Here is a 144,179-nt window from a genome sequence, read left to right as displayed (position 1 = left end):
CAAACGCCAGACTGCACCATTCCCCTCTTCAAACCCAGGGGGTTGTCTCATTAACACTTCATGGTCTAAATTTGCATGCAGATATGCAGCATCAACATCAAAATGGTGCACTGCTAGTTGTCTTACAGCAGCAATGGAAAGCATTAAACGAAAAGTTTCACTCTTTACCGTGGGAGAAAACACTTCATCATAACTCTCCCCTTTAATTTGAGTGAACCCTCTGGCTACTAATCTGGCTCGAAAACGTGATTCCCCAGATGCAAGGGTTTTCCTTTTGTAAACCCACTTGCATGACACCACTCTGCCACCAGGTGGCGGCATTATGACCTCAAACACTTTGTTACGTTTAAAAGAGTCCATTTCTTCTTTCATAGCTTGTTCCCACAAAGCACGTTCCCCAGGGGGTAAGTCTAAGACTTCATTATAACTTTGTGGTTCCACACAACTCACATTGCATACTCTCACTCCTCCTAGGGTCAAACGCTGAGGAGGTACACCCTTGTTTGAACGCTGGGAGCGCCTAGGCACAACTACTTCTTCTTCCCCCCTTATCTCTGGCTCTTCTTCCTCTTCCTCTAGAGAAGTATTATCTATTGCCACATCTTTTGGGGAAATCTGTGCCTCCTCCTCATTCTGCTCCTGTGTTGCCAATGGCTGAGAAGAAGCCTCTTCTCTTACTTGCAGGGGCAGTAGGCAATCAGGGTTGGCATGGATCGCAGTCCATCTGTCCTGGTCAGCGAAGTCTGCACTTCGTGACAGAACCACGCGTCCTGGGCGTAAATTGAAACGCCACCCTTTGCCATAGGACTGATATCCCACAAACCGCAGTTTCTGCGCTCTAGCGCCCCCTTTCTGACGCTGAGCTTTGGGAATGTTTACATGTGCCCAAGAACCCCAATTATGGAGCATTGTCCACTCTGGTTCTTTCCCAAACAACACACGATATGGAATATCTTTTATAGAGCTAGACCAGGTTCTATTAATCAAAAAGTTCGCGGTCAGAAAAGCCTCACCCCACAGCCTATGGTTGTGGCCCAATCCTGCATCCACTAGCAGGCAGTCCTTTACTGACTGTATCACAGCCCCACGTCTTTCACACAGACCATTTTCAGCAGGGCTATAAGGGTTAGTTAAACGGTGAGTGATCCCCTTACGTCGCAACCATGCCCCAAATTGTTTGTTCAGAAATTCTCCGCCCCTATCTGTTTGCAACTGAACAACAGGCCGAGCGAAGAGCTTTTCAGCTTGGGCAACCCATTCTCTGAATGTGGGGAAACACTCAGATTTCTGCTTTAACAAGAACAGCCAACTAAAACGTGATTTGTCATCTATTACCAGAAAAGCATATCTGGCGCCCCCTTCAGTCTTCTGTGGAAAAGGGCCTATCACGTCACAATGGACAAGTTCTAAAACCTCTTTAGATACTCTGTCACTTTTAGAAGCCACAGGCTTCCTCTTAGATTTGGCCATTTTACATACATTGCAATCTAGGAAACAGTTACAGCTATTTACTTTTAGGTTCTTGCACACCTTTTGCATTTCTGAAAGCACACGGAAATTGGCGTGACCCAGTTTTCTGTGCAGTTCATGTATACACCCCTTATGAACTGGCAAATTATGCTGAACCACCTGGGCTGCTTTAACCGGCTTGTCCTGCATTACATATAACCCATTTTCCAACTTTGCATGGCCACATACCTGAGTTCCATTCTTTATCAGACAGCCATCCTGCGTGAACTTAACACTATACCCTGCATTAATCAAACAGCTTACAGACAGTAAACAATAGTCCAAACTGCTGACAAACAGTGTTTCTGGTAGAGTAGTGTTCAAGCACTGCAGGAAACATGTTCCCTGGCCATCAATCTTGCTTCTACGACCATCAGCAAGATAAATTGAGTCTTTTCCAGCAGCTGGCTTCTCCAGGGTCTTAAAGTCCTCCCGACTATTGCAGATAATCCTGCTACTGCCAGAGTCCAGCAACCATGTTCCCCGAGGTATCTTTCTCTCCTCCCGAGAAAATGCAGACACAAACTGAGCAGAACGCGTGTTCTTCTTCCCTGAAGAGAACCCCTTCTGCTTATGTTTCTGCGTCGATTGCTGTCTCTGTTCCACGTCGTCTCCTGGAAGTCTTGCCCTGCATTGACGTTGGAGATGCCCGGGTTGGTTACATCTATAGCACCTCCTCACCGCCATGGCCAAGTCCAAACCTTGGCGTTGCTCCATTGGCAGATTCTGCTGCTGACCCCCTTTGCTGTAACTCCTCCGCTCTTGGAGTTCAGCCTGTCTATCTGACCTTCTTTCTGCTTCTTCGGTCAATCTTCCAACCACATACTCAAGGGTCAGATCTCGGGGACGCATACTCTCCATGCTGTTAATCACAGGCAACCAGCTTTCAGGCAAACTTGAAAGGATAATGTAGGTTTGGTCAGTCTCATCATAACGCTTACCTCTCTGTTGTAGTTGAAGAAACAGAGATTTCAGAGTTTGAAGATGAGTTGCCAAACTCTCACCTTCCTTCATAACAGTCCTGAACAGCCTTCTGGTCAGAGAAATTATAGTTCCAGCAGTTTCTCTGACATGCATTGCCCTTAATAAATTCCAGCACTCAAACGCTGTGCTGGCATTTGCTACATGCAATAACTGAGAGTTGCTCAAACACAGCATAATTTGGGCACGAGCCCTTTCATCTAGCCGTTTTTTCTCAGCAGAGTCCCGTCTCAAAACCTCAGTTTCAACACAGTCCCATAGTCCATCTCTCCTTAACAACTGCTGCATTTTAATTGACCAACTCAGCCAGTTGCTTTCTGAGAGAAGTTCAAAAGGGATGCCTCCCCCAATATTTACAACTTGGGAAGACTGGAAATCTGCCATCTCTGCTGGTGCTTGCTGAGCCCCTTCTGTGGGGTCTCCAGCAATCTCTCCTGACTCTCTCTTTAGAGTCCAACTGGATGGTCCTGGCTGGCACTCACCGGCTTCTAGCTGCTGCCTCTGTTGACCCTCAGGTCCCGCCTGGCTCTGCAACTGGTGTAGCCGCTCTGTGAGTCGCCTACTGTGGTCCTCTAGCAGTTCAAACTGTTCCAGTAGCCGACGCTGAGTGCTTTTCTGATCCTCAGATCCTAGCTGCTCCAGCGTCACTGCAGACAGTTACAGCTTGCCACCAACTGCTCCAACGCACAGCCACTGGCTCCATGCACCACCAGGACTCACCAGCTCCTTACTGAAATGCTGTTAGTCGTTTTGCACTCTGCACATGCTCAGAAACACTGGGCCCATAACCTGTCAGTGTTTGTAGAAAAGCAAAAAAGAAGAAGGAAAGGGTTCTGACCTCCCTTTATCTTCTCAGTCTCCTTGTCGGCACAAAAAGAGTCCACGGGAATATCCTTGCAGAGTTTTATTAAAAGTCTTTGTGCAAAACACGACTGAATACCACGACTGAAACACACCAGCACCAACCAACCCAAACACCAGCCAACACGACACCAGCCACACCAAACCAACAGTTCTCACCTATATATACAGCCTGCTGCAAGCCGCTGAGTCATGCTGACCCAGCTTTATTCACATTAAAGAAACAGCGGCCATTTTAGCCGTGACAATATTTGCAGCAATTCTCTCTTGGTGAGCTGGATCGGTACCTTGGTACAGCGGGATAACGATTTCCACACTGAGATTTCTTCTCACCTACCTGCCCCATTGCTGCAATTTGGCCAGTTGATCGGGGCCATTTGTGGCGGGTGGGGCCATTTGGGCTAGGCCTAAAGCTCAAAGGGAGCCTCAAATTTAGGCACTTGCTGTCTTGTCTTGTTTTTAGTGTTTGATAAGTTTAGCAACTTGCATTTATGCCTGTCAGACCCGAATGTGACGCTCTCTTAGCTTGGGGCCACAAATTGGTGCATTTGCCCTCAAAAATGCTAGAAAACGTGTCTGTGTGTTTTAAGAAATTCAGATAATTTCTCACCTCCCCACTGCCCCATTGTGCCATATTTTGTTTTTATGTTTCTTCATATATATTTTTAATTGCTAGGGGGCCTCAAAACTTGAGGGCCTTGCTTTTATGATGCCTAGGGCCTCTAGACCTCTGAGAAGGTTTGTGTCTGAATCCCCTAACAGGAGGAAATAGCAGCTGAGCTGGGCTGAGGAACGTCATCCCCAGACTTGCTCAGCTTCGGCACTGTTAGCGTATCCCATTCGTCCAACTTTTTCCAACCCCAAACTGGGAAGCGTGTATTCGGGGGGGGGGGTGCTCCCGTGCAAGTCACATGCACCTCACCCCCCCAAAAAAAAAACATTTTCAAGGCAAAAGTGCAAGATCATGGCACCCCAAATGGCCGCCGAGATCTCACACAAAAAAGCGCAGTGTCCCTTTTTTCCAGAGAATTTGAAAGGGTATGCAATGCCCTGGATGAGGCCTACTTCATTCTTTCCCACAATGCTTTTGCTCAGCATGGGATGTGGGATCGCATCCTTCCCAGAAAGAAAAGCAGAGGACAATACTGGGATAACCTCTCCTGATATCTTGGAGCATAATCCTTTCACAAGCTATGGGCCTTTTACAAGCAGCCACGTTGACTACAAATTCTAATTTCTGTTGCTCCACACCCCTAAAGTGCCTAACCACTTGGCAAGACAACAGGGATAACTAAGAAGATGCATGCCAGAGCGCTCACCCCAAGCTAGTTTGGTCAGCTGCGTGACCTCAATGTATACACAGAAGAAACTCTCAAGTATTTGATTTATTATTACACCGGGTGATTTCCAACTAAGTCATACTCAGAGCAGACCTATTAATGGACCTAAGTGGGTTGTTATATTTTTATTTAAGCTATTTTTCAGGACAGAAACCTGTTCAGTGTGCCTTACAGTCAAAACAACAAAAGAGAAAGACAAGGATATACAAACTTAAACTTAAAAACTGCAGCTCAGCAGCTCAGAATTTTTTTAAACAGGGCTAGATAAAATATGATTCAGTCCAGCCAGTACCCAGCTAATAAACATCACGCCTAGAAACATCATTTCTTTGGGGCCCTCCAAAACCCTGCAAAGCCTGCAGCACAGAAATGTAATGTGGATCTGATGGAAGGGAATTCCCTAGCCATGGAGCCATCACTGAGAAGCACCTCTCTCACACATGGTCACTCACGCTATCGACTAAGTTACTTAAGTCTATTGATTTCAGTGGGTCTAGTCTTAACTATTATTGAGTATCGCCCATTAGCTTTACATTCTGCCTTTCTTCCATGATGGAACTCAATGTGACATACACATAAGCTTCTCAGATGTTCTCCCACTGGGATGGATAGATCCATCAGTCCATGCCAGTTCTGCATGTGCTAATTTAGAAGTCCTTTCCATCCTATTTCCACGTTGTTCTGCCCCCCCCCCTTTTTAACTCACATTTCTGAGTTGTGTTTTACTCTAAAATAACCCCTTTGTTTGCATTTCATTCAAAAATATGCATTCTTGCACGTACTTAAAAATGCACATTTTATATGCATTTTGGTTCTTCTTTTGAACTGAGAACTACATTACAAAATTTGAAGAAGCATGAAAGCTGAAAAATAACTGCATTCCAATCCACAAATTAGTTAGAGGAAGCGTGAATCAGATCATTTTGCTTAAAAGTACTGATGAAACCAAACCCTCCGGCATCCCTGGTCTCCTATCCAGCCCCAAACATACTTAGGGTATGTTTGCATGACTGCTTACTCCGCATCCAGTGTGCTTCCACTGCAATTTTTTGAAGCTGCAATCACATCACGTTGGCCACAATCCATACTGACCCTGTAGTTTCTTGACAAATACAACTGTTTGATGTCTCAGCAGTAATGCGGACGTACACTAACAGCAGTTGTGCAGGCGCAGATGAGCACACACACACAACTTTGCAGGGGCAGGGAAACCAAAAAGGTCATGCACGTCAGGTGAAGACATCCCTGCCCCCTCTCTGATGTGAACAGCTCTGTGAAATTGTTAGGGAGGGGGCTGCATTTCAAGTCACTAATGTGAATGCACCCCAAGTTTCAGCAAGATTGCTGCATTATATCAGAACTTGATTTTAATGAAACTTACTTCCCAAAAAAAAGGAATAGGATTTCATCTCTAGTTGAAGGAATGTACTTCTGTAAATAAGTGTGTGTGTGTGTGTGAGAGAGAGAGAGAGAGAGAGAGAGAGAGCATAGAAAAAATATATACAACACATCCCACCGGAGAAGCTGATGCTGTTTGCCTTTGTTCATGTGAGGATGCAGCCAGGCAGTGGTGCAGAGAGTTTGCAAGCTGTTGTTATGGAATCCTCGAGCTGCTGAACAAATCCTGTAGGGAGTTCATGCTGTCAAGAGTTTAAGTGGAACACAGGCCCCATTCTGGCCCCTCTGCACAGTAGGGAATATCACTCTGTGATAGTAGAGTAAACAGAACTGCAAAGCATTCCTTTGTTAAACCTTCCTCTGGCGATAGTTCCCGAATGCTTGTACAATCCTTTCCAAAATATGTGTCGTGTATTTATTACTGCTGCACTGGGTAGGAGCACCACTTTGGCAGAGGAATTCCTTCTTGCACACAGTTACCAGCTGTACTCTCCTGAGATCAGCTTAGGGCTCGTCCATCCTTCCATTTGCCTCGCCACATTCCCCCAGGAAAACCTCTTTACTGCTGAATCGGAACAAACAGCAAGTGGGTTTTCCGCAGATTGCTGTTTGTTCCGATTCAGTGGTAAAGACTGGGTTTTCCCAAAGAAAGCTGCAGAGCAAATGAGAAACTGCTTGGACTTGTGCCTAGAAAGCACGAGACAAGTGGAAAACATCTCAACTCCGTGCTTTTTCAGGCACGGGTCAAGTGGAAGGATGAACGAGACCTTGGTGTGGTTTGGTCATAAAAGATGTTAATTTACAGTTGCTCAAAGCAACAGGTCACCTCAGCCACCAGGTCACAAGAGGCTGAGAAACTTGTTTACTCCGTCTTAGCTGTGGGCCACGACATCTAGAAAGTAAAACTGGGCCAGAGAAATCAAATTTTTGAACTTTGAACTCCATAGGTACTGCTGTTTGTGGGGACTGATGCCCCCTGGGCCTGCTGAGCCTGTATATTTGTAAGTAAACAGTATGCTAGCATACAAATTGCCATAAATCTCCAGTGCTCTTTCATCCAAAAGGAAATAGAATCACAAAACAGTTCCTGTAACCTTGCACGTTCAACAAATTAGCACCATTGTCACATAATAGGTTTGCCTCCAGTTCAAATGCCTTTTTGTAGTATTATGCAGGTTGGCAGCATTTCTGTCATGTATTTCCCATGGGCCATGTCAGCCCAGGGCAGGCTGCACACAGAGCAAAACCATGGAAAGAACTGCAAATGGGTGCATTTTGCCATGCCAGTCTCGTTCTGCAAACATGAGTGAGACATGGGGGTGTTCCTGTGCAGGCTGTTCAGCACCTGCCTGCCTTCTGTCCAGTGCCTGGTGTTTTGCTAACAAAAACCAGGATGCAGATGTTGTGTGGGATTGTGACACTGACCAGTTGTGACAGTGACTGCTTTGTGCTGGTCTCCAATGACAAAGTCTTCCAGCCTAAAGGAGCACGATTCTTCAACCCCTCCACACTACCTGATAACAGACAGGAGCCAGTAGAACAATGGCTAGGATAATGGACAATGTCAAATGTTTGCTTAAACTAGTACACTGAGTCAACAAGGATTGTATCTAGTTAAAGAGGTAACCTGTTCATGTTACAGCTTGACCGTGGAAAAACTATTTGGGAAAAGCAAACTTTCCCAAAGGTCATTTGACGATGGTCGTGGCACGGCATGGTGATTGTGTTGAATTATTATTTATTAACATCTGGGACACAAAGGAACTGCAAATCTTTCTAGACTCAACATGAGAGAGTTGTAAATATCTAAATGCCTCAAGTCTTTTGGGCAGGGAACTGCTAAAGCTACTGGCATCCCTCTGTTTTAAAGGCTGTTTTTAAATTGGTGAGTGTTGGGTAGAAAAGAACAGGGTGATGGCAGGGTGCAGACTGGGGAAATGAGGTTTAAACCCCATTGCAGAGTGTGGAAATAAGGTTTACATAGGATGGCCCAACTGCCAACATGTTCGCATCCCATTCGTTAGCTCAAGAGAAAGTGAGAGCAGCAAATGCCCTGACCTTTACAGAGGAAGCACGAGTATATGCTGATTTATTAATCCTGCAGCTGTGGGACCTTTTACCACAAGAGTAACTTGCACATGGAACACATGAACAGTATATATTTTTATGAGCAATATATTCCCCTCATTCCCTTTACATTTTTTACTCTCGGTGAGGAACAGTTCTGCCTATCGCCATGAACATTGCAAACCCATCAAGGAGGGAAGCTACCCACAAGGTGCCCCATATATAACCCAATAGCAGCCCTGACAGGTGAGGCTGAACCTCCATCCAGTCCAGCTTCCTGTTTTGCATTGGGACCAATCAAATGTACCTGCAAAGCCCACAGGCAGGACTTGGAGGCAAACCCAGATTGGCCTCAGTGTAATGTGTGAATCCTGTGGTGATATGGTGTCTGTACCTCTTTGCCCCAGCTTTCCCTTCTACCCAAGGCTGCTGAAGGAGATGGAGTGCAAGTGAGCCTGGAGTGGAAGATGAAATCCACTTGATAAGATCCATAGATTCTTTTCTCTCCCTATTGAAGTCTGCTGTGATTAAAAGGATCTTTGGCTGGCTGTGTTGCCTCTGTTGGCATATCAGTTCAAAGGCACCCCAGGCCAGCTAATTTGGTAAATATGAGTGTTGCACGTGTCTTTTGAGCAGATTGTGTGGTCACTTGCTGGGGTTCCCAATGAGAGTCTGTCTAGAATGAGGTAATGGTATCCCTACTGCCATAAAGAAGTGTCTCACTTACTATTTACTAATTTAGCATGAAAACCACTGTATAAAATAAGAGATTGTGCAGTGACTAAAACACGGTTGGCCTTGCTGCTTCACAGCTGTCAATTTCACTCTTGCTCCCCCCACCTCCAAAAAAATCTGTCTGTTGCAGACAGAACAAACTGTTCACCAGGGACAATTTCTAACGGCTGCAAGTATTCTAGGCTACTTCTTTTTCTAGAAAGAGACACATCTAATGAGACTCTTCCAAAACCTGAAATGTTTCCAGCCACAAAAAGTTATATGCGCCCACATCTGCACTCAGCCTTTATTGTAGGACATGGCGATAGTTCTTTTTAAGCCAGCCTTTATGGGTCATAAATTTTTGTCTTGCACTCTTGGATGTCTTTGTCTGCACTTGGGTGCACAGCAAGGTTGACCAAAGAGAGCTCTTCCACCTGTATTCCTATGGTTTTAGAGGACCTGAAAGTGAAACATAGGGATCTTTATCCATACAGAGAAGAAGAAGAAGTAGCTGATAGTGCAGACAGAGCATACAGAGAAGAAGTGCATTTATTTGCACCCCATTCAGTATGCGAGAGACTGTTTTGAGCTAAACATAGTTAACACATGCCACAGTTTAGGTTTCAGACAATACACCAAACCAAGGTTAATCTAAAATGCAATCGATCTTATCATGGCCACGTCAGACGAAAAGAGGGAAGTGGAAAGCAGATATGCTTAAGGCTAGGCTCATTCTTGTGTTACTGAGCAGAACCATTGAAAGATCAGAGGTTCAAGAAGAAAAAAATTTATACACAAAAATCATTAACCCATGAAATTCACTGATAGGATGTGCATATGATAATGTTCGCTATTGTTTTGTTTTGTTTTTTAAATGGAGCAGGCAAAAGTTAGTAGCTACTAGATATGCTTCCAAAAGTGTCATTTTCAATGACTGTCTTTTGCTCACTGATGACTAGAGTCCCTAAAACACAGGGCTGCATGTATTCTGGAGCCCTTCCAACTTTGCCGCCAGATCCACTCTGCCCAGGTGTGTCAATGTGGTTAGAACTGCTTGCTCCCTGCATGTTTTGTCCATCACAAGACCATTTGACCCTTTGCTAGGAATGTTAGAAGCTGCCTTATGCAGAGTCAGACCTTTTAGACCATCTACACAGCCTGACAGCAGCTCAGCAGAGTTTCAGGCAGGGGTCTCTCCCAGAACTACCTGAAGAAGCCAGAGGTTGAACCTGGGACCTTTCGCTACCTCTGTGCTGTGGCCTCCCTGCTCCTCCGCTAAACTCATATTTTCATTACCACAATTTGGATTAGTAGCGTGATGCTAGGAGAGGCGGAGAGGGAGTATGCGCTCATGCACCCAGAGACTCTGCATGCTCATACACTCTTTGGTACAGCACGCTTGCCCTTGTAAACTGGGTATGTGTCCCTGAGATTAAACAAAAAAGGAACCCCCTGTTTCCTGCAAGCAGAAAGCAAAGAGCAAAAAAGCAACTCGGAGCAATGCTTCCTCATCCCAATACAGTGGTACCTCAGGTTACATATGCTTCAGGTTACATATGCTTCAGGTTACACACTCCGCTAACCCAGAAATAGTGCTTCAGGTTAAGAACTTTGCTTCAGGATAAGAACAGAAATGCTCCGGTGGCGCGGCAGCACCAGGAGGCCCCATTAGCTAAAGTGGTGCTTCAGGTTAAGAACAGTTTCAGGTTAAGAATGGACCTCCAGAACGAATAAAGTACTTAACCCGAGGTACCACTGTATGCTGGCAATGAAATCTTAGGAGAAGTGCCTAAACCCTGAAGTCATGTCTGTCAGGAAAGCACCTGAGCATTCATATATACTATGGAGTAATTGCTAAGGGGCTGGGCTATTTTTTCCTCTTGGTATTTTACAGCAGTACAAATAAGAACTAATTACACTGAACCCAAAAGCAGTCTAGCTGACAGGGACAATTTAGCCTTTGAGGGTTGAATATAAAGCTCCCATCTATGGCATGAGAAATGCTTCGGATCAAAGGGAGCTCTTCCTGCTGCCAGAAACCATGCGCAAGAAGTTCGGATTGACATGAGTGGATGGCCCTGGCAGCCTGCAGTTGCCCATGTGCCTGGTGTGTGTGTGTGTGTGTGTGTGTGTGTGTGTGTGTGTGTGTGTGTGTCTCCGCCTCACCTCATCTTCTCTCTTTGTATTTCTCCCTGTGAAAAAGGCATTCTCCCCTTTACTTGTCATGGACCTCACTCTGTCATCGTGTAGCCTCCGACCCAAATTCCTGCTCCCTCTCCTTCACTGTAGATGCCTGGAGAGCCTAAACAGCCTGCTTTGAGAGCCGCAGAAATGGCAGCTCCACTTTTAAGAAGGGAGTATCTATTTGAGGGGAAGACATTCAGAACGACATACAGCATGATGGGAAGCAATGCATCTTCTTGGATTCATCACAGTTCTCTTCCTTGCCCAGCATCAGAATTTCTCTGGTGAATGAGCCAATGAACTGCAAGGAAGGGAGCATGCATGGCTTGCTAGCCGCACAAGAGCAGTCTGCCAGCCAAGTCCCATAGTTGCATCCAATACCAAAAGATGTTAACAGCAACAAAAGGGTGTAATTGCCTGTCAGGGCTGGAGTCAGATGCTAGTCAGCACAAAAGATGCAGGCTCTGTTGTCAGTGAAGTTAACTCTTTAATTCAAGGAAATGGCATACAACTCTGCAACACTTCCCAGTAGGTTTTGTCCCTATGGAGCAGTGGCCAGGACTGAAGGTCCCTGCCTTCCACCCTTTCTAAGGCTCCTCCTCTCCCAGATGTTTCCCAAGCAGTCTCAAACTGCGCTTGTGCCCCTCTGGCCTCTGTTCTGCTCTCCTCATTATTCTGCACATTCTTGGAGACCAGGAGGGGAGGGAGCTTGTCACCGCAGCAGATTCTTCAGCAGCCTCTGCTTCCGCCTTGGAGTCTAAACTGCTCTCTGTCACAGGCTCTTCCTGCTCACTAAACCTTGTTGCACCTTCAGCATCGAGCCCCTCCTCCCCATCTTCTCCCTCTGACCTCTCATCAGTTCCCCACCACCAATCCCCTGGCTCTGAGCCTTCCTCTTCTGAGGTTTCCTTTGAGTGTTCCCCGGATGGTGCCTCCCACCACTCCACTTTGTCCAGCCAGTTCCTGCCATTATCATTATTTTTGGAGGAATCCTCAAGCAAAGCTTCACTTGCAGTGTTGAGGACATGCGTATGCTGAAAGTGGGAGCAGTGGGAACAATATCCTACAGAAGCCAGGTGCATCTAAACCAAGAGGATGGTTAGTTTCTCAAGGACCTTCTAAAATGGGGCAACAGCTAGTGGAGAATTTCCAGGTTTCGGCGGGGTGGGCAGATTGAGCAGGAGGTGAACTGCAGATTAAATACCATCTGTCAGTCTGCCCTCCCTGAGTATCATCCCAGCCAATAAGGAAGCCAGAGCTTGCCGGATGGCTTTTGCCAGCTAGGCTGGGCATGAGTCCATCTTGCAGTGGTCGCTTGCCTGCTGCCGTGTACACATTCCCCATCAGTTGGCGATACCAAATGTAGCCAAGCCAAACAAGAGAGAACAAGGCTGGTACTCAAAGAAAAGAAAAAATCTGGCTCTGCGTTTAAACTGAATGGCCCTAAATCAAGTTGAAAATGAGTAATTTTGTTTGCAGAACGGAAACGGGAGAGCTATTTGGTCTGAGCACTGCAAAATGTTAATGTTTCTGTTATGTTTAGGCTTTGTAGACTTTCACAGAAGCTTGCTGGGCAAGCCTACCTGGAAATAAGGCCCATTGAGCTCAATTAGATAACACCCATATGTGTGTGTGTGTGTGTGTGTGTGTGTACACAGGATTACGGCCTTAGGGTATTTTCACATAGCTTGAACCTCGCAAGGTTGGTCCCCGTCATTGTTTTGCAGCTAATGCTGTTTGAACCCAGCTTAGAAAACCAGTGGCGGGAGCACACCGGAGCCACTGTGAACAGTAAAGTGAACACACTCTTAGTCTTTGTAATTCTGACTGTTGAAATGTTCTGGGGCAGTGTGGTGTTGTGGTTAAAGTGTCAAATTAGAACTGGGAGGACCCGATTTCAAATCCTGATTCAGCCACAGAGTTTACTAGGTATCAGTGGGCTTATCTATCATCTATCTATCTATCTATCTATCTATCTATCTATCTATCTATCGCTTAATCTGAATAGACAGACACATTTTCCATGGGGGGCAAAGTAAACAGAATTAAAAATCAAATTCCACCAGCAAAGGTTCACATATTCACATATCTCTAATTATGGGTGCAATTCAGGCCTACTCAGAGGAGACCCACTGAAAGTAGTGGACATGCCTAGGGTTTATTAATTTAGACAGGTATACTAACAACAACAACAACAACAACAACTAGTTGAATTCAACCCTGTGGGTATAGCACCAGAGTCAACTACTATGGCACAGTGATTATTCTTATGTGGAGCGAGAAACATGATGCATCACATTAAAATAACTGGGGAAAGCACAGTTTAAAGCGGAAAAAGCCCCCTCCAACTGAACTGTCATTAAGAGCAGGAGCTGGTGTGCTTTGGGTGGCAGAAAGAAGCAACTGCCACCAGAATCCTTCCTAGTTTACCAAGAAGGGCCACATTTTCCCCCACCTTCTTTCTCGCTCAGTTGTTCCCCTGCGCTGACAGCATGCAGAATGCCTAATGGTGGGGTAACTTTTGTCTGCAGCTGCTATACCTAATTGTCCAGCAGCGAGCAAAATATAATGCTAAGGATTTAATTTCCTCCAAGTTGCTGTAATGTGATACATGGCATAGAAGGCATACTGGTTTGCGCCAATGGGAAAACATGAAGAAATCCCCCATAAGGGAAGGGGGATCACGTTTACATCACATTAGGGCAAAGTCTCAGTTGTTTAACGCTTTCTGAAACACGGAAAATTGTATTAAGGATGTGAAAATTCTCCTGAAGGGGGAAGAAATCTGTTATGGGTCTAAATTTGAATAGGGTTTTAGGTTCTTCCAAGCTGTTTTCCATCAGCCACCAATTTGTATTACGTGACTTTGAAGAGCAAGAGGAATGGTCTCATTCTGCAGAGACAACAGTGCAACGCCGGAGGAGACCTGGCATCCTAAGATGGTGGCCAGGACCCCAGCAGGGCCTACCAGTGCCTACCCCTGCCCCAGGCCCCAGCTACATTGGGTAGCTACTGTAAGCCTGGAAGCTTCTTCTTTAATTTCACACAATGGCCCCAGAGTGAAAAGACATGGGGCACTTTCAGGCATTGTGGGAAATTAAAATGGCAGCTCTCAGCCTCTGCCACTGTCAAATGCAGGGAGGCGGGGTAAGGAGCCACCAGAGAGACTTTCCTCAGGACCCCTCAAATCTGGATTCAGCCTGGATTCATCTGGAGAATAAGGCAGAAGGCAAGGGATGCAAAGTAGGATTGCTATGAGAAATAAAAAAAGAAGGTCTGAGATCGTGTTGGATTCCTTTGCACACAACATGTAAAAGTGTAAAAGTAGTGACTGTGGTGCGAGAAGTCGGAGATAAAATAGTTAGTGGGCTGTGACTACTGATAATTTCAGAAACCCACAAGCTCGTGGCTTCTTAGTGAAGGCTAGTATTTCCTGTCTATCCACCTTGCTTCTTCTGACACATATCTCCCACATCAATGCTGTGATCTCCATTCTGAAGGTGCTAATTTAAAAAGGCAGCAGTGCTTAACACTAAGAACCACAGCACTTGCCTCTCGCACAGCTCCTTCAACTGTCTCCCATAAGGCCTGGTTTCCATTCAGTGTGCCCCCTCTCCTGCCTTCATCACTGCCCACCACTGAGGGCCAAGAGATGCAGGTACCAACCCCACTGCTACCACACCTGGGTAGCCAGGAATAGCACTTTTTCTTTCTTCTCACTGCCTCTCTGATCCCAGGGCCAGCCCACCTACAAGGCAAGGCAAGGCAACTGCCTCAGGGGCAGGATCCAGAGGCAGCAGATACTAATGTAGATCTTTACGGTTTTACAATCACATTATCAGAGTCCAAGGACACATTCCAGCCAGGTAAAAGTACTTTGCCTCCAGGCCTGAGGTTACCCACCTTCTTGGATTAGGTGAACAGGATCAACACCTTCTCTGGAAAACAATATGGTTAAAAAGAGAGAGATCTTAATATTGACCCATATGCAGTCTTTTGTTTTGGAGCTAGGAAACAAGCAGTTAACAGTATGGCTGTGGTTCCTATTAGTTTTTAGATTTCCCAAGTATATTCTTGGAAACTTTTTTCTTATTTTGTGAGAAGAGTCATTTTGGTGGAGAAGGCGGAAGTGTGGCGGCGGGGGGGGGCAGACTCTCATTATAAAAAAGAAAAAGAATAGAGCAAGCTGCAGAAAATCCATCAGTTCAGCTGGCTGCTCCCCATATGTTCCATGGAAGTCAGCCAGTGTGTCAGATATTCATTCATTTTGGGCGCTAAATATCTTTTTCATTTCTGAGCAGCTTCAATTTTCTCCATGTCTCAGGGAATAGTTTATGAGGAAATAGGACCTTGAGGGTGGACAGATGGAGAAAAATCTCTTCTCCTCACACAGCTGATCGCTGCAATCTTTCATCCCCTCAGCGCAGACTCACCCTGCTAGCATACAACTCTTCCTTCTGAAATAGTCTCATATCTGAAGGGGGTGCAAATGGCTCCCCGTGATCGATTCAGAGTGTTTTCACCCAGTCTGCAGTCAGTCAGCTCAGCTCAGGCGGATCCAGGCTGTGACCCACAACACACAAGAGCCTCCTTGTGTGTTCCTCAGCTTACGTTTGCCACACCAGAACTGACGTGGGTCAGCCGTACAGGAAGTATCAGCCTGATATGATCTCCGGGCTGCATGTTGACAACTCACTAGGGACATTGCATGTGGGGCTGAAGTAACCTTGCTCCTGTTTCATTTGCAAATTTGACAGTATCAGACTTGGGCTCAACAGCAACTAGAGGTGGCTAGCTCACTTCAGAAGCCACTTTTCTTTCTCTAGGCACTATTCATCTTGCTTTGACTCCCAGTAGCTGGGAGTGAGCTACACCCACTCAGTTTGGACCTTTTACTCTTTAGCCAGGATCAAACTTTCATTAGCTCCACATCCTAATCTTTTGCATGGTTTGGTTTCTGAACCCATTTCTTTCTTATTATTTTTCATAATAAAAAAAATTCCCCGTCTCTTCAGTTCTGTTTTTATGATCTGTGCACCTCTCTACTGATAGGTTACTACCATATGCATCTGACCAAAGCGGATTCTGGTCCATAAACGTTTATACCACAAACCAGTTGCTCCTCTGATGCCATGAAAATCTTCTCTGTTTAACAGCAAATCACTCGGCAGGCTGACTCGCTGAGGAACTGAACATCGGGCATTTAGAAACAGAGAACAACGAAGAGCAGCAAGACAGCTACATCAGGTGTACAATCGCCACCCGAGGCCCCAAAGAGTGTCAGATGACTGAATAGATGCCGCAGCACCTGAGAATAAAAAATTTGGAGTACAGTTGCAAACTGTCCATGAAAAACTGGCCTGGCCAGAGGGTTGTGGGCTTAAAAAAAAAAAAAAAAAAGTATCTGGGCCAATTGCCAGGAATTTAGTTTATTTTAAATGCCAGACAACTGGCCTGGCTGTGACATTTCTGAGTAAAGCCAGATTTTTGAAATCTGCCATCACTGTCATTTACACTTAGGCACGCTGTAAAAACTGTAGCCCACACATTGGCATGATTCCTGTGTGTCCTGGCCCAACCACGAGACAAAGCAAGGCAAGAAAAGGATGTTAGGCAATAGGAGGATCTTCTAATGCTCTTACTTGGATGTCTTGTGAATGAGAAGAGAGCTGTTTGCTGTTTCATGCATCGCTATTGCATGTTTACTGCCAAGGAAGGGGAAGAGGTGCTTGCGGGATTTTCTGCATCAGGCACCAAAAGAACTTGGCTGGCCTTGGGTACTGTGCCCTGATTTGGGTTAGAGAGGGGTGTTATTTGTCGCGTAGCCTCAAGGACCAACATGTCTTTGGCTGGCTCTGATTGTGGTGCTTAGCTCCAGTGTACCCATACTCATGCACGTTTAGGACACATAACTGGGGTCCCTCCATAACTGTCCGGATACAGGAAACAATATGGTGCCATGGGGACTGTGATGGATTCTGTCTGACTCTGTCTCCGTCCATATTCTAGAACTTTTGACATTTTAAGCTTCCAGCTCCGCTCACCAGTTCCTTTCTTATCTGTGATGTCTTCCTGCTATGGATAAGAAGCATGGCCTCCTAAGATCTATCTGCATGGCTTTCAGCAGCTCTGATTGCACAATGTGTAACTGCCCCTGTCCCTGTTCCATTTTCATGGCTTCTCCATCTTTGTGAATCTCTAGACACATTTTTTTTTAAGTGGGTGAGGACAACAGCAAATGCCACACCTTCCGACTAAGCCTTGGGAGATTGTGATTCAGATTTCAGTGCAGGCTATTGAAGTCATCTTTGATCCAGACCCCAAGGAAAATGGGAAAGGAATGTGCCAGACACAAAGAAGTAGGGTGGGGGGAGATAAGCTCCAGTGCTGCATATAGATTCCTTCACGTGAACAGAAGGTGTGATCACAAAGCAAGACAGCAAATGCTAGTGAATGTTAACTGCAACATACGTATTTCCTTCAGATGCCCTCACCAGCATAATTTACCCCTGCCTGGTTCTGCTAGAAGGCCTGTGAAATCTATGTGAATTCTCACAGGGGTGCCCCAGCCATGCCCTCTCTTTCTTTAATGGTCCAATTTACTCCACAATTGCTACAACATCACACTGTTTTGGCTTTTATGGAGAGATGTGCTTTGACCCAATACAATGTGCTCCATTCTGCAAATATGTTGCACTACTGATGAACATTTACCGTATTTTTCGCTCTATAAGACGCACCAGACCATAAGATGCACCTAGTTTTTGGAAGAGGAAAACAAGAAAAAATTATTCTGAATCCCAGAAGCCAGGACAGCCAGCGGGATCACAACGCAGCGATCCCGCCGGCTGTCCTGGCTCCTTGCTTGGCTGCGCACAGCCTCTCCCGGGCAAGGCAGCCTTCATCCCCTGCCCGGGAGAGGCTGTGCACGGCTAAGGCTCCCCCAAGAGCCATGGTCCTTTTAAAGATCACATGGAGTGTGTGACTTGGGGGCTTTTCCCCGAGGAGGAACCGCACACACGCTCCACACGGCTCTTTAAAGGGAGCGCTGAGCAGAGCCTCCCGCCTGCATTCGCTCCATAAGACGCACACACATTTCCCCTTACTTCTTAGGAGGGGGAAAGTGCGTCTTGTAGAGCGAAAAATACGGTGTGCCCATTGGCCCTTCAGCTGAATTCAAGGATTCCTTCTTGTCATATGAACCAACCTGGACCCTGAGATCATCATTCTTCATGAGCCTCCTCCATGAGAGGTCCAGAGGGTGGCAACATGAGAAGCAGTCTTTTCTTCAGTGGCTCCCCATTTGTGGAAGGCTCTTCAGGGAGTTTTGGCTGGCGCCCCCATTATTAGGCACCAGGCAAAAACAATCCTCTTCAACCAAGCCTTTGGCTGATTAACATCCAATGCCCGTTTAAATGTGTTGTGGGAGGGTGGGATTATTGGTCTTTGTTCTTGTTTTTATAATGTATTTTGTGTTTCTGGTATTGTGTTTTTATGTTGTGAAGCGCCCTGAGCTCCGTGGATGAAGGGCAGTCTGCACATTTAATAAATAAACAAGCAATCATTCACAATGTTAACCAAGTTCATTCATTTAAGTCTTACAAACCTGAAAGATTTATCTTGTCTATGTCTGTCTTGAAAACGAATCTGGTGATGGCTATGGGGTTTAAGGGAAGGGCTGTAAAAGGTTTTTGTCCAGAGATACAAACAGCAGGCGTCTTTATCCCCATTGTATACACGTCCAACCAGTTCCCTATTACCAGACTGAATTAAGTCCCCCAACTTCCAGCCATTCAAGCTTAGGAATGTCAGCTTCAAAGCTTGAGAGCAGCTATAAATCTCCCAGTTCAGTGGGAGCCAAGGCAGCCTATGCCTTCTCCTGTCTGTTCCCTCTCTGGCCTTTTTAGTCCACCACCCTGTTCTCCTTTCCGCCTGACATACCTGATCGATTGCAGTAGGTTGGGGAGATTAGTAGATGACAGGGCTGTGGCAGGAAGAGGCAGCAGAAGCAACAGTTGCCTGGGAGATTTAAAGCTATGTGTTCTCCAGCTTTGAATCTGGAAAGCCTGGTCAGGCTGGTCAGTTTTCAGTGTTGTAAGAACACAGGAAGCTGCTTCATGCAGAATCCATACAGCGCTTCACCTAGTTCCATATTGTCAGCACGGACTGGCAGCAGGGTTTCAGAAGATGATGCTGGGGATCAAACCCAGGAGCTTTTGCACGTGAAACAGATGCTGTACAACTGAGCTACTACAACTCCCCTCATGTTGTGCCTTGCTGCCATGAGTTGATGCTTATCTTTGACCTTGCTGCCTCAAAATGGGCTGGAAGCCTCCAGCCAGGGTAAGACAGCTGCTGTGAACTAAAAGGGTCCTGAAAATTTGAATTTGCTTCTGCTGGCTTGAAGTATGCTGCTTGTAATGACGGCTGCAAGAAGAGATGGAAGGAGGGAGAACTGCCGAGCAGAGAAGAATGGCAGACCAAGTTCATGGAATATGCAGAGATGGCGAGACTGACGGGAAAGATCAGGAACCAGGAAGATCAAGTATTTCTAAAAGACTGGCATGATTTTTTAACATACTTAAAAGACCACTGTAAACAGTTAAAATCAGGCATCCCCAAACTCGGCCCTCCAGCTGTTTTGGGACTACAATTCCCATCATCCCTGACCACTGGTCTTGTTAGCTAGGGATGATGGGAGTTGTAGTCCCAAAACAGCTGGAGGGCCGAGTTTGGGGATGCCTGGTTAAAATCATTGGCAGGGATACAATGACACTTGTAATGTGAAATGAACTTTGGAAACTATGAATATATAACAGATAGATAACGGTAAAAGATGCAGAAAAAGAAAAAAGAGAATATTTTCTTTGGAAATGGAACCCAGGGAGGGACGGAAGGAAGTCCAAAGGTTCAAAAGAACCTTTTTATTTTAATGTTTTGAAATGGTTGAAGTTAAATTGTATAAAATTATGCAAAACCAATAAAAAAAATGAAGTAAGCTGTTCGTGCAAAGCAGAGAATACTGTAACTTGTTTGCTTTGAGAAGAGGCTGTCCCAAGCCAAGGACAACTGTTTGCTTTGTAGAAGCCCTGCGTATATTCCCTGCTCTTACTCTAAACAAATTGCTTGCTTCTTCTTTTTTAAACAGGCTTAGCACAGTGTGTTGATGGCATTTTTGTACTCTTAATAATTTTGATTATGATTATTTACCCCACCCATTATTATTATTATTTGTACTCTTAATGGCTGCTACACCCATTATTATTATTATTTGTACTCTTAATGGCTGCTAAAAACTTGCTCTTTTTTGACCGCTGCCTTAGAATAGTCTGCAGTGGCTCCTATTTAACAGACAGTTTTATGCAACACAGAATATACAGTTTGTGGGGGGGGGGATATGCATGTGTACCAATGCATGTGCTTCTTTGATGTCCCTGATATTTTAAACCTATAGCAGGGTTTCCCAAACTTAGGTCTCCAGCTGCTGTTGGACTACAACTCCCATCATCCCTAGCTAGCAAGACCAATGGTCAGGGGAAAGTATGAATCTGAGCTAAGTCCATTGCATGCCTGTAGGCTTTGTTTCCTCTGGGGAGGAGGTTTGACGGAAGAGTCAACCTGGTTTCCTCCAGATGTTTGCTGCACAGCAACTTCCAGCAGCCCCAGATGGCATAGCCAACAGTCAGGAAAGGTGGGAGATGGACTCCGACTACGTTCTGCAGGGCACTGTGTTGGCAACCGCTGGCTTAAGTCCAAGACTTCGTAGAAAAGGCACCCCAGCAACCTGCACCTGCATAATGAACAGAGTTTTGCCATCTAGGCTGGGGCTCTGGGGCTGCACTCAAAGAGGTTTACAGCTTTAAAGGATAACCAGCCTTTCAAGGAATCTACTGACATATTGCATGCAGTTTGTAGAACTGTAGATTCAGGTTTTACAGCCAGCAATTAGGAGCCAGCAAAAAGGCTGGGGCCCTGAATCATTCCCTTTGCGACAAAGAGCAATGTGTATCTATTTGTCTATGCAGAGCATCCCATTCTCAGTCTTATTAGCACAGCACTGAGAATACTGTATTCCGCCTAACAGAAATTCAAAAGTTAAGTTTTCCCTGTTCAGAATATGACAGATTGCAGGGAGCAACAATGGAGTGATTGAGAGCCTCTACTAATCACATCAATTGATATAAATTACTTTGTCAGCTCCACCATGCAGCTGCCTGTAGGATTTACACCTCATTAAGCTTCCAAGTGCTAAATGAATCAATAGGGCTCAGTGCTACCATTTTTAATTAATTGTTCTAGTAATAGGGCAAAAGGAACACAGGAAAAAAATAATAACCAGAACTTTGCTTCCTATAACTCTGGACAAGTTTGTGGATGCTGAATCCCCCCTCTATCAATTTGAAATGCGTTTAGAGAATATCAAGCAGCAAATAATAAATGCAAATAATTGCTGCTAATTATTGGCAGAGGTCTTCTGAACATGTAAAGTGCCAAGTAATCCCTGTGGTGTAGTGGTTAAGAGCGGTAGTCTCATAATCTGGTGAACCGGGTTCGCGTCTCCGCTCCTCCACATGCAGCTGCTGGGTGACCTTGGGCCAGTCACACTTCTTTGAAGTCTCTCAGCCCCACTCACCTCACAGAGTCTTTGTTGTGGAGGAGGAAGGGAAAGGAGAATGTTAGCCGCTTTGAGACTCCTTCGGGTAGTGATAAAGCGGGATATCAAATCCAAACTCTTCTTCTTCTTCTGTATCATTTAGGGCTAGGCTATGGCCGTGGGCAGCCAAACCTAGAACTAACCCGGGGTGTGTGTGTACATGTGTGTGTGTGTGTGTGTGTGCGCGCGCGCATACTCCAACCTACTGACCCCACAATCAGGACAGAGAAGGACAGAAGTCTGTTGCGAGTTGCATCCACTGCTAGTCTTGCTCAGCTCTGTTGAAAGTAAAGGACACAACTAGCTTAAATTCAATTTATTTCAGTGGGTTTACTCTGAGGAGAACATAGGGTAATACAACCCCTATGCTCTTAATCTTCAGGACTTGGCCAATCAATTGCAGGCACCTTCTAGGTTTTAACTGCAGATCAACGTTTTGCAAAGAAAACCAGGGGCTGTTCAGTACAAGGAAGACAAATATCCCAGTAATTTTAGTGCTAGCACACACACGCCTCTGCCATGCTAGCAGGATTATTTGATGCAATCTACAAATTTGCTGCCAGAATGCTTGTGCTTGTCTGTGATTATCAGAAAAACCTAAATATGTGAAATAGAAGCCTCTGGGGAATCCTGTCTCCTATACTTAGGTTTTTGGAAGCTACCTGTAGTCCTTAATGTGGTGAATCTCCATCTACGATCAGCTGTTATACCTGTGTAAATAAACCATATATGATAAAACACCACTAAAATGCTGGGGATCTCATTTCAAAAGTAAACGGCTTAGGTAAACTCTGCACTCCTGGTGTTTTTATCCACTGGAAGAATTGGGGTGTGTGTAGCAATATGTCCTAGAACACAAGTGGCCCTGAACTGAGCCGCCCACTCGGCGAGTTCCCAACCATTGCGCTAAACCAGCATGGCACAGCATGGCATGGGAACTTGCTTCCGCGGTGCCGGATATCGCATCTGCGCAGATGCCAGAAATCGTATCTGCACAGACACAGGCGCCGGAAATCGTGTGCGCAGTTATGTGCAAAATCCAACCCATGAAGGGATCTCTGCTGGAGTGAACCGACCCAGGCAAGGTAAACCTTGCCGACCCCTGTCCTAGAACTAAAGGAGAGCCAGTAGTCTCACGGAAAGCTGCTTGCCTGCTTCTCGTAATCATCTTCTGTGTGCCAGATGTTTGCCAAATACTTCTCTGGGACTCATCTTCCCTTACCAGTAAAATAATAGCTGCAGCTGTCTAATATATATGTGTATGTATATATAAAGATTTTGCATATCTTTATACTGAGTGCTTCTAAATCGGGAGGTTCGCGCACACAGCTTGAGTCATATTACAGAAGAATCAAACTGGGGTTCTGGTGTAAAGTTAACTAATTATTCAGACAATGCCAGTATAGTAACGAAAAGTATTCAGCAGTGCTTCCAATTTCCTACTAGCAGGGCTCACAAATGCAAGGGCTCACAGCTGCTTCTCCTGTTCGGTATTTGAGATAAACAAGAGTCAGCTCGATCTTTCATCAGGACTGTGTGAGAAATTGAACCTTATGGCAAAACAAGCAAGTCCATCAGCACAAGCATTTCTTCTTGCCCAGAAGACTGTCTTCCTCTCTCCTCCTCCATGTGCCCTAACACCCCTTCTCTGAGCCAATTGGGGTTAAGTCCCATGGTGCTAGCTGTGTGTTGTGTTGGCTCCCTCTTTTGTTGATTATTATTTATTCATTACGTTTATATATTGCCTGAAACTTCCAAGGAACTCAAGGTGGTGTACATAGTTTTCCTCCTCCCCATTTCCTCCTCACAACAACCCTGTGAGGTAGGTTAGGCTAAGAGATGGTGACTGGCCCAAGGTCACCGCGTGAGCTTCGTGGCTGAGCGGGGATTTGAACCCTTCTCACCCAGGTCATTGTCCAACACTCTTATCCATTATGTTACACTGGCTCTAGCTCAGGGGTAGGCAAACTAAGGCCCGGGGGCCAGATGCGACCCAATCACCTTCTCAATCCGGCCCGTGGATGGTCCGGGAATCAGCTTGTTTTTACATGAGTAGAATGTGTCCTTTTATTTAAAATGTATCTCATAGAATCATAGAATCATAGAGCTGGAAGAGACCACAAGGGCCATCGAGTCCAACCCCCTGCCAAGCAGGAAACACCATCAGAGCACTCCTGACATATGGTTGTCAAGCCTCTGCTTAAAGACCTCCAAAGTAGGAGACTCCACCACACTCCTTGGCAGCAAATTCCACTGTCAAACAGCTCTTACTGTCAGGAAGTTCTTCCTAATGTTTAGGTGGAATCTTCTTTCTTGTAGTTTGGATCCATTGCTCTGGGTTATTTGTGGGGCATAGGAATTAATTCATCCCCCCCAAAAAAATATAGTCCAGCCCCCCACAAGGTCTGAGGGACAGTGGACCGGCCCCCTGCTGAAAAATTTAGTTGACCCCTGCTCTAGGGGAACCAACAGCTTAGTTGAATCCGACCGGCTATGCCAAAATTTTCCTTGCCATCACTCAGCTCACGCATTGAAGGCTTGCAGTAACCTGTAAAATATAAAACCTTAAAGCCTTAAATGAATCATGACCGCAATGCGTCAAGGACCGCTTTTCTCCATATGAACCTACCTGGACCCCAAGATCATCACCCGAGGCCCTTCTTTGTGAGTTTCCTCCACAAGAGGTCTGGAGGGTAGAAAACGAGAATGAGCTTTTTCTGCAGTGGCTCCCTGTCTGTGGAATGCTCTCCCCAGGGAAGTTCGCCTGGTGCTTTCATTATACACCTTTAGGCGCCAGGTAAATACACTCCTCTTCAACCAGGCCTTTGGCTTATTGATATCTGATGCCCTTTTAAATGTGTTGTGGAAGGTGGGTTTATTGTTTGTTTTTGTTCTTATCATGTATTCTGAGATTTTTATATTGTAATTTTATGTTGTGAACTGCCCTGAGATCTATGAGTACAGGGTGGCATACAAATCTGATAAATTAAATAAATTAGATGCCCAGGGAGTCCTTTTACTCTGGGTATAGATTGCCACATGCAGTGGGGAATAGAGGAACCCAACCACAAGGAAATACCTTAGGACTGCTGGGACCGTTGGGTGGTTTCTTCGTCTATGAGTAGACCCTGACATTTGCGAACACATTTGTGGCACCCATAGCTGACATTTCTAGGGGCACATAGAAAACATAGTATGGGCTTAATGTGTATCCTAGAGTATCAAGCAGATTTTGCTGGACAGTGCTTTTTACCCCTGACTATTAGCCATGTTGGCTGGAACCATTAGCGCTTGGGGGGGGGGTACAAGGTTGTCCACACTTGGTCTGGCCCATCGGGACTCTTCTTGTTTAGTTCTTATGCAATGGCTGCTCATAGTTAACCAATCTCAGCCCCATCCTTGGTCCGTCCTTGACTTTTTCCTTCCTTGTATCTACATCGTAAGGCCTTGAAGAGTGATTAGTTCTTTGTCCTGTTGTGTAAGGCAGGCAATTGATAATTGATCATCAGTAAAGGCCATCATAAAGTATGCATTATCCACTGTATTATTGTTTAGCATATCTGCCTCACTCTCTGATATTGATTGCAACGTCTGCTTGTTTTGTGATCCTTAACTCACTGAATCCAGCTACCATCACAACAAAAGAGGCTGCCACCCACCCTCCTTTTTTAGGAAGATGGCAAGTTACCCAAGATTTCACACAATGAACAAGCGAGGATTTGGCCCATCATTTCCAAATCTACAATATGTACTGTTTTAGATATGGAATATATGCACCAACTCCATACTGATATCTAGCTTCTTGCAATGGGTGAAAAAAATACCATATTTTGTTTTTATCTCTTTAACAATAGTTTATATAATGCTTGATTGTAGTAAAATCTCAGAGAAGTTTTATTTAGGAAAAAAATATTAAAGCAATCAAGAATTATGCAGAAGTGGCTTTTGTGTTGTGTGAAAGATCACATAAGACACGAAAATGGTCAGTTAATGAAACATCGGGTAGGTGGAACAAAGCGCTGTCTGAATGCAGCCTATAGTGACTGGCGAAAGGTCACTCAGTGAGTTCCACGGCAGATCACAACTTGAACCAGGCTCTCCCCAGTCCTAGGCCACTCTAATCACGGTAAGAACCTGACTTTCATGGTGGTGCTAGTAGTGGTGTGAAAAGGTGCCCACACCACACCCAGTTTTACCTGCTCTTGAGAAAGTTAAAGACATTATCCTGATCCTGATGTTTTCCACACTACATCCAGGCCTGTAAGAACAAAGGCAGTAAAAACACCCTGTTTTTTTTTCTTTTTAAAAACATTAACCTTAAAGTGTTTTAGGCAAGGGTTGCTCCCTGCCAAAATGTCGCTGGTTTTCAGGTTAAATTATTATAGGTGGCTTAGCTTAAATACAATAATGTTTGGCAGTATTGATTCCCCTTTGTAAATGCGGGTTTTAGAACGTCACTGGGAGTAATAACACCCCCAAGAGAAAATCCCACCAGAACATCTCATAAACTCTAATGGCTTTGGAGTCTCCGATAACAGAATTCTGTGTGGCAACGCAAGCAAGGAACCTGACACTGAAGAATATGAACGCCATGTTCTTCTGTGGAAAGTCACTTCACACCTCGATTACAGCTTCTGCCAACCACTTCAGATGTGAAGTATAATGTTTTCTCTGGCGAGAGGAGGCCATTAGCACAATAAGCAGTTAGCACTGAGACTGTGAACTGAGCAGTACCAAGGGAAATCACCTCACAGTGTGGAGGCTCTGCAGATTTCTTGTTTTCATGCCACTCAGAGGAGCCATTTCAAGTGATTCAAACACATATGCAGATAAACTACCCCTGCTTTGGTTGGGTGCTGACTGGGAACAGCTGCTCAAAGATACCGCATGTGGGTGCCAAGTTACGACATCAAGATGTAAAAAGGGGACTTCTTGGTAGTGGCACACAAAACTCTGGAAATCCCCCACCCTCCCAAGATTTATCCGTCTAAAACTGAGTGCGACTGTTCTTTTATTTAGAAACCTTTCACGAGAGAGAGAGAGAGAGAGAGAGAGAGAGAGAGAGAGAGAGAGAGAGATTCTGTTGTGGTTTTAAGATAATTTTGAGTTTGTTTAACTGTATAGTGCTTCTAAGTCCCGTCCCCGTCCCCCCCATATAGGCTTTATGTTTGCTTTGAAAGCCATTATTTTAAAGTGGGCTAGTTTTAACTGAAATCCTGAAGTCACTTACTGTGATGCAAGTCCACCTGAACTTAGTGGGATTTACTTCTGAATAGGGACGTGGCTGGCACTAGGGACGCGGGTGGCGCTGTGGGTTAAACCACAGAGCCTAGGACTTGCCGATCAGAAGGTTGGCGGTTCGAATCCTGTGACGGGGTGAGCTCCCATTGCTCGGTCCCTGCTCCTGCCAACCTAGCAGTTCAAAAGCACATCAAAGTGCAAGCAGATAAATAGGTACCGCTCCGGCGGGAAGGTAAACGGCATTTCCGTGCGCTGCTCTGGTTCGCCAGAAGCGACTTAGTGCTGCTGGCCACATGACCCGGAAGCTGTACGCCGGCTCCCTGAGCCAGTAAAGTGAGATGAGCGCCGCAACCCCAGAGTCGTCCATGACTGGACCCAATGGTCAGGGGTCCCTTTACCTTTAGGTATGCATAAGGTGGCAAAGCAGACTGGTGAATATTATTTCACGGGCTGCCCTTGCTCCATGCAATCGCACAGGGAGCTTCGAAACACAAGAGTTTTTCTGCTGTGCCATTACCTCCCTTCAGTTAAGTTTTCAAGCAGTGACTGTGCCAGTATCTGCATGTGGGAATCAGGCCTAAAGTGGTTAATAAGACAAAATATGAAAATGTATAGGATTGTGTCTAATGAAGTCAGCCCATTAATGCAAGGACGTCCACCTGTGCAACGGGACTTCCGTCCCCCAAATTGTTCTTGGGCCCCCTCAACCCTGGGGAGATTGGTGGTGTATGCGAGTGTGCAGAAGGAGGCATTCCCATTGCACAGATAAATGTTCTTTCACCAACAGGAAGATACCATTGGATACAGTGGTTGATTGATCGGCTAGCATTAGTGGTGTTTTATGTTCTGTTGCCTGATATCAGCACTTGGGTTCCTACTGGACCCTGTGAATCCCAAGGCTTAGGTGTATAAATGTAACTTGAGAGCTTGCTTACCCTAAGATAACTTACATTAGGTTTTTTAAAGGCAGATACCCTTGCCCACTCCTCCTTAATTAATTTGTAACCACTACTGCACTGTGGCTCCAGATTTGCAATCATTAATATTATCTAGAATACTGTAACACAGCATTCTAACTGTGTATTCCAAATGACAGACGGGGCAGATAACTGAATGTGATTACTAAGACGCAGCATGGGTTTCTCAAAAACAAGTCATGCCAGACAAATCTCATGACTTTCTTTTTTGATAGAGTTACAAACTTGGTAGATCAGGGGAATGCTGTGGACATAGTGTATCTTGATTTCAGTAAGGCTTTTGGCAAAGTCCCCTATGATATTATTGCGGAGAACTGGCAAAGTGTGGGCTGGATGAGGTAGCTGATAGGTTACCACACCCAAAGAGGATTCACTAATGGTTCCTTGTCATCCTGGAAAAAAGTGACAAGTGGGGTGCTGCAGGGTTCTGTCCTGGGCCCATTGTTTTTCAGTGCCTTTATAAACAACTTGGATGAAGGAATTGAGGGGATGCTCATCAAAAATGCAGATGACACCAAACTGGGAGGCAACTGCACGTCATGCACAGTAATTTAAATGCCAGCATTTAATATTGTGAAAGGCAGCTGGGGAGCAGATAGTTTTCAGTGGGGAAAGGGCTGCTTCACCCATTCCTCACCTGCAGCCTGTCTGCTAGTCCTCTTGTCCATGTCCCCCGCCCAACAGTCACAGACTGTGTCAGTGCACAACCAACCTCTGTTCTTTTCATTTCTCTGTGTGTTCTAGAAGACCAGGGGGGGGACAAGTTGGTTGCAGCAAGAGGGGGAGACTCCCTAGCTTCTTCAGCAGCCTGCCTCATGGGCCCCCTCCTTTCCTCCTTCTGGTTCTGGACTGCTGTCTGCCACAGCCTCTTCCTACTCACAAAACCCTGTTGCCTCTTCAGCTTCTGACACCTCCTCCTCCTGATCTGCTCCCTCTTCTCCCCCTGACCACTCATCATCATCCCACCACCCATCCCCTGGCTCTGAGCCTTCTTCCCTTGGGCTTCCCTTTCGGGTTCCCCAGCTGGAACCACCCACCTCTCCTCCGCATCCAGCCAGTCCATGACAATACCAGTTGCTGGAAACCCCAGGAGAGGAAAGTGCCATTGTGTTTGGGTCTTGCTTGTGGGTTTTCCCAAGGGCACCTGGGTGGCCACTGTGAGAACAGGATGCTGGATGAGATGGGCCATTGGCCTGATCCAGCAGGCTTTCCTGATGTTACTGCATGGCAGCTGCTTCTCTTTGCTTCCCCAGATGTATCTGCCAAGGTACATCTGGACATACCTGAGAAAAGCAGCAGGTAAGTAACGCTCTCCTACCCTTTGCTGAAGAATCCCGCACCCCACAACAAAGCATCAAGTCTCAAAAACCCTATTAAAACCCCTGGTTTTATTTCAACGCTTCCATTGTATCCCGGCTATGCTAATTCAACGTACATACGATGCTTCAATATGCTGTAATTATGCTCAAAGAGAAAAGCTGACTTCCTCCTCCTTCTTCTGCTGGTAAAGCCCTCGCTGGAGGGACTTTCCCTTCCCGCCGGCACCTGTGCTGGATTCTATCCTCTCGCCTGGCCTCAGAGCCCACCCTCTTCCAGCTCTGCAGGAACAGATGGAACAATCATTGCACTCATTCCACAGTTTGCCCCCCTGCTGCTGCCTGTAAGCCTTCTGCAGTTGTAATACACATAATTAGGCAAGTCAATGGCCAGTGCAGCAGATTAGAGGGCGGAGCTGCAGCCAGCAAAGCAGGCAGGCCAATTTATCTACTGTAGTGAATGGGACAGTTTCCTCTCAAATTACTGGGGGGGGGGGGGAGTGTGGACAGGAGGCAGAAACCAATTATGCCACTCTTAAGCAGGGGCAGGAGGGTGTCTTTCTCCAGCCTTGGCCACTGCCAAGGAAATATTTAAGAGTGGAATTTATGGGATTAGTTCCTTGCTTGGCTCACCGGTGATTTATGCTTACAAGTCCCATTAACATTTATGACTCACTCACTGGAACCGTCTTGCTGCTCCTGCGTAATTAGATGGCACGTTGTTCCGTCTTATCCCAGTTACAGGTTGAACTGCACAGCTCCTGCCTTCCTGGGGGCAAACACCAGCCTTACCAGGAAGGCTACATCTTGGAGTTAATGCACGTGCAAGAATTGCAGCATCAAGAGCAGTGGCTTGCTTGGCTGAAACACGATGGCCCAGAACACACAAAAGGGCAGCCTGACATCCTCTCAAATGCAGTGCTTTTCAATATTCAATGGTTCAATGCTTCTCAATGGGGTCCACACGTCCAGACACTGGTGTCACAGGCTCTGTGACACCAGCCAGGAAATAATGGGAATGGCTGGATCTGACAGAGGAGAAGAATGACAACCCCTGGCACTGGAGGTGGGGAAAGTTCAGGCAGTGATGGAGAATAGAGCTATGCCCCATGTCATGGCGAGGGAGGAGTTGGTTGAGTCAGTCCCTACCCCACCTCCAGAGAACGAGCTTCAAGGAGTAGCCGAAGAGCTGGCTGGCCAATCAGTGGAGCCAGCTGAACTGGAGATGGAGGGTTGGGAACAGGTCCCATTGCCAAGGACACATTATCACCTGTGCCAGCGCAAACCAACCCAGCACTCCCCCCCCCCCCGCCGAATCCCCATAGAAGTGCTTGCTTGCAAGCTCAGTCTTCTTGCCAAGTATCCTAGAATTCTGCTTATGGACTTTTGAGCCATGTGCCCTCTATTCTGAGCTGATGCTGAGACTGTGTGCTGACTTCTTAATCATTTTATAACAATACGTTTATTATTTGGGCCCCACCCATCTGATGGGCTGCCCCTGGCACTTTGAGCTCTTGGTGTTTCCTGGAGTCCAAGTGTAGAAGCCGGGACAGCCAAGGCCTTGAGCTGTAAATCACTGGATGATGTACACCCATCTCCTTTTCTGCACGGCTGCAATTTTGCTGCTGCTGTGAATGCCTCTCTCCTTTCTTTCTGCAAAGCTGTGAAACCTACAGTCCTGGAGGGTCCGGGGGGTCAATGTCTATACAGCAAGACAGACAAGAGCAATATTAAATAATAGATCATAATATACTAGGCTAAAATTGGTGAAGTGGGTGAATGGTGCTAGGAAAGAAATCCAAAGCTCAGTAGGGCTTCCACAGAGCAGAGTGCGTTCTATGATGCAATGTGAAATTCCAAAGGTTCAGGCTGTGATGCTTTCCTGCTTCCAGTGTCCATCTCTGTGCCCCAACAAAAATATAAGCACCCATCCACAGCAGGTGTACACACACACACACACACACACAAATATATGGGCAATAGGTTTTGAAGCTTTGCAGATCTCTTATTCTCTCTCCCAGCCCCAGTTCCTATGGCCATGAGAACTCCGTGGGAGAATAAAAATGTGGGGCGAGTATTGTGGTTGTGAAAAGGTGTTTTCCTAAAATCAGGGACATGCACTCGGGACTAGGGAAATGAGGAAAGTGGAAAGCAATCAGCTTCCTTCAGATAGCAGAGAATTGGAGTTGGGTTGGGGAGAAGCATGCTCAGTATTCTGGAAACTACATTAGCTGAAGGTCATATAAATAGTGGTGTTTTTGCATAGCTCCAATACGAGCACAAAGGATGCTCGGCAGAAATGTCAGTCCTGTAATATTAGAATTTCCTGTTTTGGAGGTGCCATGACAAAACCGCAAGACACTCTCTCACATTTTGAAATGGAAGCTGCCTGGAGGTCCAGCGCCCACCTAAGATAGGCCGTTGTCTGAAATGGAGCCCAGATGGTGCATAGCGCCTTGCTAACGTCTTAAATGTTTTACAGACACCAGGTCCTGACTTCACCTCCTCTCCTCTCATGGGGCCACTTGCTGAGTGCCAGAGCGGATTCTGATCAGCTTCTTGTTAGATTTGTGTCTTGCCTCTTCTTTCCTACTGTGACTAAAGGCTTCGCTTATAAAGGCTGAACTTAACTGAATGCTAATATGGGTGTGCAAATGGCATAAAAATATATGTTACTGCAGGTTACTGCCTGCAGTATGATGGTTACTGCCATCATGTGACACAGTATTACCCTTAAGGTCTTCCCCTGGCACCAACAATTATTATTATTTATTGAATAGGATTGAATACCGCCCTATACCCAGAGGTCTGAACAAAGCCTCTGAGTCCTCTTGCACACTGCCGATTGGTGGTGAGATGGTGAACTTTCCTTCCTGGAAAAGTACATAGAGCTGAAGCTGGAAGTTACAAGAGCGACTCTCTTCCCCACTTCAGCTCTATATGTTTTTCAAGGCCCATATTAATATTAGTGGATCCAATTTTTACCTACATCTCCTGCAAAAGCAACATGTGTGTGCTTTCTTTCTGTCTCTCTGGGAGGGGGGGGGTCCAGGAGAGGAGAGTAGTACCAGAGGAAATCATATCTGCAGTACTTGCTCAAAAATCCAAAGGTGCCCAAAGGCCTGTGTTGGTGACTGCAAAACTGAAAGACAAGCTTTCAACATAGTGTGAGATTTCAAACAATGAGCAGTGGCTTTTTTAAAAAATTAGGCATCCACTGGTGTCTGAGGCTTAAACAGTCATTACCATCATATTTTCTAGCTATTGGTTGGAATGGGCAGAAAGGGCAAAAAATGTTTGTTGCACGTTGACTCTCACAAGCTTCTGGGCTCCTCTAGATACATCTTACGGGGGCTTAGGTTAATTTCTCCTGCTTAAGAGTAGTACAACCTACAGGTTAGTTAACTTTAGATTATTACAGACATTTAAGTTTTTACAATAGCCCCTGACCTATGCATAGTAAGGTTTAATGAGCTTATAATATACCGTACTACAAATCCCAGACAGCCCAAAGAAAAACTTGATGTGAATATCCCAACTCAGTCAAGTTCCAAAATAAATTTTGAACATTGCTTTATACCAAGTAAGACCATTGATCCATCTAGGATTGAAACTGGGACCTTCTGATTGCAAAGCAGATGTTCTCCCTCTGAACTATGGCCCCTGACCACCCATGCACAGCATTCATAGAATCATAGAATCATAGAGTTGGAAGAGACCACAAGGGCCATCGAGTCCAACCCCCTGCCAAGCAGGAAACACCATCAGAGCACTCCTGACATATGGTTGTCAAGCCTCTGCTTAAAGACCTCCAAAGTAGGAGACTCCACCACACTCCTTGGCAGCAAATTCCACTGTCGAACAGCTCTTACTGTCAGGAAGTTCTTCCTAATGTTTAGGTGGAATCTTCTTTCTTGTAGTTTGGATCCATTGCTCCGTGTCCGCTTCTCTGGAGCAGCAGAAAACAACCTTTCTCCCTCCTCTATGTGACATCCTTTTATATATTTGAACATGGCTATCATATCACCCCTTAACCTCCTCTTCTCCAGGCTAAACATGCCCAGCTCCCTTAGCCGTTCCTCATAAGGCATCGTTTCCAGGCCTTTGACCATTTTGGTTGCCCTCCTCTGGACACGTTCCAGTTTGTCAGTGTCCTTCTTGAATTGTGGTGCCCAGAACTGAACACAGTACTCCAGGTGTGGTCTGACCAGAGCAGAATACAGTGGCACTATTACTTCCCTTGATCTAGATGCTATACTCCTATTGATGCAGCCCAGAATTGCATTGGCTTTTTTAGCTGCCGCGTCACACTGTTGGCTCATGTCAAGTTTGTGGTCAACCAAGACTCCTAGATCCTTTTCACATATACTGCTCTCAAGCCAGGTGTCACCCATCTTGTATTTGTGTCTCTCATTTTTTTTGCCCAAGTGCAATACTTTACATTTCTCCCTGTTAAAATTCATCTTGTTTGTTTTTGCCCAGTTCTCTAATCTGTCAAGGTCGTTTTGAAGTGTGATCCTGTCCTCTGGGGTGTTAGCCACCCCTCCCAGTTTGGTGTCATCTGCAAATTTGATCAGGATGCCCTTGAGTCCATCATCCAAGTCGTTGATAAAGATGTTGAATAAGACTGGGCCCAAGACAGAACCCTGTGGCACCCCACTAGTCACTCTTCTCCAGGATGAAGAGGAACCATTGATGAGCACCCTTTGGGTTCGGTCAGTCAGCCAGTTACAAATCCACTGAGTGGTAGCATAGTCAAGACCGCATTTTACCAGCTTCTTTACAAGAATATCATGGGGCACCTTGTCAAATGCCTTGCTGAAATCAAGGTAGGCTACATCCACTGCGTTCCCTTCATCTACCAGGCTTGTAATTCTGTCAAAAAACGAGATCAGGTTAGTCTGACATGACTTATTTTTCAGAAATCCATGCTGACTATTGGTGATCTCTGACCACTGAATTATCAGCTGAATCCTATGAACCATGAGGGGAGATCTGCTTGTCCAATGTGGGATTTTCTGCCTCCTCCTTCCTACTGCAGCCTCCTCAAAACGGCTCCCTAGGGTTTTGCAATCCCTCCAAAACTTCACCGGATGCAGCATAGGCGGTTGCCACTGGGTGATTTGGGGAGAAATGGTCAGAAATCAGATTGTTGGATCCAATTCATTCAAAGAACTGCAACAATTCTAAGAAAGAGCTACTGTCACCCACAGCAATCCAGTGCAACACAAAAGTACTTCCCCATGTCGTTCCATGGAGCACTCCCAACCCTGTGTGATGTGGGTGGGGAAACAGTCTAGGGCACGGATAGGCAAACTAAGACCTGGGGGCCTGATCCAGCCCAATCGCCTTCTAAATTTGGCCCGCGGACAGTCTGGGAATCAGCATGTTTTTCCATGAGTAGAATGTGTGCTTGTATTTAAAATGAATCTCTGGGTTATTTGTGGGGCATAGGAATTCGTTCATTCCCCCCACCCCACCCCACCCCCAAAAATATGGTCCGGTCTACCACATGGTCTGAGGGACGGTGGACCAGCCCACAGCTGAAGAAGTTTGCTGACCCCTGGTCTAGGGTGCTCACACACACATTGCTTCCATGAATATGTGGAGAGGAAGCAAGCACCCCACCCACAACATCCACTTGCGAAGTTTGAAAAGGGTAGTCTGCGCATGTTTCAGACAGTGTGTCAAAGGTGTATACTATTTTGTAGACACATAACCCAAACTTTTCCTGGTGCAAATTCCTTTTCCTTCCGACAGCAAAGCATCCAGCTAATGACACAATTCCACATTCGTTCCACTCTTCTGTCTTATCTTTTCGCTGCACTGGAGAGCCTTCTGCCTTATCTCAGAAACAAATGGCGTCCAGGACAGCTTTAAGCAGCAGAGACATTTATCTGCCTGACATGTGTTTCCCTGTTTGTTTTCTCTAGCCTTGAGACACCAGCTTTGACAATATTTAGCTGTGTCAACTGTGGCAGGCTGCTGAGCCTACTCACTCCAGAGGTATGAATCAAATTCTTTGGTACATTCATCATATACTGGAGTAAATAGAGGCTCATCAGTGCTTCCTTCATCTGATATGAAATGAACTCTACATATCTTTCAGGGAGAGGAGTCAAAGGTGGGAAGTTGTCTTTTTTAAAATAAAAGATAAAGCTTTGGCCAATCTACAGCATTACGCTTCAAGAGTTACCAGGCAGAAAACTTTTCTTTCAGAATTTCAGTTTTGTCATGAACACACTGAGCACATTTAGTGAAAAACCTGTTGATTAACATGTTGATAATCAGAATACTGAAGACAAGTATTATGTTTACATTGTGTCACACTGATATACAGATGCTAAGATATCATCCTTTTGAGGATTCATTAATTTTATCCTTTTGGGGACTTCCTGTTCAGTCTGACCAATTTTTTTCTATTTTCTGTACAGATCAAACAGGTATGTGAACTAATTATGTGAATCAGCTAACATGTACACAGATCACCAACCTGGGATAAGACAAACTGTATGATTTTTTTTGCTTCAGGCAGATGATTACAACATTCAGGCCAGGCAAGGAATGGGAAACCTCCAATTATTCAGATTAAAATTAATCCACAGCATTCTGAAGTGGCTAACCACACTCCCTGAAAGTTTTTTTTTAATGCAAATTGGGAAACATTCATTTATTTAAATGTTTATTTGGTCACCTCATCACTTAGGTTTGGGGTAAAGAGCTATGAAATAAAGAATGATATCAACCGTCAGTTAGCATTTATTAACATGAGGCAGAAGCCCTAACCACCGACTTAACCTGGGCTCCTAAACAACATCTCAAAGAGAAAAGCTCTTGCAATGTTTGCAAAAGATGCTGAGGTTCTGAAAAGCCTTCAGTTGGACAGAGTTCCAAGTAAAGGAAAAACCTCTCCAAATAAGCTTTGCTGTTAGAATATGGGCAGCATGGTTAAAAGAGGTCCAGATACTGTAACGGGACACACAGAAGGCGGTCACTTTCCATATGGAACAGAACAGAGCAGCTTCACATTTCAAACACAGGTTGCAGCAGAGCTGGCTTCTCCACAAAGCAGAATGAAGAGGAGATGTATCAGGAAGAGACAGGTTTGGGTGCGTGCATCCTCCTTCAAAGTTTACAAGTTTTACAAAGGTAAACAACAGAGGAACATACTGTAATGCGTCAGCTATGGAAAGTATGCAGCTGTCCAAAGTGTATATATGAATTTGAGTACCTGAATGGATATGATTTATCAATCGTAGGAGGAATGATCTAAAATAGCACACTCCCTCCCTCACAAAGCGACGCATGGGGAATGACAGTGTGAGGAAGATGCGTGAGGGGGACCCTTTTCGTTTAACAAATTTATACACCAACAATACAATACAAAAGTGCAACAGCTTTCAAGTGCGACAGTTAAAGCACTGGGAGAGAGGGTGGCTGGCTGACCATAAAATAATAATAATAAAAAAAATACAGATGACTGAACTCAAAACACATCTGCAATAGATTATTGTAGCCACCGTTTTGGAAACAGTGGAAACTTGTTGGCTTTGGCTGGTGAAAGCACCACAGCCAACCTTGCTTGTTCATTTGGCAGGTATAAAGATGGTTGAACAGAACAGGGGCTATAGCAGGGCAGGAACAGAAATCTGCAAGATTAGAATGCTGGCAACAAAAATATCAGGAACACAGACTTCCCAATGGTGGGGGGAGGAGGCAAATGTGAGGCACTGCCTTCTAGCTGCTGGTGGGGTGTAGCGAGGCATTTCCTCTTTCTTAACAACGTCAGAAGGTTGAAACACATGCTACAGGCATCCTGTGCCACTGAAAGCTGCATCCCCACACAGAGGTTCCTCCCTTTCCTCTCACAACATTTAGAAACACTTGGCTGTGTTGTAACATCACCACAGTCTTCTCCCACTCCACATGGCTGCCACCGACAGGGGTGGAGGAATGCGTGCAATGATGTCACAGCACAGGGTTATGTGCTGGTCATTGTTGCGGGGGAACACACCTGACAGTGGGTGCCATTTTCAGAGGCAACCTTATGTCATGCATCACCCAGTTGTATCACCTAGGCTAAATGGAAGGGTATCATTGCACACTAGTTCTTGCATTCCATGTATTCCCAACACTTAAAGGGGAAGCGGGATTTTATCTCCGCTTACTGAAATTTCCTGAGCATTTGGTGGGCAGGGCAGAGAAAAGAAAAGGTGGAGAGGTTGGGCTCCAACTCTGCCAGAACAAAGTTAGAATGGAGTAACCTACACAGGAGGCAAGACCATGCTTTGGACAGACTAAAGAGATTGCTTTCGCAAACACAGAAGCTGTCAGTTCTCAGAGAGAAACAGAGCTGTAGAGGAACAGAACAGGCAAGCTCCCTTCCCCAGCTGGCAGCCACAAAACAGAAGTGCAAGTGTGAAGAATGGGACACGATAAACTTTTGCAATATAGGTTTCTTTGGAGCGCTGCAGTGTTGGGATGTATGTATCATATACACAGACACATACTTCTTTTCAAATCTGCACAACAATTCAAGCATGTGAAAATGTACTGGCATAGTCTGGAGAATTTATTCTGCCTCCGCCCACCACAGTGGCAACATATTGTCAAAGAAAGGATTCAGCGGAATTCAGGATGCCGAGTTCAAGAGATGTGCATACAGTCCGGACAGGGATGCAGAAGACACATACAGCTCTGCCTACAGTTAGTTAATGAAGCTTAGCTACCCAAGAGCAAAGCAAGAGGATAAGTTGGTGGTTCAGGCAAAAGTCTAAAAGGCAGAAAAACGCAATATATACTCAGTTCCATCATTGAATGGTGGTGCACCTTTTGGTGAGCCACTGTTAAAGAGTTACAGCTAAAAAGAATGTTTTGTTCCTTTTGGACCAGCACCAACCACTAAACCCACCTTTCCTCCATCCCAATCACGTATTAGCAGCGCAGCTGGAGTACAGATAACCTGAAATCAGTTGTTCATACTTAAAAGGTTAAATATATTCTGACCATGTACATGTTCAAAAAAGAAAGAAAAAACACCATACACAGCCATGTATCACAGATTTTTTTAAAAAGAAAAAAATGAGAGCAATCCTATGTACTCTTACCTGGCAATAAGTCCCAATAAGTTGTGAGAAAGTACAGGATCAGGCAGCACTGGCATTGACGATATCGCACATGCAACTACTACGGAAGCACATCTTATTAGATGCGAGTGCCTGTGATGACCAAGCCTACTGCTAGTTGCTGTACAATGGACACTTCAAAATGGTTAAATTGAAATAAGGAGGACAGTAATATCCCGAGTGGAAAATTTAGGAGCTAGGAAACCATGATAATGAAATACAACATTTAAATATAGATTTGAACTATAAGCAATCTGCAGAATACAAATCAGCAAGCTTCATTGATGTTTGATCATACCTTTTGTAATACTACTAACCTTGAATGATGCCACTTCAAAACTAACTCCAGAGAATAGGCAGTCTTGTTTTATTTGCATGCATCACTGGTATTTGACAGAGGAATATTTGCTGAAGTGGCCTTTGGCTGTTAAAATGAACCACAACAGCTAGCGCTGCAAAAACCCACAACCCCCTAGCCCACCCCGTCCACATTTCCTTAAGAAGCTTCATTTGTGCTGCCAAGAAGCAGAAGAGCGCTGGGCTTTGGAGTCACCTCTAAGAAATGTCTCTTTCCATTACGATCCGGCGAAAGTCCTTGAGGCTGAGCCGTGCAGCTTGTTCCTGTCTCTTCTGAAGTGCTGCTGCTGCCGCCACTTACAGAAGGCGAACCTTCAGGCTGCTCCGTAAGCCTAATTGCCGCCTGCATTTGCTTCCCTAATTCCTCTATCAGTTTCCCGGGAACAGATGTAGATTGCAAAGGAGCCTTTGATTTTTCATTACTAGCATCTAACGTCAAAGTGCCTATGTCTCGCCTTAATCCATTACAGTCAATAAGCAGGGCTGTCCTCTCCTCTTGGAGTGTGCTTTGTAAAGGATTTATTTCCCCATCTTCGCTGGCTGAGGACTCTTGTTCATCTGAATCGGAGTCTCCTGTCTCATATGATGAAGTGCTGCTTGAGTCTTCAGAGTCACTCGCAGCAGCTCCTTCGGAGGGAGGCAGCTGCGGCTTGGAGACGTCTGTGCCAGCAGCTTTTAACTCCTTTTCTTCCTCTTGCACGAGAAGGGCCGCTGCTTCCAGCTCGTCAAGCTCGAAACCTAATTTGGCCTTGCTCAGCTCTGCTTTCTGCACGCATTCGGCAAGGGCTGCCAACTTCTTTGACCTTTAAAAGGAGGAGAGAGAAAGAGAGAGAGAGCACATACATTTTGGTTACACTCTGTGCGGCTGACAGATACAAAGATTATCAAAAACCAACAAACCTCAGTGATGACAAAACTGTAACTGGGGTTGCCCAAATTCCCAGAACATGCAGAAACTCACAACGCACTCCATTTAACTCTTTCCAGACCCTCAGCACCACATTATGAAAGAACACTTCTATCTGAAGATTTGATTAGCTGATATCCCTCAAGTCATTGGGACAACATGAAGCTGTACATCTCTCTAGCCTAGAGCATTCACAACACTTTAGCAAAATGCAAAAGTTATGTCAGAAGATGGAACAGAAGGAAATAGCTTAAAGAGAAGATCACTTCCTTCTGATGAGTTCCTACCACTATTAAAACTGGTTTTGAGCCTGATATCAGACTGGGGTTGGGTGGGAACTATTAATCTGCAAGTGTGTATGTCGCCAGTGACTTGGGCTTGGAAACAAATATCTGTGGGCTCTATTTTTAATTGGATAGGAAAATGTGTCCCACACCTTCTTGTGCTTGTATTATCTAGATGAAAAATATGTCAACCTGGTCTCTTTTTACCACCACCGCCTATGATAGGATAAGGCAACCCGGTCAATTTCTGTGGTAAACGTCATGCAAATAAATCGCAATAAGCAATAATTTGTACAGCCTGGTAAATGGTTTTGTTCCCCTCGGTTAGGAGATTGCAAAAGGGGGAGTCTGAAAGGTGAATTCTCACTGCTCCAATAGACTGCATTTGACACAGCAAATTTCAAAGGTTGCAACGGAATCTCAACTATACGCTCCGAGACATACCATAACGTAACAGACGTTGGTGTTTACGTAAGTTGTTGTTAATGAATCAAACAGTAACTCAAGAAATGGTAATAAATATTACAAGAATACTTTCATTGCAATAGCGCTACTGAACTGTCCGAGGCCACTAATATAGGAAGTCTCCAAAGCCACTAATAAGAGATAATGCTGTTAAATTAAGAATTAGGAGCTGCCTGCCCACCTCTATGGACACAGTGATTAGCATCCTTTTCTGTGCGCAGAACAATGGCATGAAACAAGTGCATGTTTGTGTGGGATGAGCTGTGCGTGTAAGAAAACAGGACAATGTGTCAGAACACTTTAACCCTGCGCCACAAACGGAGGACGCTTTGTTTCATTTGACTTTTTTAAAAAAGAAAAAAGAATGATGGGGATTGATTTAAACAAATTAATGGCTTCAATAAGCATTTAATGACGGCACAGTATCTAATCTGTAACACTTGGATTAAGGGAACCTTACTGCTACACTTGCATGTGTTATTTCCTTTTAACAGAGAAGGGTGCTCTCTATGCTGGCTGAGTGCTTTTCAATACTTTTACAGAGGTCAAACGGAGCAAAACGGAGCTGCAATTTTGGCCTTCGCCGAATGCAACTATCCGCTTTCCGCAGAACCGGAGCTGTGCTCCTTCAGTTACAGTCTTCCCCATCTCACAGCAGAGCACCTCTCCAGGGTCTCAGACACTAGTTTGTCTCTGCTTTGCTACCTGAGATTCTGTAACTCAAAGCACCAGGAGCTGAACCTAGGACCTTTTTGGATGTGCTCTGCTGCTGAGTTACAACTTTGCCTTTAATAGCCTTATAATTGGGGTTGAGCTAAAACATTCTCCCGGAACCTTAAAAAAAAGGGAAAAAAGATGTTGCTTTGCTTCTTGGAATGGAAGCAATTTGGGAAAGGGTTAGAGCATTTTTTTAAGGCAACTGCTTGTCCCCATCTTTACCACACACTTTAAAATACAATTCCGATAGGGGATTTTTTTTTTTTTTAAGGCATGCACTGTGTGTTATACTGAGTAATTATCCCCCCTGGGAACTAGAATATAAAGATCTTTAAAATCATTCAGCTGAGAGAACAAGCACTTTAACTTTCGCCTCACAGGAGTTGTGTATTACATTATCAGCTGCTCGCTCTGGTGTCATTGTGTCATGCCTCGCAGGTTAGCAGGGTTTGGCAGAGGAAATGAAACCCAGTCAGTTACGGCAGGATTTATAGCAGACCTGCTGTTGCAGGAAGTGGTGAAAAGTTGATTGATAGCCTGAGACAAAGCTCTACTGCAAAAAAAAGCACACCAAAAAAAACACAGGATGCACGGCTGCTATTTATACCTGGCTTCCCTTTCTTCCTCTCTCCCTCCTTGATCCATATTTCATACAACTCTGCTGCTTTGTTGTTCTCTTCATTGTGTAAAAAGAAAAGAGGAGGAGCCTTCTAGGAAAGGATATATTTTTGGCATTCTAGCAAAGCGGCAGACTTCCCCATTTATAATTCCCAGGAGAGGTGACGTCTCCTAATTATTGTCCCATAGCAAAGTTATTTTAAAAAATCAAAACCCTCACAGTAGAAACATCCAGATGCCTTTGCCAACCTGCTGCCCTCCAGATGTTTTGGACTGCAACTCCCATTAACATCTTGAAGACACTTGGCTGGCCAGGGCCGTCCTCAAAGCCGCAAGGAGTACAACCCAAATCCTTTAAATCGCAGACACTTTGGCATATTTGGGCAAAGCACCTGCTTTTGGAGAAAGTTGGAACCGCATGTGCATGAGGCTGGTCAATAATCCGTCTTCCTCAAAGCAGGAGGCAAAATGATAGTTCAGTCGGTAGAGGAGCAGATTCTTAAACCTCAAGGTCACGAGTTTGAGTTGCACATTGGGCAAAAGATTCCTTCACTGCAGGGGGTTGGACTAGATGACCCTTGTGGTCCCTTCCAACTCTACAGCTCCATGATTCTACGACCTTTTAGCACTGTGGTTTAAAGTAGCTGTGTTTTAGAAGCTGTACGCCTTCTTTCTTGACAATTTGGAGAGACGGTGCCATCTGTTCATATGTTATGGGTGGCAAAGTCTGCATCTAGCTCGTCAAGCCACTTCTATTGGTTCACCAACCCTCAAAAAAATCAGGCAGCCCATCCCTGCTTTTCCTGGCAAAGGCACCTCTTTCCCCTCTGGCAGGGCATCCTGCAAGAAAGTCTTGGTGCTCAGATGGGCAGGGTATAAAATAAGAATAAAAATAATTATTAAACAGGGACAGAGCCTTCCTGTTAACCGAGCACTAAGGCCTTCTTCCAATGGTGTCATGCCAGAGGGAGAAGATGTGCCTTTGCAAGGTTAAGTGGACAGCTTTCCTCTCCATCCCAGTCCTGGGCTCGGAGGAGAGGTCCCTCTGCTGATCAGCAACAGAATGGAGAGGCTGTCTGAATGTGTGTGTGTGTGTGTGTGTGTGTGTGTTACTATTCTTTATTGGCTTTCCTAACCACCCTTCACCATAAGGTCCCAGGGCAGGTTGTTGTTGTTGCTTAGTCGTTTAGTCATGTCCGACTCTTTGTGACCCCATGGACCAGAGCACGCCAGGCATTCCTGTCTTCCACTGCCTCCCGCAGTTTGGTCAAAGTCATGCTGGTAGCTTCGAGAACACTGTCCAGCCATCTCATTCTCTGTCGTCCCCTTCTCCTTGTGCCCTCCATCTTTCCCAACATCAGGGTCTTTTCCAGGGAGTCTTCTCTTCTCATGAGGTGGCCAAAGTATTGGAGCCTCAGCTTCAGGATCTGTCCTTCCAGTGAGCACTCAGGGCTAATTTCCTTAAGAATTGAGAGGTTTGATCTTCTTGCAGTCCATGGGACTCTCAAAAGTCTCCTCCAGCACCATAATTCAAAAGCATCAATTCTTCAGCAATCAGCCTTCTTTATGGTCCAGCTCTCACTTCCATACATCACTACTGGGAAAACCATAGTTTTAACTATACTGACCTTTGTTGGCAAGGTGATGTCTCTGCTTTTTAGGATGCTGTCTAAGTTTGTCATTGCTTTTCTCCCAGGGCAGGTTACAACGATATAAAAATACAGACCCTGTATCAGTTAAAACAATGTATAATCAGAAGAATAGGGTGGATGCTTAAATATCTCTCTCAGATGTCAAAGGACAGGGCAATGAGGTATGATGAAAGCTATACAATGAAGATGCTAGACACACCTATGAGGACGAAATTCCACAGCTTCGGGGCTTCATCAGAGGGTGCCCTCTCCAGGGACACCATGTCCCAAAGCTCTGAGGGTGATGGAACTACCAAGAGGGATCTCTTTGCTGATCTTAACACCTGAGAGGGACTGTAGGGAAGGAGATAGTCTTCCAGATATTTGGGGCCTAAGCTGTTTAGGGCTTTAGGGGGACATAGGACCTTCAAATCAGGCCTGGAAGCAGACTGTCAACCACTGTAGCCATTTTAAAACAGGGATTGCATGAGTTATAAAGTGAACCCTGGCCAGTACCCCTGCTGCACTTTGGACCAGTTAAAGTTTCCGAGTCATAGTTAAGGGCAGGTTCCATGAAGAGCATGTTAAAATACAGTGGTACCTTGGGTTACATACACTTCAGGTTACATATGCTTCAGGTTGCAGACTCCACTAACCCAAAAATAGTGCTTCAGGTTAAGAACTTTGCTTCAGGATGAGAACAGAAATCGTGCTCCGGCGGCGCAGTGGCAGCAGCAGGAGGCCCCATTAGCTAAAGTGGTGCTTCAGGTTAAGAACAGTTTCAGGTTAAGAACGGACCTCCGGAACGAAGTAAGTACTTAACCCGAGGTACCACTGTAGTCCATTCTGGAACTTACTGGAGCATGGAATGCAAAGGCCAAGTATATCTCTAGAAACCAAGGCCATACCTGTGCCTCCACTGACAATGTTGGAGCCACACGATGAAAGCGTACTCTCTGTGCATGGCTTGTTTGTGTGGAGAGTATGCATGTGCATGCTCTGGCCATGCCACCACTGGCATGCAGTTTTCAAAAGATTGACCCAATCCTCAATGTGGCCCTCAGGCCTAAATGGGTGGCCATGCCTGTTGCAGGGGCAATAAACCTTGTGGTACGTTCCCATTTACCACCACTTAATTCTTCAGCCCACTCTCTGATCCAAGCAATGCAAACCTTGGAACGTCTTGCCATGGTCCAGCACTATGAGAATGAATCCTGCATCTGCACACTCTGCTAATCCACTTAATTATTTTGTGACCCCCACATTGGCAAATTATCGTTTGTGCTTCGCCTGCAAACGAGGAGTGACTAATTAAGCTGAGCACACAAGGAACGGTGGTAGCCTGCTTGCACAGAGCTTGTCGTCCGGGAGCACCAAACCACTGCTTGGCGTTATGTGTTAATCCACCCACTGTGTCCAAGACAAGAAACCTTCTGTTCAAACAAGAGCTTAGGCGTAAATCTAAGGGGAAGAAATTCAGTCTGTATGCACCAGAAACACCGAACGCACCACTGACAGAGTAGCTCTCAGATGATGCAACTTGGGCATCGAAGTGGGAGAGGGTGCAAACTCTGGCGTGCGCAAAGAAACCACAGAGCAACACCCACACATTTCAAAGGCAAGCAGTCGTGTTATCAGAATGAATATTACATGTGTTTGGCTACCAGCCAGATCGGCAAGCTTCAGAACTCCAAAGCGTTAGAGCAGTTCACAGCCCTGGCTTCCAGCCAGGCACACAAATTACTCACTCAGAAAAGGACGCTGGCATTTATTTTCAAAGATATGGAAGTCATTCCTTGTCTCTCAACTGGGCTGAAGGAGATAGTTGCGAGGCCGTATTTGAAGTAGAGATGCATCGTGCAGCCTACGCAAAAAAAAAAGCCAGCGCTTCTCATCGCGCAAGAATCCCCTACAAGGATCCCTTTCCCTGCAAGCGAAACTTCTGCCGTTTAAAAAAGAATAAAAGCGCAACTACAGAGCCAAGTGGCTGGAGTAAACATTCTGACAAAGGCAGTTAGACATTGTCAAGAACTGTTCTTTCGGCTGCAGTCCCTGGAAAGAAGAATCCTTGTCAGAACAAGCTTCTTGACATTCTGGGAGTTTCTTGATGTCGGGCATGCTTTCCAGCAAATGCGTTCCCCAGGCAAGCAGTTGCCAAAGAAAAAGTTTCCCTGTTCTGGTTTCATGGTACCTGTTTTTCTAAAGGTTCAGTGAAAACAGTCACCCACAGTGACAGCCAGAGCGTTCGTCCCCTTACAGGCAAATCTTCAGCTCTAATTGTACCACTGCTGCTTTTCTCTTCTCGAACCCACACCAAACTTTTAACTTCTTGCTTAAGAGGGTTTATATCCTGCTCCCACTGGCACCTGCACTCTCAGTTTCGGCTTCTCCCCCCACCCCACCCCCGGCCTACTAGTTAGCTGCTCCCTCTGGAGAGATCTTCCCTCTGCCGTATCTCTTCCCACAATCCTCCTCTGTGTGTCCCCCCATCCCTTTTGAAATTTTCTCAAGATAAGCAGTTCTGCCTCTCTCGCTCTCCCCCCCCCCCCCCCGGTGATTTAATTGCTCTCTCCACAGAGAAGTACCAACAACCAAACTCCCTTTGAGAAACAAACACTTACAGCTTGGAAATGCTTTAACTCTGTTCACCAATTAACAGAATATTGCTATATTCTGGGGTGGGGGTGGGGGAAGGCTTTAGGACAGGCATCCCCAACCTGCGGCCCTCCAGATGTTTTGGCCTACAACTCCCATGATCCCTAGCTAACAGGACCAGTGGTCTGGGATGATGGGAATTGTAGTCCAAAACATCTGGAGGGCCAAAGGTTGGAGATACTTGCTTTAGGACAACAAGCTCTTATGTTGGCATCCATTAAGATACTGTAAATTCACAGAAAGGGGTGGTTGTAGCTGGGGGTGGGGTGGAAGAGACACACTGATATTTTACAAAAAGTAGGTGGTAATAAAGAAACTTAAGTCTTGTTCTAATATCTCCTGTGTCAGAAGATGTCATGACCTTGATTCCTGGTCTTCAAGGGATGAGGATTCCCAAAAACACCCCCACCCCCATGAGCCATTTGTGTCTGTGCCGTGGTCTGAGGATACAGCACTGCCATCCTTAGAACTGGAGGACTCATCATAGGATAATCATCATCACAGGAGACCCAGTGAGACCAGAGTCTCCCTTATTCCGTTAGTGAGTGAAGGAGCTAGATGAGGTCCTTTAACTGAAAGGGCACCTTCCTGGGGGACTGGGGCTTACAGTAGGGATGCTGATGCAGCAGCAGCAGCAGCAACAACGGCTATATAGAGCTCAGTCTGTTTGGTACATGCTGAAGCAACATCAGATTTCTGCTCTCCCATAGCACAACCTGGACCCTACCCTGCCTTCAGCCCAAGCCAGCGTCGTATACCCAGCCAAAGCCTGACCTTGACAGATATCAAAGCTCCCCTCCAACAGAAAACACCTTAAGTCTCCCATAAACATGTTCCACTTCCTCTGGATCAAATACTTACATGTGCAAAATATAGTTCAAAAAAGTTTGTTGCGCACTGCTAACTTTCCCTGCTTAGTATCTCACCCAACAGCTGGAAAACCAAGTTACGAGTCATCTTAGCAAAGGGGCAACTCTATCTTGATCTATCATGAAAGGGAGACCTCCACAGGGGGTTCCAGTGGAAGTTCATGTTATTGGTAACATACAGTTCATTGTCAAGAACTGTTCTTTCGGCTGCAGTCCCTGGAAAGAAGAATCCTTGTCAGAACAAGCTTCTTGACATTCTGGGAGTTTCTTGATGTCGGGCATGCTTTCCAGCAAATGCGTTCCCCAGGCAAGCAGTTGCCAAAGAAAAAGTTTCCCTGTTCTGGTTTCATGGTACCTGTTTTTCTAAAGGTTCAGTGAAAACAGTCACCCACAGTGACAGCCAGAGCGTTCGTCCCCTTACAGGCAAATCTTCAGCTCTAATTGTACCACTGCTGCTTTTCTCTTCTCGAACCCACACCAAACTTTTAACTTCTTGCTTAAGAGGGTTTATATCCTGCTCCCACTGGCACCTGCACTCTCAGTTTCGGCTTCTCCCCCCACCCCACCCCCGGCCTACTAGTTAGCTGCTCCCTCTGGAGAGATCTTCCCTCTGCCGTATCTCTTCCCACAATCCTCCTCTGTGTGTCCCCCCATTCCTTTTGAAATTTTCTCAAGATAAGCAGTTCTGCCTCTCTCTCTCTCCCCCCCCCCCCCCCGGTGATTTAATTGCTCTCTCCACAGAGAAGTACCAACAACCAAACTCCCTTTGAGAAACAAACACTTACAGCTTGGAAATGCTTTAACTCTGTTCACCAATTAACAGAATATTGCTATATTCTGGGGTGGGGGTGGGGGAAGGCTTTAGGACAGGCATCCCCAACCTGCGGCCCTCCAGATGTTTTGGCCTACAACTCCCATGATCCCTAGCTAACAGGACCAGTGGTCTGGGATGATGGGAATTGTAGTCCAAAACATCTGGAGGGCCAAAGGTTGGAGATACTTGCTTTAGGACAACAAGCTCTTATGTTGGCATCCATTAAGATACTGTAAATTCACAGAAAGGGGTGGTTGTAGCTGGGGGTGGGGTGGAAGAGACACACTGATATTTTACAAAAAGTAGGTGGTAATAAAGAAACTTAAGTCTTGTTCTAATATCTCCTGTGTCAGAAGATGTCATGACCTTGATTCCTGGTCTTCAAGGGATGAGGATTCCCAAAAACACCCCCACCCCCATGAGCCATTTGTGTCTGTGCCGTGGTCTGAGGATACAGCACTGCCATCCTTAGAACTGGAGGACTCATCATAGGATAATCATCATCACAGGAGACCCAGTGAGACCAGAGTCTCCCTTATTCCGTTAGTGAGTGAAGGAGCTAGATGAGGTCCTTTAACTGAAAGGGCACCTTCCTGGGGGACTGGGGCTTACAGTAGGGATGCTGATGCAGCAGCAGCAGCAGCAACAACGGCTATATAGAGCTCAGTCTGTTTGGTACATGCTGAAGCAACATCAGATTTCTGCTCTCCCATAGCACAACCTGGACCCTACCCTGCCTTCAGCCCAAGCCAGCGTCGTATACCCAGCCAAAGCCTGACCTTGACAGATATCAAAGCTCCCCTCCAACAGAAAACACCTTAAGTCTCCCATAAACATGTTCCACTTCCTCTGGATCAAATACTTACATGTGCAAAATATAGTTCAAAAAAGTTTGTTGCGCACTGCTAACTTTCCCTGCTTAGTATCTCACCCAACAGCTGGAAAACCAAGTTACGAGTCATCTTAGCAAAGGGGCAACTCTATCTTGATCTATCATGAAAGGGAGACCTCCACAGGGGGTTCCAGTGGAAGTTCGTGTTATTGGTAACATACAGTTCTGTCTCTTGAAATTGCTGGCTTTTTGAGAGAATGGGCTAGTCCAACTGGGTGGAGAATTACCAACTTCAGTACCGCTGCAAAAATCAGGTCTTCCCAGGACACAGAAGTGTTGAATAACTATCACCTAGTGGCTAATATCACCTTCATGGTCTCATACAGGAAGTGTGTGGGGGGGTGTATTCCCCAGCTCTGCTAGCCAAGGACAATTTTAACTAGAAATTCCCAGAATGGAACCTTGGACTTTCTATATGCAAAGTACATGCTCTGTCATTCAGCCACAGTCACTCCAAGGCTCTGCCAAAGCTGGCAGAGATCAGTTTCACAGGAATCGCCAATCTAGCCTTTTTGTGTTGTTATTGCACACCCGCCCCTGCCCCAGCCTATTTCCTTTAAGTAAACTGACTGCGTAGCATGATGAACCAAGTGTCAGGAATATACTTGCCAACTTAGAAGGAAAGCTTATTAGCCCTTGTGATCTTTGCCAAAGGAGCCAAGCACAGTGGAAGCAACTTCCCAAGAGAGACATTGGGGGGGGGGCGGGACGACCACAGCTTGATAACCATTACGCACAGAAGAAAAAAGGCGAGAAGATGGGAAGTGAGAACGTGACCCTAGGCAGTTTAGTTAAGATACATATATACATATATATAAGATACCTATAAAGCAAAACTTAGGTAAACGTGCCCTGAAGTTTCAAAGCTCTTTTGATAAGCATTTAATTTAGGAAGATTAAAGTCACTCATTTTAATTCTCCCGTGTGATTAATTGAGCCTTGCGATTACATTAAGGTGTGCTCGTACAGTAAGTACATTTGTAGTAATGATAGCTTATTATTATGCCAAGAGTGATCCTACATAAACAAGCATAATAAGGCTTTTTCAAAGTGTTGTGCATGGTAATTATCAGTTGTCGTAGTGCCAACTGCTTAAGGAAAATGTTTAATTGCAAGCTAAATTGATCGTATGCATGTTTTTATTTAACACACAGCTTCGGGGAACAGACAAAGCAAGGGAGGCAGCATCTCAGAAGTTGCCCACACACCTGGAGTGACAACTGATAGGGAAGGCTACATTCCTTTGCTGGCGGCCTAGTAGTCACCCTGCTTTCTTTCTGTTGTTTCTGCTAAATTTTGTCCAAGAAGTTCTTAATCCTCCATGATTTGCATAGTCTTTGAACATCAGGTGGCAAAACAATTTAGTGCCTCTTCTTATTTTATACAATCCCAGCACAGCTCATCTAAAGAGGCAGGGCAGATTTCGATCTAACATTTTTTCACTGCACAGTGGTGTTTGGGAGGGATGCCTATGAAGAAGTGCAAGTGCAAATAATAATGTCACAATGCAGATATATGCGCAGGTAACATTTCCCATTTGCTACCATTCCAAAGCTGGGGGGGGGGCATGAAAAAGTATCATGTTTGAATCTGCCTATACAGAAAGATAACTTTGTATTATATACTGGTTCATTGCCTCAATTTCTGTAGGAGTTGTGTTTTTTTTTAATTATTATTTTTTAAGTGTAGCTCAACAAGCATGGTTTAAGACAGGAGTCAGCAAGGTTTATCTTGCCTGGGCTGGATCAGTCCCGAGGAGATCCCTCTGTCGGCCAGATCACGTGCGTGCGTGAGCGTGCCCGCCCACGATTTTTGGTGTCTGCCTGTGGAAGTGAGTCCCCACACCGCGCTGCGCTGGTTTAGCTCAGCATGCAAGCAGGCCACTCAGTTTGGGGGCGGCTCGGGGGCCAGTCAAACAACCTCCGCGGGCCGCTTCCAGCCCATGGGCCTTAGGTTGTTGACCCCTGGTCTAAGAGCTTTCTATCATCTAGGTTTATTGCATAGTAAAAACCTAACTCCTTTTTTATTTTTTATAATGCATATTAAGGAATTCTCAGCATCCTTTTGAGTATGAGCATCCTAGCTGATGGTTAAAACTTGCACATACAGATCAGAGACACATCCTTGTATTCAACAATGGGTTGTGCAAATCCTACTAAAGTGAAATTTCCTTACAAAACTCATCACAGGAATGCAACATCATGGCAACCCAGCGTGGTGTAGTGTTTAAGAGCAGTGGATTCGTAATCTGGGTAACTGGGTTCGCGTCTCCGCTCCTCCACATGCAGCTGCTGGGTGACCTTGGGCTAGTCACACTTCTCTGAAGTCTCTCGGCCCCACTCACCTTACAGAGTGTTTGTTGTGGGGGAGGAAGGGAAAGGAGAATGGTAGCCGCTTTGAGACTGCTTAAAGGGAGTGAAAGGCGGAATATCAAGTCCAAACTCCTCTTCTTCTACTACTTAGAAAGGTTTCTTATGCACATATATCATGTCTAATCTGTAGTGTGTGTGTGTGTGTGTGTGTGTGTGTGTGTGTGTGTGTGTAGGCAACTTCTGCTGATATCATGCACTGATGTAACTGCAAACAACAATACATATTGTAAGATCCAAGTAACATGCCACTGAAAAACAACTATTAAATTCATTTTCCACTGCAGTTAAACATCTTGGCAGGATTCACCTACAGAGCAAAAGATGCCTATTACTGTACCCTGCTGAATTGGAGGTATGGCTGAGGCCAAGATCCTAAACAATCTAACTCACCTTCCAACTAAATTGGCTTCCAAGATCACTTGCAAAATGGATATAACTTAATCCAAGGGCATTTAGTCTCCCTGCTGAAGCTGGAAGATACCCTTTGGAGATTCACTGTACTGGGGCTTTGTAGGTGGAGGAGAGAACGGGGAGAGATTTTGCTGTCTTTAGCAGAATGTGCATCATCTCTGTGAATAAAAAAAGCCTTAGTTCTTCTCAAAATGTCCAAAAAGCACACAAGCTCTTCAAAACTCTCAGGCTATCATACGATTAAGCAGAGAACAAACACTACAGTGGTACCTCGGGTTACATACGCTTCAGGTTACATACACTTCAGGTTACAGACTCCGCTAACCCAGAAATAGTGCTTCAGGTTAAGAACTTTGCTTCAGGATGCGAACAGAAATCATGTTCCAGCGGAGCAGCGGCAGCAGGAAGCCCCATTAGCTAAAGTGGTGCTTCAGGTTAAGAACAGTTTCAGGTTAAGTATGGACCTCTGGAACAAATTAAGTACTTAACCCAGGGTACCACTGCATTCCCTTTCAATGTATACCAAGGGCTAGCGTGCACTCACATACAAAACGACACCACACTGTGGTCATCTGTACAGCACATGGTTTTACAAGGAAGTGTTATTTAATTTCTATGTACCCTGCAGGTGACCAGCCAAGGAGTTCCTGCATTAGCAAGAGAGGGAAGGTTGACATGCTGAACTGATCACTTTGCTTCTCCATTAACTACTCTGCCAAAAAAGACTTAACAGCTTTTAGCAGAACAAAGGGTTGGAAAGTGACCCATCAGAATTGCAGAGCGGGATGCTTAAAATTCAGCATAATTGCTTCACCTACAAAAAGAAAGCTGGCTAGACAAGATTATTTCGCACACACAGTGAAGGATGTCAGAAGAATAAATCTACCTGGAATCTGGCCTGCTTACCACCTGGGTGCAAAGATCATGCTTGCTCAATATTTCTGGATGTCCCTGCAAGTCCTCTGCCTTCACGGGTTTTAATGCTGTTGCATCAGCATCTTGCTGCCCTCTCACAATTTAAACCAGCCTTCCTCAACCTCGTCCTGAACTTTTTGGACCACAACTCCCATCAAACACCTTATTACAGAGGCACCCCTTTCTCTTTCAAAACTGAGAGTTGCCCTTGTTAAAGGCTTCCCTGGTGTTTTCGTAAGCTTCTGTGAAGATATTTAGGATGGTTTGGAGGTCATCCTCTCAGTGTGCACACACTACGTTGTCATCAGCATACTGAAGCTCTATGACGGAAGTTACGGTAACCTTACTCTTTGCTTTCAGCCTGCTCAGATTGAAGAGCTCTCCATCTGTTCGATATATGATTTCTACCCCAGTGGGGAGTTTCCCTTCGACAAAGTGTAGGATACTGGCAATGAAAATAATGAATAGAATTGGGGCAATAACACAACCCTGTTTAACACCTGATCCCACTGTAAATGGTTCACTTTGAGAGCCACTGTTATCTGCAATTGTTGCTGTCATATAGAGAATTGGCAAATCCACACTGTGATCAACTCCCGCCTGGGAACCCATGTCCCCACTGTGGAAGGACGTGTGGATCCAGAATTGGCCTCCACCATCACTTACTGTTAAAACCGTGTTTATGGAAGACAATCTTACTTGGCTCCGAGTGATTGCCAAGGAAAGTGTTTTTAGATCTCAAGGAAGGGGAAATCTCTCTTGTTGGAACAAGTAAAGAGCTACCAATGATAAAAAATAATAATATTAAAGCTCATTTTTACATCCAGACAGAGCCAAGATGTTCATTTCTGCACTAAAATTCTAAAACATTTAAGTGGTGAGGGAGTTAAGACCACACACCTTGGAAATAAAAATTTCTATACACTTTAGGGGCAGTAATTGCAGACAGATGACAAGGACCGACATCAATTTAACTACAGAAGGTGCAGAACTAAAATACATGAAAAGCTCAATTATGCTTCAATAAAATATAGACGATACCACAGATGGAGTGTTGAAGCAGCCCCACTCATCCAGGAGCAGCCAGGGTCAACAACATAACAGATAATGAAACAGAAAATTCAGCCACTTTTCAAAGGGAAGAACTCCATAAATGAACCAACAGAACCATTTTATGAGCAGCACTTGAAATACAAAAATGCTTTACAATTGAGTATTTAACTGTGTTCCGACAAACACACACACACACAGAGAGAGAGGGGGAGAGAGGGAGAGAGAGAGAGAGAGAGAGAGAGAGAGAGAATATATCTCAGGCTTCAAAACTCCCTATGTTACTGAAGCATTTCTTCTCAAAAGGTAAAAGCCTTGAAAGGTGTGCCTGGAGAGACAGATCTTCAGTGACTGCATTTTTAACATAGATGTCTTAGCAGATATGCTGTATTTCAATGTGCTTCCTCACAGCTTCAAGGTTATTTCTAATTAACATCTGAGGTTGCCATTAACAAGCTTCAAAAATAATAGATGTAAATTTAATCATACATGTATGTGCCATTTCTCTGCATGCACATGTATGTGTGAGTGTGCTCTGCTATATTTATTAGGAACTGAAAGTACGCTCAGTGTAGAAGACTTAAGACACAAACAAAATCGATGCATTCTTTTGTCCACAGCTGTCAACCTTCCCTTTTTTTGCAGGAAATTCCCTTATTCCAGCACCGTTTCCCGCTGCTTCCTGCTGCTATCTTGGATTGTTAGATATCCCATAGGCTGTCCCCGGGACAGGTGAGGCTGCTGATCCCTTATTTTGAGGCTGCTGATCCCTTATTTTCAAAACTGAAAGTTGACAGCTATGCTTCTGTCCCAAATGCAGATGCGTGTGGACCTCTGTTCTACAATTTCACAATTCAGAATCACAGTTAATACCAAGGGCTACTACGCACTGCATAAGCACTGAGACCCGTCTCCGGCTTCCTTGCGAACACATGCAACATGATGTGTCCCATGGTAATTAGCTAGACTCAACAGGAACTTCGCCTAAAGGGTGGATTAGTCTTTCATGGTATTGTGTACACAAATTATACACCATCTGAATACCACTGGTTTTATAATTGCAGCTTTTGCTAAGTGGCTGTGTAAATATCATAGCTGCGGAATCTTGGAAAGGAGAGCTCCTGCATCTGTTCATTATGCTCGGCGCAGTGATGCAATGCCCTCTCACTACATGCCGGCTTGGTCTAAAGGGGATGCCAACAGCAGTGATCAATCAGCAAAAAACCAGACTGCGCTGCGTTGCTGTCGTCAATGGTATACAGATGCCATTTACCACAGGGAGCTTCCCCCAAGCACTGCAAAGCTACTTCTGAACAGTACATCATTTCCTCTAGCAGCAAACTTGGGTGGTGAAGTGTTTATTCAGCCTGGAAGTGAAATGGGGCCACCCAGTGCTTTTTTTCTAAAAAAAAAATATTTAGGGGTACTCTCATTTTGACTCAAGAAAATCACTATTTTATTGTTCAAATTGGGAAAAATAAATACAGTGGTACATCAGGTTAAGTACTGAATTCATTCCGGAGGTCCGTACTTAACCTGAAACTGTTCTTAACCTGAAGCACCACTTTAACTAATGGGGCCTCCTGCTGCTGCTGCACTGCCAGAGCACGATTTCTGTTCTCATCCTGAAGCAAAGTTCTTAACCTGAAGCACTATTTCTGGGTTAGCGGAGTCTGTAACCTGAAGCATATGTAACCTGAAGCGTATGTAACCTGAGGTACCACTGTACAGTAAATGGACAAAAGTACAAAGATTCAAAAAATGTTTAGGGGTATGCGTACCCCCCCCCCCAGAAAAAAAGCACTGGGGCCGTCCAAAAATACAGTACTGTTTCCTACATACTTGGGTACTCTGTAGAAATGCCTACATTTGTGTTTTTGTTTTTTTAAAATTTAAAGATCCAGAAAACTCCAATATGAGTTCCCTTGGGGTACTGCTGACAGCAGCTGAGTCAAGAGAGAGAGAAGCAGAGGGGATCGGTGGATCCCTAAAGAAACAAGAAGTTAGGCAGACTGTTTGAGGTACACTTATTAAGTCTACATTTGAGAGCAGTTAAGACAGTGAATGTTAGGGTGGCAGTTACAAACATTGGTATTTTTTTAAAGGATCATGGGAGGATGGGGAGAAAACATGTGTTCATGACCCTGACATCTCACATCCTGGTGAATTTGAGGGGCAGGGGGTAGAGAAGATAACTGTCTTGCATTATACAGGGATGTTTCAGAAAAAGAAATTATCCAGAACTGTCTCTCCCTCACTTCAGCTTTACAGCAGAAGGCGACCTGTCACAGTGAGAAAAAGAAGTGTCATTGATCCCTTCCCATTACTGAAACATCCCTCACCTCAGAGAGTCAACACTAGAGAACGCCTGTTTCAGGCTTTCTGTGGCCCTGACGCCACCCGTCTTCTTAGGTGCTGGGAATACACTGCAACCGTGGCGCAGTTCCCATTTGTCCATCTATATTGCAAACCGAATTTATAACAGAAGTGACAACCCAGGGGCACAACCCTTGCCACAAACAGTCGTGAGCATAAGGCCCTCACGTTCAGGCCTATGTAAAAAGCCAAACCGAACTCCTGCCCCAAGAAAAAAGCTGGATTCTGCGAGCAAGGGTTCCACTTGCCACACGAGTCACGATGAGTGCTCTGCCACCCTGCGTGAAGCATGGAAAGTCTTCCTCCTGAGACTGAAGCTGGGAAAAGGGGGCAGGATAGCATCGTCACAGCTGTGCTGTCCTTCTGAGGCACTCTGCGCGCCGAAGCCGAATGGTAGGAGAAAACAAAGAGAGAAGCAAAGAAATACTTTTTCTACTCGTGTGCCATGGATATGCAGATGGGTTCTCTCTTGTTCCTGAGAATTCCACAGCATTTTGGGAAACAGGGGAAGCTTGCAGTGTCACTTCTGTGCTGAAGCTTGATAGCTGCATTCCCAGGGACGTGGGTGGCGCTGTGGGTTAAACCATAGAGCCTAGGACTTGCTGATCAGAAGGTTAGCGGTTCAAATCCCCGCAACGGGGTGAGCTCCCGTTGCTTAGTCGCCGCTCCTGCCAACCTAGCAGTTCAAAAGAACGTCAAAGTGCAAGTAGATAAATAGGTACCACTCTGGCGGGAAGGTAAACAGTGTTTCCGTGCACTGCTCTGGTTCGCCAGAAGCAGCTTAGTCATGCTCACCACATGACCCGGAAGCTGTATGTCGGCTCCCTCGGCCACTAAAGCGAGATGAGCGCCGCAACCCCAGAGCTGGTCACGACTGGACCTAATTATCAGGGGTCCCTTTACCTTTACCTTTTTACCTTTCCAGAACAACAACAAAAAAGGCTTGCTTGAAATTTTATTTAGTCACTAGAACATTGCCATTTTAATTGAGGCACAACAAAAAGCAGGGGATCCAGAAGGCCTTGCACCAAATGCTATAGGCGATTTGAATCAGCCTGGCTGTTGGGACCCACTTCCCATCTCCAATGTGGCAAAGTAGCTTGGCCGCAACGCTTCTTGAAAACACCTGTCAAGGCACCCCTGGAGAGAACAAGTGGCGAGTGGCTTCCCCACACACCACTGTGCGCCTCACGCACCAAGGCCATTCCCTGGAGAGCTCTCCTCACACCAAGAGGCTCATCATGAGGTTGTTCAGCTGGAGAGCACTGGAAAGGCTGCAGTTCAAGCGATGCAGAGCTCCAAGTATTTGACATCTGACGCATAAGATGCATCCGTCAAATACGCACATTCACTTTCTAGTGTTTGTCAAAGCCAGTACAAGAGAGAGAGAGAGGCCCTTTCGACAGAAGCTAATCAGCAAGTGGAAAGAGTAGCAGGAAACAGAAGGTACGGATATTGAAATGGCCCAATTAATGGACCTGGCTCTTCCGGTTCTGGGAAATGGTATTTTTTTAAAAAACAACATTCGCAGCCTTATCAGAAGCAGAAGGGGGGAGGATGCAGGCAACGGCAGTGCATTGCAAATAGCATTACTTACATACAGGAAGCCGGAATTAAATTACTAGAGCATCTTGGGGCAAATGACAGTTCCTCAACAGGGCAGGATAACAAGCAACACAGTAGATGCGAAACCTCCGCTGGTGGTTATCAGCTGTCAAAACAATGACACGGCCCATTCCACACTGTACACAAGAGGTCTTGCAAGGAAGAAAGAAGCAGTAACAGAGAAGAGCGCCCAAAGAGGTAGCTGAGCATACGAGACTCCTGTACGGACTATGAATAAACGACATTTATCCCAATTATAGTTTCCCCCCCTCCTTTCCTTGAGTTGGTAAGGTGAAGAGATACTGGTAGCAGGAAAGGACAAGGTGCAAATGAATGCTAGAAGTGAACTTGGTGTGTATAAACAGGAATGAGAATATTTCAGAGGAACCTATCGTTATGGTCTGAAAATGAAATGTCTGGGTTCACACTGGAAGCCAATTTTCTCCTTCTCTGCGAGCTGAAGTGACAGCAGCCCATGGAAGAGGAAAAATCTAGTTTTCTTCAGCATACTGTGACAGGGACACCCCTCCCGCCCCTCACAAAGGGCAGCAGAAAACAACAGGACATCACACTTTTTCTGAGGCAGATCTTACTTCAAATGAAACATGTGATATACTTTTCTTAAAACGTTTTTAAAAAAAATGTTTAAAATGCCAATTCCAAAGCCAAATACAATCCATCACCCCCACGTTTTGCAGGTTTAAAGGGGGGGGGGAGTCTGGCTGTGAGAGCTACAACAACAGTAAACTGAGCAGCCCTTCATGATTCAGCCCCCGGTGTGTGAGCCCATGGACAGAGGAATACCTCCCTCCATTCAGTAGCGCTGGCCCTCTCTGCAGCTGCAGATATGGTACAGCACCGCTTGGCTTTTCTCCTTGCAGCAAAGTAAGCACAGCACCAGGCAGGAGAAAGGCTGGAGCGCAGCAGGCTGACTGGCTGAAGCAGCCTTTGCCTAGAGGGTGAGAAGAGAATTCATGGGTGGGTGGATGAAGGGAGGAGTGAAAAGGCTGGAGGCAAGCAGAGGCTGGAGGTCCCAGAGGGCTAGCTGGAGGGGGGGGGGGAGGACCTGAATATAAAAAAGAGAATGAATGAATGAATGAATGGGGAGGAGGAAGGGAGAGGGAAGGCATGTCCCCATGCAGGCAGTGGTGCCAAAAGTCTGATTAGGGATCAAACATCATCTCTTCCTCCATTAACTCCGAATGTGCAGAACTTCAGAGGCTCACTTCAAGTAAAGCATCTACACAAGATGCTAAAGGAGGATAAAATGCTAAGGTGTGGCATTTATTTTCATAATCTGGACAGGAAATCTCTTAAAGTAAACACACCCGCTGGGAATTTATAGTCCACACAGATGTGTGCTATGAAGAGGAGCCGAGTGGGAGAGGGACCTGGAATACTAAATGCTTTTTTAAATAAAGAAACCATACCACTCCAGTTTTGAGAGAGAGGCACACTTTTACTTGGGCTTTGGAAATGGCTTGATATTGCCCCCCCCCCATGTCAACAAAGTCCAAAGCCTGGCAGCCACTCAAAGGATGCAGCGGCAGTGATGCCGTTTCCTGGCAGTGGGCTGGCCACTGCTGGAAGGAGTGCTGGACTTGATGGACCCTCTGCCTGAGCCAGAAAAAGCACGTCTCACGCTTCAGCAGTGCAGCAGAAAAATATTAATAACGAAAGAGATGACTCATTCAATACACAAGCACACAAAAAAAGTACAAACTCTAATTAAACTGCAGTTATGAGCACTGGTTTCGGGAATAAATTTTGTTTTGGAATAGTGTTCCATCTAACCAAGGGTGCAATTAAGTTGTGACAGCAGCAAGGCCTAAGCCAGGTCCCACCAATTCTCTAGGAAGTGGAAAGGTGGGGAGAGATTTAAAGAGCAACACTACTAAAACTGTTCTTTTCCTCCAAGTGAGAGTCACTTTCAGCCTCTTCCAGTTTTAAAGTGTTGTTGTTTAGTCGTTTAGTCGTGTCCGACTCTTCATGACCCCATGGACCAGAGCACCCCAAGCACTTTTGTCTTCCACTGTCTCCCACAGTTTGGTCAAACTCATGTTTGTAGCTTCGAGAACACTGTCCAACCATCTCATCCTCTGTCGTCCCCTTCTCCTTGTGCCCTCCATCTTTCCCAACATCAGGGTCTTTTCCAGGGAGTCTTCTCTTCTCATGAGGTGGCCAAAGTATTGGAGCCTCAGCTTAACGATCTGTCCTTCCAGTGAGCACTCAGGGCTAATTTCCTTAAGAATGGATGCATTTGATCTTCTTGCAGTCCATGGGACTCTCAAGAGTATGTTTGTAGCTTCAAGAACACTGTCCAACCATCTCGTCCTCTGTCGTCCCCTTCTCCTTGTGCCCTCCATCTTTCCCAACATCAGGGTCTTTTCCAGGGAGTCTTCTCTTCTCATGAGGTGGCCAAAGTATTGGAGCCTCAGCTTAACGATCTGTCCTTCCAGTGAGCACTCAGGGCTAATTTCCTTAAGAATGGATGCATTTGATCTTCTTGCAGTCCATGGGACTCTCAAGAGTCTCCTCCGGCACCATAATTCAAAAGCATCAATTCTTCAGCGATCAGCCTCAGTTTTAAAGTGCTGCACTTTAAATCCCACTCTCTACTTTAAATTGGATTGAGCATCACATCCAGCATGACCCTTAAGTGTGCATGTGGGATCTATGCGCATGTGCGCGCGCACACACACACACCCTTATAAGATACAGGAACTTCCCAAGCATATTTCACATCTTTCCTATCAGCACATGTATGAGAACAAGCTCTAGATTCTCAGGCGTATGTTCACAGGTATGTGTCATGACAGACTAAGCAGTAAGAGCTAACTCATGATCTGACTTATGCTCTCTTTTAAGTGGAGAGGTCGGGAGAAATGAGCAGGAGGGGAAGTTCAAATTGCCACCATCATCCCATTGAGACTTTTGCAAATTCCTTTCCAGAAAAAATATTGGCCAGCAGGGGCACTGAAGTAGATTCTGGACAAAGAATCACGTCAAAATGACACAGAAGATTGGGGCTTGCATGTCAGCTGATGAAATATAAGAAAACTTATTTCCTTTCTAGGACTGACCATGATTTAAAATGTAGCTGTGCTCCCATGACTGATGCCATGACATTCATGGTAGGTAACTGGGAAAGGGTGGGGGAGAAGCCACAACAAAAAATGTATTTTTTCTGTTCCACGAACCTGGCATAATCTTGATCTTTTTGGGTTCACAAAACGGAGTCCTACAAAATGACAAATGGCAGGAGGTTCTTCCCCGTTCTCTCTCATCCAATGACACAAACCTGTCTATCGTAATATATTATCGCACGGTCGTTCCTCTGGGCGTCCGCAGGCTGTCTCAAGTCCCAGGCATTAGCTTACAGCGACTCGTGGCAGCATGGGGAATCCTTGTAGAAAGAGCTGACAGTGGAGGCACAAAATCCCCATTCCCCACTAGAAGATTATCATTTCAATATAACATCAAAAGGACTGTGAGAAAGGAACATTTGCCCTTCCTTTCCGTTTCTGCTCACCCCAGTTAAGCGGCTGATAGTAGAATCGCTGCCAAAGGGTGTCAGCTACTGACAAGGCTGCGAACAGAACAGAAAGATGCTATTTGCATGGAGAGAAGCTTCCCCTCTTTGATCACAGCTGCAAGCCGCACCTGCTTAAAAAGGCAGCAGTTACACAGGCTACATGTCGTCCCTGTAGTCAAAACAGAAGGAAACAGCGGAGAAGTGCTGACTGAAGAGAGATGACACGAATCGCTGACCCCCCTTTCTGCAAGCTGATAGCAAACGGCTGCCTGCCCTGCAACTTCAGAGAAATCAAAGCGAGAACCCAAAGGGAGTGAAGAGCTTTGCTTGCATCCCCTCTCTCTACCTGTGGCAAGGTGCATCGCTCAGACACAGCCGCAAGGAAGAGGAACTGTGGGGAAGAGGGAAGATGATGGAATGAGCAGCAGGGAAGGAAGAGGAGAGAGATGGAGCATCAAAAGGAAAATGTGAGCAAACAGCTGGGAAGGGAGCTTAAATCCTCCCATCTACCCCCTTTAAAAGCCATGTCACACAGGGTTGCTAAAGCACATGATAAAGGGCACTTTCTGGCATCCTAGACTTTTCTGTCGCTCCTTCCAGCCTGCAGGGCAAACTCTATTGTTGTTCAAAGCCTGTGCGCTGTTGTACACAGCCTCCGTTACTCACAAAATGCTCTTGGTGCAGTTGCTGCTTTTACAGATATATTATGGGGACAGGGTGTAGATATGGTGCATTGTACTTCAGGATAGAAAGGGAAACTAAAAAGGGAAAGCAATGTGGTTGGAATATGGATAGGTCGGGATAGGGCATTTAAAAAGGGGGGTATTATATTCAGCTAAGGTATCTAAAGTAGACCCATAACAAGTATGGAACTAAGTTAGATGACACAACCTTGATGGCAGAAAGTGAGGAGGAATTAAAGAACCTTTTAATGAGGGTGAAAGAGGAGAGCGCAAAATATGGTCTGAAGCTCAACATCAAAAAAACTAAGATCATGGCCACTGGGCCCATCACCTCCTGGCAAATAGAAGGGGAAGAAATGGAGGCAGTGAGAGATTTTACTTTCTTGGGCTTCATGATCACGGCAGATGGTGACAGCAGCCACGAAATTAAAAGGCACCTGCTCCTTGGGAGAAAAGCAATGACAAACCTAGACAGCATCTTAAAAAGCAGAGACATCACCTTGCCAACAAAGGTCCGTATAGTTAAAGCTATGGTTTTCCCAGTAGTGATGTATGGAAGTGAGAGCTGGACCATAAAGAAGGCTGATCGCCGAAGAATTGATGCTTTTGAATTATGGTGCTGGAGGAGACTCTTGAGAGTCCCATGGACTGCAAGAAGATCAAACCTCTCCATTCTTAAGGAAATCAGCCCTGAGTGCTCACTGGAAGGACAGATCGTGAAGCTGAGGCTCCAATACTTTGGCCACCTCGTGAGAAGAGAAGACTCCCTGGAAAAGACCCTGATGTTGGGAAAGATTGAGGGCACAAGGAGAAGGGGACGACAGAGGATGAGATGGTTGGACAGTGTTCTCAAAGCTACCAGCATGAGTTTGACCAAACTGCGAGAGGCAGTGGAAGACAGAAGTGCCTGGCGTGCTCTGGTCCATGGGGTCACGAAGAGTCAGACATGACTAAACGACTAAACAACAACAACAAAGTTAGTCATGCCCATTCATTTCAATGGGTCTGCTCTGAGTAGGACCAGCACTGGCTGCAACCCTATGCAATAGTGCTGAAGTGGTTCCAAGGGTTGGTCTAGAGGTGGATGATAAACACTCCAGAAAGCCAGAGTGAAATTTGGACCATCTTGGCTGTGAGTCCTGTGGGACCTGCTCCAACCAAAGAACATTATTCACCCTTGATTTGCCATTTCATCAGAATCCATGACTGTGGTTTGTTTCTCCCTATCATGATCACTATTCAACCTTAAAACCATGGTTTGTGGCTAGCTTGTTTAGAACCCCGGACTCAGAACTAGTGGGAGGCTGAGCTTAACCACAACTTTATTGTTCATTTTTTCTGTATGCCTCAGGAAAGAGTAAAGCAAGAGCAAACTGGGCAGCATACATTCGGCTCATGCACAAAAAAATCAGGATAAACTTCAAACTCCGGCTTATTGTGACATGTGGATGTGGCCAGCTTTCCTTCTCTTTCAGATGGGATTCTTTCCAAATCCTCCTGGACTCTGCTGATAACAGGCCTGATTAGATCATGTGGCCAAAAGTCACTCAGTTAACTTTATGGCTGAGAAGGGTTTTGAACCTGGGTCTTCCTGACCCAAGACCAATGTTCTGGCCACTGGCTCTCATAGATAGCTTTAGAGAAACCCCACAACAGAAACCTAGAATTGCACTTACCTAGCCCCCTTTGTACACTAGCAAGTCAGGTAGAACACGAGCTTAACAACACACTCTTAAGGACAATTGCTAGGCAGATGAAAAAGGCAACAATGCCTTCTATCAGCCAGGGGCTTTGAAAACTACCCTATCCATGACCAAAGGCCACCCAAGCAATAAATAAAGGACAAGCTTAACACAGCATGTCTTCTCCAAGGCATAAGCAGATGTGATGCGACGTCCTGAAAGTGCTGCCAGCTACAGCGATGTTCTGCTTGTAAGCTGCGCTAAGAGGGAATTACAATAATTGAGCCTTTGGGTCATGGAGGGCTGAGCTGCCGCTGCAAAGCCATCACGGGATAAAGCTGAGGCCTTCGTGGATTGCACTATATCCGAAGCATATCTGTCACTCAGAGGCAAACCAACACTCTGGGGCTGCTGCAAAAGTGACACAGTCAGAGGCATCACCAAGGGCATACTCAAAAGGATTTCATGCAAATCACTAAATCGCCTTTGGTGCACACATTCACAAAATATACTGTGCGTGAAGACACATGTGAAAAGATTCTAAGTCTACATTCATGACTTCAGATAAGAGAGTCACTACATTACCGTTACTTTGAGTGAAACAACCTATATTGAAAGCTATGTAGTTTTACGCAGACAAACCTAGACTGAAAGTGAAAAGGTCCAAATCTAGCCAAGGAAAAACATGGAGCCAGCCTTGGGAAGACATGTTTCTTCCGCCTCTGCCAAGAGAAAATCCAACGGCCCATTCCCTTCCCTGCCTGAATTTTAGTATTACATGGACCCCAAAGCTAACCATGGAAAACACTAGTTGTGTTTCCTCTCAAACAGGGTTCGATGTCCCATTTCACCCTAGATTAACAACAGAGACATATACTGCTAAATAATAGTGAAGGCAAGGAAGGGAAGGGAAGAGAGGAAGGACACGGTCCCAGGCTGGTCTATGGTCTATGAACAATAAACATGACACATGCACTGGATTGATGCAACCAGCGGTCATGAAAGGAAAGACTAGTTCCACATCGTATTAGAATTTCGTTATTACCATAAAGAGAAAGCCACTTTGAAGGTTTAAGTCAGTGCACTCTTCCCACTGATCAGGAAAAGAGAGATATGTTTCTGTCCTGGAGCATGAGATCTAGACTAAGGAATACGGTTTTCCTTCAGCGAGGGACCGGGTCATCTTAAATCACCCCAGAGGGAAAGAAACTGGAAGGCTTTCACTGCACCAGCTTTGGTGGTCTTCTTGATCCAAAGCAAATGAAAAGCCAGCCTCTGCACCCTCACCTCGATTTTTTTGCAGCTTGTCTATTATATAGCATACCTGCCGCCTTTCAAAGATTTTCATAACTCAAGAGGGATTCCAGAGGCCCAACAAATTTATGTAAGTAATGAGAAGGGAGAGGGGGAATAAAAACCAAGCACTTAACGGAAGGGCTGGATTTTCTTTATCTATGACAGATGTCCAGCATTCCCAAAGCAGCATTTAGTGCCACTTCCTAAATACTTGACCAAAAAGAAAAAGGGAGGAAAAAACCCCTGACAAATTAATTTTAATTCTATTGTGAAAACTAAAGCAGTAACAAGGTTGACAGCAGGGGATGTTATAAGCTCGCTTAGCAGGAGGATCAAGCAAAGTGGTGACATGCTGCATGACCTCAGGGGTTAAAGATGCAATTTTCCATCTGGCCGCATCTGGCTTTTCAACATAAAATGTTGACGACACCTGCCGAGATGCCTGTATGAGCTGCCTCCGCTGCTCTCTATGTATCCGCTGCAACCTGGGAGAGCCTATTAACAGCTTCCCCCTTTCGTGTTTTGCAGATTTGTGCAATATGGCTCACCCACCCCTAATTGCTGCACTGCATACAAATAGAATGGTTTATGTGGAATGCATATAAGGGAATAATTAAAGCAATAGCTATTAGAAAATTACTGGGCATGCAGTATTTGCTTTATGGTGCAGCATATGCTGAGTCTGATACTGCCAAATGCTTTCTTGAAATAAGTTGAAGGGAGGAGCCGAGAAGAGAAGAGAAGAGAAGAGAAGAGAAGAGAAGAGAAGAGAAGAGATTAGCCACATGCCGTGTCTCAGACTTAAGGATGTTTTCCAGGGGGGATATTACCATATTGACTCAAAAGTAATGCACACTTTTTGAGGGGCCAAATCACGTCGTGAAAATTAGGGTACACATTAGTAGATTTGATGGCGCATTTACATTTGCCAGGAAATACTTATTTGGTTTTGAAAACTGAGGTGTGCATTAGATTCAATGGAGCATTAGATTGGCGTAAATACGGTAACCTTTGCTCATGTTTTACCACAGCAAGCAATACCCGACGTAACTGGAAAGGATATGAATTAGTACTGCTACAGGGATACAACTTAGCACACAGGGGACAAAAATTTACTGGAACCAACTGGGTTTTTTAATTATTAAAAAAACACCCCACTACTATTTACTATCCCACCACCCTCTCCACTTAGCCAGAAACTGTAGTCCTGGCATTTTCTCATTCCACCAATTGTGTCACCATGATAAATTACCTGCCCTCTTAATCTCCTTTTTAGTTCCACTAATACCATGTATTTCAATACTTTCATTCACCTTTTATCCTTCAAATGTATCGTAGCTGGGTATTGGCATGGAACAAACAGACCAGAGATTTGTAGTTAAAAGCTGAAGGTAAGATAATTAATAAATCTTACTTATAATATATGTTTCCTTACAGCTAGGTTATTAGACTTGGTTCAGTAGTTGATGTTATTGTTGCTTAATGGTGTTGATTTAAGATGTCTGGATGCTTGTTTTAGTTTCTGCAGCCACACAGATAACCATAAGCAGCTGCCCTTTGTAAGTCCACCTCAGTAAACTCACAGGCTTGTTCAACAGGCTTTACTTGACATCTTCCTTCTGGACAGGGTTCACAGCCTTACACAATCAGGAACTCGCTGCTTCCTGCGGTCAACTGACAGCTACAGCCACACTGTCCTCAGTTATACCCCAAAGCTGTTGCTGGAAGCCTTCCAACTCCTCTCTTGCAGAGCTTCCTCACTTCTGTCTTCCATGATTTCAGCCTCTAGGCTGATCCCATACTCTTCAGGTATGCTGCTGCTTCAGGTTCTCACTCCAGGCTTCCTTAACGTTTCCTCAGACTGCCCAACTGGCTCTGAAACAGCACTGAGCTTAGCTTTATATACCCTTCGGCCAGGACCTCCAACCAATCAACATGTTTCTGCTCAATTCAAAACCTATAATTATGGGCCAATAGATTTGAATGGAATGTCCACTATGGAAGTGAGAGCTGGACCATAAAGAAGGCTGATCGCCGAAGAATTGATGCTTCTGACTGACCGAACCCAAAGGGTGCTCATCAATGGTTCCTCTTCATCCTGGAGAAGAGTGACTACTGGGGTGCCACAGGGTTCTGTCTTGGGCCTGGTCTTATTCAACATCTTTATCAATGACTTGGATGATGGACTCAAGGGCATCCTGATCAAATTTGCAGATGACACCAAACTGGGAGGGGTGGCTAACACCCCAGAGGACAGGATCACACTTCAAAACGACCTTGACAGATTAGAGAACTGGGCCAAAACAAACAAGATGAACTTTAACAGGGAGAAATGTAAAGTATTGCACTTGGGCAAAAAAAAAAAAATGAGAGGCACAAATACAAGATGGGTGACACCTGGCTTGAGAGCAGTACATGTGAAAAGGATCTGAGTCTTGGTTGACCACAAACTTGACATGAGCCAACAGTGTGTCGTGGCAGCTAAAAAAGCCAATGCAATTCTGGGCTGCATCAATAGGAGTATAGCATCTAGATCAAGGGAAGTAATAGTGCCACTGTATTCTGCTCTGGTCAGACCTCACCTGGAGTACTGTGTCCAGTTCTGGGCACCACAATTCAAGAAGGACACTGACAAACTGGAACGTGTCCAGAGGAGGGCAACCAAAATGGTCAAAGGCCTGGAAACGATGCCTTATGAGGAACGGCTAAGGGAGCTGGGCATGTTTAGCCTGGAGAAGAGGAGGTTAAGGCGTTATATGATAGCCATATTCTAATATATAAAAGGATGTCATATAGAGGAGGGAGAAAGGTTGTTTTCTGCTGCTCCAGAGAAGCGGACACGGAGCAATGGATCCAAACTACAAGAAAGAAGATTCCACCTAAACATTAGGAAGAACTTCCTGACAGTAAGAGCTGTTCGACAGTGGAATTTGCTGCCAAGGAGTGTGGCGGAGTCTCCTTCTTTGGAGGTCTTTAAGCAGAGGCTTGACAACCATATGTCAGGAGTGCTCTGATGGTGTTTCCTGCTTGGCAGGGGGTTGGACTCGATGGCCCTTGTGGTCTATTCCAACTCTATGATTCTATGAATTCTGGTGCTGGAGAAGACTCTTGAGAGTCCCATGGACTGCAAGAAGATTAAACCTATCCATTCTTAAGGAAATCAGCCCTGAGTGCTCACTGGAAGGACAGTTCCTGAAGCTGAGGGTCCAATACTTTGGCCACCTCATGAGAAGAGAAGACTCCCTGGAAAAGACCCTGATGTTGGGAAAGATTGAGGGCACAAGGAGAAGGGAATGACAGAGGACAAGATGGTTGGACAGTGTTCTCAAAGCTACCAACATGAGTTTGACCAAACTGCAGGAGGTAGTGGAAGACAGGAGTGCCTGGCGTGCTCTGGTCCATGGGGTCACGAAGAGTCGGACACGACTAAACAACTAAACAACAAAACTGACTACTTAGATGCTACTGCCCCATACATAAAAGTTGAAACCTTGCCTGCACATCGCTGTAACCTTATAAACAGTGGGCAACTGTGACAGTTTGACTGCCAAATGGCAGGCTGCCAACAGAATTCATATGCTATGTATTATGCATATATTATTTGGCTCTAGCCTGGAGCAAAAGACAAGGGTTTTCTTCTTCACGCAGTTAAATATGTATGCCAAACAGTATTTTAATATAAATTATTTAACAAAATTTATATATTGCTTAATTGTAAATAAAACCTCTAAGCAGTTTTACCACCACCATAACATTAAAACAAAGTTTCTCTACACAGGCAATTACTCTCATCTCCACACCTCCAGTTTTGCCACACAGAGTCATTCCAAATGCTCAGGGACTTCTGACAAGTCTTGAAGTGGTGGCAAAAAGCACCATCTAATACCACCATTTCTGCTGGTTAGCAGGTATAGAAGTCAGTCAGTAGACCAGATGACTATTTCTTTTATCAGAAAACATCTCAAATTAGAAAACTTGAAGTGTAAGTTCTCTTTACACCAAAACCTGGGACACTCAGCTGCAACTAATCCATCAATAGTACTCAACTCTTCAGAGACTATTTCTTCTAAATGCTTACATTTGGAATGCAATTTCGTTCAAGCTGGTTTACTACACCTCTGGTGGGCATGCTCTAAGGCAGTGGTTCCCAATAAGCTAAGTACTGCAGACCCCCTGTTTTTCGAAAGCCAAGCCATGGACCCTTTACTTTTGGAAAAGTTGATATCTCTATCCCAGTTGGGAACCACTGCTCTAAGGCACAAGCTTTCTAAGATATGGTTCTACATTTTATAACATGAAATAAACTTTATATAATCTGATGTTTGCCTTAGTGTGATTTAGATGAAATCAAGAGGAAGGACAACCAACTTATTATTAGTTTGTTGATTGCAACTATTTAGTGATTGCAACTAGAAAGTGAGAAGACTACTCAGTAAGAGAGATTGGATGTAGAAGATTATATATTTTGCGTTCTCATTTTGTATTTCTATGTTGTGAACAGCCCTGTGATCTTCGGATGAAGGGTGGTATACACATTTTAATAACAACAACAACAACAACAATTCATGATTCTCAGTGAGAAAAAGATTCAAAGCCCAGTGGTGGCAATTATATTTGAAACCATGGAGGCAAGACTTGCAAAAGACCCCACAGTTCAAGCATATCCCTTCCATCATTTTTTCAAACACTTTTACTTACCCTCAGCACAAATATGCTTATCCATATTTAGCCATGCCTTTCCTTTCTGCCACAATACTCTTTTGCTTCCAGATTTGCAAGCAATCAAGATTTTTGATTCAGAATAAATGCCTACAGATTAGGTGCCTTTATGCAAAATAAAGACACTGCGTAATCTTTTTTTTTTTTTTTTGTCAGAATTTGGGAGTTCTTTGGTACACAAGATGAAAAGCCTACAAAATATCTCCTCAGCTGAATGAGTTTGTATTGCACTCTGCAAAACGCTGCTTAGCAATTTTACTTTAACGTAGTTAAGCCATTTTCCTGGTTCTCAAAATTGTCACAACACAGGAATTTTTTTAACACTCGCAGCCTGCTTTTGTGTGTGTTGTATGTGTGTGTATATACAACTTGTCTGAAGAAAGCAAATCTTATCCTCAATGTAGAATTCAATTAAAAGTTTCTGCTTTTGCCTTCCAAGAAAACAATGCCATTTGCAATAAGGAATTTGAATACTGGATCAATCATACCAAAAATGCTTTCATCAAGAGAATGACAAGACATAAAACTTACTTGGCTTTTTGAATCCAAACGCAGTAATCTGTGATATAAAGGTCATTAAGAATATATGCAGGATCATTTTCTCGAAAAATCTTGTGAATATCTAACAGACACTTCAGAACGGCACATTTGCCTGTAAGAGAGGAAACCATATGAACACATTTACATTTTTTTATCCCCACCAGCCAGTCCATATAAAACTCTCCTACTTGAAAATCTGGATGGAAGTTGACTGAACACCTTATCAGTAACATGCTATTAGTTGCAGCAAATTATCCCTTTAGGATAAATCAGTGGTTCATGAAAACCTGAGAAGATTGCAGATTGCCAACATAGTAAAAACCCCGTTTATATGTCAGAATTAAGGAAGAAGAGCAAAACTTTAGCAGGCTGGTTCACACATAATGCAAAAACACTTGAAATAGTGGTTTAAAACAAGCTCTGGTTTGAAGGTGGCTCGTTTAGGAACTGAAGGAAGCAAAAGAGGAGGCAAAACCTCAAAAAGGTACTCAAAGGTAAATCTTCACCCAGTAATAATAGTCCTTGTGGGGTGTAAAACAATTAAATGTACTATGTGGTTTGGTTGAAGATAGCCTTCCCCAAAGTTACATGGTAAAAGGTTCTCCTGTCAAAGCAGCGTCTCTCTGGTGTGTACCTATTCCCAATTGCTTCAAGAAATACCTGCAACTTGCAGCAGACCCTGGATGTAACTGAGGATTTAATTCTGGGTTACCTCGCTGACCAACTGTGCTGTGATTTGGCCTCAGACAGGAAGAGGCAGCTTTTAAAACGTGGGTGCCATTCAAAAAAAGGGCTTTGCAAAAGCAGAAAGTAGCAGGCTGAATTTTGTCTGCCAGCATAACCAGTAGAATTGCTGCAAAACGACTGGGCACGTTCCCAGTTCCAAAAAGGAGGCAGGCACTACATGCCTTCTGGAGCTTTTGAATTACCTGAAGAATCAATCAACCTTATAAGAATCAATCCCAGTAGTTACACAAGCATGTCACAATCTCTCCTTTTAAAGTTGGGTTCAGTGGGAGTGTAAGCAAGAGGGGTCAGCAGCATTATTATTATTATTAACATTACTATTACTATTTATGTGATTTATGTAGTGCTCTTCATCATAAGATCTTGGGGCAGTTCACAGGATCCAATGAAAAGACTGGAAAGTGTGTGTGAGAGGCTGCAGGTAAGATGACTGCAAAGAGCTGGCTTTGCCAAAAGTGTAATTCGATGGGATGTGTAAATCTGATGTGTCTCTTCTCTTCTTAGCGAAGAGGAGAGACTGTTAAGCAGAGAAGGAATTCCTTGCAGGGTGAGATGCCTCTGCTCCCAGGCAGGGGGGCAAATTCAGCCCCCCAGACATCTCTGTCTGGCACATAATAATAATAATAATAATAATAATAATAATAATAATAATAATAATAATAATTTATTATTTATACCCCGCCCATCTGGCTGAGTTTCCCCAGCCACTCTGGGCAGCTCCCAATCAAGTGTTAAAAACAGTACAGCGTTACATATTAAAAACTTCCCTGAACAGGGCTGCCTTAAGATGTCTTCTGAATGTCAGGTAGTTGTTTATCTCTTTGACATCTGATGGGAGGACTCTTCACTTGTCACACCCCCTCCTCATCTCCATTTGTTCTCCCACAGGAGGCTTACTTCTTGCCCTCCTTGAGTATTTTTTGCCTGGCTGGAATATGCCCTTGAATTCTTGGCTGTGTATGTATGCAAGTGTGTGCCAATACTAGACCCCTGTACAAAGAAAAAAATTGCCTCTGGCCACATCCACTATTGGTACTATTGGCAGATGGTCTCCCAGAAAGTTGCCCAGATGACAATGTGGCCGTCAGTCTGAAAAAAGCTCCCCCGTCCTGCCTTAAAGGGGCAGGAGAATAGAAACTTGGTTTTTCCATTACACATTGAGAGTAAAGGCTACATCTTGTTTCGAGGGGTTTCTTGCATGTCAGTGTAGGTGCCTAGATATGAATGAAATGCTCAGCTTCTCATAAGGTAGCAAGACCAGTTCCTGCAATTTGGCGGACTGCTGCTATTACAGGTAACGCACCATCTCAAGACTGCTGTGGGCAGAAAAACGAAGCAAGCTTTTAAAGTGAATGAGAGCCCAGTTATACAGCAACGTTAAATTGATTTCTGAAGCGCGAGACCTCTGTACTGCACAGCTTCAACCCACTTCTCCACCATCACTTCCTGTTCTCCAGAGGATTTTTCTTCTGCAAAAAGCAATGCTAAAAGTTCAAATATATCATGAAATGCTCATGGGCCGGTGGGGAGAATACAATCCTACGATTTGTCAGCATAAGCACCTGAATGAAAGAGGGGTAGGGTGGCAGCTTTCAAAGACTTTGAGCCTTGTTCTCCCTTGTAACTCTACATCAGAGTCTGAAAGGGATAAGTAATGGGCGATGTGAGAAATCAAATGCTCCTTGGTTGTATTCGACTCAAAACTCCCTCTGCTGTCGAAGATCCCACGACTTGGAATATCTCCAGCTGGGAGAGATTGAGACGGAACAGAATAGTTGTAAAAGGTTTGCAGAGAAGGAATGTGCTATAAAACAAAGTCCAGGGCTCCCTGCTCACTGCAAGCAAGCTAGTGAGAGAACACATGCACAAGGCTGCAAGTCAATTACTGGCCTAAGAACTAACGAGAAAACTTTGCTCTCCGTTGGGTTAGAGCTATTAGGCCTGCCCCCTTCTCCACCCTAAAGCTTACTGCTGGAAAGTTGTGGAAATCAAAATTTGGCCTACATACATGAGAAAAAGTAATTGTTTGAATCACAGGCATTATTCCTAATTAGACACACTGCTTGAAGTTATGGTTTTTCAGATACATTGCCAAAGAGGCATCTAAAGCAGCCGTTAGCAGAATCTGGAGGAACAAGACTATTCAGATACCGATATACTAAAAACATGGCCGATCACGACTTTGTGCTCTAGGGCTGCATTCAACCCTCATTTACTCAGCTGAAATTATTGGCGATAATTAACATTATGGGCCATCAATTTCAAAGGGTCTCCTACAAGCAGAAGTTAGCTGAACACAACCCCTTGTCTTTCGTGCAAGATCCTTTTCAACAGGGAGATTTATTTGTTTACTTGTAGAAACACCCTGCTTTTCTGAAGGCTGTAGAACAGGTTCCCAGACTGCTCCCATCCAGGCACTGACCAGACCCAGAACTGCTCGGCTTAAGCAGAGTTATTGCCTCATGTGCCTTTGCAGTGATGCTGAGGCGAGTCCAAATAGCTTCTAGCCCAGTAAAGATACAGATCATCAGGATTAAACCCCGTTGAAAGCGATGCAGTGCACCACTACAGCAAACTTTAGCTAGGTTTGGGCCACAGATACTGGGCCACACTGCAAGTTAAACAGGCTGTTTTTAAAATGCAGCCAGAACCAACCACACATCTCTAACAAAAATGCAAAACATATCTCTCCACCCACCACCCCAGTTCCAAATCAGCGCTGTGGTGCAGAGAGAGTCCGTCCCCCCGCCTCAAAGGCTCCTCTCCTACTGAGAATGCTCAGTCCTCTTTTGGTGTGCCTTCACCCTGGATGTTTTTCTCTCTAAATATTTTTGTACTTTTGCAAACACTGAAGTTCATCCAAGCCTGGTGATCCACTCCCCTTGTGTGCAGATGTTGCTCTAGCTAAAGAAGGATTCAGAGAGAGTGACTTTGCGATTAAGAAGGTTGGCAACCAACATGAACGTTCCAAACGTTGTTAGGCTACAACTCCTACAATTCCCGCCCACTGGCTGTGCTGCTGGGACCTTGTTGGCTATGCCAAGACAGGATGTACAGTGGTACGTTGGGTTACATACGCTTCAGGTTACAGGCTCCACTAACCCAGAAACAGTACCTCAGGTTAAGAACTTTGCTTCAGGATGAGAACAGAAATTGTGCTCTGGCGGCGCAGTGGCAGCAGGAGGCCCCATTAACTAAAGTGGTCTTCAGGTTAAGAACAGTTTCAGGTTAAGAACGGACCTCCAGAATGAATTAAGTACTTAACCCAAGGTACCACTGTATTCTAAAAAGATATCAGGACAAAACCACCAGCTTGGTATCAACACATTTTAAGAAGTAAGATACCAAACGCTTGAGGTGAATTGCCAGTCTGGTAGCTACACAAAGTCATGCAACAAGCAAGGTATGTTTTCAGGTTGGATACGTTCCATCTCTGGATCAGGAGTTTGAACCAAATATTCAGCCAAGATTAAATGCTGCTGGTATGTCCCTTTTAGTAAACTGTTGGAACTCAAAACACATTTTAATATTTTGTTGCCTGAACAATAGAATCAAACACACCTAAGATTTCATTTCCTGTTACGAAAGCTCACGAACCAGGCCTGGCATCCTAAGCCAATCAGTATTTCAAGGCAGCAAGCTCCTTTAAAATAAATGGGATTTGCTTCGTAGAAGATGGATTTGGGTCTAGTGCATAGATATACAAAGAAACTAGGGAGAATGGAAAAGTGAGCCAGAACACATACATCACCTACTTTTATCAAAAGTAGTAGTAGTAGTAGTAGTAGTAGTAGTAATTTATTTAAACCCTGCCCATCTGGCTGGGTTTCCCTAGCCACTCTGGGCAGCGTCCAACAAATATTAAAAATACATTAAAACACCAGTCATTAAAAACTTCCCTAAACAGGGCTGCCTTCAGATGTCTTCTAAAAGTCAGGTACAGTAGTTATTTATTTCCTTGACATCTGGTGGGAGGGCGTTCCACAGGGTGGCCGCCACCACTGAGAAGGCCCTCTGCTTGGTTCCGTGTAACCTCCCTTCTCGCAGGGAGGGAACCGCCAGAAGGCCCTCAGAGCTGGACCTCAGTGTCTGGGCTGAACGATGGGGGTGGAGATGCTCCTTCAGGTATATTGGGCAGAGGCCATTTAGGCCTTTAAAGGTCAGCACCAACACTTTGAATTGTGCTCGGAAATGTACTGGGAGCCAATGTAGGTCTTTCAGGACCAGTGTTATGTGGTCTCAGCGGCTGCTCCCAGTCACCAGTCTAGCTGCCACTGCTAGCTATCTAAATCAAACACAATCCTTACATGTGGAAACAAACTAAATACATTCTTCCTACCATAGCTGAAAGCATGTTTTAGCTATACAGGTCGCAGAAGAACATCTGCAAAATTCACAAAATGCATCTGAGCTACTTAATTAATCTATTTTTACACCATCTCTCTCTTCTAGTTTACTAATTATGTCAAAAGCCATTTTAATATTTCATGTCCTACTAACTCGCTAATCAAATGCTTATCAAATTCAACCAAGCTTGTACATGCTGCCTTTTAAAATTAGATCTAACACGACATGAGAGGAAGTAAAAGTGTTAACATGTCAATGTCCTGCTGATCAAAGGACACCGAGCCGTAATGCACTAACATATTTTGTTCCCAAGACAAAAGTCTGCACACACACAAAAAAAGGCAAGCACATGCTCAGGGACCTGGATTCTTTTGTAGTGTTTCCCTAGCAACAGTGAAACTTTTAAAATTCCAAGTTTAAATAGCAATTTAGAGGCCTGGCACAAGAGCTGCTGTGAAAGGCATACTGCCTCCCATATAGCCACTGCTTTTGCTACTCATGTTTGCTACTTGGCCTGAAGATTACAGGGTCATCCACTCTCAATACCATGCAAGAATGCTTCTCACAGGTTAGTCAATTCAAACACCCATCCTAAGCCAAAGCACAGACAGACAACAGACACCACTTGAGCCTTTTCATCGAAGAATACTGAAGTGCAGTTTCTATAACATGACTAATGCAAAATATTTATCCCATCTTGCTTACACTTCTCACCCCAGACCACCACTACAGTCCTAACCTTCAGTAGCAAGAGAGGCCTTCTTGTACTCTTAAGAATACTAAGTTCCCATTCAGAAAAGAAGTTCTAACCCACACAGCTGCAGAATGGTGGTCCCATGTTTCTGGAACACCCTCCCTAGGAAGGTATGTGTGGTCCCTACAATGCTGTCTTTAAAACAAGCTTTGAAGACCTCCTTATTGCAAGCTTTTAAAATCAGTATTTGGGACTGTGATGAATTGTTTTCTGTCTGTGTTAAAACTGAAAGGTTCTTTTTCTGTATTTTTTTTAGGATCTCAACTTCTTTTAAAAAACAGGTTTCATTTAAGTATTTTTGTCCACTCTTGGGCATATTGCAAATGTCAGTGGCTTATTCCTCTAATTGTAGATAAATGTGGGCAGGATTACACCCATTACTTATAGATACGACAGGCTTTCAGTGCACGAGTATTGACATTTTAATGCCAATTATTACTCACTTCTACTCATAATACTACATTTGTAGTAATTATCTTTACACACCATTATTAGGACTATTCTCCCAACTTATTTAGTCAAATAACGTGTCATTAAGTTCTCTCAAAGCATCTGGAAAATCATTATCGATCATGCTACACACTCTTCCTTTCTCCAATGAAATAATACAAGTGGAAGTGGTTAAGAACTCATTTTTGTCAACTATACACTCAAGCCCAAGTTATTTAAATTCCAACCACAACTCCAACAATCATTCAACTGAGCCAATCACATTTCATCTTAACAATGGTTTCCTGGGTAACTTTACACAATCAAAGGAAAGCATTTGCCAGTATGGAAAGAATTAAATCAGTTCCTTTTTGACTTTTTACAATGCTTAAAAAAACACAAAAAACCCCACAACCCACAGTTGAACATTATGAAGAGTAGAGAGACTGGGAGACTCAAAGGGGTACAGTGATATTTTGGTTTCACCTAGTTCATTCAACAGAAGGCTTTGCTCAATGTTACAGGTGGGTTTCAACAACACATTGGGTGTCACTCAACTAAGCATTACTCAGAAGAGACCTACTGAAATTAATGGAGTTGACACAGTCATCTTTATTAATTTCAATAGGTCTACTCTGAGTAAAACTTAATGGATTAACACCCACTGTCAGAATTTGCTACGAGCCAAATAGTCCGAGACATTTCCATCCAATGTATATTCAGGATTATCTGTAGACAAAGGATCTCATGAGGCTCAACACAGGAACAAATCCTACTGCACCGTAGACAACAGTTGGTTGGTTGCCTTGCTTTTGTTCTTGTTTTTTAAACAAGCAAGTCATGTACCATGACATGTACTATGGTGATCTGTTTTAACTATTGCATTTTAATTATAATTGTTGTAAAGTGCTTTGATTTTTTAAATGAAATTGCAGCTTAGAAATATTTTCATAAATAACTTCTGAAAATAAAACAGTAACAGCTAACTGAATTAAACCTGACTTTTAAAATCGATTAAAGGTAAAGGACCCCTGACAGTTAAGTCCAGTCGTGAAGGACTCTGGGGTTGCGGTGCTCATCTCGCTTTACTGGCCGAGGGAGCCGACATTTGTCCGCAGATAGTTTTTCCGGGTCATGTGGCCAGCATGACTAAGCCGCTTCTGGCAAAACCAGAGCAGTGCACGGAGACACCATTTACCTTCCCTCCGGAGCGGTACCTATTTATCTACTTGCACTTTGACGTGCTTTCAAACCGCTAGGTTGGCAGGAGCAGGGACCAAGCAACGGGAGCTCACCCCATCGCGGGGATTCGAACCGCCGACCTTCCGATCGGCAAGCCCTAGGCTCAGTGGTTTAGACCACAGCGCCACCCACGTCCCCATAAAAAAATTGATTAGACTATGACAATTCAGTATAAAATAGATTTGCGCTGCAATCATACTCATGTCGACTCAAAAATAATACTTACTCCTAGGCAAATGTTGCAGCCTTAAGAATGTTTAGAAACAGAAATAAAATGATACATTAAATCCTAAAAAGATGCCCCATGAATAAACCCAGGCTCCTTGTAAAGTTATCTAAAACTATGCCTTTGTGAACAAATGTGTTCACCACACACAAATACCCAACTAATTTGCCATAGCCAAACTGTAAAGATAAAACTTAAATATCTTACCAAGTTGTAATATCGTAATGGTGTCATTTAAGGCCCGAGTCACTAAGCTGAAGTGTCGGTAGAGTGGATAACACATAACTCTTCTCCCAAAGGACATCAGAACTTCCGAAATGCTAGTAAAACTCTGCGTGGAACAAACATTTTTAAAGGCCACAATTACTAGCGGAGAAAACATGTTTACAGTGATACCTCGGGTTACAGACGCTTCAGGTTACATACTCTCCTAACCCATAAATAGTACCTTGGGTTAAGAACTTTGCTTCAGGATGAGAACAGAAATCGTGCGGCGGCGGCGCGGCAGGCCCCATTAGCTAAAGTGTTACCTCAGGTTAAGAACAGTTTCAGGTTAAGAACAGACCTCCAGAACGATTTAAGTTCTTAACCCGAGGTACCACTGTACTTCAACAGTAGTTGTAAGACAAAAGGAAACAGCAGGTTGTTACTTTCCTATGAAATTACAGGCAGTGTTGTCTTGCCAGTGAAATTCCCATTCGGTTTCATATTGGAAAGCCCCTAAGCCTCATCTACAGACCCCATACCATCATCCCCACAGTTTAGCAGGCCACAGGGCATATACCCTGATTAACCGAAATAAGGACGGCTATTAAGTTAACATTCTAAAAACGTCAAGGAGGAATATATTTGCCAATGTCCTGTAAAACGCAGCAAATCATCTGCCCCTTCTGTTCTGGCCACGATGGCAGAGCAATTATCGGAAGCTCTTATTGAGCAGAGTCTTACTTTCGCTTTACTTGACTGATGCTCTCAGCACAAGGACCTCTATTGATTTTATGTTAACTAATACGCCTGAAATCTAAAATATCAGGCTTCTTGTCATCTAACCGGGGAATTAATATATCCCCGCAGCCTAAAAGGAAAAGAAATACCTTCCATCCATTAAGTTTTACAATTGGGATTTATTCATAAATGGGCCCACTCCTATGAGAGACTCTGATTAATTCATATTTGCACTAGTAGTAGATAGGTAGCCGTGTTGGTCTGCCATAGTCAAAATAAAAAATTCCTTCCAGTAGCACCTTAAAGACCAACTAAGTTAGTTCTTGGTATGAGCTTTCGTGTGCATGCACACTTCTTCAGATACACTGAAATAGAAGTTGCCAGACCCTTCTATATAGTGAGAAGGTGGGGAGGGGTGTTACTCAGAAGGATGGTGGGAATGGGAGATAGGCAGATAGCTGGGAGAGCCTGTTGACGACTCTTAACGACTGTAATAGGTCTTACAGGAAAAGGCAAGGGGTGGGAAGGTGAGAAATGGTTTAGTTATGTATAGTGAGATAAGAATCCAATGTCTTTGTTAAGCCCAGGTCTTTTCATGGTTTTAAGTTTGGTAATGAGTTGTAATTCAGCAGCTTCTCTTTCCAGTCTATTTCTGAAATTCCTTTGTAGTAAAACAGCTACTTTGAGATCTTGTATAGAATGTCCTGGGAGATTGAAGTGTTCTCCTACTGGTTTCTCTGTTCTGTGATTCTTGATGTCAGATTTATGTCCGTTTATTCTTTGGCGTAAGGTTTGGCCTGTTTGTCCAATTTATTGGACAAACAGGCCAAACCTTACGCCAAAGAATAAACGGACATAAATCTGACATCAAGAATCACAGAACAGAGAAACCAGTAGGAGAACACTTCAATCTCCCAGGACATTCTATACAAGATCTCAAAGTAGCTGTTTTACTACAAAGGAATTTCAGAAATAGACTGGAAAGAGAAGCTGCTGAATTACAACTCATTACCAAACTTAAAACCATGAAAAGACCTGGGCTTAACAAAGACATTGGATTCTTATCTCACTATACATAACTAAACCATTTCTCACCTTCCCACCCCTTGCCTTTTCCTGTAAGACCTATTACAGTCGTTAAGAGTCGTCAACAGGCTCTCCCAGCTATCTGCCTATCTCCCATTCCCACCATCCTTCTGAGTAACACCCCTCCCCACCTTCTCACTATATAGAAGGGTCTGGCAACTTCTATTTCAGTGTATCTGAAGAAGTGTGCATGCACACGAAAGCTCATACCAAGAACTAACTTAGTTGGTCTTTAAGGTGCTACTGGAAGGAATTTTTTATTTTTTCATATTTGCACGATACTCATAGGGTGAACTTATACAGGTATTCTCTTCCTTCCTCCCATGCTGCAGTTACGTTCAAAGAGAACACAGCTATCCCTTAAAACCCTTTTCAAATTAAAAAGGAACAACACATTAGAGAATGGAGCAGCTTCAACAAGCAATATACCTTAAGAGTCCTTTTGAAAGAGCAAATATGTTTGCCATTCTCCACTAAAGAGTAAAATTAAAATCTGGGCAAACTGACTAAGAAGAGAAATCTTCTTAACTGTTTTGTAGCTAGCTATCTCAAGTTGAGGCTAATCCTTCTAGGACAGGCCATCTCCCCAACTCTTGAATCCAAGAACTTGGAAGGCGTAAAGGGATTCGGCTTCAATTTATTGGCCCACATCCAACCCAAGCAGTCTAGCACCTGAATTGCCTTCCATAATTCGGACGGCATGAATAGATGGAGCTGGGTATCATTCGCATACTGAGGACACCCCACTCCAAATCTCCTGATGACAGCTCCCAGCAGTTTCAGTGAAGATGGTAAATAGCACAGAGGACAAGGTGGAAGTTTGTGAGATGACTACTTTCTTGAAACAGCCTTGAAGGTAGGAGTAGAACCAATGTAATACATTGGCCCGAAAGGAGATTCTGACTAAACATCAGGAAAAACTTTCTGTCAGTAAGAGCTATTCAATGGTGGGATGGTCACCTATGGGAGGCTGTGGACTCTCCTTCCTTGGAGATTCTTAAGCAGAGGTTGGACGGTCATTTGTCATGGACACTTTAGCTGAGATTCCTGCATTGCAGAGGGTTGGACCAAACAGCCCTTGGGGTCCCTCCCAACTCTGCAATTCTCTGATTCTATCACTTCCAGAGCTACTCCAGAAGGGTACCACTGTCAGGCAGGGCAACCAAGGCAGTTTCAGTGTCATGACCAGGTCTGAAACCAGAATCGCCCTCTCAAGTCCTTTGTCCCCAAAGGGGATATTCACTCCTGTGCGACAGTTGTTATAACTGGGCATCTAACACTTTTGGTCTAGGAAGGTCCTCTTAAGAAGGGAAATCCCTGTTTTCAATCTAGCTGTATTCCCAAAGATTTAAAAGATAGTATAACAATACAAATGAAGTTACAAGTAGAGATGGCATTGGGAGAACCAATAAAATACTACTAATCAAAAGCCCACCTAAGAAGAAATATCCACTTCAGAAGGGATAGGGTGAAAGGTAGCAGTAAACCTTTTCCAGATATGCCTCTGTTTAACATGTATTGCCCTATCAACAAACTTGTTATAATTCATCTTACCTCCAGCCAGCACAGAGTTGAACTCAGCTTTCGTATGTTCCATGGAGACTCAACCTGAGAAGGAGGGGTTCAGGAAACCAAATTAGAACACAACACTGTGTTTGTAAAAAGAAACCATTTGCACAGGAACTAAGAAACTGAAAACTGCAAGATATATTGGTTCAACTAAAGCACATTTAGATCTCCTCCATATATTTGCAGATACTATCCAACTTCAATTCCTCTCCCCTTCACCCTCTGTATATTTTGGTGTTAGACATTAGAGAACCATGATGGGGGGGAGATAATTAAGAGTTAGAGCACCTAGATCAGTACTATCTCCCTGAACATGTGTGGCATGTCCATTTCTGGACCTTTATTTCTCCTTACCCTCTACGCACTGTGAACATTTTCCATCAGCCAGTTCTCTGGCTTGAGTCTCTGTTCCAAGTCTTACCTGTCTACATACATCCAGATTTTCTAGGTCCTGGTGCTTCCTCAGTCCTCCTCCCACCCAAACCCTCACCTCTAGCTCTCCGTCTCCAAAGATCGTATTTCCAGGTAACCTGCAACAGGTCTCCCCAAATGCCCATTGTTCTCAAGCACAGAACCACTAGACTAGGATATGCTACAGAAGACTTGGTGCCTTCCCTCAAGAACAGTAATTCTCAACAAATAATCTTTGCGTCCAACAAAATAATGCTCCTGAGTCTAGAAAGCATCCAAGAAAACCTGTCCCCCAGAAAAGAAAAGAAATAAAATAATTCAACATGTGGACAATGAAGATCCCTCAGCTGTTAGCTGTAAAATCATTTCCTCCTCCTTTCCTCTACTGCTAAATACAGCTCAGCAGAGTTGCCGTAGCAGCATCCAAGAGAGAGAGAAGAGAAGAGAAGAGAATACCTCACACTTTGGACTGTTAATTTCAAACAGCTGCCTGGCAAACCACCCTAGTGATATAGCATTTCGGTCCTGCGCTTTCAACGCCAGGAACAAAGTCCGCTTTAAAAGCCCTGCCTCCCAGATGACAGAGAAATTCCCTGTAGCTATTCTAGCGGATCCACTTCACTGAAGTTTCATACAGGGGAGTAGAGGGGAGGAACTCACATTCTTCTCTCCTTCAGTGGCACAGACTTCATAGCAATAAGCCAGAAGTATATCAACTAAGCTCAGATATACTTGATGACAGGTTCTTTTATCAAGCAGGAAAGTTCTGTTGGTGAATTTTCTTAGCTGCTCTTTCTCATCTTCCGTAAAGGAAACTAAAAAAAACCCAAAAAAAAAACCACACACACAGAGGTTATTTTAACACACCATATCCATAGCCACACTAAAAACCACATACTTTGAATTAACAAGGGTAGTATTGATGAGAACTTCTTCCCAAGCCCCAGAATTACTCCTGTGTTAAATTCAGAATTAACCATTTGGCTTCTGCAGCACCTGCTTGCCCGCATCCATTCAGAATTAACAGAAGTTTCTCAACAAAAATACAAAGCAAAACATAAAATAAGAATAAAACATTAAAAGCTTCCTGAAACAGGGCTACTAAATTTATACAGTTGTTTAACTCTTTGACATCTGGTGGAAAAGGCCCACTGTTTGGTTCCCTGCAATTTCACTTCTCGCAGTGAGAGAACCACCAGAAGGCCCTCGAGCTGGACCTCAGTGTCCGGGCAGAACGATGGGGGTGGAGACGCTTCCACAGGTATTCAAAGTGTGTAATTTTTTAAAAAATAAACCCACTCTTCACAGCAGTGGGTCTTCTCAGTAGTGGCGCCCAGCAGATGTCAAGGAAATTTTTCTGACCCGTAAACAACTATCTGACTTTTAAAAGACATCTGAAGGCAACCCTGTATTGGGAATTTTTTTATGTCTAATGTTTTGCAATTTTTAATGTGCTGTAAGCTGCCCAGGGTGGGCATAAATAATAATAAATTCAATAATAATAATAATAATAATAATAATAATTTTAAAAAGACAGTTCCTGTACTCAGGCTTACAATATGAAAGGCCCAACGTTTAGAGGAAAAGGGCATGGGGAGGGAGGAAGTTAAAAACAAACTCGGGTACCTGTTTTTCAAGGTACAGAGTGGTGTCCAACTAACTTGTTCCATCACTGCAAGGATTTCCACTTGTGTAACACAACTCCCGTTAATTTCCCCCATCATGCACACACACCCAAAAAACACACACCAGTTACATAGTTTCCCCAACCTTTTGGAGCAGTTCTGGGGAGGGAACGGGGCACACCTGGGGAGACAGAGAAGAGGGGCAAAGTCCCACCTTGGAAAGGTAAATCCCTGTGCTGAGGGAACAAGTTTGCTGGATACTGCCCACAAAACTCTTATAAAGAATCGGCTCAAATGGAGATAGCTGAGGGAAAGGAGGAACCGAAGGTCAGCAGAGCTGATGGAGTGTCCCTCCTTCCCATCTTTCCCTCTGCTATTGCCAGGCAAAATGGCTGCTCCTAGGTGACAGTTGAGAGAGAGAACACACCAGAAGCAGTTTTGCCTAAAAGCAGAGGATGTGGTAGCAAAGCGTCTGGCAGCAAGGAAGATGTAACACATAGGTCAGGCAAGGAATGTGGCTCAATGATGGGAGAGCATGGCAAAGCTCCCTAGGTTCACTCCCCAGCACTTTTTAGCAGGCCTAGAAAAAGAACTCCCTTTCTGAAACCCTGGAAAAATGCTGCCAGTCAATGGGGGAAATACTAAGCTAGATGGACCGTCAGTCTGTCCTATGTAATTTGCCTTAGATCAAATGAAGCAGAACCACATTATACAAAACATATCCGAGTCTGCTAGTGATCAACAAGTCAGGCTAGCAGTCGATTCCCTAATGCAAGACCTTTGATAGATGACTAATGCAAATGTTTTAGATTTTAAAGACATCCCTTCAAGACGTGTTCCACCCTCGCTTCAAAACTTATTGTAGTTGTCAATTATTTTGAAATCTAGACTGGATAAAGATTGCTCCCTTTAAACAGTCAATGCAAGTACTTTCAGGTATATCCCTTTGAATGTAAATGGCGTCAATAGTTGAGTGAAGAGGGAGGGGGTAAAAACACAGACCAAGCTCTGATTCTTTTCTTTTAACAGATGTATGAAACAGCATAGCAATTACCTGAAGAAGCTGAAAATTAGAAATGCATATGCAAGTTGTACTAAAACTAAAAATCAAAACATGCTGCAATAACTGAACTGCAGACACGATTTTAAGTTGCTAGAGATAAGGAAAGATGCTAATAGAAGGGATATTCTGATTAAAGGACATCTAGAGGAAGAAAAGGGACGCGGGTGGCGCTGTGAGTAAAACCTCAGTGCCTAGGACTTGCCGATTGCATGGTCGGCGGTTCGAATCCCCGGGACGGGGTGAGCTCCCGTTGCTCAGTCCCTGCTCCTGCCCACCTAGCAGTTCAAAAGCACCCCTAAGTGTAAGTAGATAAATAGGTACCGCTTTATAGCGGGAAGGTAAACGGCGTTTCCGTGTGCTGCGCTGGTGCCAGCTCGCCAGAGCAGCTTAGTCACGCTGGCCATGTGACCCGGAAGTGTCTGCGGACAGCGCTGGCTCCCAGCCTCTTAAGTGAGATGGGCGCACAACCCTAGAGTCGGACACGACTGGCCCGTACAGGCAGGGGTACCTTTACCTTTACTAGAGGAAGAAAAATTTATTTTTGTATGTGTGAATGTCAGTACGCCTGCAATTTTTGTTGCTGGGGCATCCCAGTTTAGCACTTTGTGCATTCAAGTGAATGCCTCAATGAAGATCTAAAGGTAAAGGTAAAGGTACCCCTGACCATTAGGTCCAGTCGTGCCCGACTCTGGGGTTGCAGTGCTCATCTCACTTTATTGGCCGAGGGAGCAGGCGTACAGCTTCCGGGTCATGTGGCCAGCATGACTAAGCCGCTTCTGGAGAACCAGAGCAGCACACGGAAACGACGTTTACCTTCCCGCTGGAGCGGTACCTATTTAACTACTAGGTTAGCAGGAGCAGGGACCAAGCAACAGGAGCTTACCCCATTGTGGGGGATTCAAACCGCCGACCTTCTGATCGGCAAGCCCTAGGCTCATGGTTTAGTTACATCTAAATTCTTTCAAGGACTAATAATATTACCAATAATAATTTTATTATTTATATCCCACCCATCTGGCTGGGTTGCCCCAGCCACTCTAGTAATACTGAGATATGTCAAAATGTATTATCAAACCATTCTCAAATGAAATGAAATAAATACCTTAACGGACTGGAGAACTGGGCCAAAACGGAAAATGAATTTCAGAAGGGAGAAATGTAAGGTTCTGCACTTAAGCAGGAAGAACCAACTGCACAAATATAAAATGGGGGACACTTGTGAAAAGGATCTCGGGATCTTAGTGGACCACAAGCTTAACATGAGTCCACACCAGCCAAAAAAAGCAGGGGGAAGCCAATGTTATTCTAGGCTGTGTCAAGTATAGTGTCAAAATCAATGGAAGTAATAGTACCACACTATTCTGCCTTGCTCAGACCACACCTGCCAGTTCTGGACACCACAATTTAAGAAGGATGTAGACAAGCTGGAACCTGTGCAGAGGAGGTCAGTCAAGATGATCAAGGGTCTGGAAACGGAGCTTTATGAGGAACAGTTGAGGAATTGGGTACTGGGAATTGAGGGAATTGGGTACTGGGTATGTTTAGCCTGGATATAAGAAGACTGGGAGGAGATATGATAGCTATGTTCAAATAGCTAAAAGGCTGTCACATGGTAGATGGTGAAGCTTGTTTTCTCCTGCACCAGAGAGTAGGACTCAAACCAATGAATTCAAATTAAAAGAAAGGAGATTCCAACAAAACATCAGGAACTTTCCGACTGCAAGTGCTGTTCAACTGTGGAACGGACTCCCTTTGAAGATGGTGGGAGTATCCTAGGTGCATCCTATGGGCCGAAATATACGGTAATTCCTTCCGGAGGTCCGTACTTAACATGAAACTGTTCTTAACCTGAAGCACCACTTTAGCTAATGGGGCCTCCTGCTGCCGCCGCGCCGCCGAAGCTTGATTTCTGATCTCATCCTGAAGCTAAGTTCTTAACCGGAAGCACTATTTCTGGGTTAGCGGAGTCTGTAACCTGAAGCGTATGTAACCTGAAGTGTATGTAACCCGAGGTACCACTGTACTATACTGGAGCAAGTGCCTCTGGTATGAAAGAAGAGGTGCTCTATTTCCTCAAGATCAGGGATGAGGAATCAGTTCCCTCCAGGCACTGCTGAACTTCAGTTCCCATCAGACTCAACCACCGTGGTCCAAAGGTTGGGGATGATAGGAGTTGAAGTCCAAACAATATCTGGAGGAGCGCAGTTTCCCCACTTCCACTTTAGGGCAACAACAAAAAGGCAAGCAATCATAATGGTGTAGAAACATGGCACTCAAGGAAGCAGAATCCATACCTCGACCTTTACTTTGTACCACATGAACCACCACCTCAGCCTTACAGGATAGTCACATGTGCAACCTGGTCTAGGCCACCTCAATCTGTGGCCATAACTTTTGGACCTTTCCGAAATCCCTTTGCCTATCATTATCACAAAAGACATTTGAATGTCTGGGATGCAGAACACTAACCCTTTCATTAAATCCAAGGACCTAATAAATAAGAGTGAGACTTGTGAACATTTCATTTAGGCGGCAGCAGGGCAATCCCACACATATCTACTCTAAAGTAATTCCCACCAAGTTCCAAGGAAGCTTACTCCCAGGAAAGCAGGCATAGGATTGCAGCCATAGATGCAAAGAGAAAGACGAGGCCTTAAAAGAAAAAAAGCATCATTTTTCTTCTCCTATAAAAGGAAATCGGAGACTGATCGCTAGTAAGCATGATAGATTACTAGGAGACAAAATAAATTACCTCAGAGCATGTAAATGATATATTAAATGCATGTGGCTGCCTACACTTAGGAAGACTGCTTGTCGCCTGAAACAGAGCTTTAGAATTCTGCATTGTGAAACCAAATAAAAATGAACTGCTGTTAGGCAAGCCAAACGTGACTTTGAAAAGAAGTTAAATCCTTTACCCTGACGTTTGGGGAGCAAGGCTTCAGTTTGGGGAGCAAGGCTAGCCATCTCCAACCCCATGAGAAAAGCCAAGTAATTAGTTAAGCTTATGTAAAGAATTTGTTTGACTTGCTTTGCATAATGGAACGAAAGGAAATTTCGGCCTGTCAGCGAAAGGAATGAAGCGCCCTCTACTGGAGGGATACTTGGTCACAAAGCCAAAAATGATGGCGACCTGCACCACACTATTATTTCTGCTGACTTTGGGGGGGGGGTCTTTTCAGCAGCCTGGTGTAGGAAGGCTGGAGCAGAAAGAAGCAAAGGAAGAAGAGACAAGGAAGCAAACAGATGCATTGCACGAAAGCTAAAGCAGAACAGCTAAGAGCTGTGAAACGCACACACCCTGTCCCAGAACTTGGAAATAAAGTACAGTGGTGCCTCGCAAGACGAAATTAATTCATTCCGCAAGTTTTTTCTTCTTGCGGGTTTTTCGTCTTGCGAAGCACGGTTTCCCATAGGAATGCATTGAAAATCAATTAATGCGTTCCTAGGGAAACCGCTTGCCAGGCTGGCGGTGCGGAGAAGGGCTTTTCTCCGCACTGCAAGCCTTCAGGACAGGTACGGGAACAGAGGGGAAGGGGCGCAGCGCTTTCCCTCTGTTCCCGGGGCTTGCGTGGGAGGAGGGTTTTTCCTCCCCACCGCCAACATTCAGAACAGCATTCTGAATGTTGGCGGTGGGAAGGAAAACCCTCCTCCCACCCCAAGTCTTCAGGAAAGCCATCCGAAGCTGGGCGGCGGGAGAAGGTGTCCCCGCCCCCCCGCCCGGCATCGGAGATTCGTTCCGATGCCGGGCGGCGGGAGGAGGCGTTCCCCCCCCCGCCCGGCATCGGAGGAGGTCCAAGGACAGTGGGGAAGACGCGCTGCGCTTCCCCGCTGTCCCGGAGATTTCCCTATGGGCTGTTGTCTTGCGAAGCAAGCCCATAGGGAAATTTGTTTTGCGAAGCACCTCCAAAACGGAAAACCCTTTCGTCTAGCGGGTTTTCCGTCTTGCGAGGCGTTCGTCTTGCGGGGTACCACTGTATAGCAAACCAAAAAAGGCAAAATATGATAAGCAAAAAATCAAAGATAAGCTATTTTATTTTTGTTTTGTTTATGGCCTATAAAAAAGTCTGTAGGTGTTGTTATCTAATGCAAATAACCTCAGGATTTTGGCTGCAGGTTCCAAGGGGGGGGGGTGTTGTTAATCGGATATAATCAGCCCATGCATTTCTTTCTGAAAATATTAAAGCCTCTGCAGTTACAGTGACTGTTGTCAATAAAGAGAATTTACAAAAGCAATCAATATTTTTTTTAAAAAAAATGCCATTTGCTTTATTTAAGTGCCGCAGATAACCATTCAAATTGTCACCTATACAACTGTATTACATGACAAGGGTGCAATACCTCTTCTGAAGAGTAAATCTCACCAGATAGCATTACAGTAAGAATTTCATCTATTATAAAATGAGTCAGGCTCAGATTCATTTTATTATGAAGCATTGCGATACAGCAGGGAAGACAGGTGTCATGCATTTTTAAAGCCCCCTTATTCTTAACAGCCCTTCTTCAGATTTTACCTGCATCAAGGTTACACACTGCAAGAATTATGAGGGACCTCACAAGCCCTGTTTCAACTTATTTAACTGCCAGAAGTTATCTCCCACAAATGCTCATCCATTTCCTCTCTAGAGCAGTGTTTCCCAACCTTTTTTGGGCAAAGGCACACTTGTTACATGAAAAAAATCTCGAGGCACACCACCATTACAGCCCCGTGACGTCAGCGCGCAGCGTCACGCCGGGAGGGACGCACGAAAGTGTAAGTTTCAATTTTTTTCCCTCCCCCTTGCCTTCCTTCTGTGCCAACAGCCAAAAAGCCAAGAATCGCGGGACCGCCGGCGGAGGGGGGGAGGGCGAGCGGAGGCAGCGGCGAGCCCCGTTCCTCCCCATCCGCCCCATTCCGTGCAAGGAGCGCGAACAGGTGTGAGAAGGGGGTCAAACCTGCGGGTCGGCGCCGGGGAACCTCCAAGCTTTGGGGGTGGGGGGGTGGAGGCAGCAAAGCGAGGCAGGAAGGAGAGCGCGGCTTGGCTGGGTGAGCTTTGTCAGGGGCAGGGAATGAGAGCCGCGAGGCGGGCGCTGCGGACGGAGGCGCTGCCCGCCGAGCTCGCAGGCAGCCAGGCAGGCAGACGGCGAGAGCCCCGCGCTGGGCGGCCTCTCCTCGCCGCCGCCGCCCCGCCTCTCGCCGCCCGACTCGCCCGCCTCCCTCCGGGGATGGCGCCCCAATCGAAAATTTGACTTTAAAAAAAAAAATCTTTCAAATTTTTTAATTTTTCCCACGGCACACCAGGCAACATCTCACGGCACACTAGTGTGCCGCGGAACAGTGGTTGAAAAACACTGCTCTAGAGTATCCATGGAAGAATGATCCATGACTTCCATTGGTAAACACTACCTCTAACAAAATGGGTTGAGGAAATGTTATTGGGTTGTTTTTATTCTTATTTTTATTATGTATTTTATGTGTTTATATTGTAATTTTATCTTGTGAACCATCCTGAGACCTGCAGTTATAGGGCATATACAGATTTTAACAGCAGCAGCAGCAGCAACAACTTTCTAATGTGTGCTTCTTATTCAGATTTTGCAACCCAAAATGCCTTTACAAACAAAAGCTAATAACTGTTTGCTTTTAAGATTTCTTTAAATAGTACAAGTTTAATTTTCCTCACCCACGAGATATCTGGCAAGAACAGAAAGTACTTCTATTGTCAATGGTTCAACTATAGAAGGGCAGATAAAGCAGTTCTTAATACAGTTACAGTTCAGTACAGTTAACCAAAGGAAGACAGGAAAAAGACACATTCGTCAGTATCATCCAATTTGAAAACGGCTTTTAGTCAAAGCACAGCAACAAGAAAATGAAACCACAGTCGCTGTTTAACTCGACCGCTAAGACAAATGTCAAACGAAAATTTGAATTTGCAAATAGATTTCATTAACTTTATATGTTCATAAATGTGCAGTGGTCTTAACAGGCTCTTGGGCACACTAGGAAAATACAGTGAAAATGGGTTCTTGCCCCTCTGAAAAGAGTGTTGTGCACTGACCCTTCTCCGCTTAAGATATTCTCACTTTGTTGCTAGGCAGACTCTGGGACTGGTCCAGTGTTGTGCAGAAACAATGCCAGTCACACCACACAGTATACGAGACCAGCTCCGAGACTGAGAAGCCAAAAAGCAGGAAAACGATGCCTATGTTTAGGATCCTTTCTAAGGGTTCTCAGGCTTCTTGTTTGGCCTGGGAGAGCGAAAGGAAGGGTTCTGGGAAAACAGGAAGAGCAAAGCAGCAATTCACTCCCAATGGTTCTTTTCTCTGTTCTTACTGTGCTGTAAAATCTCAAGCAAACTTTTGACAGTCCTTTCAAAAAGAAGGGGAGGGATGTTTGCATAGTCCCTCCTTTTTTTTTGCAAAGGAGAGCAAATACCTGGTTGAAAAATACCCACTAAAGAGGCCTGCAGCTGTCCATCAACATCCACAGAAGATCTGGAAAGTGAGGTCTTACCAATTACTGCCTGTCTGCTCTCGTTCAAAGGATGGCTTTCTTGGGAATCCATCTTCATTCTAGAGGCTTTAACCCACCAGGGCTCATATTTCAACAGATGGTGAATAGTCTCATCTTCAAAGAAGTCAGCACTGGAAAGATAAAAGGATTCCTGCATCACGGTCCAAAATTAGGCGTTCGTGTATCTTGCCAAATAATCATAATACATAATCATCATTTCCTTGAGCTTCTCAGTAGCATGCAAGGTTTACACACCTAGAGGTGCAGGACTCCCAAACCCACCTGAGATTTGTGTATCTTGCTACAGGGGTGTAATGGTTCTAAGGGCTGCTCGTGCGTAAGCAGGTGCCTATCTCCCTGGCTGGGTGCAAACACCTGGCTGGGTTGCCAAAGTGAACCTCTTCTGCCCGGACAGCCACTCACCCGTGGCTGACTCAATCGCTGGCAGAATCCGTGAGTGGGCGTTTCTTAAACTTCTTCCAGCAAAGAAGTTCTTTGACGCCTAGTCTCCGCCTACCCTCTCTGCGCGAAAGCCTTCTGCGCAGGGAGGGCGTGGGCAACGGAGGACCCCTACTCTCCCCGCTGGTCCCAGGCAAGGAGTCATGGGACCGCCTCGCCACTTCCCCCACCTGCCCCCCTTCTCCCCTGGTGCTATGCTGATTCTCTTCCCCAGAAGATGGGCTGCTCCTCCCGATCCCTGGACGCTCTCTGGAATCCCTCTGGCTTTTGCGCTCCCCCTCCAGTGCTAATGGCAGTTCCCTGACAAGGGGTGATGCAAGTGAGTTATATCTTGCTCACCGGAATGGAGGATGGAGAGAAGGGAAGGTACAGACTTTTGTGCAGATTTAAATGTACCCCACCTTACAAAGTTAAAGAGTCACATCTGTTGTTCCACCCACCCCTTGCCCGTGCAACTAAATAGCGTAACACAGTGAGATATGGGAGAAGGGCCGCAGCCCATTGGTAGAGCCCATGATTTGCCTGGAAAAGGACCCAGGTTCAATCGCCAGGTAGCAGTGGTGACTGCAGTCCATTTGAGACGAGTAGGACACAATGCAGGCAGACAGAACAGGGAACAGATGTAGTCCACTCATCCTACTTTCATCCCCATCATCCTCCCTGCCAAGTTCTACAAGATCAACACTGGGACTCTCCATCTATTGCAAAAGACAATGGAGTGTGCCTCATGGGCTGGAGAAGCACAGCCCCTGCTGTGGCTTGCAGAGATTGGTAAATCTTAACTGCTGCCTCCTGCGTTGTTTCTGCTGCATTGGCAGCACTGAAGTGAACTCTCTGGGCGCACCCTGGGCGGTCTGTATGGAGATCCTGGGTTGCCCAGATGACAAGACTTCCCTCTTGGCCTTGCTGATGTAGTCCAAAATAAGTCAGAGAAATACGTTTGGCACCAGCTTGGCTGCAGGAGTTGTTGGAAGGAGGCATACCAGGCACCATCCAACTGTCTTAGGGACTCCACTAAGGAAGGGTTTACTCCTCAGCCTTTTCTCCTCCCAAAGATGTCACACAAGGCAGCAGGTACACTGGGCTGAAGGGGGAGGGAACAAGCAAGTAGTGTCACCCTGAGCTGCTTGTAAGTAAGAAGGCAGACAGGTGGGAGCTGGCTGAGGGGGTGGGACTAAGGTTGGTGGGGCAGTGCCTCATTTGCCTTAATGAAGCAATCTCTACTGCCAGTATTGTTGACAATACTGGAATAAATGGACCAGTGGACTTGATATAGAGGCAACCCTTATGTAAGTTATTATCCCATTTCTCAAGGGCGAACAGCTGAAATATGCAGCAAAACCCCTGTTTCTTTCTCTTGGCCAGAGTGGATCAATTGCACCTATTACACTTTAGAGTACTATACTCAAGATTATTATACTCTATTATGTGGAGTAAGAAAGGTAATTTCAGGGAGTCGTGGGGTTCCTTATGTTGACGACGTTCTGCAGTAGTTGTGTCTACTCAGCTTGAATTTCAGCTGGCCTTTGGCTCTAACAGAGTCTCAGAAAAACCAAACCTGAATCATATCAGTCATCAGCTTCCGTGGCAATTATACATAAAGAGAGTCTAAAATGCAGCATAAGGCAAAATAGTAGGAGATACGGAAACCACTCATTTCCTGTTTAAAAAAATAGGCCTCTTCGATCCACTTTCTATTAAATGAGGACAAGATGGTCAACCAGATATTGCAGAAACACGCCATATGCAAGGACTTACAGGTAATGGTCAGGATCGAATTTGGCATCTTCTGCTGCCAGCCTTTTCTCTCTGCGTTCAGCTGCAGAGGTCACATCTGGATTTTTTATATCGATAACATCATTAAGTTCATCCTGCGAAGACAACCACAAACAAATAAGCAAACCTGTAAAAGGGGAGGGGGATTGACTTTGTTAAAGGTTTAGGAAGAAAACTTGTGACGTTCGTCTCAAATCTAAGCTGACAGTGGAGACTCAGATGGTATCGGGGTAAAGAGAGTCTACACCCAGCAATAGCACTATGCCCAGCTATGGACTGAGTTTGCCTGGCCTCAGTTGTTTGCATTCCAAGTAAACTTTGACTGAATTTATGCAACGAGCTCTACGTGAGGCTGCTACTGAAAATGGTCAAGGAACCTGAGGTCCAAGGGAACCACCTCTGCTGGTATCTGCCCACCCGTGGCTATAGCCTATTTGAAAATATTGCAAGCTCCCACAAGAAGCACCTTCAGATTACTCCTAAACAAGTTTGAAAACAGGAGCCTGAGAACAAGTATTTACAGAACCCCACTGCTTCCATAATGAAGAAAGCTGAACAGTTCATTTAACACAATACTTCCATTTCCTGGATTGTATTCTTCACACAGAACTGCGCTGTGTGGATTCTTCTCTTTGCTTATACAGAGAAAATCATGTATTTTTTTCCAAAACCAAAAAAACAAGAAAGCCTGCAGCACCTAAGAAGAGACAACACGATTCTAAGATTTATATTTAACTGTCATTTTTCATTGATACAGACTGCTAAGCATCTTCCACAAATTTCAACTGAAGACACACTATCTTAGACCATGGAAATCCTCTGAACATTGGCATCCATGTCTCAAGAGACAATGGAGTGAGTATTCAGGGGTGAAGTCAAACCACTGCATTAGCAGCACCAAAGCGACCTCCCCAGGGTGCAAGGCTGCCAACTGGCAGGAGCCTCCTTATGCTAGTGCCACCACCACCAGGAGGCTACTTCAACCTTCCTTCCCCTCTGCAGCAGGGTAAGAAGGAGCTGGCCACTGAAGCAGTGCCACATTCAGCTCCATGCTTTTTGGACATGGGGGGTGGGGTAGCCCCCGTCCCAAAGGTATTGGGGGGCGCAAAAGGGCTCAGCCCCCAGGAGCTGGAGCCCCTGCCTATAAGGCAATGGAGGTTTAGGATCAGAGTTTTCCTTCACCTAGATGGGCTACCTTCCCCTAAATGTGAAAATTTTGCATCAGGCCAATTACGCAATGCAAAATCATGTACAATTAAACATCATGAACCCCAGGGGCACTCACGTGGGGCTTTATACAGAAATTCCATGGCGTCAGCAAAAAGTGCACTTACGATCAGAACACACAACCTTTTGTAAGGATTGCCATTTAATCATTGAAAGGGTTTGGATTCAAAGTTCCCACAAACGGAACTCCAGCTCACAGAGTCTTCCTGCTACACAACCAGAGCAGGAAGGATGTATCACAGTATTTTAATGTTCTTTTGGAAGCTGCCCAGAGTGGCTGGGGAGGCCCAGCCAGATGGGCGGGGTATAAATAATAAATTATTATACTATTATTATTATTTCACTACCCCCTGAAAATCTGCTCCACAGGGTCCTAGGCTATGGGAGAGAACGCAGCAGAAAACAATGGAAGCAGCCTCCCTTTGCCTTACTCCATGGGACCTACTGCCAAAGTTAAGGACAGAGGATTTCACTTTATAGCTTAAGGCTCACATTGTATGGGTTATTTCAAATGGGCCACTGCCCAACCTCAAGGTGGTTCCGAACATATAGTTTGCTTATAAGAATGGAAGGTATTCAACTAAGTTTCAACCCATTGATTTTTAATGAGAGTTACTAAGCTAGCCCCAACTTCAATGGGTCTCCTATGAGTAAAACTTCGTTGAATGCTACCCAATGAATGTGAACAGCCATGTTGCCTTGACATCACACATTTATTTGTGGGATCCACCCAGATATCAATGTTTGTGTGTTGGTTTTATTCCATTTCAATAGCAACGCCATGAGGATTTCCTTCACACTGATACGTAATGCGTTTCAAATTTCGTTCTGGATTGGGGAATGAGGGAAGAAGCTGTGCCTATTAGAAGAGTTGATGGGTTTGTTGTTTGTTTTTAAATACCTGAACATACCTGAAGACGTCTGAAAACTCCCGATTTCAGATTTCCAAATCCATAGGTGCAAGGCGAACATAAGGGGCTGTCTTTGCTTTCCACATAAGGAGTCTGTTCAATTTCCCAGTCAAATTCTTCTTCTTCTTCTTCCTCCTCCTCCTCTTCTTGATTTTCAGCACCTGAAGTTTTGAGGTCAGGTGGTAGTGGGGGGGGGGACAAAAAGGTAACCAATCTTCCTATCAGAAAATTTCTTCTCAAATTCTGCAAGGCACCACCAGAGCCCCCAGTTTGGAAACTGGAATTGTGCTGCTTCACCCTGCCTCCCAGATCATCCACACACTTTGATTAATAGGGGTGATATTCATGAGGCCTGTGGGGTGGAGGCCCCAACCATGTCATTTAATACTGCGGGAAAGTGTGCACCTTCACTTGGGGTACATACGCTACATTTGTTTGTGTGGAAAGACAGAGATATAAACCTAAGAACAGGAAAAACTGATACTGAGCAAAAGACAGGATTAGTACTTGGCCAATATCACACACAAATCTGCCCAGTTCACTATAATGAATTCTACTTTTAGGTTTATAATGAAGTACATGTATATACTCCCAACTCTCCACTGATTCATCTTCTATTTGCATGCGACTGCACACACACACACCAGGAACCCAGAAGTGGTGCCCGGAAATGACAAGTGAGGTTAGTTCTCAATGGCAAGATCAAAGAGTGTGTTGGGCAATATATGGGGAAATTATTAGTGGAGTAGGGGTGCTGAAAATAATGCCAATATATTTCACATCCGGCAACCGATGTGCCCCTTTGGTTTCAGATGGAGTTTGGTCAAGTACAGTGGTACCTTGGTAGTCGAACGCCTTAGTTGTCAAACAAATCAGCTCCCGAATGTCGCAGTGAGTGTTCAGGTTTGCAAAGGTTTTTTGGAAGCCAAACATCCGACGCAGCTTACACAGCTTCCAATTGGCTGCAGGAAGCTCCTGCAGCCAATTGGAAGCCGCACCTTAGTTTTCAAATCATTTTGGGAGTTGAACAGAATCCCGGAATGGATTAAATTTGAGAACCAAGGTACGACTCCAGAGTTAACACTAAACACATTCCTTCTGATAAATGAGCCATCACTGCCACTAGAGGGCCATGATTTTGCATCCCATGGACTAGGGACGTGGGTGGTGCTGTGGTCTAAACCACAGAGCCTAGGGCTTGCCGATCAGAAGGTCGGCCGTTCAAATCCCCGCGATGGGGTGAGCTCCTGTTGTTCGGTCCCAGCTTCTGCCAACCTAGTAGTTCGAAAGCATGTCAAAGTGCAAGTAGATAAATTCCCTCTGGCGGGAAGGTAAACAGCGTTTCTGTGTGTTGCTCTGGTTCACCAGAAGCGGCCACATGACCCGGAGGCTGTCTGCGGACAAACACCGGCTCCCTCGGCCTATAGAGTGAGATGAGCGCCGCAACCCCAGAGTCGTCCGCGACTGGACCTAATGGTCAGGGGTACCTCTACCTTTACCCATGTACTACCGTATTTTTCGCTCTATAGGGCACACCGCATCATAGGGTGCACCTACTTTCTTTATTCCCCCTCCCCCAGCCCCAAAGAGCAAAGAAGCCAAGACAGCCAGCAGGATCCATCCCGCTGGCTGTCTTGGCTTCCTCTTTAGCCACGCACAACCTCTCCAGCCGGGAGAGGCTGCACGCGGCTTTGGCAGAAGCCAAGACAGCGAGCGGGATGGATCCCGCTCGCTGTCTTGGCTTCCTTTTTAGCCATGGGGCTGGGGCAGGAGGAGCCTGAACTTCCCCCGAACCCAGCCCCCAGAACAGGTCCAGGAGCGGGGGGAGGTTGCGCGCAACCTCACCTTCGCTCCCGGAGCTTGCTGCTATCCGCAAGCCTTCGGAGCCCGGCGGGAACTCCCGCCAGGCTCCAAAGGCTTGCGGATAGCTGCCCAAAGCCCGGGGTGTGCAGGGCTGCGCTCCCCGGGATTCAGGCTGCAGGCTGCTATCCGCAAGCCTTCGGATAGCACCGACCCCTCTCGCTCTCCAGGCTTCAGCAAAAGCCTGCATTCGCTCCATAGGACGCACACACATTTCCCCTTCATTTTTGGAGGGGAAAATGTGCGTCCTATACAGCGAAAAATATGGTATCTGAAACCAAAGAGGCGCATTGGTTTCCAGATGTGATTCCCCCCCCCCCAGCTCTCCTACCCCATTACGTAGCCCTACTTCAGGGAGAGCTGGCTGCAAAGTGACAACTGAGAGCACATACTGGGATTTGACCTTGGCATTTAGCGCCAAGAAATTGGAGTGGTAGCAGATAGCCGATAAGCGCCGTTTCCCTCTCCCATCATGAAATGATAGTGCTAGTGGGGTACCTGAAAGGGGGAGACTCAGACGTAAGCTTCATTCGTTCTCATGCAAGGGGAGAGAGGAAATCCTGGAGAGATGGTGTCAGTGTTGATCTGGCTCCCTCGATCTCAGTGCTCTCCAGGCATGGTTGGACTACAACTCCCAGCAGCCCCCAGCCAGCAAAGCCAATGGTCAGGCATAATGGGAGCTGTAATCCAAAACATCTGGGCAGCACTTGATTGGGGAAGGCAATAATAATAATTTTATTATGTCTATGCTGCGCATCTGCCTGGGTTGCCCCAGCCACTTTGGGCGGCTCCCAACAGAATAGTAAAAACACGAGACAACATCAAACATTAAAAACTTCCTTAAACAGGGCTCCCTTCAGATGTCTTCTAAAAGTTGTTTATTTCCTTGACATCTGATGGAGGGGGCGGGTTCCCACAGGGCAGGTATGATTACCAAGAAGGCATAAAAGGCAGCTTCCTGTGTTTCTATGAACAACCAGAAGCATTGTAAAGCATTAAATTCCTATTTGCAGGAAGCAGGGCAAGTAAAACATCTAGCACATAAATTCATGTTTCTCTGAACTTAGAGAGGGAGGGAGGGAGGGAGGGAAGGAGAGAGAATAAACCCGTGAGCCATTTTTTAAATTAAAATTGTACAAACCCATCTCTTCGACTAATGGTTTTGCAGATCTGGATTTCTTTGGCGCTAACAGAGCTGTCAACATGTCTAGCCCATCAAAATTCTCCCCGGGAACTTCCTTGGGAAGATGGATTGTAAAAACCCCTTGAAAGAAACGGATTGAGTTAACAAAAGGCATTTCTCCATTTATCCAGATAAGCTACTACTAGGGTGTTTCGAAAAGCAATAGCAAAACTGCTGGCCAAACTATACTAAAACAAAAAACAAAAAAAACCCTGCCTGCTCTCATTTTTGCTTGCATTACTCCAGGGACAGAGGCCTGCAAGTGAAGCATCCCCATTCATTAATGATTTCACACATTTATAAAGCAGAGAAAGAGGAGCACAGGTGATTACAGCTCATTTTCAGCTCCCAACCCTGCAAAAGGAGGATCTGCACACCCTCCCAGTGGAAAGATTTGGAAGTCACACAAGACGCAGTTCCACATCTAGGCCTCATATATCTCAAAAAGGCCCCTCTTCAAACAGAACGAGCGCAAGTTGCTTTTGCTTTCTTCCACCACCTCCCATATTGCAAGAGAGAGGCACAAATTAAACACATCTACTACATGTCTTGCTCGATCAGTCCAAAAACCCAAGCTAAGAAGATGCGGAACAGACACGGCACATTCTTCCCAAATTCATAATTTGTCATGCAACACATTCCACTAGATAAGGCTGTGCTTGACGCTCTCTGCACAAAGAAAATTGTGACATGGGAAGCATCATTGTCTTCCGTCTAACAAACGTAAACCATCCCACTTATCTCTACAAAGCAAAACATTCTGAAACAACCAGGACAGCTTGCTTCACTTTATACTACTGCTAAAAGTAGAAGCAAATGTAACAGCAGAGGAATCTTGCATATCACGCTTTCTTCAAAATGAAGATATTTAATTAAAAAGAATTACAAACCTGTGTCGTCATACGATGCTCTCTCTCTCCCATCCTCTACAATTCTTCCTGGAAGAGCCAATCTGGGAGGGGTGAAATTAAAGGCGTTTAATTACATATCTGATGCAGGGGTAAGGATAATAGGAAACCAGGGACTGGTTGCCAGGCTTTGGAAAACCTCCTTCCATGTACACTTCAATGCAAAAGGAAGCCCAATTGGAAGCTGTGCGATTTGAGTAAGGTAGCGAGAAGAGCAGAGAATGAAGGCAGAAAAGTACAGATTAGGTAAGAGGAGCTTGGATTTGATATCCCGCTTTATCACTACCTGTAGGAGTCTCAAAGCGGCTAACATTCTCCTTTCCCTTCCTCCCCCACAACAAACACTCTGTGAGGTGAGTGAGGCTGAGAGGCTTCAGAGAAGTGTGACTAGCCCAAGGTCACCCAGCAGCTGCATGTGGAGGAGCAGAGACACGAACCCAGTTCCCCAGATTACGAGCCTACCGCTCTTAACCACTACACCACACTGGTAACTGCCATGTGCCTTGCAGAATGGTGAATGCATGACCTTAAGGCCCCATCCCCTCTCAAGTCCTGCCTAGTCTTTCCTGCTTTCTCAATATTTTAATAAATACTAATTGTCCACTGAAAAGACTTGCTCAGCAAGCATGAGTGTTACTCCAGATGCCCATGCTGGCATCTAATATAGGGAAGCCTGGAGAAAAAATAAATTCAGAAACAAGAGCCAGTTCAGATCCCACCTCAGCCATGAAATCACAAAGTGATGTCTCACCCCACCCTCTATAATAGAGATAATGCTGGCGCCTCTTAAGGAGCTGTTGCAAGAATATACTGAGTTTGTATGCCAGGTGTTTTTAACATTCAAAATAGCACTATATAAATGTCAGGTGTGTCATTTACAATATGCGTATAGAACACATTCACAGAAAGTCTTCAGGGTGAAGTGTAAGCACACTTCTTCTGAAACAAAACAACGTAATACAACAAGCCTTGGGCTCACACATTCTCTTTCTCCCTCTTCTGCACAAATAAGGAGGAAATCTGAAGTGTTCATTAACGGTTTGGAACAAACCAGTTTCTCATCTCATTTGAATACAGGATACTGTAGTTTGCACAAACCAGTTAGATTAATAAGCCGGGGTTGTACCGCTGTGGGTCCCAGGATAATTCTCAAAATATACCACAGTCTGAATTCAGCCAATATGTGATTCCAGAATGTATCGTATATTAAGGATTTTCTGTCTCTCACACACAAATGAGCAAACTTGCCCCCAGAAACACAGTGGGGAAGCAATTATTAACACAATGTGACAAACAATACATAAGCAATTAAATTCAACCTAATAAAGTGATGTTACTTACCTGAGAAAGTATGGTTTTGCATAAAACTTGAACTCCTTCCCTTCAAAATAGACCTCAAACTCTGAAACTCGTGCATATGGTACTTTGATTGTTATTGTAAGAAAATCTGGATCCTGACTCAGTTCAAACGCTGGAGTTATCATGCTGAATACTGCTCAAAAGCCAAAGGTGCTGCCTGAAAAATTATGTCATGGAAATAAAAAAATCACCATCTGAGCAAACATAAGAGAATACTAGTGACATATGAACACCTGAGTATGATAAACTGATTTCTGTTACAGATAGGTAGCCGTGTTGGTCTGCCATAGTCAAAATAAAAAAATTCCTTCCTGTAGCACCTTAAAGACCAACTAAGTTAGTTCTAGGTATAAGCTTTCGTGTGCATGCATGGTATCTGAAGAAATGTGCATGCACACGAAAGCTTATACCTAGAACTAACTTAGTTGGTCTTTAAGGTGCTACAGGAAGGAATTTTTTTATTTTGATTTCTGTTAATTACTTTTCTTTTTCTAATTGTCCATCTACTTTCAGTCTGAAATAGTTTTGTAAATTTTATGAGGGGGAGATTTCCCCCCCCCTTCAACTCCAGGGTGACTGCAGTCTGGCCCACCCCTCATCCTAAAATTGTAGGACCCTGAGGCATCATATCTGGCACCATGAAAAGGCCTGAGGAGTCTAAAGCACAGGGCAACCATCTCAGAGACATCAAGAACACCACTTGTAGTAATGTTGGTGATGAAGCAGCATGGTACAGGCCCAGCCATCAGGGCCGAAATCCCATAAACACTACCCAGTGTCTCTGGAGCACCCTCCCAGGCTGCTCTAGCTTTTCAGGGGGAAATACACAAGGAAACAGTAACTTTGGGGAGATGTAAAGTTGTTTGGCAATCCATTTTTGGGTTACATGAGTTGTGCAAGTGGCAGAAAGAAGACATTAATGTCTATCAAATGAAAAGGAGATGGTAGAACTGATCTTTCAAGGGGCTGGGGTTAATGTTTGAAGTGTGTACCCTGTGTGAATTAAAGCAAAGGTTTTATTCAAGATTTTGGGAATTTACTGAAAGTTTGAGGGCATATGCTTTGAGGCTTAGGAGCGGTTAAATGACTGGAAGTAAGTAGGACTGAGGACAAAGAGCAGTTGCTCAAGAAAAAGTCTGTGGAAGGAGTGTAGGATGCTGCTATCCATAGGGAATTAGAATTGCCTCTTTGGCAAAATGGGGAAACACTTTCCTAGGGTTTTAAGGAGAATGCCATCAAGCTTCTGAGAAATCATAAACAAAATATAGCTTTTACACAGCAATGTTGTCAGGAGCATGACTGCATCAGAGCCTTGCGGATGGGAAGATTGGAAGCTAATACCCTGAAGAAGACCCTAGATGGAAAATGCTGACATGACTGATATGTGTAATCAGTGAGAGTATGTTGGAAAAAAAGATACAGAGGGAGATGCAAAAGTTCAAGTAGATCTGAAACAAGAGAGCTAGGGAATGGAGTCACAGCACATGACAGAGTGGAAAGAGCCGCTGGGCGCAGGATAGATTTTATGATGACAGGCCTATTTGCCAAAGATGAAGGAAATAGGGCACACTGCAGAAACAGATGATGTCATCAAGAGTTTTCATGGGTTGGAGATGTTCAGTCAGGCTCTGAAGCAACTGGTGAGACAGTGGAGCTAGAAGAAGAAAGGAAGCAGTACAATACACCCGTGTTCACACACATTTAGTATAGTTGGTCCCATCTGCACTATACATTTAAAGCAATATCACACCACTTCAAAGAGTCATGGCTTCCCCCAAAGAATCCTGGGAACTGTACTTGGTTAAAAGTGGTGAGAGAGAGTTGACAGGAGACCTCTGTTCACCTAACAGATCAACAATTCTACAGGAATTCCTGGAGGATGCTGTGAGGTGGCCCAAAGCACCTTTCAGTGTGGACACCTACAGTTACTTCCCGCCCCCCCCCCAAGCTTGTTTATTTTTGTTGGATACAGATGCCCTCATCTGTGCCACACATTCACAAGGAGCTCTGAGACACATATGATGCACTGGAATCTCAGATGACACTCTCCCATTTGCCTGGGCATATGATTTGCCCTGGCTGAAAGCACATTTTAGGGTACAGACCCCCAGTTACTTTTTTATGGGATTATGATGCCGTCACACATTTATGAGCATTTCACAACCATGATTATTTTAAATGAATAATATTATTGTTGGGACAAAGGAAGGAGACCCCTGTTCATGTGCATATATAAGCCAAGGGATATCCTAATATGTATTATTATTATTATTAAATGAATAAATTTGTACACCAGCCTTCATCCAAAGATCACACGGATGTTCACAACATAAAAATAAAATATGAGAGCATACAAACTTTAATTGGGAGTTCAGGGATACGTGAGCTTTCCTTTTTTAAAAAGTGCTTCAGATCTTCTAGCAAATAAAAAACTTGGAACCACCAACTAACCTCAGCATCGCCAGCCACATTTTTATTATGTGAATTCCACAAGTAGGATATGAACCCAATATCACTTTACCCATTGACGACTCCCCTTCCCCACATCAGCATTGCTGCCTCCGAAACCCATCGCGAGTTAGGAGCCTCAAATAAAGCCTACTTCCCTTTCACAGAGAACACAGCAAACATGTTTCTAAATGGTGAGTGACCCAAGAGTCCGCAGTAAGGTACAACCTGCTGCTTTTACACACTTAACTCTCTCACACACTCACATTAGTGGGCACGCCTGTCAAAAAGCCCAGAGCTAAACACACATGCAGCCCCAACACAGGGTGGCATAAAAGGCTGCTACTACAAATTCCCCTCCCGCTCCCTTTAGCCATAGATAAGTGTGTGGATGTGTTTATATATGTGTGGATATGTGCGCACATGTTGGTGTGTGCATGAGTGTATATCTGTGCATGTGTGTCTGTACGCGTATTACTGTCGGCCACAGCCTCCATTTCCACACAGCTCCCTCCCCGCTCTAAAAGACTACGAAAAACGCCAGGCTCGGCAACCAGCCCCGGCCAACACTTACTCACCCACCGACCCGACCGAAGACCACGCACTTCCACACACGCGCTGGCAGAACCCGTCTTCCCCTACCGCCCACGGCCCGCCCATCCCGATGGCGCATAGGCTTCCAATTGGCTGGATCCTGCGGTCAACATCCATTCCCTCCAATGGAGAACAAGGGTCTCTCGGAGGCGGGCCGCTTGGGAGGCGGGCTACAAGCTCATTGGCAGGAGCTGTAGGCTCGCGCCCATTCACAAATCGTCGAGAATGTGAAAAAAGAGGGCGGCGCGGCGGAGCGAGCGTCACGTGATAGGAGCCCGGAGAGAGAAAGGAATGTCGCCATCCCGCGCCTGCGCCTTCCTTTCGGTTCGCTATAACGGGCGATGCGAGTAAAGCGGGCAGTAGCTGCACGTGACTTTTCCTAGTTCTGTGTTTGCCGCTGGCCACGCTGCAAAGAGGCGTTGCTTTTTTTTCTTTTGCATGCAAATACTTGGGTTGGCTTCCAACCAGCTAATAGTAATACTACTGAATGGCAGCGAAGCTACATCCTCAGTTCCTAGTTCCTTACTTTGCTCAAAACTTCGAAGAACTAAGAAGCTCCTGTATCCCCAAATTAAAGTCCATATGCCCCTGAGCCACCAAATAAATATCATTTATGTGCATGATTGAATGGTGGGCTCTCTCTTTTTAAATCCCAACAATCAAAATTATGTTTGGGAAACACTCTTAAATGCATGATGACAACGTAACACCATTAAAAACTTAAGTAACACGGGTGCCCATCCCAAAGCATGCTTTGGGCCAGCATAAATCATACACCCAACAAATTGGAGAGGGCCCTCTACAAAATGCCAACCCAAAGTGCCCTACTGGCGCATTAGTTTGTGCAAATCTGTAGGGGGGAAATAAGTATCTGGTGGCATCCACCCCCAAACATGCTTTGGTTCCGCTCAAATCATGCAGCAAAACAAATGGCAACGAGTTTCCTCTATACAGTCAAGGGCATCCATGCAGACAATGATAGCCAAAATATGTAGGAAAAAATAAGTAACTGGGTGTGTCTCCGGTGCAAAATATGCTTTGGGCCAGCACAAGTCATGCACCCAAGCAAGCAGGAGAGTGTCCTCTACAAGGTACCAACAGAACAGGCATCAGGCTAATGAGTGTATGATCTCTGGTGTCCTGGAGGAGTCTTGGGAAAGTAGCAAATGTATTTGATAAAAATAAATGTAATAGAAATGTTTTCTATATTGGAAAGAACTACCATGAAATATAGGAAGAAATACTCATGACCAGTTAAGGATCTAAAATGGGGACAGATGGGGTCTGGAACAGAGCTCCCAGAATAAAGGTTTTATAAGAAGGAAGGCAAGAAAGAGGAATTCCCTACCCAGCTAGGTGACGTTAGCTCTTGGCCCAGTTCCCAAGACGTTTGGTCACAATAAAGTCCACTCTCCAATTGAAATTAGTGGGCATACATTATTTGCAACTAACGTGATGGCAACAGGGCTAAGCGCAACTATAACTGCAGTCCTATGCACACACATTTGAGAGAGCAACGTGGTTATTCTAGACACTCAGCCACAAGACTGAGCTGTATGGCTGAAGTTCTAACACAATGGAAGCAAGTCCCATTGAACTTCCTTGTTCTGAGAAAGAATGCAATAGGATTTAGGGTACACCTTTTTCTGAACTGGCCAATGTGTTTAAAACTGGGCATATTCCAAGATGAATAGGCCTTTTTAATTCAGCTGATTGATAAATAGATATGGATCTCTAAAGAGGGGCAGGATTTGAGGAGTGTCATCTGTTTATATGCTTTTTTCTTTTTTTACAATGCTACCCATTCTCTTTTTGGGGGGTATCTGTTGGGAGAGGTTGAAAAGCTTTCACATTTGAGCAATGTGACAGGTACAAGTTGTTTTGAAGCACAGTGGGTATTCTGTTGAGCCTCTGGTACTTTTAAGTATCCTGCCTTTAAGGAACTAAAGAGATATACTTTTCAAGAATAGCTACACCAATGACAAGATTGAGAGGGTTGGGGGGGCGGGGTTAGACACACACACACACACACACACACACACACACACACACACAGTGGTCTCTGCCAGGCTCATGGCTTGTCAATTTGAAGATGCTTTGATACAGTTTGGTTTCATGTGCACTAAAACAGATGCAACTTACAGGATAACAAAATAATTCCTGAAGATACATTTTCACATAGTTTCCCAGCCACATGCTGGTGGACTACATTAAAGTACCCTCTCCAATCTCCAAATGTGATGAAAATTGTGTTTCTTCAGAGATTAGAATATAAAATATCTCTGAATACTGCTGGGTGCAAGGGAGCATAATTTTTCATTCTTGCATTTACTAGAAACCAGATTGTGTGTGTTTCTTTCTTTTCTTTTTCTTAAGCTTCTTCTCTTCTGTGCCCTGAGGGACACCCTGCTAATCTAATGTTCCTTAACGTGATCTTGTTTTCCAGGTCATTGATTTAATTTCTCAGGACTTTATAGGCTATAATAGTTTCACTCATAATAACGTTATGACCATCCAATGATATCTTTTTTATTTCCAGAGTAGCTCAGTCTTTATCCAAATCCCTTGCTTAATCCCTACAGAGAGAACATGGAAAGCTGAATTGTTTGATTCCATGTTAATTTTTAGAACGAAGTCTAGCTACTCTTAAGTTCAGTAAGTTCCTTGCATGAGGCATAATATATTCCTGAAATGTTGCCCTTTATTCACTTTCTGTATTCCCTTCTATCAAATGTCAGGGTTGTCTTACAATAAGTGGGGGGAGTAAGAGAAGAAAGAAGTTATTTTCATTCACTTGCCATAATATTTATAGCCCAATCCTATGCTTAACTTTTAACTAACAGAGCTATCCAATACAGTGGTAGCTCGGGTTACAGACGCTTCAGGTTACAGACTCCGCTAACCCAGAAATAGTACCTCGGGTTAAGAACTTTGCTTCAAGATGAGAACAGAAATCGTGCTCTGGCGGCGCAGCAGCAGGAGGCCCCATTAGCTAAAGTGGTACTTCAAGTTAAGAACTGTTTCAGGTTAAGAACGGACCTCTGGAACAAATTAAGTACTTAACCCGAGGTACCACTGTATTCACACTGTGTTGGGGTGGGGGTACACCACAGCTTCCCCAGCCAAAGGGCCACCATATTCAATGTGTTCTGAAGTCAGGAAGGAGGAGGAAACACTCATTGCCAGGAATTACAAAAACAGCATACATGCACTCAATTTCCCTGGAAACTCTGCAGCCACCACATGCCACCCACATACAGAAGAAGCCAATGGGCCTGCAGCAAAAGTGAAGTGACCCCAATATACCCTTGGCAACACCACACACACACACACACAAGACTGTGCTCCTGTGCCCCCACTCCAGCAGCGCCAGTGGGCCAGCCCAGTGGCGTAGTATGGGGGTGCCATGGTGTGTGTGTGTGCTCCAGCCACAAAATTGTTTGGGGAAGCACCCAGTGCTGCCTAAATACAGCTGTGCACTTCCCTTGGTGGGCTCAATTGGAAACAGCTTCTCCATGCGATCCAAGAAGTGGCCTCTCCAGACAACAGAGTGGCTCTTTTTTTCTTATCTCTGTGGCTGCAATTTGGGTGACACGGACGCCATTTGGTGTTAAATCCATATGCAGACTCCATCCGTTTCCCTCCCTAGCCCCACCTCCCCTCTGCGCAGCCCTGGGTGCAGGCAACCCATGCTGTGCCACTGGGCCAGCCAGCAGCAAGCTCAGTACTGCCAGCCAACAGGCAGGGAATTCATTCCTCTTATGCTACTCAGGAACACTCTTTTGGAACACAAAACACAACAGAGCATGTGCAATGATTACAGTGCTGGACTAGGGACCTTGGATGTCATGGTTCAAAGTCCCACTCAGCCATGAAGCTCACTGGGTGACTTTGAGCCAGTCATCCACTCTACCACACAGGGTTGTTGTGGGGAGGAGGAGAACTGTGGCCGAAGCCTTGAGCTCCTTGTTGAAAGGTGGGGTATAATGCAATTAACACAGACAGCAGGATGGCTGAAATGGAGCAGGATCATGAGCTTCATAGAGAAAGAGTGTAACTCAACCCTGCATCCTACACTCTTTAAGTTCATACTCCCATGAGGTTGTGTCTGAGGAAGAAAGATTCTCACTGGAACCAAAGTAGACGTTACTCCATATTTGTGACTGCCACCAAATCCAACCATCACATAGCTTCCCACTCCCATAGTCTCTGAGAGAGCATACAGTGGTCCGTTCTTAACCTGAAACTGTTCTTAACCTGAAGCACTACTTTAGCTAATGGGGCCTCCCACTGCCACTGCGCTGCCACCGCACGATTTCTGTTCTCATCCTGAAGCAAAGTTTTTAACCTGAGGTACTATTTCTGGGTTAGCGGAGTCTGTAACCCGAGGTACCACTGTATTCATGTCCTGACATCATAACATGGAGCTGAGGAAAGGAATTAAACCATGTTGTGATATCAGAAAATGGGTATCCTGTCCTAAGTCCTATCTACCACAGCCAGCATGACCAATAATCAGGGATGATATAAGTTGCAGTCCAACCACCTTTGAAGGCCCACAGATTCCCATCTCTGTTATGGAGGGGGAAGGGGGAGCTGAAAACACATTTTCAGTGGGAGCTGCCAATTCAGTGTAATGTCCTATATTTTTGTGGTGACATGAAAAAGTCATAGATTTCTCATCTTACGCCTCTGCAGCAATAGACTAACAACCTAATTATGGGATCAATCATCTTTATCATCTGCTTTAAAAAAATGATGTATCGCTAATGCCTTTTACACTGGACTGATTCCCATGTTAAATACTTTTTTCCATCCTGTTTCTGACGATGATAAGATCATTACTGTCAATTTGTAACTAGGCTGATGTTACATCACTTCACCTGTTTTATGTTATTGGCTGTAATCCACAAACCAGAGAAGTTGGCTACTTTGCTTTGAAACAATTAATGCATGTTTTATTTTATTTTTCAGGTTCGGGAATTATTCCTGCAAACTCTTGTCGTGACCCTGATAGCTTGATCTGCAGGCATTAGCAGCTGATGTTGCTTATTTCCATGTTATTAAAAGCTCCACTTACTGGTACAAGTAGCAGTTGAAGGCACAGGAGCAGGTCAAAGTACTGTTTCCGCTCAGTTGGCAGCTCTATGTCAAACATGTGAATTGCGAATCCCTTCAGAATTTTTTTAAGGTGCTAATGAATCAAACCTGTGTACTAAGAAACAACATTTAACCACTGATATATATTGCAAATGGAGTTCCCCTTCTCTGTGTCCAGACTATGGTGGATGAATGCGTAGCTGGGAGAAAACGACAAAGAACCTTTACAGTGGCTGCATCCATATTGTGGAATAATTTGTCCCATTCAGTTACCGGTAATTTGAACGCACATACCCCTGCCATTTGGTAAATAATTTTCTGTTCTGGCAAAGTTCTGAGGTGAACTTTATTTTCTTTTAATCTCCAGTGTGTGTTTCTACTTGGTTATTATCCAATGTTAGCCATACTCAGAGCAGACCCCTTTAAATCACTGGACAAGAAATTTAAGTCCATTAATTTCCGTGGATCTATTCTGAATATGATTGATGTTGGATCTCACCCATTGTATCTTGTGCACCGGATGAAGTCGGTTTATTCACTAACCTGGGAGTAAGCTCCATTAACCTGTTCCAGCTGTGACAACAAGACACTGGATCCCAAACTTTTTAGAACTCACAGTGGTGGATTTATGGTCGCCTTACTTTGACAGCAAGGGGGGGGGGGAGAACCCTTCAGTTGTTGCTGGACTCCAACTCACATCAGTCCCAGTCAGCACGGCCAGTCATCAGAGATGGTGGGATATATAGTCCAGCAATATTTGGAAGGTCACAGGTTTCCTTCCTCTGATCCACACAATAATAAATTAATGCCTGGATACAGAGGACTCATATGCTCTGCTGTCAGATTAAAAGTATTTGCACAGTCTATTGAATGCATATGCAGTGTGTAAATGAAAATGCAAGTGACGTCATCGCTGGTTTTCCCAGATACGGGAGATCACTAAATGAGGACGGTATGCAATGTACAGATGCAAAAAGAGATGGAAAGTATCCTATGCTATTCACCATACTACATGCAAAGATCCCACTTGAATCATGTTATGTTTATACTGGGCGTGAACTTGGTTTGCTTTGTTTACAGAGAGAAACATCTGGTTTTAGTTAGCTTTCCAGACAATGCTGGCCAAGCATTCTTCAAGCCACATAAAAACAAAAAGACGCAACAGTCAACACCCCTCCCCCATAAATCAGTTGCCCCTTACAGAAAGAAGGAGACATTTCAGTGCTCTTTTTGGGCAGGGCAGATTCATAACTATCAGGCCAAGGTCCTTCCTTTAAAAATGTCACCACTGAGACAAATTGAATCTAGTTCAGAGAGAGCAATAAAGTTTCTTTTGTCCTAAGGCAGGTTTGTGCAACATAATGGCTGTATTCAGATAAGTTCTACACAGAGCAGATCCAGTGAAATGAAGGGATGTGAGTTAGTCTAATTTCAGTGGGTCTACTCTGAGTAGGACTTACATTGGGTACAACCTACACCCTTCGGATTATGCATGTGCCAGCCTAGGTTATTCATAGCAATCCACTTGAGTGGGTGATAGTTAAGACCTCTGCTTTTACGTAGCACTCAGGCTTGCTGGCATCCCTTTCAGGAAGCCGTATGGAAAAACGGGGGAAAGTGTGCCTGTGAATGCGTGCAGAAAAAAAAGCCCGAATTATTACAAAGCATTTGTGGGGCAAAGACTTCATGCTTGCACTAGCCTACCAGCCCTTTCAAAGGAGACAGGAGTGGTCTCTGCATGAGCAGATTCAACTCCTGTGGTTTACAGCACAATCCTGGGCACATTGACTCAGCAGCAATTGAAGCAAATAGTCACTTCATAGCAGGGGGTTTGTAAGGAGGGGAAAGAGAAGACAGAGTAGAGCCACGGAAGTGTTGTGCTACTTACTGCTCATGCCTCTGTTCTTTGTGGGAAAGAATGGGAAACATCAGGTCTTGGCCCTCAGGCCCCTGGGATTCTCCACAGGCCATACCCCCTCACCAGCCTTGCTTGTGTGTTTTTGCCTGACCAGATTGCATCCCGGAACTCTGATCATGCCTCTTGTTTGCCTCAATGGAGGACACTAAAGGGTATGTGGAAAGCAGCCTATTGCACAAAGGGAACATTTGCATGCATTGCTCTGCCCATCATTGGCATGTGGCCCCTGGAAAGATTTTCAGAGAGCAATGTGGCCCCCAGGCTGGGGGTGGGGAAGTCCCCGCCTCTGCCAGTGAGTATGGGGAGCCTGCAGGGACTGTGAGTGTGGGTTATTCCCACTCTTCTTTTTAGGATTGCTGTGGGCAGTAGCTGTTTGGTGTGCTCAGTATATATCCTGGAAGGCAAAAATGCACATGGACATTTGGCCAACAGTTGCAGTGGATGGAATTGAGGGCCTTTGCTTTTGTCAACAGAGAGCTTCCCTGCATGTGGGGATGACCTTTGTTCTCTCTCTTTGAGAAAGATGAGGGGAAATACACCCAAACTGGAACGGGTGGCAGTGGCGTAGCGTGGGGGGTGCAGGGGGGGGGCCGGCCGCACCGGGCGCAACATCTGGGGGTTAGGGTTAGGGGGCGCAAATCCACGGGTTAGGGGGTGCAAATTACTTGCCTTGCCCCGGGTGCTGACAACCCACGCTACGCCACTGACGGATGGGTTTTTCCCTGGTTACTAGTAACCCTACTGACAACTCACTGTTGCATGTTCTCATCTGGTATTTCTTCCAAGAGGGATTAATTATCATAGTTCACTTGAGCAAATCATATGCTCAGCTCCTCTGAGTAATGCAGCAAATTACTGGAAAGAGCCCAGATGTACTAGGATTCTCTGATTTAACCACCAGACAGGACACTGGACTAGACTGGGCATAACCTTTTAAGCCAAAAAAATGCAGCGCCCTAAATTGTAATTTTAGGAAATGCTGAAGCAAGGCTTTCATCCTATATGGAGCCCAAATTTTCAAGATGCTTAAAGGAATAGATTATTTAATGAAAGAAACGAGAGTGGAAGTTTGCAACAAGTGTTATATTGCAATGCGTTGCCTGCTATTGAGCTGTAGAAATTACATGAATCATATAATGAATCATATTATATAGCTACAGAGACTATCACGCCCTGTTTCTGAGTGTTGGACCAGATGATCTGATCCAGCAAACCAGTTATTATGTTCTTGTCAATGTGCAAATCCTGCTTTTGTTGGGTGTTGCTATGAGGTAAATTAGTATCGCTCAGCTTCGGCCTTTTATTTGTAAAATAGGAATACAGTAGTCACACAAACTGTGAATAGAGAGGAGATTTGCTCTCCATTTCATAATACAGTCACATCTTGGTTTTTGAATACCTTGTGACCCGAATGGTTTGGCTCCCGAATGAGTGTTCCGGTCTGCGAACTTTTTTTGGAAGCCAAACGTCTGACACGGCTTCTGCGGCTTCCGATTGAGTGCAGGAAGCTCCTGCAGCCAATCGGAAGCCATGCCTTGGTTTTCGAACGTTTTCAGAAGTTGTATGGACTTCCGGAATAGATTCCGTTTGAGAACCAAGGTACGACTGTATTAGAAGTCAGGGACATCCAGGGGAGCCGAATGTTGGAAGATTCAGGACAGACAAAATAACTTCTGAACACAGTGCATAATTAAACCATGGAATTTGTTCCCACAAGAGGTAGTGATTGGATCACCATTGGCATGGTGTGCACTGATGATGATTGGACCCCAAGATTAGCAGGCACTATGCTGAATAGCTTCAAAGGACAAATACTGTAGATATAAGGGTATTATCAGTGGCTACTAGCCAGGTCCAGCCTGCCCATGAGGCAGAATGAGGCAGCCGCCTTGGGCGGCAGAATGCCAAGAGGTGGCCTCCTGCCGCTGGCACCACCATCAGAGAAGCAAAGAGATCTAGTGGTGATGGCAGCTTCTGGTGAGATCTTGAGGAACTCTCACAAGATATTGCGGAAAGTTCTTCCTGATGTTTAGTTGGAATCTCCTTTCTTGTAACTTGAAGCCACTGGTTCAGGTCCTACCCTCCACAGCAAGAGAAAACAAGCTTGCTCCAACTTCTATGTGATATTCAAATATCCTTTAGAATATTTGAAGGTGTCTATGATATCTCCAGTCAGTCTCCTTGTATCCAGGCTAAATATACCCAACTACCTCAACCATTCCTCATAGGGCTTGGTTTCCAGACTCTTTATCATCTTGGTTGCTCTCATCTGCACAATCTCCAGCTTTTCCATATCCTTATGGACACCCAGAACTAGACATAGTACTCCAGGTGGGGTCTAAGGCAGAATAACTTCCCTTGATGGGGACACTATACTTCTGTTGGTACAACCTAGAATAGCATTAGCTTTTTTGACGCTGCTGCATCACACTATGGACTCATGTTAAGCCTGTGGTCTTCGAAGACCCCTAAATCCTTTTCACATCTACTGCTGGTAAGCCAGGTGTCCCCCATCTTATATCTGTGCAGCTGATTCTTCCCGTGGGCATAGCCAGGGGGGCAGGGAGGGGCAGCTAAATAAATAAAAATCAATAAAAATACATAACTGAGGTTCTGCCCTCCCCAACAAAAGGCATGCGTCTCCCAACGAAAATCCTGGCTACGCCCATGATTCTTCCTGTTTAAGTGTAGAACCTGACATTTGAACCTATTGAAATTCTTTTTCGTTGGTTTTGGCCCAGTTCTCCAACCTGTTAAGGTCCTCTTGAATCTCGATTCTGCCACTAACTAACTAACTAACTAATAATAATAATAATAATAATAATAATAATTTATTTATACCCCGCCCATCTGGCTGAGCTGCCCTAGCCACTCTGGGCGGTTTCCAACACTACTACTGTACTACTACTACTAACAGTAATAACAACAACAAAAAACAACAAAAACATTTATAGTAACACTCAGACCCAATATAAAAAGTCACAATAACTTTAAAACAAACAATTTATAACAAATAAAGCCATAATAAATTCAATAAGCCATTAGAATCCAATAGTAAACAGTAACAGATATGCAGTTTCTTCTGTGATTTTCATCAGTGCATAACTAACTAACTAACTAACCACCGATTGCGGGATGTTGGAGGGGAAAAGCAAGCGGCAAATTCGGAGAGGCTTTTCCTTTCGGATTATTGGAAGAGGTGCTATTCCGCACTTTACGGTAGGGGCGACCCTCTCGCTCCTCCCACCCACCCCCTTCCCTCTCTCGGCCGCCGCAATCGCAGCCGGGCTTAGTGTGGCGCTGCGCGCCGCCAACTCTCTCTCCCTCGCTTTCGCGCGCGCGCTTCCAGGAATGCCCCGGGCGGCGAGAAAGGCGCTTTAGAAGATGTCCAGGCTGGAGGCAGCTTGCCGTCGGGCGGGCGGGCGGCATGGCGACGAGCGGCGAGGCGGCGTCTCCCCTTTTGCACGGCTGAGGCTCTGAGGCTGCTGCCGCCGCCGCCGCCCGGCGCACAATGAAACTCTACTGCAAAGTGGTGGCCCTGGCGCTCTGCCTGGCGCTCCTGCTGCTGCTCTACCTCTTCGTGGGCAGCGACGCCGACGAGCCGCCTTTGAAAGCGGCCGCGGGGGGAAGCCGCCCGGCGCGCGCCTCCTCCTCCTCCGGGCCCGGCGGGGACTTCGCCCCGGGGCGCTTCCGACCCGTCCAGGCTGCGGAGCGAGAGGAGGAAGAAGAGGCGGCGGCGGCGGCAGCAGCGGCGGCTCAGGCTCAGGTTTCCAAGAGGGAGCCACGTCTCCACAGAAAAACGGGCAGGCGCGGCGCTGCCCGAGGGAAGTTTGCGAACGTGAGGTAAAGCCTTCAAAAAAAGAGGCATTTTTAAAATATGCATTATTATTTTCAATGCATTTTATGTATTTCTCCACTACTGTAATTGCATTGTCTTCTGCATGCTCGTCGGTCATGAAACACTCTAGCGATCTGTTTTTTGGCTAGGATGGGGAGTTTGCAAAGATGCGGCGGCGGGGGGGGGGCGTTCTTCAGTGTCATGTGGTCTCGCAGCCTCGGATCCTGAGAAACCCGCGAAAGTTTCCTTGGATTGCAAAGGGAATATAAATCGGAAGGATGTTCGGGATCACAGCTCTAAAGGGCTGCTCTTCAGGGCGCAGATTAGCAGGCGGACCTGATGCGCCTTCTGGGTACCTAAGGAAAGGTGTGAAAAGGATGTTCTGTCTGTCTCTGTCTCTCTCTCTCAAGCACACACGCTTTATATATAGCATGCACCGACACTTACAAGGAGCAACGATTGGTCCCGGCAATGCAAATTGTATCCTTTTTTACACCTACCTCACATTGCTCAGTTGCGTGCCTGCCAGTTTTGTAGTTTTCTCTGGGCTGCTTCCCATGACCCTTGGGGTTGGTGTAGCAGAGTAGTGCTGTCTGAATGGTGCTCCTACTTTTTGGGAGAAGATGATAAGGCTGTTGACACATAGTGCTGCACACTTGTGCAAGGAGTAACACAGATTCTAATATGAATGGAGTACAGTGGTACCTCGGGTTACATACGCTTCAGGTTACATATGCTTCAGGTTACAGACTCCGCTAACTCAGAAATAGTACCTTGGGTTAAGAACTTTGCTTCAGGATGAGAACAGAATCATGGTCCAGCGGCACGGCAGCAGCAGAAAACCCCATTAGCTAAAGTGGTTCTTCAGGTTAAGAACAGTTTAAGGTTAAGAACGGACCTCCGGAACGAATTAAGTACTTAACCCGAGGTATCACTGTATATGGTTGGTGAATTTGAAAAGTCAATGCAAGGACTGAACTCCAAAAAGCGGAGTACTGGTTGAATGTGTATGATCATGCGCAGTGTTGTGCAGAGATTGGATACAGTCCTTTTCCTGCTCACTGCTTAGGTATATTTTGCTGAAATGACTCTATAGGTACCACACAGGACAGTGCAAGATGCTTTGTTCTGTGGGATCTTACCATAGTACATGCCAAGGGAGGAATGATGGCTTTTAAAGATGCAATCCAGTTATAAACCCATTTACTGAAATGAGAGATAAATAATCTGCCGCCTCAGCCGACAGTGATGTTGAAAAATAGCCCTTTCCAGAAAGACTTCTTGGATCAGCAGCTGAAGTCAACCTCACTTTTAATTCATTTTGTAGAATATTTCTGCCTTTCCCTGTTTAGGTTTGCCTTATTTTTGATGGTTTTGCTACACAGCCATGATCTTCATGTAAGGGCAGGTGGGCAGAATGTACACTTGTTACTTGGGAAGGGTGATATGCATCATCTTCAAGTCACCGGTATATAGTTGTCCCAATATAAACACTGGCAATTCATTTCACAAATGCTACTAACACAAGTTTCTGAATGTCACGTGTGAATCAGCTTGCAGTTCCGAGTGGAACTTCTTTTGTGTCTGTTCACTAGTTCAGCAAATTTCCATTCCCCAGAGCAGAAAAACTTCTGGGGTAGGGTTGTAGGAAGAAAAAAATATTGAGGTTTCCCAGTTCAGTTTCTTTCCCTTAGTTTTATTGGTTTTATATGCGTTTCCATTTCCATTTTCTCATTCTTGAGCCTGGCGAGTCGATTGATGGCTCTTTTAAGATAAGCTTCCGGCAGAATTTTAAACAGATTCTTTAGGCGGGGTGGAATTATATTCTCCTGGCCTGGTTTTCTTTTGAAACAGTCATGGCTAGACTTATGAAGATAATGTTAATATTAGACACAAGAACACGGGCTATAAAGATTTTTTTAAGTATTTCACACAGGCCTGTTTCAAACAAAAACATTATTGTCTGCCACACGATGAAAATGTTTGGAAGTTAAATGCACCTTTCTGTATCTATGAAATCCAAGTAGATGAGTCATTAGAGAACTGGGGTCACCTCTCTAATAATAATAATAGTAATAATAAAGCAAAGACGGGGACCATTTGGATATGGATAGTGGTTCTAGCAGAAGCGGGAGCATTTCCCCTTGAAAATCATGCACATAGCCCCCAAGTTGCTATTTTAGGGGGAAATGCAGGTTAAAAGCTAAATTTATGCTGTCCCCCTCCCCATCGCACAGACATGCTCTAGTCTAGTGCATCAAAGTGAAGGAGAGGGAGTCATGACAGGTGTGTGGCTTTAATATTGCTGGTAGAATAATAGGAAGCTGAATAAAACACCTTTAATCCAGACATTTAATTAAATGTGTGTGAACTGCAGTTTGGAAAACATACTGTAATTTGCTACTACTTCTTTTTTTTTTTTTAAAGGTGAAACTAAAATGCTGGAACATAGCAACTTTTTAATTCACGAAAGTATAGATAATTGCTATGTGGTGTCCCTGAGCTGGGAAGCTGCTCTCCCATCCCTTTTCTAGCTTGGTGTGACCTCATCTATCAAACAAACCCTGTGTGTCTTTGATTCATGATTTCACAGAGATGTTCTGAATGAAAGACTGCCCCATTCTCCGAGGTCTTATTCTTCACCCTATTAAAGCGGCTGGTTTCTTACCAGCATTGTATCTGATTGTGAGCACGGGATGTTTATTGTGACCGGGAGTGGATCATGGACTGAATTCAAATGGGTGTATTAAGGCAGGATTATCTTCCATTAGCAACTATACCTCCTGAAGTCATTTTTCTTCAGAGCATATCTCTTGAGTTTATCGTGGACAGTACCAAACAAATGAGAAGCAAATGTGGTTAAAAACTCCCCTGTGAATGGATAAGCAAGGGTGCAATAGTTAATGCTGGCTATAAAAGGCTACAAGGATATGGCACAAAGGCCCCTATGCCTACAGAATGTGACCCAACTGTGCTGGCTGGGGCTGATGGGTATAGAACACCTAGCAGTAGCAGAACTGTGAGAATACCCTGGAGCAACACTATGGCACCTTGTCCTTCTGTGGCAAAGCAACTGTGCCAATGTAGCATCAGAAAGAGGGTGAAGACACGGTGGGTGGAACCGGGGAAGAGACAGACTTGTGCCTTCCCTTGAATCAGTGGCGTAGCGTGGGGGGTGCAGGGGGGGCCGGGCGCACCGGGCGCAACATCTGGGGGTTAGGGTTAGGGGGCGCAAATCCACGGGTTAGGGGGCGCAAATTACTTGCCTTGCCCCAGGTGCTGACAACCCACGCTACGCCACTGCCTTGAATGAAATATGGGGTATACATAACAGAGCAAATAAATAAACAATGCATAGGGGAAGGGCCACAGCTCAGTGGTAGAACATCTGCTTTGTGTGCACAAGGTCCTGGGTTCAATCCCCAGCATTTCCAAGTAGGCCTGGGGGGGGGGGGGACTTTTGCCTGAAACCCTGGAGAGCCTCCAGTCAGTGTGGACGGCACTGAGCTAGACGGAACAATTGGCTTGACTCAGTGCAAGGGAGCTTCCGGTGTTCCTTTGTATATATGCCTGGCCCCAGGTTAGGAGCACTCTTAGATGATAACCGTGGTGATGGGTAAACAGGGAGGAGGAGCACTTCTTTGCACAGGAAAGGAGCACCTGGCAACAGTCCATTGCTGGCTCCTGTCTCAGGTTGTGTGCCTCTCCTCCCAGTAATAAAAAAAGGAAGCACTGCACCGGGCAACATCTTTCCATCTCTCTCCAGAGATGATGCTGGAGCACATTGCTAACACTTCTCTGCCTAGAACGCCAACAGCCAACAGTCCCACTGCCAGAGCTGGGAATGACGGGACAGAGCACCCCACACAGGTAAGCAAGGGAAGCGGGGCGGGGGGCGGGGACGTTCTGCAAAAAGCGTATCCTCTGCAATCGTATGCCCCTTGCTCCATGTGAATATTGTCTCTCGCCCAAGCTGTGCAGCTGCAACGCCGTTCCCCTGAACAGCTCAGAGCGGTGTCTGCTACATGGAGCAAGTGCTCACCCACCCTACTCCCTGCTGGCAAGCTCTCTGTCTCTGAATGCGAGGCAATCCATTCCAGCCAGTGCCAGCCAAAACACTCACCATTATTTTGGCCTTGCAAGATCACTGCCCAGATGCATGGTGGAGTAGAGCAAGCTGTTGTCATGCCATGCTCCCAGGGGTCCACTGCAGCCCCAGTCACTGTAGACTGACGCATAAGCACTCAGGGGGCCCTTGTTTCATTTTCTCTCTCACCTCCATGCATTTATCTATTGTGCATCGAAGGCTGCTACTATTCCTGCCTGTTTTGATTGTTACCCTCTCTCTGCCTTCCCTTCCACAGGACCTTCTCCCACACGCTGCTTTGTGCAGACTAGGATGGGAGACCTACCTTGTTTCCAGCACTAGTGGCCAGGATGCTTCCAGGCAGCTTTGATAGCTGTGTGACACCTGCGAAGGTGCTCACAACATAGCGCTGCAGCCACGAGGGATGTGGCTACCATCTGCCCTTTGGAGAGCCACCACACCAAGGCACAGGAGCCCTACTGCAGCGATTGGCTGGCAGCCCTACACCTGTGTACCTTTCTCTCTTGGCATTTCCTCCACCAATAAAAGCTATGACTTTGCCACACAACCTTGCTTCTTTCTTGCCAGGGACCCCTTTCCCTCGCGAGTATGACCTTTGCTCTGCTAGCCTCTGAGAGGGGGAGTGGACAGCAAGGTGGATGATTTCTGGGCTGGTGGCCCCTCCATGCTGTGCTGACTCAGTCTGGTTTTATTGCGAGGGGGCAGCAAGCACAAGTGGGGTGGCTGTGCTGTATGGGGTGGTCATTTGGGAGTGGTGGAAGAATTGGTGACACACACACACACAGAGAGAGAGAGAGAGAGAGAGCACAAAGGGAAAGGCAAAATAGCAGGAGAGGTTGACCATATGGATTGCCAGGTGAGAGGAGTGGACAGAAAGGGCTGTTTGTGCCCTGTCTCATGCCTCCGGATTGCTAAACAGTGCCCCCATGGCTTGATTGTGATTGAGTAGTAGGTGTTCCCTTTTTGCCTTTTGGAGTGGCTATGATTGCTGGGTGCATTGGCGGCCTTGCTGTGGACGTTGGGGATGCTTCTGTTGAGATCAGGGTGTTCCTTTCGTCCTGTTCAGGATGAGTGCAGGATAGACGTGGCGCAGGAGTCGTGGCTGCATCTCCCTCCCCCGGCACGTTGGAGTACAGGACTGCTCTCCCAAGTCCCCCCCCCCCCCCGCATAAATGAATACAAATAAACTGTTCCAGAGTTTGATTTTATCTGGGTGTTATTTATTTACAGAAATTTCAAGTGCTTCTTACGAAGTCTCTGTTGGCAGGCGCCGTTCATCAGTGGAGAAAGCTTCAGAATAAAGAAGCAGGGGTGTGGATTTTTTCCAACTCTCCCATCTTCTTGCGCTGTGAGAGTTTTTGCCCAAATCTTTATGGAGCAGTAGTTCATTCTGCCCAAAGATCCATTGATTAAAGTGAGAATAATGCTAATGAGGGACCCGGAGAAATATATCCTTTCAGTTATTTACAGTTTTCATATCAGTTAAATATGCATATATAATACTAGGGAGGCTGATGTATTAATGGAAGTCAAGAGTTTTAACAGACCTGAAACCTAAGCTTCTCTGACATGGGTGGGGAACCTGTGGCATGCAGGCCAAATTAGACCCAGCACATATTCCAGGTTGGGCCATTTTCCCCCAAACCACACCCACCTGCCATACACCTAAAATATCGAATTATAGAGTAGGGAGGTCCCACAAGGGTCATCTAGTCTAATCCCCTGCAGTGCATGAATCTTTCACCCACCTGGGATGAAGAGTCTCATGCTCCGCCAACTGAGCCATCCAGCCTGATCAAATGATTGCTGTGATAACCCCTAGAAAATCCCTTCCATTGATTGCAGTCAGTGAAGCAGCAGGGACAGCAACAGGAATGCAGGTGGGGAAGAATTTGGTGCTAATTTGATTGAATGTGGACTGGAACTCATTTTAGAGCTGGCTCAGGAGCAGCAAAAGTAGTGACTCACTCTCTTGGCTACCATTGCACTGGCTTATTGTCATCTTTTTCTGGGTAGCTGAAGAACACAAAGTAAATCGGCTTTGTGCTGGAAGGAACGAGTACTTGGTGGCCCTCTGCAATATATTTGCGTGGCACTTTGCCTATAAAATTGTTCACATCTGGCTCCGATTTGGACGCCACAGCATACTGTATTGTATAACAGTCCCGGGAAGCGTCCATGGCTTCTCCCTTTTGCAGTTGTTTAGATGAGTTTCAGTTGCTGCAGGCTGGAGATAAATGGCCAGAGTTTGCACAGCTGTTTATCCAGTGACCTGTTCTTTAGAACGTTGGCCATCCAGGCTAATTTTAGTTTGCTGGGCTGAGTTTTATGGTAAATCCTTTAGGAAACAGTTGGGGATATTAAAAGATACGCACATTTGGTGGTTGCTAGATCAGGGCTATCCCTTTATTGATGTCTTCCATAGGGAACTCCTTCCCAAGAGGAATGTGCCTGGCAAACTTGTTTGTAGGGAGTTTTTTAAATACAAAAAGGAGTAAAAGAGCTTTGTCTTCAGCAGAGCTTTTGTGGCCTGGACGAGGTGCTTATAGTTCTGTAAGTTAGTGTACATTTTGCTGAAAACTTGTTGATTCTGTTGCTACTAAAAATGACAGTCAATTGCCTATTTTAATTAGGATTTCATTGCATTAATTGAGCTATTTATTGTTAAATAGTAATAAAATTTTATTTATATCCCGCCCTCCCCAGCCAAAGCCGAGCTCAGAGCGGCTAACAGCAGCAAAAGTAACACAGTTTACATAAAATCACAATCAATTAATTGAAAAACATTCTGAAATCAATTCATTCTAAAATCAATTCAGAATCAAATTAATGGCAACCATTGGGCTAGAGTTCTATGAGGATTACCAAAGGAGAGGGTCAGACTGTGCCTTGGCCAAAGGTGCTTCAAGAGCCCATTGAATGAATAAGAACAGAATGAACAAATGCATGTAGTTCTGCACAGGTCTTAAAGACCGCAATCCTAAGTACACCTAACCTAGGGATACAGTGAGGCATGCTTCTAAGTAAGCATGCATAGGATTGTGCTGTATGTGTCTTCAGCCTAATATTTCAGTGAGATTTAAGAAGATGAACATTATATAAAGCCACCTTGAATCAAGTCACCCTTAATCGCAAGTACACATGGTTACTGCTTGGCTGAAAGGTTTCTAGGGCTGCCTTTTGGCAAATAAGCACTGTTTTGTCTGGATCTGGAATAGTTCAAGATTGACAGGAACCAAGCTGTGCTTAAGGACTGAGTGTGGTTTATCTAACCCTCCTGGCAAACAAAAACATTGCCTCATGCTTGGTCTCTTGCCACAGAGCACACACTAGGTGAAAATAATCACATAGAGTTGCTGGCAGCGGTTGGTCCACCTGGAGGCTGAAACAGCTTTTATGGCCCTTCCTGTTGCATATTTGGTGGCCAAGTATCAAAGTGATATTCTTAGGAAGTGCTCCTCCAGGTCTTTAAGCAGCGTTGTTTGAAGTGCTTAACACACAACTGCTGTCTGTTGATTAGGCTAGCAGCCAGTTTGTATCTTAGGAGATACTGCCTAATAAAGATGCTCTTCAAAGCCTCGTTTGTGTAACTTAATTCTTACCCAACCACTATTCCCCCCACTACTTTATGGTTTGTCTGCTCTACTTCCTCTCCCAATATACACCAGTGTAGGCTCTTGTTTATGGGATGCTATAAAAGGAGCACAAAACAATAACCAAATATTCCTGTTTATGTAATCTTGCTGAGTTTCTCCTCCAAGGCTGTTCTTTGCTAGCTATGTCAACTCACATTCCAAAGGAGACTAGCAGCCTGGTTTTAATCACGCTTATTCAGAAATCTCACCAAGGGCCAAACCACCTGTCCTTGTCTTTCTCTTTCCCCTCCCCACAGGGAATATGAAGGGGGTGAGGGGAGCGGAAATCTGAAAATGAACACAGAACCAAAGTATTAAATTCTCCTTCCGCTGTGGCTGATGGTTGCTCCTGTTTCTTTTGGCTCCCTCTTATTAATTGCATTTTTATTGTGTATTGTGTTGTATTTTTTTTTTTAATGTTTGAAGCTGCCTTGTGAAAAAGCAGAGTTGTATTTACAAAATAAGATGCTCACACCTTCCCACAGAGCGTCCCTTCCATAGTCTTCATCCCACAGGGATGCTATTCAGAAGGAGAGCACCTAACCCAGTTCAGGTCTCCAGTGTCCATTGGAGTACCTACGGTTGACCAGGGGCCCAGGCCCAGTGGGGTGCAGAAAACATTCCTCCCCACTCTGGCTAGGAGCCAGCCCACCCACACTCTTCCTAGGCCACTCCTCTGCAGCTCTGGGTGGCTGGGGGAGGCGTGCAGGCTCCTTGGAGTGCCTCAGCAGAGGAATTCAGTCATTGGCGCAGGCTGTCACAGTAGCCCTGCGGAGTCATCTGAGAATTACCAACTCCATCATGCTTCGGGTACTTACTTGGAAACAAGACATAGATGTGCAGAGAATGGAAGTTATTCCATAGAACAGAGCTTTCTAAACTTTTCATGTTGGTGACACACTTGTTGGTGACACAGTAATTCAGTTTTACTTAGTGAACTAACCCCTTTCCAGCCTCGGGAAGAGCACGGGGAACATTCACGTGACACACCTACACACTGCAGCCAACACACTAATGTGTTGCAGTACACAGTTTGGAAAGCTCTTCCACAGGACTTACCTCTGTCCTACTTCTGAGGTGTTGAGTCAAAGCCAATTTAGCAAGCGGCTGAATGAACTCATATGTTCATTTTAGTTTATTCCCCGTGTTAACCCCAAAGGCTTGTGGTAGGTAACAGAGAAAAGAAAACTGAAGATATCCCTTCTTAATTTTGCTTCAGCCTAATTAAAATAGTCAAAAGTGTGACAGATGTTATGACCTGCAGGTTTCTGCCTGGTTCTTTGCTTCCCAAACACCAGATGGAAGAAGAGGGCAACATCAATTTATCAAACAAACAAGCAAAAAAGTAGGAGGCCAGAAATAGTGCAAGCACAGCCCATTTATACATTTTTTTTAAAAAAAGTAAAGCTGGTCTGTAAACAATATGATGATTTTTATACTGCTCTGCAATAATGCAATTATCACAGTGGTGAATGAAAAAAAATACAATGAAGCTTGTTGGCATGCGCCTGTCTCAAGAGACAATGGATTGCGCCTCTATGCACCGAATGCACCGAAGTGACCTCTCCAGGGCGCAAGATCCATGCGCCTCAGCCTCTCTGATGTGGTCCAAAGGAAAGCAGAACGATACATTTGGCACCAGCTTGGCTGCAGGAGTTGCCAGAAGGAGGTGTGCAAAGCGTTATTCAACCTTCTTAGGGAGTCCTCCAGATTTGTGCAGGTCTTAGCCTTTTCTCCACCTGCTCCAGAACAGTGAAACAAATAATTTGCAACCTGAAATGCAGTAGTTTGGTGCCCAATTTCCCCCCAATCGAAAGGGTTATCCTCTGTATCAAACCTAAGGGGGAAAGTATTGAGAGTGGTATTGCTCAGAGGGTAACATCGTGTGGGCAGTGCAATTTAAATTGGAATGCAAAGTGCTGCAAACACACAATAAACTCAGGTGTGGACAAGTCTCAATACTTCCTGCTTAACTCTTTGTTGTTTTGGTGACAAACTACAGTCATACCTCGGGTTGAAGTTGCTTCAGGTTGAGCTTTTTCAGGTTGCGTTCCACGGTGACCCGGAAGTAACGGAACGTGTTACTTCCGGGTTTCACCGCTCGCACATGCGCAGACGGTCAAAATGACGTCGTGCACGGAAACGGCGAATTGCAGGTTGCATTCACCTCAGGATGTGAATGGGGCTCCGGAACAGATCCCGTTCGTATCCAGAGGTACCACTGTACATGCTTTGTTAATCGTGCTTTCAAAAAAAGTGTGCTTAGCCTTTTCACTTTTATTTTGAAACCAAATCTGACCAGGGGGCCTAATCCAGGCATAGGCAAACTCGGCCCTCCAGATGTTTTGAGACTACAACTCCCATCATCCCTAGCTAACAGGACCAGTGGTCAGGGATGATGGGAATTGTAGTCCGAAAAACATCTGGAAGGCCGAGTTTGCCTATGCCTGGCCTAATCCAATGCCATGCCCTCAATCAGAGGCCTATACTTGGTTTCCTGCCTTAAATCACTCCCCTAAGTGCTATTGTATTTGCCCTTGAAGATGCTATTTGTGACGTGTGTGTGCTGTGGCCATTAAATACTGTTTGTTGTGTTAGCAGTGGTGGCCAAACTTGGCCGTCCAGCTGTTTTTGGACTACCAACTCCCATCATCCCTAGCTAACAGGACCAGGGATGATGGGAAATGTAGTCCCAAAACAGCTGGAGGGCCAGGTTTGGCCACCACTGTGTTAGAAGTACTTCTAGTCTGTGGCAAGTGCATGTTAAATTTCAAAGTTGTTACTGTGTTTTGTAGTTGCTGAGGGGAGCCCTCAGTATTTTTGTGTGTGTGTTCTGGTTTGGTGAAGTGGGTTAGTTTTGTTTCTTATGAGATATGCAGAGCAGCATTGGCTGCTTGTGCTACATCTTTTGCGGACGGCAGAGTTGGGAGCTGTGGCTATTTGTTGTGGTATTTTGTAACTGCTGCGTTTCGGCTTCATATAGCTAGCCAAACAGATAGGCTTCTGATCGATGTATTGTCACGTGTGGTGGGAACTGATTTCACAGTGTCTTAAAAGTCAGCAAATGTGTTTTACCTGCCGGTACAAAAGAGGGCGATTACTCATCCCCTGGTTAAGTTCATTTTCAGTTGTTCTCAGTTTCGCCACACCTCAGTCAAGCTAGCTATACCAGAAATCATGGGGGGGGGGGCATAAATTAAACCCATAACAGTTCTTAGAACCTAATTTTAGCAACCTTTTCTGATCTTCCCTGGCTTAGCACCAAAGCTTGCCTTGCAAAAATAAATGAGGCGGTGGAGAGCTTGCGCGCTGCCCTGTGAAGTCCTCTGAGGGTGAATTCCAGGGAATCCCCCTCCAGCCCACTCAGCCCTGACACAAGAAACATGGAGTGCCAAGAAAGGCGGCTTTGTTGAGGCTGACAAAGGCAGCTTTGTGGGTGGAACAGCTTTGTCTTTATCTTCTCTCTCCCATTATCTCTCCAGATCATCCTCTCTCTGCCCCTGTCCGCCACCCTCTGGTTTTTCTCTCCAGCACTCCCAGTATCTGTACCCTCCCTCTGTTACAAGTCAGTTCCTTACAGCTTCTCTCCCATCCATCCCACTTCCCTTTATCTTTTACAACCCATCTTCTTCTGTTTTAGGAGAAATGGCAAGCCTGGTGGAGTGTTGGTTGCTTTGTGCTTCACGGAAAGCTGCACTGTTTGGGCATTTGTCGGGTTTTACATTATGCAGTATTCCTTGTATTCTGTAATTTCTGCCTTTCGGTGCATTGTTGCACCGTGAATTGATTTTTCCTTGCTAGAATCAAAGAATCATAGAGTCATGGAATTGTAGAGATGGAAGGGACCCCCAAGAGTCAAATAGTCCAATCCCCAGCATTGCAGGAATCTCAGCTAAAGCATTCATGACATATGGCCATCCAACTTCTGCTGAAAAACTTCCAAGGAAGGAGAGTCCACAACCTCCCAAGGGAGTCTGTTCAACTGTCGAACAGCTCTTACCATCATAAAGTTCTTCCTGTTGTTTACTTGGAATCTCCTTTCTTGTAACTTGAAGCCATTGGTCCAAGCTCTACCCTCCAGAGCAGGAGAAAACAAAGTTTGTTCCCCCTTCTATGTGACAGCCCTTGAGATATTTAAAGGTGGCTGTCATATTTCCTCTCAGTCTCCTTTTTTCCAGCCTAAACATACCCAGTTCCTTCAACCGTTCCTCATAAGGCTTGGTTTCCAGACCCCTGATCATCTTAGATGCCCTGCTCTGCATACATTCCAGCTTGCCAATATCCTCCTTAAATTGTGGTGCCCAGAATTGGACACGGTATTCCATGTGTGGTCTGACCAAGGCAGAATAGAGTGGTACTTTGACTTCCTTTGATCTAGACACTAAACTTCAGTTGGTGCAGCCTAGAATAGCATTGGCTTGCCCCCTGCTGCATCACACTGTGGGCTCATGTTAATCTTGTGGTCCGCCAGGCTTATCACCTGTTGACTCCTGAAGCTAGATCCTTTTCACATGTACAGTGGTACCTCGGGTTACATACGCTTCAGGTTACAGACTCCGCTAACCCAGAAATAGTGCTTCAGGTTAAGAACTTTGCTTCAGGATGAGAACAGAAATCGTGCTCTGGCGGCGCGGCAGCAGCAGGAGGCCCCATTAGCTAAAGTGGTGCTTCAGGTTAAGAACAGTTTCAGGTTAAGAACGGACCTCCGGAACGAATTAAGTACGTAACCAGAGGTACCACTGTACTGCTAGTAAGAGTCCCACTGCTTTCTCCATTCGTTGTTTAAAAGGAAGCAAAGCTCTACAACTCCCAGCCCTGGCAAGCCATCAGGGCTGAAGTTGGCTCCAATGCCAGCTGTGTGGCACCAGACCCAAAGAACCTGTGGCCAGGAAGACAAGAAACCCCCTTTCCACCTTCTAGTACTTCAGGAGCAGAAGGAAGCACATTTCCACTCTGGAAAGATGCCAGGGGTAGTTTCTCTGTGATTCACATAGTTATTTTATTCCAGACTGGACCAAACTAAACACTATGTTAAGTCCCTTAAAAATAAAAAAAGCAAATAGCATCAGTGGGTGTGGGAGTGCAGGTAATTTTCAGAATCACAGCAGGTGGAAAGGGGAAAGTTATTATTTATTACATTTTATTACCAACCTTATACTCTAAGGTCCTAGGATGAGTTACAACAATTAAAACACAGCAGTACACAAAAACGTTTTAAGGTAACTTAAAATTACAGAAAAAAGGTGGGTCCTAAAAATTAATGTAAATGATTTAAACCTTTCTTCTCTGATGCAGCCTATTGAGATCAGTGAGGGTTTTTCTTTCCCAGGACTCAAAACAAATAGTAGTATTTTCCAGGAGTTCATTGTGCTGGGATGCCACTTTTGATTATTCAAGGCTATGCATAGCGTTAGTGTCCATGCTTAAGGGCTACATTGGTGGCACGAAAACACTCTTAACATCGTAACATCAAGGTAATGAACAGCTGGAGTGTTCTACCTGCTTCGATTGTAGCACGCAGGGGCGAGCTATATCAAAGCTTTCATTTTCTGTGTACAGCTTGATTTAATGATGCAATTAAGAGTAAGCATAGGAGAAGTAGGCAAAAAGCAGTGCCATAAGAAAGGGGAAGGAGCACAATCCATGCAAGCAGCCAATTATGCACTTTAATAATTCAGCGGGTTTTGTACTAATTGGCTGGAAAGTAAATACTATTTGCATAAGTGTAGTGTGCCATTATTTATCCACTGCAAGAAATTGAGCTTTAATTAAGACAAAAGCCCGTGGACTTTTCAGCAATTAATGAAATATATTGCGTTCTTGAACCAGTCAGGTACCAAACGCTTGTGTCCCTTAAGGCGCGAGAAGATTTATGTTGCAATACAGAGCAGCAGCTATTGCATGCAGACTTCATTTTAGTTTCGGGGGGGGGAGAAGGGGGGATCCATTCCGCTTACAAATGAAGTACCCTAGTTGCTGGACTCTTTATATCCTTGCACCAAGGGAGCCATGATTCTGTGTTGAGAATAAATTGTGCAGATGGATGACGTTGTTTTGCATAACATAGTTCCAAAGAGCATGATCGCTCTTTGCATTTCCACGTAATTTTGAATTTTGGGGAAAATGGTGGTGTGGAGCAGGAGGAAGCCTTTGTAAGTAGCACAGAGGTAACAGGATATGAGGGAGGGGGGAAGCGTGATAGAAAGCCATGGAAGAAGTAGCTATCCTGGGCATATTAGAAACCCTGTCTTCTGAACACTGAGGCCTTCGGTTTACATTCACTTTGTTTTAGGGATAGTTTGTTAAGAGTTCCCACATTCTCTTTTTTGTACAACACATCTGTTCTTTCTTCCCCTCTTGCCCACTTACATGTTGCCCCCATTACAGGGATGGTTATATCTCAGCTGCTCAGTCATTTGTCACATCTTGTTATTCATGAGTAAACAATGGGTAGCTAATCTGTGGAGCGAACAAGTAGTAATTTTGAGAGCTGAGTTGTTGGCAGAGTGAGGATTGGAGTGAACAAATGACTACTCTTGAGGCATAGGGAATCAAATAAGTAGGATGCAAGTCAGAAAGGTTCCAGTGGGGGTAAGCGTGGACCAATGGGACCAAATAGTATGCGAAACAGTCATGTTAGAAAAACTAACCAATAAACTGAAACTGACATAGGGTCAAATGGAAGAAGACACCTTCACCCCAGTATTGCTCCTTTTTATCACGTACACAGCCCAACAAGACAGGAATCCACCAACAGCATACAAATCAATATGGCTAACCTGATTCAAAAACACCCACCCACCCCACTCACGCATGAAAACAGAGTACACCACAGCCAATCACAAACAAACAACCACACCCTAGGCCAGGGGTCCGCAAACTTTTTCAGCAGGGGGGGGGCGGTCCACTGTCCCTCAGACCTTGTGGGGGGGCCAGACTGTATTGGGGGGGGGTGATGGAAGAGCAGCACGAGCCCCGGTGGCTGATTACCTGTGTCTTGAGAGCGGCAGGGGCTGGTGGCGGCGAAGGGACGATGAGCGGTGCAAAAGGCCTGGCTCTGGAGAGGGACTGCTTAAAACTGCACTCGGCCAACCGCAGCTCAACAAAGCCCAGCCCCCTTCCTCCTCTAGGCAGGGCAGGGAGAAGCCAGGAGGAGGGAGGGAGGAGGTGCCAGCACCGCCGGGAGAGGGAAAGAACGTGTGCACTGGCGATCCACACGGCAATTCCCAGACCATCCACGGGCCAGATCCAGAAGGTAATTGGGCCTGATCTGGCCCGCGGGCCTTACTTTGCCAACCCATGCCCTAGGCCAACCCCAGCCTCTCTCTCACACAAGCGAATAGTAAAGAGAACCTGCACAAGCGACGCTGACACAAAACCCCACACGTACAATAAGTAAAATAGAAACATTGCCACCCGACCCCACCCCCACCCACCATGGCCCCCTCCACCTCTTTCTCCTTTTTCTTCCTAATGTAACACTAATGTCTCAACAAATGAAACTGATTTGTAGAAAATGTAACTTGAAAAAAGGCATTGCACACACTTTTGTAAACCAAGAAATCTTTAATAAAAAGATACATTTTTTAAAAAAGAAAGGTTCCAGTGTTTTTGTGTTATGTCCTCCTCTCATGGTTGCAGGAGTCACTCAGCAAAGAGCTCCGGAAATTCACTCCAAAATCTCCTGGAAACTTGTGCCTGCATGTTTGCAAGTGTATCTCTGCAATCAGAAAGGGCTGCTGACCAGATGTGAGAGTCCATTCGGCGTTTGGCACCGGCGACGCTTCCTGTAACATTTGAAGCCACCCAGACTCTTACTTGACAGCCAGAGTTACATTTCTGAATTTGCTATTTGAACCTGAAACTAAAACCAAGCTGTACATAAGGAAACAATTGTGATGATGGAAGATAATAAAGGAAAGATTTTAGCACCTTAAAACTGATTAGGTCACATGATTAAAATTACCCCGGCAAGCTCTTCGAATCCAGTCTAAGATCACAACTCCCTTGGAAAGTGGTGGACACTCCTTCCTTGGAAGGTTTTAAGCAGAGGTTGGATGGCCCTCTGTCATGGATACTTCAGTTGAGATTCCTGCATTGCAGGGGTTGAAATGGATGACCCTCTGGGTCCCTTCCAACTCTACAGTTCTCTGATTCTTTTTATATTTGCAGTATTGTGCTTATTTAATATAAAACCTCCAAAGATGATTATTTTTGTCTCACTCAAGTGCATTTTTTTAAATGTATATATTTTTAGGAGACCAAAGGACCAGAAGCATTCTGCAGCCCCGCTCTCATCTCCACAGTGGATGCATCTTGCGGTTGTAGCATGTGGCGACCGGCTGGAAGAAACTCTCGTCATGCTGAAATCAGCAGTTCTCTTTAGCTACAGGAAACTCAAATTTCACATCTTTGCTGAGGATTCCCTGAAACCTGAATTTGAGAGAAAAGTGAGTCCCCTGCACTATTTTCTTTCTTTCTTTCTTTCTTTCTTTCTTTCTTTCTTTCTTTCTTTCTTTCTTTCTAAAGAAACACCAACCAAATCTAGATCTTTGATTATAAGCTTGCAGATTCACTTGGAAATGCTCTGACAGCCACAAGTTAATGAGCGGATAAACTCTTTTTCTAGTAGTAAGCCCTCAATAAAGCTCTGCCTGAGTAAGAGCTTTGTTTTAATTTGTTTGACTTTGTAGAGCAATAGCATTTCCCACAAAACAGCCTCTCAGGAATTCTAATCTCCCTCACTTTCCTCCTTGTGCTTTTCAGCTACAGGAATGGCCCCCTTCGTACACAAAGAAGTTTGAATATAATGTCTACCCAATCGCCTTTTCAGTGGGAAATGCTCAGGAATGGAAAAAATTATTCAAGCCATGCGCAGCCCAGCGGCTCTTTCTCCCGGTAAGGCACTTGGGCAAAGGCCACAACCCTAGCCCCACTTACCTAGGAGTAAGCCACGTCAAATTCAGTGGGACATTCTTCTGAGTAGATGTGCTGAGGACTGCAGCCTGAGGTAGCTGAACTCAAGAAACTGCATTGGCCTTAGAAATGTTGAGGCCTCCCTTGCACACAAATTGAAACAGTCTGTTTGCTTGCGGACCTGTCAAACAGCTCCTCCTCTCCCACCGTCTTTCCAAAAGCCCAACAAGGTGCCAGTCTCAGTGATGTTTTGTTTTGTTTTATGTTGGGGAGCACTTAAAAAGCCCCTCTTCTTAAGGCCCTGGCAGGTGAGGGTTTTGCTCCACAGGAGGGCAAACCCCCTGCTGCGAGTGACCAGTGCTTCCTTCCCAGTTAATGCTTATTTGTGTTCAGTGTTCAGGTTTTTAGCATCATGGCACTAACACTCACCTGCTATTTACTGGGGCATGCAGAGAAACAGACAGCAGGCAAGATTGAGGTGCTTTCAGCTGTAGCAGAGCTGGGTCGCAGAGGCTGACAAGCAAGCTGGCAGTAGCCAAAAGACCACCTCCTTCCCATAAGACCCCCTCGGGCGCTAAGGTCAACAGATGGGAACACTCTTGGTTCCATTCACCCTCAGAAGCACCTCATTACTCTAGCATTTGACACACAAGAATTATACAGTACGATCGCATCTTACACTTGCAAGGGTTCCATATATGTGCAAACTCAAAAAAACTCAGACCCAGGGGATTCTGGAGCTGGTGTTAGGTCCCTGGGGATGCTCTTGCAAGATCTCACAGGACCATCTGAGATTTCGTGGGAGCATCCCAGACTTGGCATGCTGAGAGGGCCTTGCTTGCCAAGCAAGGTGGAGAGCTTAAAAGCCCCTTTTTTCTATGCTGAGTTTTTCTGGAGCAAAAAGAGATTTTAAGCTCTCCACCTTTCTTGCATTTAATTTGCATTTTTTTTCAGTCAGCGGTCCTCAACTGCTGTTGAAATCGTGCGAGTTAAATGTGCATAAGGCATGATTGCACTGTATTTTCGGGAGCCACCCTGTGTTTTTGTGTGTGTGATTGAATTTTTAATTGCAAGTTTCGAAACTGCATGATAAATTGTGGAAACCTGCCCTGGTCCCTTAGGGCGAAATAGTTGTAACAATAGCTAGTCTGTAACAGTGCTCGTCTGATGGAAAGATCTGGGACCACACATCACAGGAGCCGGAGCCAAGACTTAAGGCTAAGTGGCAGGGCCTAGGCCAGAGAGCACGTCACCCAGGCTGTTCTTTCTTCCAGCACTGATCTAAAACCTACTGTGATCTGAAACACTCTGTTGTTGAACAGAGCACTGCTGTGCTTCTGAGGCCACGCACTCCAGCAAGATTGGCATGACCCCTGCAGTCTCTGGGATTGATGCGCGGCGAATATTTGACACCTAGAAAAATGTTGTACAGTGTGCTCGGAGTATGTATTTGGAAGCTTCCAGTTGGAGCAGAGGTTTCTGTCTTCTTCCTCTCTTTAATCCAGCTGAGACGGCTTCTTAGCCCCATGTGTACACATCAAGGCAAAACAAAGACGAGTAAAGGTGAAACAGCAGTCTTTTAATCTGGCCAGTTCTGTTGCTGCTTGCTACACTTATGTGGACTTGCCTTGCCCAGCTTTGGTCTTCTGCGGGCCTTTTTTTAAAAAAAGGGGGGGTATGGAAAACAGATGCTCCACCACTGAGCTACAGCTCTTCCCCACAACCTTAAGTTTAACCTAAAACTATTGTGACAAACCTGCAAATTCTGTACCTTGCTAGCAGGCAGATGCTCCAACTTCTCGTTAGGCATAGCAAGCACGCAGCAGCATCAGCAGTTTTACATGTGATGCCTGCCCAAGCATACAGAGAACATCATGAAGTTATTAACTAACTTCCTCACTGCAAAACCTGGAACTGGAGCCTTATCAACAAACACCACCTGGGATGAGTTGTAGACAGCGCCGGTCATTCCCAGGATGTATCTCAAGAGCACAAGCTGGCTCATATGTACTATAGAGAGCAAAAAGGTCCCAGAACGTTGGCATTCTGCAACCAGAGATGTTTTCTTCGAAGAACCGCGGCATCAAATTACAGTTTCAGCCCATGTCCTTGCTTCTTGCTGCTTGTTTCAAGGAACGGTTCCTTCGTTTTGAAATAATAGTGTTAGTTGCCAGTCAATAAAAAGCACAGTTTGCTTCTCTCCCCTCCTCCATCCCTCCAGTATACTGTAATAAGTACTATGTGTTTTCTGACAGACATAATATGTTATTTTCTCACAACATAGCCCTTATTTTGGAGCTCTTTGAGTGGCAACCCTATCACCAGCCCATAGCTATCATATGTAAAGATGGGAGTGAATTTTGGTCATGCCTGCCTTTTAAGCAAGAAATAGTGCTCTGTCACAGATTGGTTGCCAGGGCGTGGAGTTAAAAAGAGGGGGTGCCCTCTGCTTATAGCAGCTTTGTGACAGGGGAAATATGCTTTCTTCTGTCCCTGCAGCACTGCAACAGGGAAAGTCACAGCTACTGACCCTCTCCCGTCATAAATCTGCTAAAGGCATATAAGAGCTTACCCTCCGACCAGGAGCAAAGGAACCCGTGTCATGGGGTTGTTTTAATTTTAGCAAAACCTAGTGATCTCGGAGTTCTTGGCTCTTGCTTGGCCAAATCTTTGATTAACTGGATCTCATCCAAGGAAGAGTTTAGCCATTCTAGGAGGGGTTCGCCTTAATAAACCCATGCTCAAACACCTGTCCCTAGATTGCCTAGCCTTAAAGTTCATCCAAGAATATTCGGCTAGCCCCTAATGATGGTGCATTTAAAATGGGGTGGGGAATGGTGATATTGGAGAAGCCACGATAAATGGCAGTCGTGACTTTACTAGAAGTTTTCTAGATTCTGCTGCAACAATACACATGTGTTGGAGAGACTGGGAAAGAATCTGTGCAAAATAATGAGGGTGTGGGGAAAGCTGTGAAAGAAGCGCAATTTGTAGTTAGAATTGTGCGGCAGAAGTGACACCATTGTCATAAGTGGAGTAAAGCACACTGTCTTAATTGCAGCTTTTCTGTAGAAGTATCTCCTGTATAGAACACTAACTTACTCTACCAGTTGTGGAGCATGTGCCGCAGATCAAAAACAAAGCCAAAGATAAAGCAAAGTTTTTTTTTAAAAAAAACAAAAATGCCTCTCCATATCCATTAAATAGGCTGGAATATTTTCTCCAGAATAGGTTGCCTAAATTATTTATTGATGCATTCCAATAGTCTGGATCAGGGATGTCCAACCAGTAGATCGTGATCTACCAATAGATCCCTGGCTGATCCTGGTAGATCGCTGGATCCTTATCGTGTACAAAAAGTTATGGGGAAAAGCTTAAAAACACTGTGCAGTCTTCCCCCCCAAAAAACTCAATAACCCTGGGCAATCTACCTACCCTACACACGCTCCTAATGACAATGGGTAGGTCACTGCCAGGTTTTTTTATACAGGGAGAAGATAGCAGTCTCTTGGGAGTTGGACTTGCCTGGTCCATATCTTCCAATAAAACAGATATGAATTTTATTTAAGAGCCAAAGTACCGTTTACTTCTTTTTGTTTATTCCAACCCTTTTCTCCCTGCCCCGCCCCCACTTTCATGCTTGGAAGCTTTGGGCAATAATATCTTGAGCACCTAATTGCAGAAGTGGAAAATGCTCTTATTAAATTTGAAATTCAAATACTGAGACCTCAAGGGTAATCTAATGACAATCAAGGCTTTTCCTCTGCTGAATATGTCCCACGAGTGTCTTTTTAGCAAAGTAAATGTGGCCACGCACTTGGAGGCATGCTATTTTTATGCCAATTTAAAAACGCACGGGTTTGTTATATGCCGCATTCTCTTCTTCCAAGGTGATGTACATGGTACACCCACTCTCCCTGTAGCAGGTCTGGGGAAGAGTGGGAGACTTCCTCAATACCACTATGTGCACTGCATATAGGGGGAATTTCAACCACAGTTTCTTCCCACACCTGAGCCATTCTGCTGGCCATTGAATAAGAGAGTTTTGTGGTTAAGAAGGCAAACAAAGGGAGGGATTTTCTGCATCATTAGGAGAGAAGGAAAGTAAAATGGGAAAGGGATACACCGCTGTTTTTGAAGAAATATTGAAACCTACCCACACAAGTGTTTTTTTTAAATAATTCAATTACTGAAATTATGAATGGATATGTACAGAACCAAGTGTCCACAAGAGGGCACACTGTGAACAAGAATCAACAGCCTGATTGTTATTATCCCTTTCGAGATATCCAGGTAACTCGTTCATCAATCTTATCTCTCATTTCCAGCACTTCAAAAGTTACTTTGAAAAGCCACTTCCAGTCAGAGTAGACAGAGCTGGGTAGATGGACCAGAGTTCTGAATATGTTCAAATAATTATCTTTTTTTTTTTTTTGCTAATTCTACATTCACACCACACAGTGGATTCTGGCTGTTTAGCAAGGTTCTTTTTTCGGAGTAATTCATGTGATCAGGCAAGCGGTGGCAATTATCAGAAGGCAGCCTGAAAATATGAAAATCTTTATCACATTGTGCCTCTCCACAGGGTAGTCTTTCCCTTGCCTGAAATGAGGACCACCATTTAAAAACCCACTGTGCAGCCAAGCTGTTACCTGGTTATATGAGTTGGCCTCATCGTCTGTCAGTACAAACTTAAACTAGTCTTGTCCTTTTATCAAATTTTTAAAAACGTGTTTTGTTGTTTGTATTGATTTTGTTGCTATGAAGCTTCATGGTGTGAGATTTACTTTTATTATTTCTTGTTAGTTATATTTAAAACCAAACTGTAAGACAGAAATGCTTCAAATGAAAATCAAGAAACGTTCCCTGTGGCAAACCCCTCATTCCACCATCTTCTCATGCTCCCTAATTCTCTTGAGCGCCAGAACATAGTAGTTGTCTCACTTCATCCAGTTGACCCTGAGGAGCTTATTTATATTGAATGTCTCTATACTGAGCAGGAATTTGGATCAAAGTGGTATGTTCTTTTGTGTCTTGCATGTATACACAGAGTGAATGAGTTCTTGGCCTGTAATCTGCCTTCTTTGGCCTTCCTGACTTTGATGCCTGTTTGTTTTTCCCTGCACCCTTTACCTTCCAACCCCAAAGACGATTTTAAAAGACGTAGATTCCCTTTTGTATGTGGACACAGATGTCCTATTTTTGCGACCCATTGATGACATCTGGGGCTTCCTGAGAGCATTCAATTCCACGCAGCTGGCCGCCATGGCTCCAGAACACGAAATACCAAAGATTGGCTGGTACAGTCGGTTTGCTCGCCACCCATATTACGGAGTGACTGGGGTAAATTCTGGAGTCATGCTGATGAATTTAACCCGTATTAGGAATGCCCAGTTCAAGGTAAGAATGGCTTTTCATTTGTTTGTTTTGTTTCGGAAACACTTTTCTCTCCCACGCCAACTGGGGATTGGTTTCTACTCCTGCGTGTATAAAACTTCCTCACGGTTTTATACAAATGATTTCCCACTGACTGAAAATCCAGCTTGGACTGTTGTTTTCTGAGGAATGTGCTTTGACTGACAGAATCAGTCCACGGCTTCTCAAATTGGCCCAGAGTAGCATAGCCAAATGATAGTTAACTTGAGAGGCTTGTCATTGTAGGTCTTCAAATGCTGTCACACTGAGGACATCACTGGTGCGCCTTTGTCACTACTGCTGGTGTGTTTCACATCTTCCTGCCCGCTGGATTAAGAATGGGCACTATCCAATTAAATTGTTGCATGCGTGGTGATTTCTGAGCGTGCCACCAAACTTCCCCTCCCTCTGCTCCCTTCTGCACCTCACCCTCCAAATCTAATCTAGGGTTCCCCAAACCTCTGGGCAGCTTGGGGCATGGTGCAGTGGGAGAGGGAGGAAGTGACGGTCTTTGAAGTCGTTCCATGTGTGCAATGATTTAGCTGCCTACAACTCTGCATATTCTTCAGGCAATGTTCCTGCCAATTATTGAGTGCCATCTTCTCAGAGGACTTCAGGTTTCATCCATGGATGCAAACCTTCCTCCAAAAGATTGCGGAACCCTCAGATGTGACCTTAGTACTGGGGATCATAGGAACCTGCCTTATACCAGGTCAAGCTGTTTGTCCATCAGGATCAACTGGGGAACAGACTCCCCAGTGGTGGTGGACTCTCTGTCCTTGGAGGTTTTAAGGCAGAGGTTGGGTGGCCATCTGACATAGCAGCTTTAGTTGAGATTCCTGTATTTAGGGAGGCTTTTAATGTTTGATGTATTGTGGTATTTTAATATTTTGATGGAAGCCGCCCAGAGTGGCTGGGGAAGCCCAGCCAGATGGGCTGGGTATAAATAATAATAATTATTATTATTAATTGACTAGATGACCCTTCCAACTTTACACTTCTAAGTCCAGTATTTGCTCAGACTGGCAGTGACCTTTCATAACACCCCCTATTCAGTTCTTTCAAATGGAGATGTGAGACTGAATCTAGCCCTTCATGAAAAGTACATGTTTTGCCACTGAGCTGTGGCATCTTCCTGTAAAATTATTAAAGCTTCAGTAAAATAGCAGAGCTGCTCTGGAGGCTTTTTCAGGACCCAGTAGGGACCACCTGCTGAGCCTCTCTGGCTTTGAGCCAACTTTCTTCTCTATGAAATGGTAAAGTAAAAGGAAGGGCTCATGCGAATGTTGACATAATAAGAGTGAGCAAGTGTATTGTGTTCAAGCTCTGTTGCTTCATGTTTTCTTTAATTGCATGCATGTAAATCATGATACCACTTGGGGCACAGAAAAAGGAGGTTCGAATCCATGCTTCTGAGTGCTTTTGGATTTGATGGCTTTTCAGGGTCAACCAAATGAATGGTCAGTTGAGGATATGGAATCACATTATCTGAAGGGAGAGCTTGCATGCTGGCAGTCTACACGGTTCCCCTTCGCTGGCTCCCTGTTCCAGCATGAAGAGCAATTCTTCCTTTCTGTGCTGTTTGGTTCCAGGAACAGTGAGAAAGGTTGCTGCTCAGCACTGTTACGCCTTCCTCCTGCTGTGATTTCTGCTGGTTTCTACTTTTCTTTCTTTATCGTTTATTCCTGCCTTTCAGAACAGCATGATACCGACAGGCTTGACATGGGAGGAGATGTTGTACCCTTTATACCAAAAGTACAAAAACTACATAACATGGGGAGACCAGGACTTGCTCAACATCATTTTTTACTTTAATCCAGGTACACGTTACACAGACTGTATATTATAGGCATGTGTAGATATATTATTATTGTTGTTATTGTTGTTATTATTATTAGGTCTCGTTGGAATACGTAACAGGGTGGTGTGTATAGACTCTGCCTCATTGGCCTGTGTTGCCAATCCTGTGGATGAGAACAGATTGTGATTGTTTTATTGATAGAAAGTGATAGACAAACACTTGCATTAAATAAATAATTCCCCCTCACCCACTTCATGCATTCTCCACTTAGAATTCTTCTGTATGGTAGCTATAACCATGGTGCGAGCTGTTAGCTGTTGCCAGGCTCGAGCTCAAAGGCAAAATATTGCCACGGTACTATAGAGCAGTGTTTCCCAACCGGTGTTCCGCGGCACACTAGTGTGCCGCGAGACGTTGCCTGGTGTGCCGTGGGAAAAATTAAAAAATTCGAAAGATATCCAGAGAGGCGGCCTTCAGGCGAGTTTTAATTTTAATTTTCCTTCTCCCACTTAATGCCCCACGCTCGCCCGAGCAGCTTGCAGTCCTCGGTAACCACGGCGACCCGAGGGAGGGGAGGGAACAGGGAAGTCGAGGGCGGCGGCGAGCCGCGATGACGTCAGTGGGCCGCGCCGCCTCGCCCTGGCACGGTGTGAGAGCCCTGGCTAGTGGCGCGAGCTTCGGAATAAGTGGGATCCGCGTGCACGAGACTGAGATCGCGGGTAAGGAGCTCAGCCCTGGGCAGGAGGAAGCGGGGCCGCGCGTGCGGGCCACATCCCCACAGAGAGCGAGCCTCCCCCGGCCCACCACTCCGGGCAGGTCCACTCGCATGAGGGGGCGGCGATGGCGACGGCCGGCAGCTTGCCTGCAATGCCATCCCCTCAAGCAGGCGAGGAGCCCGGAGGCTACCAGATGCGAGTCCTCTTTCCCACCCTGCTTGGGAGTCCAGAGCACTTGGTCGCATTCAGGATCTAGTGGGGAAGCGGGGCTTGTGTCTGGGCTGGACACATTGGGCTGCCTGTGCCGCTCGACCTGCGGGGAGAAATCAGGGTGGGAGTCACGACCGTGAGGCAGGGCTGCCAAGTGTGGCAGAAGAGGACACGGCCGTCGCACCTGTCCTTAGGTAGGAGCTTCTTCCGTGTCGACCTGCTGCCCTAAAGTCTTGGCTTTTTTCTTGGCTTTTTGGTGGTTGGCACAGAAGGAAGGCAAGGGGGAGGGGAAAAAATTGAAACTTACACTTTCGTGCGTCCCTCCCGGCGTGACGCTGCGCGCTGACGTCACGGGGCTGTAATGGTGGTGTGCCTCGAGATTTTTTTCATGAAACAAGTGTGCCTTTGCCCAAAAAAGGTTGGGAAACACTGCTATAGAGAAAGGAAGGGCCCTGGAATGACCATCTTGCTGTGTGAGTAGGGCGAGGAAGTGATCTACCCCCTTTTTGGGGGTTCAGGTCAAAGTTGTAGGGCTTTTTTTAGTAGGGAGGAAAGCCCCATCTCTTTGGGGTGCAGGGCAAAAATGTTGAGCTTTTTTTAGGGGAGCCAAACTTGTTGAGCTTCTTTGGGGAGAGCCAGTGATCTACCAGAGACGTCCAGTGATCTACCGGTAGATCAGTGTTTCCCAACCTTGGGCCTCCAGCTGTTTTTGGACTACAACTCCCATCATCCCTAGCTAGCAAGACCAGTGGTCAGGGATGATGCGAATTGTAGTTCAAAAACACCTGGAGGCCCAAGGTTGGGAAACACTGCGGTAGATCACAATCTACCTCTTGGATGTGCCTGGAATAGCAGACACATGATTCGTTTCCAAATTGTGTAGCTTTCCTTATTTCAGAATTTCTGATAACATTTTGAAGGTTTTGTGTTTTGTGCCAATTTCTAGATGTTGATTAGTAATTGTTGTCACCCCCCCCCCCTTCTTTGCTCAAATTGGGCTTTCTAGAGTGTCTCTATCTGTTTCCTTGCCAATGGAACTATCGACCGGATCATTGCATGTATGGCAGTAACTGTAAAGGAGCAGAGGAAGAAGGTGTTTCTATTCTACATGGGAACAGAGGTGTCTACCACGATGACAAACAGCCTACTTTCAAAGCACTCTATGAAGTGATACGTGATGTAAGTGTTGCCCCGCCCAGGGAGACAGTCTCATGCCATGTTCTCACATGTGATATGGTGCATCTAGTTGTATTACCTTATGCCTTGCATTTCTGTTTTCCTGCAAAGAGCTCAAAGCAGCATAAATGGTTTCTTCCCCCACTATTTTAGCCTCACAACACAACCCTGTGTGATGGGCCTGTTTTCACAGCAGGCAGTTTGTTGTGGAATAGCTAAACTTTATATATATATATATATATATATATATATATATATATATATATATATGTGGGTACTTGGTTAAAAATCATTAAAAAGCATCTTCTTTGTGTTTTCCCCCTGCTCAGGTTCTGTTCTCCACCTCACCCCCACCAGTAGTTCAAAAGACCCCTTATTTATCTAAGTGGAATAGTTGTGTAACTTCCCCAGATGTACCGTATTTTTCGCTCTATAACACGCACCCGACCATAACACGCACGTAGTTTTTAGAGGAGGAAAATCCGTAGGCATGCCACCCGTAGGCATTCCCTCCATAACACGCACAGACATTTTCCCTTACTTTTTAGGAGGAAAAAAGTGATTGTTATGGTGCAAAAAATACGGTAGATCATGTTTCAGTTCCACCTGGGTTATGGCCTGTATAGATTGCGCATTCGTTTTTTTCTAAATTTCCTTCCAGCCATTTCATTCACCATGCTCCACAATCTCCTCTCTAGGAACCAACTCTGCCGCTTTAACTCCTCACTTTCCCAACAGAGTTGCCTTTATTGCCTTTTCTTCTCTACCCCCCACCCTTCCCAGTAAGAGAGGGGAATCATGATCTGAAGCTCATTGAGTGGGAAACTGAGTATTTAAACCTATTCCCACACACTAGACCCATGTTCTAGCTGCAGTGCAGCCCAGTAAGCCTCACCCGCCTCAACACGCAGGCCTAGATCCAAAAAAGTCGAAACTCAGTTCAGTATCTGCAGTAGCTTGAGATGGCACCACACCAACTTAGACAGATTGTCCAAATTTTTAAGTACTGTGGTAGTAAAGTGGGAAGAATGAGAGCTATTGGTGACCTTTTTTGGGGAGGGGGAGATGTTCAGGTTAAGATCTTTGTGACAGAGTGAAACTCTCTCTCTCTCTCTCTCTCTCTCTCTCTCTCTCTCTCTCTCTGTGTGTGTGTGTGTGTAAAATTCAATCTCTGGCATTTCACATTGCAATCCTGGGATAGGCTCTTGCCTAAGATCCTGTACACTATTGGTCAGAATTGATAGAACTGATAAATAGATAGTGCAATTTGGTGCAGAGTTTCTTATATTTTGATCAGGGAGCTTTGGGGGGGGGAACCCTCTTTTGGAGCAGGTAACTCTGCACAGAATAGGGTTGCATGAGAGGGGAGCACAACAGCAGCCTGTAATATTATCAACTTACCACTGCATTGTACCACAGCATGTCTTGACAGTCAAACTCCCTGCCTCCGCATTAAAATTTATAGGAAAGACTCAGCAAAGCAATGATTATCATTGATATTACTTGTCTGTCTTTTAATCCTTTTTCTTTTGTTCTTTAGTTTCCCTTTGAAGACAATCTCTTCCAATCAATGTACTACCCTCTCCAGTCAAAATTCCTTGATACTGTACACACTTTATGTGGGCGAATTCCTCAGGTTTTTCTGAAACAAATTGAAAGAACCATGAAGAAAGTCTACGAAAGCCGGGTGATCGTTAACGTTGGAGCCAACTTCAGATTATAAGTGCAGCAATGTATTTTGATACAGTTTTCATATTCTTATCCAGTCCTCCTAAGGGACATTAGGCTATTTTAGGCTGCAATCCTATACACACTTCCCTGGGAGCAAGTCCAACCTAACTCAGTGGGGCTTACTTCAGAGTAGGCATGTATAGGCCTGTGCTGTCAGACACTTTGCAGCTTGAGCAAAAGTGCCAGTTGGGGTGTTCGTTTATTGGTTTGGTTTTAATGGTGTACACATACAGTTCACGAGGTTGATGATAATGAGAGTGGACGTGGGTGAAAGTCTAGGAATTTCACTGGAAGATGTCGGGATTTTTCCGCAATTGATTGCTAAAGCACAGAGTCTGGCCGTGTCCCATTTCAGAATATACAACTAAATGTTAATGTTCATGAGGTAAAAAAAAATTTAAATTTCAGCTGCCCAGGAAAATGAATGCCTTGAAGTAGGTAGAGACAGATATTGGGTGAACCCTGAATTTCTGTCAGAAGGTCACTCTTCTTCTTCAAAGTCATTACTTTTACTTGAAAGGAATTCTGTTGACTATGTTTACAGGTATCACTTAAGTTTTACAGTGGCAGAAGAAGGAAATGCATTAACTTTTCCTCATGTAATGAACTTGTTGCTCTTATCTCTTTACTTCCTAAGATGTGTGGGGAACCTTTGGCTCCCATCATCCCTGACCATTGGCCATGCTGGCTGGGGCTTAAGGGAGTTTTGGTCCAGGAAGATCTGGAGAACCAAAGGTTCCCCATGCTTGTCCTAGATCTTGCCAGTATTTTGGACCTTGATACTTCCCTCACAAACATCTTTCCTCCATTGTGGTTACCAAAGCTAGTGTAGGAAGTACCCATGAAATGCTAAAGTTTGTTAAGTTAACAGACTAGCACCAGAGACAGCTACAGGGAAACAGTTTTGCGGCAGTAACCATACCATAACAGCAGTCTATCAACTGAGCATTAATTAGAATCAGTGTGTAGGCTTCTTCCTTTGAGCTGAACATGAAACTGAGGGAAATTCATCCTGGCTGTACGTTTACATTGCACTGTTATATTTGAGACTGAGCTATCTATCTTCTCTACAGCAACAGGGGAACTTGTTGCTGCAGAAGTGCACTTGGTAGATTGTCGTTAGAGGTCACAAGCCACTTGGAACATCTTCTCTGCAAGCCTCAATGGGTGAATTGAAGATGCATAAAACCCTTGCTCAACTCCTGTGCATTTGATATTCAGTGTGGCTGTATAAGGGGCAGTTTATGAACTGTACAAAAATTAGGGGTAGAGTGGGAGAGATGTTAGGTTAGTAACAGATCTTGAAACAGGCTGATGGTTTTGCCTTTTGGGTTTTTTAAAGTAAGCTGTAAGTAGATTTCATACTTGTCTAGGCCTGAGGACTTGGATCTGTTTTTCTGCTGCTAATAGCAAATGCCTACTAATTGCTATGGCACCAAGTTTAGAGAGGCCAAGACCACCTGCTTTTGGTTGCTTTTGCCATGCCCAAGACCCCACTCCCCCACAGACACATTTGTCCTCAAAAGTCTATTATGGATACCAGTACTGTATAAATTTATAGTGCCTCATTGATTTTGGATACAAGCACTCTGATTCAGCAGCCGTCTTCCATGCACAGAAAACTGTTAATAACTTCTGCTACAAAAAATAAATAAGGAGCTGCTCCACTGTTCTTTCTTGCACACAGGGGATCCTGTGTAGGAAGTTCCTGTGCGTGGGTAACAAATGAGAACAAATGGTAGAATAAAAAGGCAGTAGAATAGATTCATCTATACAAAGTGTTGTCCATGTGGAAGTTGCTGCAGTGGCACAGTGCAGTACAGCTAGTCAGTCTGCATTGCCGCACTGCCTGTGCACATCTCAAGGCTCATTCAGACCTGGAGAAGATGAGCAAGCCATTTTCAGGGTCACACATATGCAGCCATTTTGTTTAAAGCATCACCAGCATTCGTAAGTCTCTGGCTCAACCACCTTCACTAGCGGATGCAAACTTCAATGGTGCAAAGAGGAGCATTTCCATGACAGCACCAGCAGTGGTAAATAAATGAACAGTGTTGATATTGCAATATACGACACTGTTATAATAAGTAGCAGTGTTGTTCCAGCACCATCTCTTATCATTTCATAGTATTTATTACTTCCCGTGGGAGAAATAATAACTTACTTTCTCTCTGCCAGTGTTTACAC

The 144,179-nt window shown here is 45.0% G+C and overlaps 2 protein-coding genes across 5 annotated transcripts; one reads left to right on the top strand and one right to left on the bottom strand.

The window, feature by feature from the left end:
- Nucleotides 1-35,914: 35,914 nt before the first annotated feature.
- Nucleotides 35,915-103,550, bottom strand: SHQ1 (SHQ1, H/ACA ribonucleoprotein assembly factor). Of its 3 annotated transcripts, none has more exons than XM_083492230.1 (12): nucleotides 103,413-103,550; nucleotides 100,369-100,543; nucleotides 99,010-99,071; nucleotides 98,078-98,200; nucleotides 95,077-95,237; nucleotides 92,921-93,033; nucleotides 90,704-90,834; nucleotides 82,180-82,334; nucleotides 81,094-81,147; nucleotides 77,716-77,839; nucleotides 69,755-69,875; nucleotides 35,915-39,530 (listed from the first exon to the last, which is right to left on the bottom strand). In XM_083492230.1, exons 2-12 carry the CDS (start codon nucleotides 100,509-100,511, stop codon nucleotides 38,867-38,869), a joined length of 1,851 nt encoding a protein of 616 aa, XP_083348356.1. In that variant the 5' UTR covers nucleotides 100,512-100,543; nucleotides 103,413-103,550; the 3' UTR covers nucleotides 35,915-38,866. The 3 variants fall into 3 exon arrangements, with proteins under 3 accessions (XP_083348356.1, XP_083348358.1, XP_083348357.1); XM_083492232.1 differs by having other exon boundaries at nucleotides 99,010-99,211; nucleotides 103,413-103,487; XM_083492231.1 differs by having other exon boundaries at nucleotides 103,409-103,443.
- Nucleotides 103,551-113,725: 10,175 nt separating this feature from the next.
- GXYLT2 (glucoside xylosyltransferase 2) lies at nucleotides 113,726-142,643 on the top strand. 2 transcript variants are annotated; one of them, XM_083492882.1, is made up of 7 exons: nucleotides 113,726-114,289; nucleotides 130,285-130,477; nucleotides 130,794-130,925; nucleotides 136,092-136,343; nucleotides 138,055-138,178; nucleotides 140,092-140,264; nucleotides 141,802-142,643. In XM_083492882.1, exons 1-7 carry the CDS (start codon nucleotides 113,958-113,960, stop codon nucleotides 141,982-141,984), a joined length of 1,389 nt encoding a protein of 462 aa, XP_083349008.1. In that variant the 5' UTR covers nucleotides 113,726-113,957; the 3' UTR covers nucleotides 141,985-142,643. The 2 variants fall into 2 exon arrangements, with proteins under 2 accessions (XP_083349008.1, XP_083349009.1); XM_083492883.1 differs by lacking the exon at nucleotides 130,794-130,925.
- Nucleotides 142,644-144,179: the final 1,536 nt, after the last annotated feature.

The sequence above is a fragment of the Podarcis liolepis genome, assembly GCF_965112155.1.
Source record: "Podarcis liolepis genome assembly, chromosome: 2".
NCBI classification, from domain to species: domain Eukaryota; kingdom Metazoa; phylum Chordata; class Lepidosauria; order Squamata; family Lacertidae; genus Podarcis; species Podarcis liolepis.
The sequence above is the reverse complement of the archived record's forward strand: the minus strand, read 5'-3'. Positions and strand labels throughout refer to the sequence as shown.

Excerpts from the sequence above, each read along its gene's own strand:
- SHQ1 (XM_083492230.1), bottom strand. The coding sequence starts at position 100,511 with ATGATAACTCCAGCGTTTGAACTGAGTCAGGATCCAGATTTTCTTACA. Across the intron at positions 99,072-100,368 it reads GCAAAACCATACTTTCTCAG|ATTGGCTCTTCCAGGAAGAA; the intron begins GTAAGTAACATC and ends CACCCCTCCCAG. Across the intron at positions 90,835-92,920 it reads TTCGATCCTGACCATTACCT|TGCTGACTTCTTTGAAGATG; the intron begins GTAAGTCCTTGC and ends TTATCTTTCCAG.
- GXYLT2 (XM_083492882.1), top strand. The coding sequence starts at position 113,958 with ATGAAACTCTACTGCAAAGTGGTGGCCCTGGCGCTCTGCCTGGCGCTC. Across the intron at positions 130,926-136,091 it reads CCCAGCGGCTCTTTCTCCCG|ACGATTTTAAAAGACGTAGA; the intron begins GTAAGGCACTTG and ends CCAACCCCAAAG. Across the intron at positions 140,265-141,801 it reads TCTATGAAGTGATACGTGAT|TTTCCCTTTGAAGACAATCT; the intron begins GTAAGTGTTGCC and ends TTTGTTCTTTAG.